Source organism: Bos mutus, chromosome X, assembly GCF_027580195.1.
Source record: "Bos mutus isolate GX-2022 chromosome X, NWIPB_WYAK_1.1, whole genome shotgun sequence".
In the NCBI taxonomy this organism is placed as follows: domain Eukaryota; kingdom Metazoa; phylum Chordata; class Mammalia; order Artiodactyla; family Bovidae; genus Bos; species Bos mutus.
In genome coordinates, this window is record NC_091646.1 from 22,911,337 (window position 1) to 23,055,515 (window position 144,179).

Genomic DNA, 144,179 nt, shown 5'->3' on the forward strand with positions numbered 1-144,179 from the left:
GAGCGCCATCCTTTCTGCCCTAAATCTAATACTCAGTTTGGGTTAGCTCGTCTCATGACTGAGGCTGACAAGCTTGTTACCTCCCATGAAGAATTTTTCCATCCTGTTAGAAAAGACATCCTACACCTTTGCAATGTAAAAAACACTAAATCCTGGGGGTGGCGGTGGGGGAGAGGACCACCCGCTCTCAAAGGGTCATGTTAAAGTCCTAACACAATTGAACCAATTGCGCTAATAAATCATCCCGTGTGTGTGTGTGTGTGTGTGTGTGTTTTACCATAATCATGCAGTGTATATTTTTTACATTGAATAAAATCTAGCTAAGAAAAAGGGTTAAAACAAGGAGGCTTATTTCTTTAAAAATCTTAGAATTTAGTATCCATTCAAATCAGTGTTGCCATTTAACAATGTTGTCATGGATTGAAACATTTTAAGAACTGCTCTTTTAGAATTTTTTTTTTTTTTTTTTTACCACCAGTTAATGAGCCACGTTGAGTACTGAAATCTTACTACTACTACTAAGTCACTTCAGTCGTATCCGACTCTGTGTGACCCCATAGACAGCAGCCCACCAGGCTCCCCTGTCCCTGGGATTCTCCAGGCAAGAACACTGGAGTGGGTTGCCATTTCCTGCTCCAATGCATGAAAGTGAAAAGTGAAAGGGAAGTCGCTCAGTCGTGTCCGACTCTTTGCGACCCCATAGACTGCAGCCTACCAGGCTCCTCCATCCATGGGATTTTCCAGGCAAGAGTACTGGAGTGGGGTGCCATTGCCTTAACTCCATGCTAATAATTTTGAAAAACCACCCTCTTAGGAACCATATAGAGAAATGGCAGAGAAGGCAAGTGAAACGATTGAAATGGGAGTTATTAATTAAAAGAATCACAACACAGTATAGCACTTTACAGTTTAAAAAAATGTTTTCACATATTTATCTCAATTGGTTCAATCGTTAACCCTGCTCAGCTAATCAGCGGTGAATTTAAATAGGATTATTTTGAAACAGTTCATGACAAGTTTATGTCATAAACATGAAAGATCATAATAATTCTTCATTCTGAGAATAGAATAAAAAAAGTGTAATTATATTAGACAGAATTAGGTTACTTAAATCCCTGACATGAGGACGATTTGGAGTCTCCATTCCTGATATAAGACAGGTTAACAATAGCTACCATTTGGGGGCCATTTATTATGTGCCAGGTACTGTCCTAAGCACTTGAAATATGTGATCATATTTAATGCTTACAGTAACTCTGTGAGGTAGGCACTATCACAATGCCCATTTTTCAAAGGAGGAAACTGAAGCTCAGAGGGATTACTCAAATTACAACTACTAAGTGGCAAAGCCAAGATTCCTCTGCCGTTCTATTTAAGTGAAAAGACAGACCAGGGGCCTCTGGATATTTCTCTGGACACTATTTATGAACAAGTAAGCACTCAATAAATAGTTACTAAATTATTTTATAAATAAATACAGGTTTAAGTAACTTGCCCTTCACAGCTATCTTGTAAATTAGGTAAATATTTTCTATTTTACAGTTGATAAAATTCCAGAGAGATTAATGGCACATAACTAGGTAGCAATAGAATCTGGGCTGGTACCAAAATTCCTGAAAGCCACTGTGGAATTTCCCAGGGTAAGCTGGAGAATTTATGAAAGATGGCAGCTAAAACTGAGTCTTTAGTCAGTCAGGGTGACTGCAGAGGCAGTGGTTAAATACAGAATAGAGGGTCAAAACGAAACCATCTGAATAAGATAAAAATATGGAGTACATCAGAGAACAAAGAGCTCTTACTTTCAATCTACTGCTTATTTTACTTTTCAAAGAGTTTGTTAATATCCTTGGCAGACAATAAGGTTTAATGGATATACCGTGAATGAATAGAAAAATCAAATCTCATCATGTCTAAACATTACTGATATCTAGGTTTTTAAAATGGTCACAAAAGAGTTGGACATGACTTAGTGACCAAGCAACAACAAAGTACATAATACTAAGAAAATAGGTATAATAAAACAACAAGGAAAGAGCAACTAAGAGTTTTGAGAAAAGGGGTTAAGAATATGAAATGATTAAATACATGAGATAGCAATAAGTTTCCAGCTACTACCAAAAAGGAGGGATTCTCTTTAACTTAGTTCAGCTATATGACAGGAACCTAAAACCTGTAAAAATAGAAACAGGACATACTCAAGTTGGAAAGTCAAAAGGAACAAGTACTACAAAAACAAATATTTCTATATACTAGAGTGGCAAACACAATATTTAAAGAAATTATTTTTACTTCCCATTTTTACCCACACATTATTATACCAACCTGGCTTTGTTCCCTGCTTAACATTTGCTGTTCTGTTGTCATGCGCCATGATCTTGGTTTGTTGTTTTGCTTAGATGTATACCTTGACCCTTGCGGTGCTCTTCTTTATCTCCCAGTCTGCAGCCATCTGCCCCTTGCCTCTTTCCTGTGAAAGGTGTCCCACAAACATGTCATAATCAGTTCTTTATTTTGTCCGTTGTCACGGCAACTTTAAAGCAACATGTTAGCCTTTAGTTATCCCAAGAGCAATACTAATACAAGTTGATACCAAGCCCACAAACCACAAGCCCACAAACCACAAACACCCCAAACCTTTCAAAAGATTTACATAAAGAGTAAAAGGAACTAGGTAGGCAAGAAGATATGAATAATGAATAAACCCTGAAAATGATGGTCAAGATAGCATCTGTCTTCTCACATATCCTTGAATGTCTCCTAATTGTTCAGCCCCAGAAAGTTAAGGATTCTTTTAAATTGTTTGGCTCTTCAGAGTTTGGGACTGTGCACTTGGTCAACAAATGACTATTTGGTAGCTATTGTGAACAATAGAATGTACTATAATTTTTTTTGAGCAGATTTATGGGGAGTGGGGGTATGGCTGAAACACTGAGATAAAAAGAGAAACATAAATTGATTTAAAAAAAAACAGAACTTGATTTTCTAATCCAGCTTGCAGGAAAATATAGGCAATTTAAAGGAAACTATCTTGTGCTTACTTTAGCAGCACAAATATTGCAAATTGGAATAACAAAGAGAAGAGTAGCATGGCCTCTGTGCAAGGATGACATACAAAACTTTGTGAAGTGTCTGATATTTTTTCATCTCACACTGTTCAGAATCAGTTCAGTTCAGTTCAGTTCAGTCACTCAGTCACGTCCGACTCTTTGCGACCCCATGAATCGCAGCACGCCAGGCCTCTCTGTTCATCAAGTTCACCCAAACTCATGTCCATCGAGTCGGTGATGCCATCCAGCCATCTCATCCTCTGTCGTCCCCTTCTCCTCCTGCCCTCAATCCCTCCCAGCATCAGGGTCTTTTCCAATGAGTCAACTCTTCACATGAGGTGGCCAAAGTATTGGAGTTTCAGCTTCAACATCAGTCCTTCCAATGAACACCCAGGACTGATCTCCCTCAGAATGGACTGGTTGGATCTCCTTGCAGTCCAGGGGACTCTCAAGGGTCTTCTCCAACACCACAGTTCAAAAGCATCAATTCTTCGGCGCTCAGCTTTTTCACAGTCCAACTCTCAAATCTATACATGACCACTGGAAAAACCATAGCCTTGACTTTATAGATTTTTGTTGGCAAAGCAGTCTCTGCTTTTTAATATGCTATCTAGGTTGGTTATAACTTTCCTTCCAAGGAGTAAGTGTCTTAATTTCATGGCTGCAGTCACCATCTGCAGTGATTTTGGAGCCCCCAAAAATAAAGTCTGACACTGCTTCCACTGTTTCCCCATCTATTTCTCAGGAAGTGATGGGACCAGATGCTATGATCTTAGTTTTCTGAATGTTGAGCTCTAAGCCAACTTTTTCACTCTCCTCTTTCACTTTCATCAAGAGGCTTTTGAGTTCCTCTTCACTTTCTGCCATAAGGGCGGTGTCATCTGCACAGCTGAGGTTATTGATCTTTCTCCCAGCAATCTTGATTCCATCTTGTGCTTCTTCCAGCCCAGCATTTCTCACGATATACTCTGCATAGAAGTTAAACAAGTAGGGTGACAATATACAGCCTTGACGTACTCCTTTTCCTATTTGGAACCAATCTGTTGTTCCATGTCCAGTTCTAACTGTTGCTTCCTGACCTGCATACAGGTTTCTCAAGAGGCAGGTCAGGTGGTCTGGTATTCCCATCTCTTTCAGAATTTTCCAGTTTATTGTGATCCACACAGTCAAATGTCCATCATCAAAAAACAATCTACAAACAATAAATGCTTAAGAGGGTGTGGAGAAAAGGTAACCCTCCTACTCTGTTGGTGGGAATGTAAATTGATGCAGCCACTATGGAGAACAGTGTGGAGCCTCCTTAAAAACTAAAAATAGAACTACCCTATGTTCCAACAATCCCACTACTGGGCATATACCCTGAGAAAACCATAATTCAAAAAGATACATGCATCCCAATGTTCACTGCAGCACTATTTACAATAGCCAGGACATTGAAGCAACCTAAATGTCCATTAACAGATGAATGGATAAAGATGTGGTACATATGTACAATGGAATATTACTCAGCCATAAAAAGGAATGAAATTAGGTCATTTGTAGTGATGTGGATGGATCTAGAGTCTGTCATACAGGTGAAGTCAGAAAGAGAAAAACAAATATCATATATTAATGCATATATATGGAATCTAGGGGGCATTCCAGGTGGTGCTAATGGTAAAGAAGCTACCTGCCAATGCAGGAGACATAAGAGACCCGGTTCTATCCCTGGGACAGGAAGATCCCCTGGAGGAGGGCATGACAACCTGCTTTAGTATTCTTGCCTGGAAAATCCCATGGATGGAGGAGCCTGGCAGGCTACAGTCCATAGGGTCGCAAAGAGTCGGACATGACTGAAGTGATTTAACACACACACGGAATCTAGAAAAATAATACAGATTAACCTATTTGCAGGGCAGTAATAGAGATCCAGATGTACCGGACATGTGGATGTGGTGGAGTGGGGAAGGGGAGGGTGGGATGAACTGGAAGAGTAGCATTGACATATGTACACTGTTGTTGTTCAGTCGCCCAGTCCTGTCTGACTCTTTGCGACCCCATGGACTGCAGCATACCAGGTCTCCGAGTCCCTCACTATCTCCTAAAGTTTGACCAAGTTCATGTCCATTGCATCGGTGATACATCCAGCCATCGCATCCTCTGATGCCCTCTTCTCCTTCTGCCCTCAATCTTTCCCAGCGTCTGGGAAATGAGTTAGCTGTTTGCATCAGATAACCAAAATGCTGGAGCTTCAGCTTCAGTATCAGTCCTGACGAGTATTCAGGGTTGATTTCCCTTAAGATTGACTGGTTTGATCTCCTTGCTGTCCAAGGGACTTTCAGGAGTCTTCTCCAGCACCAAAGTTTGAAAGCATCTATTCTTTGGCATTCTGTCTTCTTTACTGTCCAGCTCTCACAACTGTACATGACCACTGGGAAGACCACTGTTGTTCAGTTGCTCAGTGGTGTCCAACTATTTGCGACCCCATGCACTACAGAATGCCAGGCTTCTCTGTACTTCACCATCTCCTGGAGTTTGCTCAAACTCATGTCCATTGCATCAGTGATGCCATCCAACCATCTCATCCTTTGTCGTCCCCTCCTCCTCCTGCCTTCAATCTTTCCCAGCATCAGGGTGTTTTCCAATGAGTCAGGTCTTTGCATCAGGTGGCCAAAGTTTTGGAGCTTCAGCTTGAGCATCAGTCTTTCCAATGAATATTCGCCTTGACCTTTGTCAGCTGAGTAATGTCTCTGCTTTTAAACACACTGTCTAGGTTTGTGATAGCTTTCCTGCCATGAAGCAATTGTCTTCTGATTTCATGGCTGCAGTCACCATCCGCAGTGATTTTGGAGCCCAAGAAGAGGAAATCTGTCATTACTTCCACCTTTCCCCCTTCTATTTGCCATGAAGTAATGGGGGTGGGTGCCATGATCTTAGTTTTTTTAATACTTAGTTTTAAGCCAGTTCTTTCACTCTCCTTCTTCACCCTCATCAAGAGGCTCTTTAGTTCCTCTCTGCTTTCTGCCATTAGAGTGGTGTCATCTGCATACCTGCCTGCAAGTTAGGAAACCAGGGTTCTATTCCTGGATCGAGAAGATCCCCTGGAGAGGGAATGACAACCCAAACCAATATTCTTGCCTGGAGAATCCCATGGACAGAGGAGCCTGGCAGGCTACAGTCTATCGGGTTGCAAAGAATCGGCCATGACTGAGTTACTAACGCATGCACGCACACACGTGCACACACACACACACATACACACACACACATATCTGAGGTTGTTGATGTTTGTCCCACCTATCTTGATTCCAGCTTGTAACTCATCCACCCCAGCATTTCTCATGATGTGCTCAGCATATAGGTTAAACCAACAGGGTGACAGCAGACAGTCCTGTCGTCCTCCTTTTTCAATCGTGAACCAATCAGTTGTTCCATACAGGGTTCTAACTGTTGCTTCAGTTAGAAGCAACATACCCACATACAGGTTTCTCAGGAAATAGCTAAGATAGCCTGGTATTCCCATCTCTTTAAGAGATTTCCACAGTTTGTTATGATCCACACAGTCAAAGGCTTTAGCGTAGTCAATGAAACAAAGGTATATGTTTTTCTGGAATTACCTGGCTTTCTCTATGATCCAGCAAATGTTGGCAATCTGATCTCTGGTTCCTCTGCCTTTCCTAAACCCAACTTGGACATCTGGAAGTTCTTGGTTCACATAATGCTGAAGCTCAGCATGCAAGATTTAAGCATGACCTTTCTAGCACTGGAGATGAGTGCAGTTGTTCAATGGTTAGCACATTCTTTAGTACTACCCTTCTTGAGAACTGGGATGAGGATTGACCTTTTCCAGTCCTGTGGCTACTGCTGGGTCTTCCAGATTTGCTGACATATTGAATGCAACACCTTGATGGCATCATCCTTTAGGGTTTTGAATAGCTCTACAGGAATTCCATAGCATCCACTAGCTTTATTTCCTAAGGCCCACTTGACTCCAGAATGTCTGGCTCTGGGTAACTGACTACACCATTGTAGTAATCCAGTACATTAAAACCTTTTTTGGACAGCTCTTCTGTGTATTCTTTCCATCTCTTCTTGATCTCCTCGGCATCTATTAGGTCTCTACCATTTCTGTCCTTTATTGTGCCCATCTTTGGGTGAGATGTTCCCTTGATATTTCCAGTTTTCCTGAAGAGATCTCTAGTCTTTCCCCTTCTGTTGTTTTATTCTACTTTTATGCACTGTTCATGGAAGAAAGCCTTCTCCATGCTGTTCTTTGAAACTCTGCCTTTAGTTGGATGTACCGTTCCCTTTCTCCCTTGCATTTCACTTCTCTTCTTTCTTCACATATTTGTAAAGCCTCCTAAGATGACTACTTTGCCCTCTTGCTTTTCTTTCTCTTTGGGATGGTTTTGTTCACTGTCTCCTGTACAATATTATGGACCTCCGTTCATTGTTCTTCCGGCACACTGTTAACTAGATTTAATCCCTTGAATCTATTCATTACCTCCACTGCATATTCATAGGGGATATGATTTAAGTCATACCTGGCTGGCCTCATGGTTTTCCCTGCTTTAGTTTAAGCCTGAATTTTGCTATGAGAAGCTGATTATCTGAGCCACAGTCAGTTTTTGCTGACTGTATACAGCTTCTCCATCTTTGGCTACAAAGAATGTAATCAATTTGATTTTGGTATTGACCATTTGGTGATGTCTATGTGTAAAGTCGTCTCTTGTGTTGTTGAAAAAGAATATTTGCTATGACCAGTGCATTCTCTTGGCAGAATTCGGTTAGCCTTTGCCTTAATTCATTTTGTTCTTCAAGGCCAAACTTGCCTGTTACTACAGGTATCTCCTGACTTCCTACTTTTGCATTACAATCCCCAATGATGAATAGAACATCTTTTTTTTGTTTGTTTGTTTTTGGTTTTGATGTTAGTTATAGGCAGTCTTCTAGGTCTTCATAGAACTGATTAATTTCAGCTTCTGGTGGTAGGGGCATAGACTTGAATTACTGTGATGTTGAATGGCTTGCCTTGGAAACAAATCGAAATCATTCTGTCATTTTTGAGGTTGCACCCAAGTACTGCATTTTGGACTCTTTTGATTATGAGGGCTACTCCATTTCTTCTATGGGATTCTTCCCCACAGTACTAGATATAATGGTCATCTGAATTAAATTTGCCCATTCCCATCCATTTTAGCTCACTAATTCCTACTAAAAAGTCGATGTTTATTCTTACCATCTCCTGCTTGACTACATCCAATTTACCTTAATTCATGGACCTAACATTCCAGGTTCCTATGCAATACTGTTCTTTGCAGCATTGGATTTTACTTTTATCACCAGACACATCCACAACTGAGTGTCGTTTCCTCTTTGGCTCAGCCACTTCGTTCTTTCTGGAGCTATTAGTAGCTCTCCTCCACTCTTCCCCAGTAGCATATTGGACACTGCTATGTGTAAAATAGCTAGTGGGAAGCTGCTGGATAGCACAGGGAACTCATGTTGGTGCTCTATGATGACCTAGAGGGAGACTCAAGAGGGAGGGAATCTTTTTCTTATTACTTATTTTAATTAATTTACTTATTTTTGGTTGTGCTGGGACTTTGTTGCTTCACGAGGGCTTTCTGTAGTTGTGGTGAGCAGGAGTTGCTCTCTAGTTGTGGTGCAGGGAACTCTCATTGCAGTGGCTTCTCTCGTGGTGGAGCATGGGCTCAGTAGTTGTGGCGCATGGATTTACTTGCCCTGTGGCATGTGGGATCTTCCTGGACCAAATAAACCCGTGTCCCTTGCATTGGCAGGCAGATTCCTATGCACTGTGCCACCAGGGAAGTCCTAAGAGGGAGGAAATATATGTATAACTATAGCTGATTCACTTTATTGTACAGCAGAAACACATTGTAAAGCAATTGTACTAATAATAAAATTTTAGAAATAAAGGAAACTATCTAAAAGTGGTTTTAAAACTCCCATTTTATAAACAGAACATATAAACATTGAGGAATAAAACGACAATTGGGCTTGGCAAGTTTAATATGGTACAACTAAGTTGAAGAAGTTGGTAAAATTATTTCTGCAAAAGATAATTTTCCTTTTTTTTAATTTCCTTTTTAAATTTCCTGTACTTTCTAGGTATGTTTGATTAACACAGCACAGTGGCCCTCTCTCTCCCAGGGTCCTTCAAGTGGTGAGGATTAAATGAGTTAATATTTCTAAAGCTCTTAGAATATTGCCTAATATGCAGTAACTGCTATGTAGGTGTTTAATAAAATAAGTTTAATTCCAGGTCTCACATAAGCTGAATCATGACTGTTAAGTCTCTATAAAGCCTAGAAAGAAAAAAAGAAATTCTGGTTCTGTTACGGTTCTTCAGGACTTTCCCTGATAGCACTGAAACTAATGGTGCTTGCATAATGGAGGCGAGCGCTTCTCATTAACTATAGGAACTCTCATTGGGTTCTCTTTATTTTTATCCCATTGCTTTTGTCCATTCACTTCCTTTGGTCTAGTGCACCCAAATGGATGATCTAACAGACTGCCCCAGACAAATACCAACAAAATTGAGGGATTTAAGAAATGAGCGGGGATCACAGAAGTCAGGGTATACAAATTGGGAACGAAAAAACGTGGAAATCACATGTTTCTTTTTCCTCTTAATACTGGCCCAAACTCCTCCAGAAAGATGATGCTCCAGTGTCTCCGAAGGATTGGTTCTTTTCAAAATCCGGCGCCAGGTTCCCGGAACCAATGCAGAGGAGAAAAGCGCCCTGCTCCCTGGAAACGCTCCTCCCCTTTGAAGGAAGTTTGCGGGGCGGGGCTCCCACGCATGCTCCGTGCCCGCAGGCCCATTGGCGCCGCTTGTGGGCGCGTGCGCAGGACCCAATGGGTGCCCGGACGCGGAAGACCTGGCTTTGCTGAGGTTCCCGCTTCGGCAGCGTGGGAGGAGTGAAAGGCTGCAGGTTGTAGATATTGGTCTTGGCCCCGAGGGGTTCCCCCGGGCCATTAGAACCCAAGAAAGGAAAAACAGGCACAGCGGCGGCGGCTGGCCAAACCCCCGACCTGTCTTCCAGGCAGGGAGGGGGTGGCGAGGAGGGGGAGCAGCTCGGATAGCAGGGCTGAGGAGCGTCCGGAACCGGGGCACGGACCATGAAGGGCTGGACCGGCTCCCCAAGCATGGGGAGCTGGAGCCGCCGAGGCCGCCCGGCCGGGCCCTGCCCGACTGTCAGCTCCTCGGTGCTAGTGCTGCCCGGGCAGCTCGGGTATCTGTAGCACGGCCCCGCTTGAGGTCGTTGGCCGAAAGAGCAGCATGAGTTCCGCTGCTGCCTAGTTTCCACACTCCTCCCTTGTCTTCTCCCTCCGTCCTGTCTCCTCTTTCCCAAACCCCGTCCTTCTCTCCTTCGCTCCTGTGCTCCTCTTTTCCCTCCACCCTGCCCTCCTCCTTTCCCTCTATCTTCTTCCTCTCCCCTTTCTGTCCCCCTCCTTTACCTTCTTTGTCTTCCTGCTTTTCCTCTATCCTTTCCCCCTCCCTCTTGCTCTTTTCCCTCTTCCTTCCATCCCTCTTTCCTCCTCTCTCCTTTATTCTGTCACCCACCACCACCACCTCTCCATCCTCCTCCCCTCCACTCTCAGCCTCCCTTCATCATCCTCCCTTCATCATCCTCATCCTCTTTCCCTCCTCCTTCTTTCCAGCTTTTCTCCGCCCCCGCCCCTGCCCCCGCCCCCAAGCCTCCGCCCCTTAGCCCCCGCCCCCAGCTGCCAGTCCCCAGCAGCTCAGTCCTGCAGTGAGAGTCTTGGGAGTCCATAGCTAAGCACCAGGAGCAGAGCACTGTCCGCGTGCTGCATGCAAGTCTCCGACATGGCTCAGGAGAAAATGGAGCTGGACTTTGAGCCTGACACATCTGATGGGGGCACCCTCAGGAGATCTAACAGCGCTCCCTTGATCCATGGGCTCAGGTGAGGACGGTTGGGGAGGATGGAGTGCAGGGTTCAGGAGCTCCTCGACCCGCTGCAAGCAGTCTTCCTTTCCTCCAGTGAGAGTTGGAGCTCATATGAGTTCACCATGCTGAGGGGGTGGGGACTTGTCTGCTTGACAGTGACTTGGGTCCCAAGGTGGAGTGAAAGTTTGACCCTAAACTCTGGGCAGTGTGGGGAAAATGGGGCTCTCTCTACCTGGGGCTCTGTTGGCCCCTCTCAAAGGAACTACAACAGGCTTCTGGCTCTTCTAACAGGTTGCTTGCCCTGCCTAATTTACACCACTGAATATCAGACTGAAGCCCCTGGAACTAGGATTGCAACTTGACACCTGTCTCTAAGAGCTGCTATTTCTAAGCTTAGTTTAGGAACCCTGGCGTTAACAGAGGTTTACTTCGATAAATCACAGTTTATCTAATAACTTGTAATTAAATGCCACATTCGTGTCCTATTAAGTGATTCAGATTTGTCATAATGTTTTTAGATCCTAAAAATGCCTGAAACAAATTCCAGTCAATAAAAAAATGAAGGGTGGCATGTAGCTTAGGTAAGTGAAAGTGTAGGTTTTCAAAAACAATAGAAAGAATTGACTCTTGAATTTTAGTGGTAGGGTCTTGTGTTTTCCTGCCAGTAAGTCACCAGAGGGTCTATTTTAAGGCAGACTCTTGTGATAGTGAAGGTTAGGTTGGCAGACCTCTTGAGCCTATTACATTTCACTTTTGTAATTAGACAATTCATTTTAAAGCCAATTTGTGAGACCCTGTAGAAATGGAATAACTCCAAAAAAGGGGGATGGGAGTAGAATTAGCCAAAACACTAATCAAGCACACTGAGGGCAAACAGAAAGGTAATCCTTGTCTATCAAACTGATTATGATATCCTTATTTTGGGGAAAAAGCAGACTTACCTTTTGTCTTTTATTATATTTCAACATTGAGGGAATGGTGAAGTGACTCTTTGCTTTCTTAATTGTGTCCTTGGCTCTACATTTATTTTTGATACTATAGAAATAAATTGGTATTTTTTTCAATCTTTTTTTAATATAAAATTTATTTTAATTGGAGGTTAATTACTTTACATTTGTATAGCTTTTGCCATACATCAACATGCATCCGCCACGGGTGTACACATGTTCCCCATCCGGAACCCCCCTCCCTCCTCCCTCCCCATACCATCCCTCTGGGCCATCCCAGTGCACCAGCCCCAAGCATCCAGTATCAAGCATCGAACCTGGACTGGCGATTCATTTCATATATGATATTATACATGTTTCAATGCCATTCTCCCAAATCATCCCCACCCCCTTTCCCACAGAGTCCAAAAGACTGTTCTATACATCTGTGTCTCTTTTGCTGTCTCGCATACAAGGTTTTCGTTACCATAAACCAGCAGTTGTTGGAGACTGGGGTGATCCTGTTGACCTGCATTTAGACTGTTGCTGCTTTTTTGCTTCATGACTTAAGTAATTATTTGAAAGTAGCATGATGTGACAGGAGAAAGAGAGGTGACCAGGCCTAGTCCCAATTTTCTCCCTAACTGGCTATGATTAGGAATGAGTCACTTAGCCTTTCTGAGTCTCTGTTTTCTAATTTAAAATTTCAGAGAGCTGGATTAGGTGGTCTCCACCATTCCTGGAAGCCCAATCCAGTTCGGCCTTGAAAATCCTTCTTCACCTCTTGTCCTGGGCATGGTACTCTGCTCAGGACTGCAAGGGTGACCAAAACACCTCTCCCAAGGGTGTAAAACTTGCCTTTAATAAAAGGTGAAGTTGATGTCTCAAGAAGCATCTGGTTTCCCATTGTACTCTTTGGGTGCAAAGAAGGGAATGATAGCATTAGGTTTGTGGAATGAAGAGAGGCTTGTGGAGGGTCTGGGATCTGAGATGGCTATTGAAGGATAGGAAGGGTTTTGACAGAGAGTGGTGGGAGGGAGGGCATTTGAGGCAGAAGGGGCAACGTGAGCAAATCTCCAGGTCTGTTGATACAGTTGAACAGCAGGGTTCCAGAGTAGCACAAGTGTTTAGGGCAACAGGGGGAGATGTGCTGATAGGGTTCCTACTGGGCATGAGGGCTCCCCAGCCCTATTCACGTGACAGCACACGTAGGCAGTAACGTTTACAGGTAGGTCCTCTGGGGTAAACAGATGAGGTTACTGGTGTCTGGTGGTAACTGGTTTGGGGGCGTGAATTCTGACCAGAAGGAACTAGAGACAACCAGTCTGGAGCTCCGCCCCATACCTCTTCTAGCTGTCCCCCAGCCCAGAGGAGACCAGTATCTCAGCCAGCCTCTTCCACAGCACACCACTGGGCACGTTCTGCAGAGGACAGTGAGGAGTTGAGGGGCCATCGAAGACTTCAGTGTTAACCAGAGAACTGGCATTCATACAGCCAAAGGATATCTTATATGAGAAGACATAAATCATTTTATTTTTTACTTTCCAGTGACCTTTCACAGGTTTTTCAACCTTACACGTTTAGAGCTCGGAGGAATAGTACAACTGTCATGAGCCGTCACAACTTGGTAAGTATAGGAGTAAGTATCCTTAGTGGTTGGGATTGGAGGAGACACTTTCAAATGTTGTTCTTTTTTGAGATGATGTGCTAGGCACCACCGGAGAAGGTGATGGCACCCCACTCCAGTACTCTTGCCTCGAAAATCCCATGGACGGAGGAGCCTGGAAGACTGCAGTCCATGGGTTCGCTGAGGGTCGGACACGACTGAGCGACTTCACTTTCACTTTTCACTTTCATGCATTGGAGAAGGAAATGGCAACCCACTCCAGTGTTCTTGCCTGGCAAATCCCAGGGACAGGGGAGCCTGGTGGGCTGCCGTCTATGGGGTCGCACAGAGTCGGACACAACTGAAGCAACTTAGCAGCAGCAGCAGCTAGGCACCACTGCTTATAAAAGAAACAAATGATTTTACCTGTCTTGTTTACTGCTTATGCTGTGGCCATTTTCAATTTTTGGTGCAAAAAGGAAATCTGGTTAAAAATTTTTCTTGACTGTGGGACTTGGTATTTTTAAACACTATTCATTGGTTTTGTCACTACTTGCATCATGGTTGTGAGGAAAGAAACTGTTAGTCACTCAGTCGTGTCTGACTCTTTGTGACCCCATGGACTGTAGCCCACCAGGCTCCTCTGTCCATGGAATTTTCCAGGCAAGAATACTGGAGTGGGTTGCCATTTCTTTCTCTAGGCAATCTTCCCAACCCAGGGATCAAACCCTGGTCCCCCGCATTGCAGGTGGATTCTTTACCATCTGAGCCACCAGGGAAGCTCAGAGGTAAGTCAGGATTAACTTCTAATTATATCTGAGAACAGGTCTTTATTTGTCCTAGGATGCAAAAATCATGTATATGGTAGCAGAGTATTTATTTTTGTTGGACAGAGCTATCTATTTAAAGTAAAGTCTACTTGAAAATGCTTGTATTTGCATTCCCAGTAGAGGTGCTGATGGTGACTGGTCTATATAGCCAGAGCCATCACGGATCACCTTTTTAGTTGGTCATGGTGGGATAAATTATGAAGAGGTTTTTATATAGTAGCCTTTCACGTGTGGAGTCCACTTATCCAGTAACTGCAGTGCCCCGGAAGGTATGAGGTGTAAGCAAATAGGCCTCTAAATGGCTGAACCAGATTTCCATAGTCTGTGCACAAAGGTTCATCATTTTATTTATAGGAGAGGCTCTCTGACCTCTGAATCATCTAAAATATATGCACAGTTATAATAAGCTTCGAACTCAGTAGTGTGTGAGAAACAGCAAATCAGAAGAAGTACATTTGGGTTAAAGGTATATTAGCTGCTGCTAGCAAGGGAGGAGAGGGGAAGACTGAAAAGCAGATAGAGGTTTTTACAAAATTAGTCTGTGGCTTAGTATTCGAGCTGAGAGCCTGTTAATAGACCCTGAGGGTGTCACTGGCATCGAGCTGTAAAATAATTGATGTTCCTACAATATCTGGGTCATTAACCTTTTCTTAAATTGTAGTAATACTTACACTTATATGGTATTTTACATGTTACAGAGTACTTTCACACATTTAATTTTCATAGCAACCCCTATGAAGTAGGCAGGGCAAAAGATGTTTTTCCCAATTAAAAGATGTGGCAGCTAAGACTCAGCCGATCAAAGTGACTTGCTCTGAATCACAGTTTAGTAAGTGGCAGAGCTGGGGTTAGACTAGACATCTTCCAGTGCTATTCTGTTTGGTAAAATCTGTTTAAGAAAGGGAGGCGGGGATAGAACACTTTTAAGATTTCCAGCCAAAGTGGCTACAGATACTTCAAGGGGGAAACGATAGCTCTCTCGAGGTTTGGTTTCCTGCACCTTCTTCCCTGAGGATACTAGAAAATAGAACTACTCGTTTTTGCTGTATATGTGAAAAATCTTTCTACATGTTCTACAGCTGTGTTCTTGATATCAATAGCATAGCAAAGAAGGGAAAATGATTTTGCCCCTCTGCACTTCACTTGGCTGTTTTCTAAGATGTGAAGATTCTTAGCATCTAAGATTCTTAGATGATTTGGGGCTCATCTCATTAATAGCCTTCCTTCTGGCTGCACTAAAATGCATGAGTTTGCTGAAGGGATGTGTGGGTGCACTCTTCTTTATTGATCCCTGTGCTCTCTTCACTCTTTCCCCTTCTCCTCTCTGGTTTTCTGGTTTAGGACACCTTCCCCAGCACCCTTTGGCTACTTGTTTCATAATATTGATTACACCATATGTATTATGTCACCACAAGCTCTACAGATCTTAATATACTTACCTATGTCCCATCTTGGCTCAGACGGTAAAGCATCTGTCTACAGTGTGGGAGACCGGGGTTTGAGCCCTGGGTTGGGAAGATCCCATGGAGAAGGAAATGGCAATCCACTCCAGTACTATTGCCTGGAAAATCCCATGGACAGAGGAGCCTGGTAGGCTACAGTCTATGGGGTCACAAAGAGTCGGACACGACTGAGTGACTTCACTTTCACTTTTCATGTCCTATCTTAACCTGCACAAAATGAGGTGTTGCAGACTGAAATGGAAAGAGGTGTGGTTGGGGGGCTGATGAAAGAGACATGCAGAAGCAGGATCTGATTTGCTGATTAGATAGAAAGGCAGAGGGAAGGTGTACTGAGATTGACTGATATTTTATTTCTTGGTGACCAGGAGAAAAGTGTTGCCTTTATTCCAGATAGGAATTGAGAGGAATTAGACATTTGAAGGGTAAGCAGTACATTCTTTCCTGGAGTGTTGGATTCAAGGAACCCGTGGCCCCATGTTGCTCTCCAAAGCAATATTCAAAATCTTCTCAAAAATGGCAGTCCTCCTGTCTCACCTCCTTGCACTTTCAGCAGATGACCTGAGCCTTTTCACTTTGTGGAGATGGCAGACACTTCTCTTAGATAACCAGTGACTTTCTTCTCCTGGAAGTCCTTCCCTTCACACGGGGAACTTTCCACTAATGGTTGGGAAGTTGTTGGACTCCCCTTGACCTTTGCTCAATCTGTTGTCTCTGCTCTATCTTGTGTCCTCTGTCCCTTCCTTGCTGGCTCTTGCCATCCTGCCTTCTCCCAATTCACACATCCCATACCTGGAAAACAAGCCTCTTCCTTCATAGGTCTGTCTTTGCCTTTTTCCCGTCCGCTCTCCGAGTTTTTTCAAAGCTTAATCCACACTCAGTTCAGTTCAGTCACTCAGTCATGTCCGACTCTTTGGGGGCCCATGAATTGCAGCACACCAGGCCTCCCTGTCCATCACCAACTCCCGGAGTTCACTTAAACTCATGTCCATCGAGTCGGTGATGCCATCCAGCCATCTCATCCTCTGTCGTCCCCTTCTCCTCCTGCCCTCAATCCCTCCCAGCATCAGGGTCTTTTCCAATGAGTCAACTCTTCACATGAGGTGGCCAAAGTATTGGAGTTTCAGCTTTAGCATCAGTCCTTCCAATGAATACCCAGGACTGATCTCCTTTAGAATGGACTGGTTGGATCTCCTTGCAGTCCAAGGGACTCTCAAGAGTCATCTCGAACACCACAGTTCAAAAGCATCAATTCTTCTGTGCTCAGCCTTCTTCACAGTCCAACTCTCACATCCACACATGACCACTGGAAAAACCATAGCCTTGACTAGACGGACCTTTGTTGGCAAAGTAATGTCTCTGCTTTTTAATATGCTATCTAGGTTGGTCTTAACTTTCCTTCCAAGGAGTAAGACACTCAACTGCCTCTAATTCCTTGCCAACAATTCATCCAGTTTATAATCTCACGACATCGATCACAACTCCATTCAAAAACCATTCTGTAAAACTCCCCAGCACCCACTTGACCACCAGTGTCAGGGACCTCTTTTCTGGTCCCACTTGAGCTCTTTGCTCTATTTCACACCATTAACTCAGCCCATCCATTGCTCTCATTGCTGGTACCAGACACAGCTCTGCTGTTCTCTGTCCCTCTTCTGGGTTGACTTTCTAGTCCTGTCTCAAATTGACGAGTTGTGTAGGATGTAGACCTACCATCTAAACTGGTGACTTTCTCTGCAGTCAGCTTCTGGCAGTCCTTTGGCTTTCCTGATTATTTTGCTGCCTTTGGGGTTTCTTTTGTTCCCCGACGGACCTGTTCATGCTCTCTGCCCTGCTGTCCTCATAGAGTCTTGCCTGCCTTATTTACTGGCCCAGTAGCTTAGCATTTTTTTCAAATGGCCTTATCAAGAGTTCACCAACAAACATGTATTACTTTCATAATGGAAAAGAAATACTTTTGAAAAGAATTTTACTGGTAAAATTTTTCTCTTTTCAAAGACTTGGAGAGGAAGAAATAAAAGAAAGGGGTGGGAAATGAAGGGATCTCTTTTGAGGTAAAATCTTATTTCAGTGGATAACTAAAAAATTTTACCTGAATTAGCTTCTGCCTAAAACACTTAGTTTTTTTTTTTTTCTAATTTTATTTTATTTTTAAACTTTACAATATTGTATTAGTTTTGCCAAATATCAAAATGAATCCGCCACAGGTATACCTGTGTTCCCCATCCTGAACCCTCCTCCCTCCTCCCTCCCTATACCCTCCCTCTGGGTCGTCCCAGTGCACCAGCCCCAAGCATCCAGCATCGTGCATCGAACCTGGACTGGCGACTTGTTTCATACATGATATTATACATGTTTCAATGCCATTCTCCCAAATCTCCCCACCCTCTCCCTCTCTCTCAGAGTCCATAAGACTGATCTATACATCAGTGTCTCTTTTGCTGTCTCGTACACAGGGTTATTGTTATCATCTTTCTAAATTCCACATATATGCGTTAGTATACTGTATTGGTGTTTTTCTTTCTGGCTTACTTCACTCTGTATAATAGGTTCCAGTTTCATCCATCTCATTAGAACTGAGTTTTTTAGTTTATCACTCCTTTATACTACTTGCCACAGGAGTATTGTTTAAAGTTTGGATAGGATAGGGCCTCTTATAGCAGGATAATTGTCGTATTTGGCTTTATAGTATTACAGATTCATTCACCTTTCACTATCCCCCTGCTGTAAGATGTTAGTATGAATTTTACCTTACATTTCATGATCAGATCATGATGCTTTTTGAAGGAACATATTTTGGTACCCAAATCATTTCATCTTTGTGTTATTAGAAAATGATCTAAAAGAAAGCAACAGTTATCTTTAAAATGCACCTTGCCTCTACATTGATTTTTTTTCTAAACTAGTAAGCTTTGTGGTGATAGCATTAATGATCAAATTTTAGAATGGACTTAGATCATGCAAGTAAAATCTCCTTATTGCAGTTTTTTAAAGTGTTTCAGTAAATATTAACTATAAATAAAATATTGTTGTTCAGTTGTTGTGTCCAACTCTTTGCAACCCCATGGACAGCAGGCTCCTCTGTCCTCCACTATCTCTCAGAGTTTGTTCAAATTAGACAAAATATTTTATTAGGCTTATTTGCTCGTCTTCCTCCATTGGTGCATTGATAATAAAAATGAATAGAATCAGGGTTTTTGCTTTCCCCTCATACAGAGTTCCTTATTTTAGTTAAGTGGGGTAATGGCTATTTCTAAGACCTGGAGTCTTTTTTTACATAAATGTACACAGCTCTGCATTCATTTGGGAAAAATGTTAAAGTCAGTGCCTGTCTAGCGACAGATGGTGCTTTGAGGTTGGACACCTGGTGTACTTTCTAAAGACTGAATGTACTGCCTCTCTAGTGCATTAATGTTCAGTGATTTAAAGAGCTCGATTTCTCAGAAGAATATGAGAAATTATCTAGGAAGAGGTTGTACACTGGCACTGACAGCAGACCACAGCTTTGTGGTTCAAAAAATAGTAAATGTTGACTTTTTCTTTCCAGTTGCTGTCAACCTCACCTAATCGGATTCCTAGCAGCAGACTGCATCAAATCAAAAGGGTAAATTTTACTTACTGGCTCAGATCTGTAATTTTCTGCGTTTTGCATTTTGATTTTATCTTCATCTTGCAGAATTAGGTATTAAAAATGAGTCAGGCTGCCACTCTGGTTAGTTATAGACAGGTTAAAATTCTTCTGAGTGGGCAGATAAAATACAGATGTGCCACAATCTTAGAATGTCAGTCCTGCTGTACTCTGATGATGTCAAACGAAGTAGAAAGGTCCTTTTCGTTTCCTTGGAAATAGAGAACTGTGTGGATAAATATTCTGTTTTCAGCACATGTTTGTCTTTGTAGGAGGAAGGCATGGACATAATGAACAGAGAAACTGCGCACGAAAGGTTAGTGCTTCACAAGAACAGGGTGTGGCCTAAGGTATGTCTTGTTTACAAGCTCTGATGGCTGTTCATTTTTGTCTGTTTTAGAGAAGTGCAAACTGCAATGCAGATAAGCCAATCATGGGATGAGAGCTTGAGCCTGGTAAAGTTTTCACATATCTGCTTGTTTTTTTAATTTTCTAGAGCCCACTGTATTATTTATTGGCTTCATTCACTTTTGGCCCTCCTGTTTCCAAATTTGAATTCAGCATTTGATCTCTGCTTTCTCACCAGAATATGAAATTACAACTTTTAGGAGTGTATATCTGTAAAAGCGTAGGTGTGTTTGTGTAGTAAAGAACAGTGATGTGTTGACTTGTGAATTATGAGGAAATAACACTTTCTTTTTACAGAGTGATAGTGATTTTGACAAGCAGGAGAAATTATATTCTCCTAAAAGGATCGACTTCACTCCTGTTTCTCCTGCACCATCACCCACCAGAGGATTTGGAAAGGTAGGTTCACTGATAAGATATTAACTCTCTTTCACACACTGAGCTGATTAATTTCTGTAATGCACAATACACAAACACAAATCACCTAATTTTTGATGAATTCAATGACTGGAAGGAAAATTAATTGAAGTCTATGGTAGTAATTTGAGGAAAAATCTATCACTCTATCTATCCATCCATCTGTTCTCTAATAAACATATATGAGAGACAGGTCAGTAGTTCTAAAATGTTTTTGTCATTTTGAGAAGAATCTTTTGAAAACTGGAATACTAGAACTATTTTAATATATGTTTTTTCCTAGCAATGTTTTTCACCATCCTTGCAGATGTTTGTGAGCAGCAGCGGGCTACCACCAAGTCCCGTTCCTAGCCCAAGACGCTTTTCCACGTAAGTAAACCTGCTTTTTCAATGTGGATGAAAGGCTGTTCATTAAATTTGTCTCTCTGGCGAACTTTTCCTTCAGCATTTTATTATGGAAATTTCAAACAGCAAAGCTGAAAGAATTTCACAGTGAACATCTATATAACTACCACCTATATATTCAACTGTTAACATGTTACCATATTTAATTTTTGAGACATAGTGCCCGTTTCTGTTCGGTTTACATTTCACGCATATGGAAATGTATTCTTTATAAAAGTAAGGAAAAAAATGTTAGCCCAATCAAAATCCCAAATAACTCATTTATAAGATTTATCTTTAAAAAAAAAAAAACTGTTGTGGATATTTTGTCTTCGGAAATGAGTTTTTAAAAATGGCTTAAAATGCCATGTTATTCCAGATTGTCATATGCCAGGTCAGATCATGTATTGGCATTTCAATTACTTCGCCTACAACACAGATATTGTCCATTTCTCCCTATATGGCTATAAATTGTATTGATTTGCCAAAAGTACTTACTGTTATCCTGTTTATTCTTTAAAGCAGGAGAAGCCAGAGTCCAATCAAGTGCATTAGGCCCAGTGTTCTTGCTCCTCTTAAAAGAAAAGGTATGCATCGCCCTTCTGCTGTTAAACATAGTCCAGCTTGAATTACAAATTAACGGTTTCTGTCTGAAATTAGTTCAAAGCTTAACTCCTTTTTTCTAAAGAAATAGTGCAATATTCTTTTCCAGTGTATGCTTTATTGACTCTAAATTCTGGGAATTAGTTGTTTGATACCGTCTGTATTTTTTTTACACTTCATAACTGAGTCTTATTCATGTATTCATATAATCAATATATGTTTGAGAAATTTCGCCTCTCAGCAATCTGAATATAAAAGAGATATGTTGATATGTTGCAGAAGTGTGTGTTACTGTCATAGCAAATAAGTCCATACACATGCTGTATGCTCAAATATAAGCCACCACCAAATGATGGCTTGCCAAACAGAACAGCCTCCCATTCAAGTCTCTGTAGGGTTTTTGATATAATAGAGTGCTCTGTGTGTGTGTGTGGTTTATAAGAAATACACTTTGTTTTTTTCTTCTTTTAATTTATGCTTTAATTGAAGTCTAGTTGATTTACAGTGTGTTAATTTCTGCTGTACAGCAAAGTGATTCAGTTATACACATCTATATATTCTTTTTTATATTCTTTTCCATTATGGTTTATTCCAGGATATTGAATGTAGTTCTCTGTGCTATACAGTAGGACCTTGTTGTTTATCCATTCTATATGTAATGGTCTGCATCTACCAACCCCAAGCTCCCAAGGGGTGCTCTTTTAATTACATTATTTTAAACCACAAAGCACTAAATGAAAATGATCTCACTCAGTGCTAGTTTTAGATGCTTATAGAGGGCACCCAATGGAGTCTATTTAAAGAAAGGCAAAGAAATTTAACACGGGTTTAGTCATTATTCCTGGGGATATAACCACATGATTGCAAGTGTTGGATGTCATTTTAAATGAGAGTTTTAATGATAATTCCGAAAAAGCAATTTAGTAAGTTTTTGTGTGTGTGTGCAGATCACCTCCAGGGCTAGTAAACAAATCAACTCTTCTAATGTTAGGTAAACTGATACTTGCGGCTTTGGTGAAAACTTTCCATCAGTATCATACACAGATTCGAAAGTGCTATATTTCAGACAACTTAAAATTAAAGATGGTGTGCTCTGGGGAACAGATGCGGATACAGTGACAGGATTTGTATTTAGTGAATAGATTTTAATTTATGAATAGTCTTTTTCCTTAATGCTGCAAGGAATTATTTACAATCCTAAGGACCTTCTCAGGAGCTATGATATGAAAGTAAAGCTTAGAAATTAAAGCTAATATTGTTATTAGTATTAATTTTAAATATATTATAGGAAGTTGGTGGAGCTTAATATGGTTGTTCCATTTCAAAGCTATTCCAAAATATACCAGCAGATGGAGGGATTCTTTGCTCAAAAGGGCTGAAGTCTTTTGCTAATGAAGTGTTAAAAGCCTGGCAGCAGCTTTAAAAAGCTGCATATTAAAGCATGGAAAAAAGCAAATGAAAATATAACCTTTCTTGAATTTCAGTAATTTTCAGGATAGCTCCAGAGGAAAGATAATATGAATTAATTAATAATATGGGGGGGGAAATGAATGTTGTGTTTGTTCTTCCTTGATCTTTTTCCATCATAAGACTCTTGTAGAGGTTTAAGTTCATGGTTGCTAATTTCCTAATGGAGTATAGATAAGCCCATGAATTAAATTGTCTTTAATGTTTGATTTTAAAGCTCAGATAAAGAGCTTTGAAACCAAGGTGTGTATGTGTTTTAAATCATAGCTTATTTGGAAAGGAGCTTTTTCTGTCTAATTTAGAGTTGTTAGTCTTTGGTCTCCCGCGGCAAAATATTAAGTGTTATTTCTTCCAGTGTAAAGTGTTTCTATCCGCAGTTCTGAGAAAATCTACAGGATTGAAGTAGCCAGTACAGCATTAATTTTGTGAACTAATTAATAATTGCTTTTAATTACAGATGTGCTTTTAAACTTGCATATTTTCTAATCTTCATTTTCACTAAGTAGCCTAAAGCAATCTTTGATTTATATGTTCTTTATCAGCCTGCATACTTTAGAGTCCATTTGACTTCATCTCAGGAAATGTTTTGATATTAAAATATATAAAATCAAGAGTCTTTACTAATCATCTAGCATAAATTGCTATTCACTAGGAGCTTCAGCTATTAGGGGATACTTCTTTTCTGTTGTGGTTAGTCTTGATTCATTTTGCCTAATGAAGTCAGTGTTTTAGTCTTCTATTAAAGAAATTGACTGTGTGGACAGCATGCTATGTACAATAAATGAGAAGGTATTTTTAGGGCTGCTGACTTTTTAGTTGAGGTTATGTGGCAGTGTATTTCTTCTACATTAAAGCACATAGAAAAATAGCTTTCAAGTAACAGCCTGAAGTATTCTGATCTTTGGTCACACAAAGATCACCCCATTTTAGCAGCAAGCCTGTATCTGTAAAATCACATTATGGTAGCATCACCTCTTTCTGTTTTAGGTGAAATGGAGACCGAAAGCCAGCCCAAGAGGCTCTTCCAAGGCACCACCAATATGCTGTCTCCAGAGGCTGCACAATTGTCTGATCTCAGTTCATGGTAAAAAATGAAATAAAACCCCAAAGATATGAAGGGATGATGTATTTGAAAAGAACCGCAGCAAAAGTATATTGGAGTGATGTAAAATATATTCAACTTTTTATCCATGCTCCCTAGAGGTGAAATCTCCGTGGAGGTGTAGGCATTGTAAGAATCTAGATTGTTTGAAAGTCAGTACTACCTTTGGAAGTGTGTGTACCTTTTTGACATCTTCACTTTCCTGCCTAGCTCCTGTTAGGTCAGCCTCTCAATAGTTGCTGTTGGTATGGGAGTGTGTCGGTAGCTGGATGGCATGAGAAGGAGTTTCTGGGCTGTCCTGGGTAGTGTCCTGCTCTGCCTGCATTTTGTATTGGATTGGCCAAAAAGTTCATTTGGGTTTTCCCACAAATTGAAACAAAGTTTTTGGCCAAGCCAATATTCTATCCTTTTACCTTAGCAGAGAACACCAGCATTTCTTAAGCAGGTCATTTTCTAAATAGCACTATCTGTTGATATAAAATCTTTTTTGAATATTTTGGGGTATTCTGTCACAATCCTAAGGTTTCACTTAAATAGTAACATTTCCAGATTCCTGTGGTCTGTTCACATAATTTCTTTTTTAGTTTGACTCATCTGAGTTTAGAAGTTTAGCTTAAGGCTCTTTAGTGTTTTTGTGCAAAGTTAACTTCTTTTCCTATACCCAAAGTTGAGTACTTGGATTCCAACATGTATTGAGAGGAAGGGGAAGGGATTATAGCAGTGGCCAGGTGATATTTGGAAATCTTTCAGTATCCATCAACTTGTGTATATGTTTGTGTGTGTGCACACACGCATGTGTATGTGTGTTAGTTGCTCAGTCATGTCTGATTCTTTGTGACCCCATGGACTACTGTAGCCTGCCAGGTTCCTCTGTCCATGGAATTCTCCAGGCAAGAATACTGGAGTGGGTTGCTGTGCACTCCTCCAGGGGATCTTGTGAACCCAGGGATCGAACCCAGGTCTCCTGCATTGCAGGCAGATTCTTTACTGTCTGAGCCACCAGAGAAGCTCCCTTCCATCAACTTGCTGAGTACCTATGTTGTAGATGCAATTGTGTAGAGCCTTTCAGAACTTTTTGATTTGAGTTTTACGGCTAAGGATTTTTTAAAAAGAGCCCCAGAGGGCATTCACTTTAAAAAGAATGATGTCCTCTAAATGGAAGATGTATGTAAGCCACTTATAAGTTATACAGACTGACAATTATTGCTTTCCAATCACTTATTCATTGTTTTGTCTAAGATAACCCCTGCTTCTTGTTCACCAAGAAGTCACAGATTGTTCTGGCTGATTCGACTAATTGATCAGTACTGTTCTAACCTTGGAACACATGCCTTTTAGATTGTTCTAGCTATTTTCAGCCCCACACTCTCTCTTCTCTCATCCCTGTCTGTCCTTGGTAGCTTAGTGTGCTAATTTTGGTATAGAGTGCCTTTCCAGGTATGTAGATGATTGCAAAGAGAAAACTTCAAAAGCTTGTTGAGAGGACTAGCAGGTGAAATTCTATACTGAGTGGAAACTGCATATCACTTTTATGGTAAAGTAGGTTTTAATATAGGCACATGACATTATAAATAGATTTGCTTACCCAGTTACTAACCAAGTAACCAAGTTCATGTTAAAAGATAAGAAAGCATTCACCAAATTAAAAACATACAGGGTGAGGCGATTTTTTTTTTTTCAATATTGTTATAGGGTGACTGTGCTCAATGCCATGAAACAGGTTCACACAAGTAAGGAAGGCAAAGAGAATGTATGTTATTTACCAAGGGTCCTCTCCTTTTGTTCAGATGTTTATTCCTCTGAGCAGCACAATCTAAGGTGTCTATGATGGTGACTGTTATGAGGCTTCTGTGTTTGTTTGGCTGTACCACATGGCTTGTATGATCTTAGTTCCCTGACCCGGGATTGAACCCAGGCTGCAGCAGTGAAGGCCCAGAATTCTAACCACTAGGCTACCATGGAACTCCTGTGAGGCTTGTTTCTATTGCTACACCTCTGTCCTCCGTGGACGTGTGACTGGCTGTGGGAGTCTTGGGAACATCAGCACTCTTGCTCTGTAAACACAAAAAGTATTGCCTCTGGATGCCTCTTTTCCATTATTAACTGACTTTGTTAGAATGTCAAAGAATAATGTATAGGCAGAAGGGAGAAGATAAAAAAGAGATAACATAGCGGATCATTCACAACTAAAGAACGAGGAGTGGAACAGCCAAGAATTGACTATTCCTAGAATATCCAACTCCTATAGAATTAAGATTTTTAAAGAACAATGCACAATGCTGTATTTTATTAATGCCTACCTTTATAACACAAACAAATAAGTGATAATGATAGTAAAAAAATTTAACTGCAAAGTAAATGGGCATATTTGGGACTAATAAGAATATTAAAAAACAGACCCAATACAATTTTGCTACAGGGAATAGTAGTAGAAAATTTCTGGTTAATAGACTGTCATAAATTTGGAGTAATCAAATTATCTAAACCAGTAAAAAAAAAAAAAAGTGTCACCTCACATTGGAGAGGTTTGCTTTATTCATGGCTACTCATAGAGTGCTGATAAGCCAACATACAGCTCACATAATTTTTTAAAAGAAATTTAATACTCAAAATTCGCAACACTCAGTGTCAAAGATATTTAGGTGATTAAACTTTTCAAATGGTGTTTTTAGTAAGTTTGTAGCATCTGGACTTCTGAGGATATTAAAGCTGACAATTGCACTAAGACTTCTGTAACACCTTGTATACTGAGATTGCTGACATTTATGTCTATAGTTAAGACAATTTAAAAATGAGTTATTCATGATATGTAAAAATCAGATTCTGCTTTTGCAGAAAATTTTTTATTCCTGTCTCTTAAAAGCAGTTTCATTGATCAGACATATTCTTAGAAATGAGGACAGAGACAGAAACTAACTGTGTTCTTGTTTCTGCTGCCAAGGATAACAATCTACTCGATAACTAAAGGAAACCACTTTTATACATTTTAGGGAAGAAATGGTATCAGATTGTTAACAGGTATTATTTCAACATTTCAGTCATTACAGTTTGTTCCCTGCCCCATTCCACAAAGAAAAGATAGGTTTTAAAATTCGAAAGTTTATATACTAGTAATGATCTTTAAAATTTTGCATTTTTGAAGTATAAATTAAATGAGAAGTTTGAGTATGGACCCATATGGAGTTGGTTTCCAGTGCTCCAACTGCTGTGCAAAGGAATGGTATACATCCTTTTTATAAATGTACTTTTTACTAAAGATTCTGCAGTCTTTGCCGACCAAATCTGGGGAACTTTGCCCACCACAAGGCAAGGATTATATCATTCTGCATTTAGTCCTTATGAACATCAAAGAGTTTGACCGTACCTCAGAAGTACACCTTTGCATGGTGCTTTGATGCTTTTTGCATGCTGGGGACTCTTGTTCTGCTCCTCATTCTTTTGAGAATAAAATTGTCTGTGGCATGCTGTGTAAAATAAAGGCATTTTCAGAGCTGCTAACCATGTAGTTAAGATTATATGATACTCTGTTTCTCCTACCAAAAAGGAAAAAGTCTCCCATGAAATTTCTTGCCCAGTGCTTTAGTGTTAACATGACTGCTGACTTACCTCTATGATTTTTTTAAAAAATATTTTCCATTAGATTTATCTTAGTAATTTTTGACAGTATTTTTAATGTTCTATGTGTCATGGCAAGAAAATTTTATCGTGAAAATATGACACGTGCAAAGAATAAGTTTTAATTGTGATTTGATGATAGAAATGTTTACATTATACTTGAAGATTGTTTATGTGAGTAGCTTAGACTTCTGTGCTGATACTTTTTGTTTGGTGTGTTTAAAGAGTATTTTTAATTAAAAATGTTTTCTTCCCGTTTTATTGAGTATTATTCATATACAGCACTGTATACGTTTAAGGTGTACAGTATAATGATGTGGCTTAAATACATCATGAAATCATGACCACAGTAGGTTTAGTGAACATCCATCATCTCCTATAGATACAAAATTAAAGAAATAGAAAAAGAAATTTTTCCTTTTGATGAGAGCTCTTAGGATTTGACTCACAACAACTTTTCTTTGTAACATACAGCAGTGTTAATCATCTTTATCATGTTGTACATTACATCCCTATATGCTGATACTTTTAAACTCCTGTCCCCAAAGTGACAGTGGAAATGATCATATTTAAATGATCTTAAAAATATAGAGGTTATATAGCAAGATAATGCTGGGTCTTCATAAGGTAAGCTAGTAGAGACCAGAGAACATACTCTATGGACCAGGTTAACCCCCACCAAGGGGTCCGGGGATGCCCTGTAGTCTTACCTTATGCTAAAATCTCTACTGGGGTTGCTGGGCTATGGCTGATTTCTAACACATTTACCTACCTGCCATTGGTCTCATAGAACCCAGATTATTGACTGGTCAAGGTTCAGAGTGGTTCAGCCAGATGGATAGTAGCATGAGTCACACTGGACAACCCAGTTTTGTTATTACTTTATCATTGAATGCTTTAATGAGTCCCTTAGCTTTTTCCCTTTCTCCCTTAGCTTTTTTAGACAGAGAGCACTACTTTAAGAGTCATAAATATTTTTGGTGGTATGGTTCAAATAGTGCCTCAGTTTGTATAGTCAGTGGCTGGAATGAATTAGTTTACTTTTGTTTCATGTATTCTTATGTCCAATTTGAATTATTTAGGTCCTTTGCTTTCCTGCTGTTGTTTGGCTTTGGGCCATTAGTCTAAGGCTCATTAGCACCTCCACCAGAGCTTAAACTGGGGAATAAAAAGAGAAACTTAAATTGGACCATACATTTTGCTTCTGAAGCCCTAGTAGAAGGTTTAACAGCAGACACTGAAAATCACTTGTGTACAGTGATCTCTCTACGGATTGCAAAATCACATAAGCCTTGCTTGTGAATATATTAATAATGTGCAATCTGTGACCTGTAGTCACTGCTTCTAGGACCGTGTATAGTAGTGCCAGGTTAATTAGAAGAGAAACTGGATTTTAGTTTAGTGAAAATATCTGGTTAAAGGTTTACCGGGCTCTGAATCTAAGTTGCACTATAGACAAAATGCAAGTATGCTATTCTTTGTCAATGAAACAAAATTATATATGTTTATACTTAATACCAGAGAAGAAATTCCTAAAAAAACACATGAAGTGAAATGTTCAGACTCATTTTTTTTTTTTTTGTAAACGTCCCCGTTACCTTATTTCTTTAAGGTAATCAACAGTGTCAGAAGACCAGATTTCACAGCATGAGTCATGTTCTGTGTTTTTGAATGAATACAGATTCACCAAGCAAGCAGGTTTTATTGCAAATGGAATCTTTTAACCCAGGGCACACCATCAGTCTGGTTAGAATAAGAAAGTATTTATATTCAGATTATCTGCTTGGTGGCCAAATGTTAATCCAAGCCTGTTTCTTCCTGCCAACTAGCAGAGAGCGTGTCCTTCAGCTTCCCAGCCAATATGTGCTTTAGGAAAGTAAATTCATTTTAATATTAGTCTAGGCAAAATGCTGCAGGAGGAAAAATCACATATGTTCCAAAGGCAAATATAAAGGTCTTTTGATTTTCCAATGTCTTAGATTATCTGTGCAACTGTTTTCAGTACTTTGAATAATTTCATATTTTAGACCCGTTTTGCCATTTGGGTGAAAAAAATACTAGAGCCAGCTAAATTTTCCAAACTTCTTACTTAAAAGTGGTATTATTAATGATGCATTTGACAGCAGTAAGCATAGAGTAGGAGGACTGTGGAATATACTGTTTCCATTTTTATTTTTACTTTTCCAAAGGCTATTTGTATTCTGTTTCCACCTGAAAACAATCCACAAGCAATAGAAAAAAAGGACATTTTGAAGGAAACTAGAAGAGTAGAGAAACTGGGTTAGGGAAAGTTACATTTTATTAAGGGTGGTACAGAGCCCAGAAACTTCCAAATGAACCATAGGTTATTTAACAATGGAAATATATTAATTTGGAAATTTATAGAAACGTTGCTATTAAAGTCATAATGCTTAGTCTCAGAGCAATTAGATCAGGATGGGCTTTTGCAAAGGAGCTAGTGATCAAACTTAAACTAGAACCCATACTTGCTGATTCACAATTCCTTCTCCAATCCTTTGCTTTGTTTCCTTTTCAAAAATAAAAAAGTATGGGAATTCCCTCGTGGTCAAGCAGTTAGGACTGTGCTCTCACTGCCAAGGGCCTGGGTTCAATTCCTGGTCAGGGAACTAAGATCCCACAAGCCTCATGGCAGGGGCAAAAGTTAAAAAAAATAAAAAGTATGTCTGTGTCGATCCTAAAACTGCCTGACTCCCTCGCCAGCTTTCTCTCATCATGTTCTTGCTCTTTGTGCTGTAGCAACAGTATCCTGCTTTTGGCTCCTAGGCATACCCATGCTTCTTCCCCAACTTTACCCAGTTAATGCCTACTCATCTTTCAGATGACTGCTCAAATATCACTTTGAGGGAGCCTCATTTCTCCGTATTCCTCCAAATTAGATCTGGTCACCCATGTTATATACTCTAAGAACCCCTTGCATCTTTTCCTGCTTTGATCACAAATTTGAATTATATATTTATTAGTATGGTTATTTAAGTGTGCGTCTCCTGTACTATACTGTAAATTAGATGCAGGCAGGGATCATGTGTGTCTTATATCCCTTTGTATTTCTGATATCTAGCATACATTCTGCACTTGGCAGGTACTCAGTAAATATCAGAAGAAGTGAAATGAGTGGATGAGTGAATTCAGGCCAAATCTAGAGCATAGAGATTACATGTTGGATTGACAGGAGTCACAGCTAGGAGGGCAGCCTGGGTCAGATTTTGAGGCCTGTGAATTGTGACTGCTAAAGTCTGAAGCTGGATTCGTGATGCAGGTGAGCTTGATTGTTGGGAGACGTGGTCGCCTGGACCGGATGGGTCAGGTATCCCCAGACTGGGTTCTAGAGGCTCTTGATGCCCAGATCAGGAGTCTTAGTGGAAAGAGAGGAGCAGAAGCCAGTTATCAGGATTAAAGGGGCAAATAGTCTGTGAGGGTATTGAGACCATGGATCCAGAGCATTCCATGTAAATGCTTGACTGGATGGTAACTGAAGGAATTAAAGAAAGGAGCCTTTTAGGAATAGGAGGGAGACGTTTGCGTTTTGAAAGCGAGAAGAAAGGAAATAGTCTAAGAAATTCATAAAATCAGAAGAACATAAAAGGCAAATGATGGAGGAGAGTAGGAAAAAAAAATGTGTCTTTTAATGTAGGACCTCTTGGGAGTGGGGAAGTAACAAAATCCAGAGCAGTTGAAAGATGGTTTGGGAATGGAGGGACAGTGAAGCAGTATACTTGCTAGAATACTTCCAACAGTCCAGAGTACCTCCAAGAGTAACCATTCCTCTTACCTGAAGGCTGACAGGAAGGTAAGAATATTAAGATAAAGATAAAAATAATTAAAAAAAGAAATATAAGGGTAGAAATCTCTTGAACTGAAGGTAGGGGAACTCCCTCACAAAAACCATGACACATCCAGAAGAACATTTACTGGTACATTGGACCTTCCAGTGCCTCCACGAGAGCACCCAAATAATAAAGAGCCTGGAGTGTCTGACTTGGGCTGTGACATTGTCCTCTCTCAGATGTCTGAACACAGGACATTCTGTAGTTTGTTGTTGCTTTTATGCTGTTTATGATTTGCCAGTGCTGTACTGATCCACGAGTTCCTGAAACCATGTCGTTGCATGTTATGTTTGCCCTTACCCTGACAGATGCATCTGCTTATAATTCTTTTTGCTTTGTCCTCAGTTCAGATATTTTGGATGGCAGTAATAGCGGCAGTGGCTTGTCCTCAGAATCGCTGGCTAAAGGCAGCACAACTGCAGATGCTCCAGTAGCATGCTCCAATTCATGTTCTCCGTTCATCTTGATGGAAGATCTCTCACCCAAGTGACTTACCCATTTCTGATTCAGTGTTCTAACTGCTGTTTCCTGCATAATACATTCAGGGAGGAACGCAGAGAACTTTGATCCATAATGAGGATTAAAGTGTTACTGATCTAAACCATTTTGATGCCAGTATGTTTTGGCACCACTTTTCTCTAAAGTTTGATTTTATAAGTGTAGTAACCTTACTTATGTTTCTTTACGCTGATCTCATTTTGAGCTAGTAATGAAATCTCAAATACTCATTTTTGATTGCTTAGAGTATATACATATATATATAAAATTTCTCAGTGCTTCAAAGAGCACCTATTTTAGAGTCTATAGTTTAAGGAAAGCACTAATATGTATTTTCAATAATGGTTCTTTTCCCCAGCAGTGACATGACAGCTGGAGTTGATCAGAAATTCTCTTGCTTGAGAGATTTTTGTTGTTGTTGTTCATAAGTCTCAAATTTCTTTACCTCACAATATTAGGTTAATTGCTTTTGATGATATTACATTTTTATTTTCCTGCATCAGCTTCAAGTACATTATTTTGTTTCCCTTTCATGTTTGACCCGCTTCCTTGCCATTTCTCACAGAGGGGACAAAACATGTCGTTGCTCTCATTACGATCCATATCGCTTCTTTTCTATTGGAGTATAGGATGTGAGGATTGATTATAGTGCTAAGAATGTAAACAGACTTACAGGATGCTGGATTTAGTCACCACAGCTTCTTATGACTTATCTGCCCCAGTTGATATTGTTCTCCTCAAACCTGTTGCCCTAAGGAATATATAAAATATTGTTAATGTTTCTAGGTGGTGTTTTCAAGGAGAAGAAATTCCTGCCTTGACCAGATGTGTGGAGCACCTACAAATGAATGAATAATGTTATTTACACACAAACCACTATGTAGAAAAGCATACATGGAGCTTGACAGCTTGTCTCTGGTGGTGTAAGGAGGCCTGAAGGGCCTTGGGGTTCACTGTTGTGCTGTTATAAGCTATTTATCATAAGGTAGGGTAGAAAGGGGGCTTTATGTGTCTGATTGCTACATATTGTTTCTATTGCTGCTTCTTTCTGACTACTTTTTTGTCATTAGTGTCGTTTGTTTTTGTTGTGTGGTGAGTGGTCCTACTGACTGTATTTTGATTGTTGTGTTGCCACCAGAATCAGAATCCAGTTTAATAAAAGGTCAAGGAAGCTTTTAGGAGCTACCAAAGTCAGTGTCATTGTGCATTCTGCTTTTAAGAAGCTGTTGGAGCTGTCAACAGTGTACATGATAGTAAATGTGCAGTACCATAAGTTATTTAACATTTAAAAGAGGAAAATCGCGATAGAGCTGTTTTAAAAACCTGAGTGTAATCTATTGCTGTGTTATTTATTATTTAAAACTGTGCAAAATGTCTGTAGATTTCTTACAGTGTTCAGACATCGTGGTTGGGTTGTCTGTATTTGACATGCAAATTTGCCTGCTAGGACCATAATATTCCATTTTTAAATGAATGTAAGAAGTGAAAACTACTGCATTTGAGTCTTTTGAAAGCAAAGATCCTTGAATTTTAAAGCAAGATGATGTACTTTGAGGGTGCTCACAGGCTAGTAATACTGTAGGGCTCGAAGGGAAGCTGTTCTCTCTGAATTATAAGAAAGCATCACTTAGCTTGCAGAAGTAATTCTGTTACAGCATCAGCTGTGTTGTTTATTTTAAATTGTGATAACCACCATCATGGCCATTAATGGCTTTATCTCTCATATTGGCTTTCACCTGTGCAAAATCCATAATCCTTCAAACTTAACATGAATGTATATATTATGAAGATTCTTCTCTAGGATGCTATTTTAAAGAAAAATTACTTCAATAGTATGCAGTAGGTTTATTCTGTTTATGAAAGAACCATGTTAAGAGTTTCTGCCTATATAATACTGAGAGATGGTTTTCTCCTATAGGATATTTATCCACCTTCTCTCTACTGTCTTCTTTGCCTTAAGGGACACTTTTAGCCATCATTTTTTGGGCTCTAATTTAGGACTCTTGAAACATAACCTTTAGAATGTAATGACATTTAAATTTGTTTCTGAAATTCTGTGGTGGGGTAGAATTGGGATAGGGAAATGAAATTAATTGTTCCACTAGTTTGAGAACTAGGAGGCAAGATGATTCACTTTACTATTTAAGCCAAGGTTCATTTTTATCATTTAAAGTGACTAGAAAGTTAAGTTTCTGCAGGGGTTGTTTTGGAATAAATAAAAGATAGACATGCTAGCCTTCAGATGAGCTTTGGTGACAGTACTTTATTTTTATATATGGTCTAATATTTGGAAAGTGATCATTGTTATAAAGTAAAATTCTCTCTTCCTATTCTAATACTATATCATGTTTCAAGCTTCTATTTGAAAACAAGTATAAAAGATGACATGATAAGAAAATTTAATAGATGCTCTTTTTGCTTGATTGACTTATATAATCACTGTGTTTCATGATAACTGCTTTTGGAATAGTAATAAGTTTTGTGAAATGCTGACCTTGTGTATATCTTAGAATGCAAAATTAATAAATTGTGTACACATGCATAAAATTCTGTAAAATTTTTAGCCTATTTCTTTTATTCTTACTGTTCTCTGCCTCCATATCCCAGTATTGTGCTCTCTGTGTGTGATTGCAGAGAAATTTTTAATAAAAGGATATCAAGAATACAAAAGAACTAATAGCTGTTTTGAAATTTGGGCTGTTTCCCAAAACAAAGAGAAACCTCTCCACATAATCTGTCAAATTTTCAAGAGCATTTTGTGGAATTTGACAATTTAGAAGGTTCTTGCCAAGGCCACACATATTTCTTACTTGTTTTGGATTTATTTTATCTTATGTTTTTTTACATATTCATAAGACTCTGCATTGTTTTTGGAACAAGATGGGGGGTGGGAAGACAGGCAAAAAAATAAAAGTCTTTCATGCATGACTGGTTTTAAACACTCAATTTTCTTTTCAGTATTTAAAAAATATTAATATATAAAGTATTTTATTTCACACTTAGAGAAAACCTGCAAGAGTATCCCAAAGAACTCCCATATATTTTTCATCCAGATTCCTTGGTTGTTGATATTTAACCACATTAGTTTTTATTCCCCACACTTTATTTTATGTATGTATGTGTGTCACACATTTTTTTCTGAACCATTTGAGGATGTTATAGACATGATACCCCATTGCTCTTAAGTGCTTCAGTGTAAATTTCCTAAAGATGAGGACATTCTATGTAATCACATTACACTTTCAAAATCATGACATTAACCTTAGTGGGATACAAAACTATCCCACTTAGTGTATAGACCCTGTTCATATTTTATCTTTGGGCCCAATAAGGCTCTTTTAGCGAGGAAAAAAGTTTTCTTCTGGCCTAGGACTCAACCAAGGGTTCTGTGTTACACTTAGTCATTATGTGTCTTTAGTCTCCCTCCATCTGTAAGTCGTCCAGGCTTTCCTTGTCTTTTGTGATCTTCATAGTTTTGAGAAGTACTGGCCAGTTATTTTGAAACATGTCCTTCAATTTAGATTTGATATTCCCTCATTATTAAATTCAGGTTTATGCATTTTGGGCAGAAATAACCACAGAAATGGTGGCGTGTTCTCAGTAGATCATTGCAGGAGGCCCATGGTGCCGCTTTGTCCTGTTACTGGTGACTGTCAATCCTTTGGTGAAGGAGATAGCTGCTGTATTTCTCCACTGTACAGTTAGCATTTTCCTTTTGAAATTTGTAAAATATTTTGTGTGGAGGTACTTTGAGACTATACATATCCGATTTTCTCATCAGACTTTCCCCCACTAGTTTCAGTATCCATTGATCTTTCTTGTGTGCTAGTGTTACAATCACTACCCAATGGTGACTCTAATTCCGTTATTCCTTCTACACTTAGTTGGCATTTCTAGTGTAAGGGAGAACTTTACCTTCTCCACCATTTATTTGATCTTTGTGGACTTACATTTTAGTCCGTGGGTTTTTATTCATAACCATGATTATTTTGATATTCACATATCAGATTTGGACAGTGAGAGTCCCTCCAAGCTGGCTACTATGTCCTTTTGGCAAATCCCTATCATTTGAGGGGCAGTGTTTCACTTTCCAGGATAAGATGTCCCAGATTTATACTTTCCCTGTCCCTGCCTTGAGATTAGCCATTTCTCTAAAGAGCCTTGATTCCTTTTAATAGAGGATGGTATTTGGTACAATTACCAAAGTATAGGCACTAGGTATAATCACTACTTCTTGGATGTTATGGTTTAAAGACCCTCTCTGGAGTTCCCCGTGGCTTAATGGTTAGGATTCCATGCTTTCACTGCCATGGCCTGGGTTCAATCCTTAATGGGGGAGCTGAAATCTGCAAGCTGTGCAACATGGCCAAAAAAATAATATAAGTAAATAAAGGTCCTCTTAATACAGAGGGAATCCCAGTGGTGCTAGTGGTAAAGAATATTTCTGCCAATGCGGGAGATGCAGGAGACACAGGTTCAGTCCCTGGGTCAGGAAGATCCCCTGGAGGAGGAAATAGCAACCCACTCCAGTATTTTTCCCTCAAGAATCCCATGGACAGAGGAGCCCAGCGGGCTAAAGTTCATGGGGTCTGAGAGCACTGAGCACTCACACATGGCAATACAGAGAAAATAATGCATGTGTATTTATATATACACACATATGGGTATTTGATCATCTACTAAAGGTCACAAGTTCAAACTGGCATCTCGGATTCCAGTTTAGCACTACTGGGTTCATTCCAGTGTCCGTCCTATCCATATTTGTAACTGTTCTGAAATAGTGACAAGCCTGTTTCCTCTTATCCTCAATTTAATTGCTCATTTCTTTGTACGTAACCAATTTCTGACCCTGCCACCCTAATGCCCCCTCAGCCCTGCCAGCCCTGGCTGCCTCTATGGGAGAAAGGGAAGAGAATTCTAAATACTCAAGTTTTAAATATCCCCTTCTCACACCCACGCCAAGCATTGTTCCCTAGCTTCCCTTCCTCTGCGTTTACCTGTTCACGGCTCATGGACTTTTTTTATATTCATCAATTTAATAAGTATTTATTGAACCCTGTGGTGGGAACTGTAAATGCAGATGAAGTCAATATTTAAGATGACCAGGCTAGTGGAATTAAACAGAAGTACACTAATGTACACAGTCTGGATGGGAGGGGAGTTTGGGGGAGAATGGACAGATATTTGTATATGTGTGGCTGAATCTGAATCCCTTTGCTTTTCACCTGAAACTATCACAACATTGTTAATTGGCTGTACCCCAGTACAAAATAAAAAGTTTAAAGAAAAAAAAGAAGAAAACCTAACAGCAACAAAAAAAGTACAGTGACCACTAAAAACACTGATTCAAGTGTGTTGGGGAGTACAAAGGGAGTACAAAGTGTGTTGGGAGCCTAACCTGGTCTGGGCTTTTCGGTTGCTTCCCAGGAGAGGTAACACTGAAGCTGAATCGAAGAACAAACTTAAGGTGGAGGGAAAAGTGAGAGGGAAATAGGCAAGAGGAGACCAAGGCACACTCACAGTCATGTGGGTCATTTGCTAACATGAGAAATGCGGGTGGAGAGAAAAACACGGGCACCTCTTGTCTTTTAGGATTTGGGAGTCTTTAGCTTATGTAGGGGGAAGCTACGAAAGCGAAAGTGTTAGTCACACAGTCGTGTCTGACTCTTTGCGAACCCATGGACTGTAGCCCGCAAAGCTCCTCTGTCCATGGAATTCTCCAGGCAAGAGTACTGGACTGGGTAGCCATTCATTTCTCCAGGGGATCTTCCTGACCCAAGGATCAAATCTGGGTCTCCAGCATTGCAGGCAGATTCTTTACCATCTGAGCCATCAGGAAAGCCCTAGTGTAGACATAAGAAGAGATTTATGGAGAAGAGGGTTGGTTAAGGACAAAATCCTGACAAGCATCAACATTTAAGGGGCAGGTTGAAGGTAAGCTGGGGTGGCAAGAGGGGTAGGAGGAAACACTGGAGAAACTAGCTAATGCTTTCAGCAAAGCTAAGGAGGGAGTCGTCTCCAGGGTCACTGAAGATGAGGATGGAAAACTTCCCATTGGATCTGATAATTAGGAGGTCCCCTAGAGACTTTCATGAGTGTACTTTTCATGAGGTGAACGGGACAAAACTCGGATTGCAGTGACTTGAGTATATGGGGGTTTAGAAAACAGAGATGAACAGTATAGTCTGTGCCCAAATTTTCTAACTTCTTCTTTCTTTCCCCATCCGTGCTCAATTGCAATACAAAATTGTTCCCATTTGCTCCCTTGTATACTCAGTGCTGTATCTAAAACATAATAGTCACTCAATAAAATTTTGTTGCATGATAACCACCACCCCGCCCCCACCTCTAACCCACAGAGGGAGCTGTAAGAAAATCACTTCAACCTGTAGAGGGAGATGAAAGAAAGTCATAGGAGTGGGGGTAAGGGGAAGGGTTAACCTATAGAAAGAGCCAGAAGAAACTCCTAAGGCAATTAACCACACACTCTCACCTCTAGGAGGAACATCAAGTTTCTTGTCTTCCAGGCATTCCCGAGGAAAACTTGTATGAGGAATCTTCATCAAGGAGTACTCAGCTTAGGTAATAATTATTCATATATACCTAATATAGACCTTCTGTTTGTGGCATGTGATACCAACTTTCCATTTATGAAAGCAATGTGAAGATTTTAGTTAACATAAACTTAACAAATAACATTTTTAAAGACATGTATTTTAAAGATAAATATAACAAAGAAAAAGTGAGTTCACTTAAACATCAAAGTAAAATCATAAATCAGAACTTAGATCCAGGAATGGATTGGATCACAGTGATGTGTGGAATTGTTGGTATGAAGAGGTTAAACTCTATTGAATCTGTGGGAGATGCTCTTTGGGGTGCCTCTTTGGAGCCTCTTCTGGGATTCTGATTCTCCTCACTCTTCTATGAAGTGTGGTAAGAGAAGTCGGGCACTTCTGTAGCTTCTGAGAAGATACCTCCCTCTCACCTTGGTCTCTTCTTGCCTATTTCCATCTCATTTCTCTCTGCACCCTAAGGGGAACTTAGTTGGGGTTCTGGGAGAAGAAACCTAAAGAGTGCTTGAGGCCTGATTTCCTAGGTCCTGGTTTGCTTGGAACTGAGGGGTTTTCTGGGGACTTTGAGTGCTAAGGCAAGGAAAGTCCTGGGCAAACTGGGACCAATTGGTCACCCTAAATGGTTTCTTGCCTGGCCTAGATGTGGTTTTCCTTCAGTTTGTTTCCTTAATGATCTCTTCTGACTGAAGTAGGAGTGAGTGCTCCAAAGCTAAAATCAGAAAGTTGCCCTCAGAGAAAGAAGCTTCTAGACTGGGTCACTGAGGTCTACTTGCTTTGGGCAAAAAGAAGTTTTGGTGTAATCCTTTTGGTGACTACACTGAAGTTTGAGGTGAAAGACGGAGCTAGTAAAGTGTTCATTTGTCTGAATCTATTCTTCAGGCATTTCTCTCCCTCTGGAACCTATGGGGTTGGATTGAGAGGAGGGGGGAACTGTGGCTGTTGTAAGTAGTGGGTCAAGAATTCTACGATTTATAATCCTAATGTTGTATATTTCCTCCTCTAAGACAAAATTAACATTTCATAGTAGTGTCTTACATTATTTTCTTTTTTTAAGAAGTGTTTTTCTTCATTCATTTAAAAATTATAAATTATGAGAGGAAAAGCCCATTATAAACAGTTTAAACCTTATAGAAGTATGCGAAGTAAATAAATGCCTCCCCCCAGCCTTTTCACTTATAGTTTGATTTGTATGCCTAATTACCTCTTTCTATATATATGTGAACATGCTTATAACATACATGTGCATATTTTATAACTTTTTATTGGAGTATAACATACATAGAAAAAAGTGTTCAGCTTGATGAATTATTACAACTGGATGGTCTGTGGAATGTTCTGGCATGTTCTGTGTGACCTGGGTGATGGTTACATGGTTTTATTTGTGATTATTCATAGAGGGCAAGTGTCTAGAAGTGGGCATTCAGGGCACTTCAAGTGTTCTGGAATGTTCTGTGTGATCTAGGTGATGGCTATATGGGTTTATTCAGTTTGTAGTAACTTATAAGGGGGTGAACGGCTAGATACAGACATTAGAGAGTGCTTCAGAATGTCTTGAATTTTTTATGTTGACCAGGATGATGATTTATGGGTTCATTTTTAGCAATTGTGTAGTATTCCCATGTAAGAACATTCCATAATTTATTTAATTAACCTTTAATTGATGGTCATTTAAGTTGTTTATAATTTATTAGTATACACAAAAAATATTATTTTTGTTTCTATAAGTATTTCTGCAGGAGAGAGTCTTAGAAGTGATAAATTATTGAGTCAAAGGGTATGTGCATTTTGTTTATTATGTTCCTTTTGAAAAGATAATACATTTATATGTTTAAAAATTCTACAGGTACAAAAGGGTGGACAATGAAGTCTCTCTCCTGTCTTCATCCCCCAGCCACCAGAGCTCCTCTTCCCCATAGCAACTGTGTTTTTATTTTCTTGTGTATCCATCCTTATAGGGAAAGTTTGCATATATGCAAACAAATTAATCAACATATTCCTTTTTCCAAAAATTTACATATATAATAGCGTATTTGTATGAGCTATTACTGTGTAATCTCCCCCTCCTTCCCCCTGAAACCTTAGTGACTTAAAATAGTTCATTTATTCTCATGAGTCTGTGGGTAAGCTGGGTGGTTCTGCTGTTCAGGACCAGGCTCAGCAGGTCAAAAAGAAATTATTGAGACAACTTGGGAAGTTTGAATATGGACTGTGAATTAAATAATATTATTTAATCAATTTTTTTCAATCAAGGGTTCAAAAATTAGGGTCAGAGTTCATGCAAATTCATTTAGTTGTCATGTTTCTTTAGTTTTCTTTAGAATAGAACAGCTCCCCTACTTTTTTCCATCTTTTATGAAATATTCATTTCAGAGAGTCTGGGCCAGTTGTCTTGCATAAGGTCCTGTAATTTGGATTTGTCAGATGGTCTCCTCATGATTAGATTCAGTTAAACATTAGATTAGTTAAACCTTTTTGGCAGGAATACCACATAGGTGATTCTCACTGCATCACATCAGGAGGCACATGATGTCAGTTGTCCCACTGGTGATGCCAAATTTGATCACTCAGTCAAGGTAGTGTTCTCCAGATGTGTCCACTGTGAAAGTACATTTCCCCCTTTGTAATTAATGCTAAATCAGTATTTAAAAAGTAGATGTGACCATGTACACGTCCTGTTCCCCAACAGCTTTCACCCAATAGTTTCAGCATTCATTAGTGATACCTACATGGGTCAGTTTTTAAGATGGTGGCTGCAAAATATTTTACTAGTTCTGACAGTCCTTCCATATTTATTAGCATTCTTCTGTAAAGCAACCTTCCCCCTTTTTTGCATATCAATGTATTATAACCCATTACCTTTATTTTATTATACAGACAGATCATTGGAACGAAGCAAAAAGTCCAAAAATAGACCCAAGTATATATGAAATTTTAACATATAGTAAAGCCTTACATTATACACTGGAATAAACTCTAAATGGATCTAAATGTAAGAGACGAAACCATGTAAGTACTGTAAGAAAACATGGATGAATTCCTTTATGAATTTCGCCTGGATGTGGAGAAAGTCTTTCTAAGTATGACTCTAAATCCAGATACAATGAAAAAGATGGATAATTTCAACTACAAAAAATAGAAACCTGTTGCATAGGGAAAAAAAACATGGTCAAAAGAAACACAACCAAACTGGGAGAAATACTTATCTAAAGGGCTAATATCCCAAAAATATATATAAAGAAGTCCTAAATTCCATAGGGATGGAAAGGCTAAAAAACACAAGAGGAAAATGGGCAAAAATATGAAGACACAGTTCATAGAAGAAAATAAACAAACGACCCTTAAATATATGAAAAGATACTCAACTTCATATAAAGTGAAAGTGAAAGTCACTCAGTCGGGAATCTTTGTGACCCCATGGCCTATACAGTCCATGGAATTCTCCAGGCCAGGATACTGGAGTGGGTAGCCTTTCCCTTCTCCAGGGGATCTTCCCAACCCAGGGATCAAACCCAGGTCTCCCACATTGCAGGTGGATTCTTTACCAGCTGAGAGATGCAAGTATGCTTTTTAAAGAAATATGTAGTCTACTTGACTATCTGGGTCATTTGGGGAGGAGGGTGAATTAATGAATGAACTACTGGGTCCTTATATTTACCAGTTGGGCCTGCCACTTAATAGTCAAATGAATGAATGAATAAATGAATGAATAAAGTGGAGGCAACCTCTATGTTTTCTTTAGTTCCCTCTCCCCTCTTTTGTTTCCATATCAAAATTCCCTTCCAAATTTTTCTCCTTAATTTCCCTCTTGTGTCTATTTGTTAACTAAAGTAAAACTTTAAGTATGGCCAATAGCATAAAATAAAAAATTTTAAATGTTGCAAGTTTTAAAGGAAACTTAAATGTTAACATCTAAAGTGCTAAAAAAAGTCTGGCTTTCTTATCTTGCTATAAGTATTCTCTCATGTACCACAATAAGGAAATTGAAAAATAATTTACCAATGAAATCATTCCAACATTTTTATGATCTTATTACTAAGACTACTTCTGACAATTTTGTTGCAAAACTACAGTATTTTAACTTTACTCTTGTGAATTGATTTGGGACTGTGACCGTCATAACTTTGATTCCTCAAGAAAATGTATTCCAGGCACCAAAAAATGAATACATCAATAAATGTTTGAAATATAACACACTTGAAAGTTGAAGGTCTGCATGTTTTTGAGTGCCTATTGATTGAATTTGTTAACAAGCCCTTAAGCAGTTGTCTTTTTTTTTCTACCACTAGAAATTCTGGGTATATTTTTCTATTACAGTTAATTTTCAACTTGTAAAATAAGACTTTCTTTAAATGTTGATTTTTTATCTCAGAACTTTAATGAGTCACTTGATTTTACAAGCCCAGAAAAACAGCCCCCCCCCGCCAGATAGTCTTAGAAATCAATCTTGTTTTCTCTAATACAATAATTATAAATTGATACAATAAATATTACTTTGAAATTTCGCTCAGTTGAAAGACACTATAGAAAAATCTGCAGATCTGCTTTCTCCTTATCTCCGTGCATCTTTAGGAGTTTTGATAGCCTATGTAAACAAAGATGCTGATTAGCAGCAGTTTAGAACAGAAAAACATTTTGCAGGGCTTTTTTCTTTAAGGCTTTGATGAATGTGAATACAAATTGAACTGGGACAACTAGGGGTTTGAGGTTAAAAATGAGGTTTCAGCCTTTCAATAGCTTATTGTAAAAGGACTATACACTCACTGGAGAATACCTGAAAAGTAATGGGAAACAGAAGACAAAATTTCAAGTGAAAATGAAAATCACCATAATTACACCAGGTGGAAATAACTGTATGTTTGTGGGTTTTTCTAGATAATTGAGTTAATACTCTATATAATATATTTTAGTCTATGAAAGCACTTAAAAATTGAGAGTATTCTTTAAAGAAATGATCTTCCAGGGTATTTAGGCTTTATGGGTTCTCACACTGCTGTGGTGAATGGTTTAAGAATCTGCATCTTGAAATCAATTCATAGAAGTCCTGTTTTGATTACCTGCAGATGTCAGTGTGGATCTGAGTGTGGTTCAACAGTTTGTTCCAGGATGTGGGGAGACAGTTGAAGTCCAGTTGTGAACCAGTTGCTTATTAAACAAACACTAATTTAGTTTGGATGAGAGATGTGAGTTGCAAGGGCCTTAACTCACCAAAATTTCTTTTGACACAATTTTAATAAGCGTGGATATATTCTCTAGTTACAGAGGTTCACAGAAACTTACACCCTCTTGTTCCTGCTTCTGATTGCTTGACCAGTCTTTCTGAAATTTGTCATAGTGCTAGAGAAGTAGAGTTGGTGTTCTTGGGCTTATTCAATTTGACTTCAACCCAGATGGCAAGTCTAGGGGATATATTACAAGTTGTGTTGGTTTACTTTCTACTGTTATCACATACTTATACACAAAGTTTAAAACCCATAATTTCTACTCTCAAAGAGCATTGTCTCTGCCATTCCTTCCGATTGTTCCTTTCTTTTTTTACATTATCCCACTCTCATCCAACTTCATAACACACAAAGTCAAGAGTGTTTATTAGGCTGGGAAATTGTCAGAGACTAGCAGGGGTTCATCATGGTAAAACCCTGTTCTTTCTTGAGTCACAACAAATTACCATCTGTTTCATAAGCTAGCAAGCTTCCTCTCAGCTATAATTTGCTATATATATTGGTACATAAATTGTTGGTAGCTTCTGTTTACCTAGCAACAGAATCTGTTTGGCAGACGGCAGTGGGAAAGGAGGCTTTTCTTTTTTTTTTAAGACAGTTTCTTCATCTTCAAATTTTCTTCAAGTGCAAGAAAGGCAGATGTACTGGCCCAAACGATCTGCCTTTTATATCATTTTAACCCAACTTGCCTAGTAAATGCTGACTTTGGAGATTATTTTTGCTACTTTGATTACCTCAAATATAACTGAATGCCCTCCTAAAAATTCTTTTTTTCTGTTATATGCAAATTTTGTACAATCACTTTGAAAAACTGCCTTGACCTTGTAGCTGTCAAAGACCACTGAGTTTTGGGACTACCCAGTGTAAATTTCTCCTGCTTTCGAGTGTTTTAACTTCACTTGTGGGCTTTGCACACTAAATTTACAGTCAAGAGCATTGGTCAGGAGACAGAGAAAGAGAAATACTGTATGGCATCACTTATGTGTGGGATCTAAAAAAAAAAGTCAAACTGATAGAAACAGAGAGTAGAATGGTGTCTGTGAGAGGTTGGGGGAAATAGGGAGGTGTTGGTCAAAGGGTACATACTTCTAGTTAAAAGATGAGTAAGTTCTGAGGATCTAATGTACAGCCTGGTGACTATAGTTAATAATACTGTGTTGTGTACTTAAAATTTGCCAAAGAGGAGATTGTAAGCATTCTCGCCAGAAAAAAAAAAGGAATTAGGGTATGGATATGTTTATTGTTCATTAACTTGATTGTGTAATCATCTCACTGTGCCTACATGTACCAAATCATCATGCTGTACACTTTAAATACATTGCAATTTTACTTGTCACTTGTACCTCAGTAAAGCTGGGGAAGGGCAGGAAGAGCATTGGTCAGGACCTGGTGGTCTTTAAATTAAGTGTAACTAAATCAAGCACTATGATGTCTGATTACTTTAATTTTCCTTTGATTGAATAAGTTGTACATTCCTATCTATTCACTTTCTTAGCTTTCTAATCAGCAGAGCAATGTGTCTGCTGAAAGGGAAAAAAGACAGAGGGAGAAAAAACATTCTGACATTCTCTTCATGTTAGTTATAGATATCAGATGCTGTTAAAGGCCAGAGTGTATTTTATGCATTCATTTTGAGCAGGGAAGGAAGTGTTGTCCTGTCAACTTCCTTCACAAAACACCAGGCTATAATTTGCTGTGGGCTTCCTGCAGGCTCATGCCGTGTTGCAAATGACTGGTTTTCCATTTTGATCTGCAACTGTTGTGGAGTTTGCTATGAAAAGGCAAGGTGGAGGTTACTAACCTACTCTTCACTCCAAAAGAAAAGAAAGAGGAAGGAATCAAAAGGAAAAAGAACTTCTATATCATCCTGAGGTTTTGACACTGGTTAAAAGAAAAGAACATGGCAGAATTGTTATATAGACAGAGTTCTTTTGACTAGAGTGTTTCCATGTCTTCCTTTTGCAGTCTTTTGATTTTGCACTTGCCCAGTGTTGCAAGGGACATGGGAATTAACTGGGATGAGGAGATAGTTTTTCTGCCTCCATTGTTAATACAAACACTTATTCTTGCCTCTCTCCCAGTAATGCCAGTCAGGTAGATGAGGAATTATCCATCTTAAGCCATGAGATTGAGACCCATTTTTGTAGAGAAGATGTGCTTAGTCACTCATCTCTTTGTGTCCAGCGCTTTGCTTCTCCATGGACTGTAGCCCGCCAGGCTCCTCTGTCCATAGGGATTCTCCAGGCAAGAATACTGGAGTGGGTTACCATGCCCTCCTCCAGGGGATCTTTGCAACCCAGTGATCAAACCCAGGTCTCCCACATGGCAGGCGGGTTCTTTACTGTCTGAGCTACTAGGGAAGCCCATAGAGAAGACAGTGAAAGGCAAATAAGGGAAGATGAATTCACCAGAGAGGAGCTGGCAGAAGAAAAGCAGAGGACTGGGCTTTCAGGACATGAGGGAGACATAAGAAGAATCTGGGAGTGAATGATCAAGGAGGGAAGCTCATTGTCTCACCTAAGCAACACTTCTTAGGCAGTGGGATGTACTAGGGACAAGAGGTGGGAAAAACAGTCCTCTTTAGAGAGGAGAAATTTTAGATGGTAATGACTGGGGGGAAAATGGTGGAGAATGCCCCAAATGTCTTTGGTGGCTTCTTAGCTATAAAGAAGGTACAGAAGCCAGATTGCCGAGGACCAAGAAAGTAATGCAGGCATGTAAGGAAGTTTTTATTCTAAAAGTTTGCCAGCATTTAGATACTGGTAGCAACAAGGAGAGCAGGGTCACTTGTAGAGTAGTTGTTGCTGTTGTTGATGATGAGATTGAAAAGCCCATGGGACAAGTGAGAAATCAGAGGATCCTATTGAGTACTGCTATCCAATAGAACTTCCCATGGCAGATTCATGTCAGTGTATGGCAAAACCAATACAATACTGTTAAGTAATTAGCCTCCAATTAAAATAAATAAATTTATATTTTAAAAAACTAAAATAAAAATTTTAATGTACAGAATAAAAAAATAAAAATTAAACAACAACAAAAAAAGAACTTTATGCAGTGATGGAAGTGTTCTGCATCTGCATTGTCCCATCAGGTAATCTCACATGGCTATCGAGCACTTGAAATGTGGCTAGTGTGATTATGGAACTGAATTTTTCGTTTCATTTGATTTTAATTCATTTACATTCAAATAGCCACACGTGGCTAGTGGCTACCGTACAAGACCATGCAAGTTTGGAAGGAGAGGATAAATGTGGGAGTAGAAAGGTAGGAAAGGGTGAATTCTACAGCAGAGAGGGAGAGAATAACTTAGAGAGTACTAAGAAAAAGAATCACATCTCCAGTAGCTAAGGGAGTTATACCCATAGCTTCAATTTTTTCAGCAACCTTTCTCAAGCTCATCTACTAAGAATGGGGGTGTTGGGATAAAGAGGACTTGGGGACCTGAAGAGAAAGACTGGAATATTCACAGTATAAGGTATATAAGGAACAACTGGGCAGTGATGAGAGCCAAGCTGTAGTTGACAGTATGAATTAGTGGTGGGCCAAGTCTAAGGGGCTCAATATGGTGAAATTTGTACTGGGCCAAGTATGTGCAATTCCATATAAGGTTCTTTTTGGAATAAGAAATGAGCTAAAAGGATCTGGAAAAGATTATCATGCAGTTTAAGCTTTGGAAGTTATGTTTAAGTGTATCTCAGCAGCTCTATTACTCTACCATAAACGTTTCCTGGTAAATTTCATTGTTTTTTTTTTTTTTTTTCTTGTGAGTTTAAGCCTTGATAGTATAAAATATATTTGAAAGAATTTCACTATACATGTTGGGCTTCTTCTGCCTAGGTGGTGTTTGGTTATCAGGTGACTGGCCAGATTCCATTGCTTGTTCTCCTCGTGAAAGAGTTTGTGGGTAGTTCACGCATCGCTAGTGTAGGGGTGAAGGTGGCAGGAGGCTTCCTCATAGCTATAAAAATTATAGCACTGTGCAAATCAATGGCTAGTTGGTTAACACCTTTTCCAGATGTCCTAGGGGCAGAGGAAATGCTTATTGCAATAAAGATCTTATTTGTGGGAAAGGATAAAAATTAAAGGAATGAGCAGATAGGAATAGAAACTGATCAGCTAGAGTTTTTCTGTATGTCAACAGCATCAAAAGAATTATGAACCAAAGAGTTTTTTTTTTAAGTCAAAGTACAGACAGATGTAGACAGCAATTTAAAAACTTGGTTTTAAAATGGAAATCACCAAGCATAAAATTTTAACTTCAGAAAAAAAGTGTGCACTTTGGCTAACTAGTCAACCCTGTGGATGTTTCCAAGTAAGTCTTTAATTCTTGTTTTTGTTGCAGCCTAACACTCTTGGGAAAGGCTAGTTTATGTCAAAAGCCCATGACTAATAACACTCATCAGAACTCCTCCTCTAACACTAAAAAAATGAGCACAATGTGTCTCATTTAATACATTCCAATGGCCAGAAATGGACAACATGACCTCTCCATTCTATAGAGTTCCAGCCAAGGCTTTAAAGAGAAATAAAAAAAAAAATATATTGAATCCTCAGCTTGCCAATATCACACCTAGGCCATTGACTTGCCAGTTGTTTTATCCATCGAGACAGAGAATCTGTTATATCAAACATTCCCTCATATAAACCCTGGTACCAGAGTATGTCAACCTGCCTAAGCAACCTCAGTAGCTCCAACCAAATGAAATTTCCAAAGATGAGAACCCTTCCCTGGTGGCTCAGACAGTAAAGAATCTGTCTACAATGCAGGAGGCCCAGGTTTGATACCTGGGTTTGGAAGATGCCCTGGAGAAGGAAATGGCTACCCACTCCAGTATTCTTGCTTGGGAAATCCCATGGACAGAGGAGCCTGGTGGGCTACAGTCCATGGGGCCACAAAGAGTTGGACAAGACTGAGTGACTAAAACACACACACACACACACACATACACGCGCGTGCACACACACACACACACACACACACATACAAGCAACCTGAATAGCTCCAACCAAATGAAGTTTCCAAAGATGGGAACAAAATCATGGAAAGTAGAACCTGGTGTGCCTCTAAGATATAAGGAATAACTCAGAAATTCTAGAATTTTAATCTGTTAATTCAGGCATTTGTTGGTTATCTTCCAAGAACCCCTAACATTGGGGTAAGGTGGGAAGAGGATGGAGATTCAAAGACAGTGTGAGATCTGGCCCGCAAAGATCTTGGACTCCAGTTGAGATAACAAACTTGAAGCTGCTAAAGCAATTTGATAACAATTAGGTAATGGCAACCCACTCCAGTACTCTTGCCTGGAAAATCCCATGGACAGAGGAGCATGGTAGGCTCCTATAGTCCATGGGGTCACAAAGAGTTGGACACAACTGAGCGACTTCACTCACTCACTCAGGTACTTAGTAAAGGCCAAAAGGGTGACTAGAACCTGTCTTCTTAAATATAAAAGAGCTATGTGATAGCATGGAAAGAACCCTGGACTAGTGTGTCTAAAGCCGGTTTTGTCATGAATTGAATGAATCATCTTGGCCTGAAACGAAGTCCTTAGTTGTTGTTGTTCAGTCACTCAGTCATGTCTAACTTTTTGTGACCCCGTGGACTGCAGCACGCCAGGCTTCCCTGTCCTTCACCATCTCCTGGAGCTTGCTCAAACCCATGTCCATTGAGTGAGTGATACCATCCAACCATCTCATCTTCTGTTGTCCCCTTCTCCTGCCTTCAATCTTTCTCAGCATCAAGGTCTTTTCCAATGAATCGACTCTTCACATCAGGTGACCAAAGTACTGGAGCTTCAGCATTAGTCCTTCTAATAAATATTCAGAACTGATTTCCTTTAGGATTGACTGGTTTGATCTCCTTGCAGTCCAAGGGACTCTCAAGAGTCTTCTCCAACACCACAAGTCCTTAGCTGGTCTTCCTATAAAATGAAGATGGTGCTACTTGGTAAGCTGACTTCTGCAGAGGGCTTCTTAGAACATCAAATGAGAGAGATCATGGTGGTGAGAGTCTTGCCTGGGTGAGGGGCCATGCTGGGTAATTTCTAAAGTCCTTTCCCACTCATAAGATTCTAGGATTTTGTGGTAGCAGATGTAAAAGTGCTTTAAAAAATGTTAACTCTAAAATGTGACATTTGTGTCATTCTCATCATTATAAATGCTCCTTGTGGACTCCTGGTGGCTGATTCTCTCCCTCTCTCTGCTGATGGGCCCACCCCAAGGTGCACTTCCTGACTTCCAGGCCAGGGTTCTCTTTCTGACCCTTTAATGTCTCTTAAAAATTAGTAAGCTGACTGACCAGCAGAGAATTTCCCAAGGAAGTCCCTACTATTTTCCCACTCCCACAGACATTTATTTTCTCTTCCCTGACAGAGTATAAACTTCACTACAGGCCACTGAACAAAATAATATCTTCTTTTAAAATCATTAAGCTGAGTGACCAGGCAACTTGAAATATAGGAAGGCGTTTCCCGGGAAGGTCAGGTCACCACCATCCCCACGGCCTTAAGCATTTATCTTCCCTTCCCCATCAGAATGCAAGCAGTATTATGTGGCAGCCTGGGTGGGAGGGGAGTTTGGGGGAGAATGGATACATGTATATGTATGGCTGAGTCCCTTTGCTGTTCACCTAAAACTATCGTACCATTGTTAATCAGCTATACTCCAATACAAACTAAAAAATTTGATTAAAAATAATCAAGTCTGCCTTTGACCACAAAAAGAAAAAAAAAAAGAATGCAAGCTGTCATATTACCCATTGGACAGACACTCTTTGGGCCTCCCAGATAGGCCATATTTAGCCACAGGAAGCAAGAAAATAAACAGGGAGATCTTGGTGCAGGTTAGCCATGGGTTAATGAGAGGTTTCGTTTAACTCTAGGTGGTCAGCAGCATTCCACCCCACCTCTCCCAGAGTATGTTATTGTCCTAAGTGAAAAAGCCCAAGGGTAAGGCTTAGAAATGAGTTTAAGCTGTTATACATCAACTAAGGACAAAGTCCCCCATGCCTCTGTGCTTACAGCCTTGCTCTATACCATTTCCTTTTGACCTAGTATATATTACCTTGGATTGTTTATAATTTTTCCAAATTATAAATTTGGATTGTTTATAAATTTTCCATATAGCACATATTCCTTACTAGAACCCTTGTAATCCCTTGAACATTGAGCAAAATGTTCTGTACACAATACTCACTAGATTTGAAAAACAAATTCCAAGTACTGTAGAAAATATGATCTTTCAAAGTATTTACAGTCCAAAAGAAATCATACTGATACTAATCCAAGAAACTTGGAAGTCTCTTCGCTTCCACACTTTCACCTCAAATAATGCAGATTGGTTTAACAGCCCACCATGTCTCACTAATGTGCATGTCTGGTTACCTCTGGCAGTCAGTGCTGGGATCTGGGAGTGGAGTTTGGGCATTAGTTAGCTTTGCCAATGACTGTGATATATCATCTATAATATATGATACGTGATATAGCCAGCACAGCCAAACAAGTCACTCTGAGAGTGAGTTATTGGCTTTCTGGACAGAAAAGGTATTGGGTCGAGTCCAAAAACAGCACTGAATTTTCCTACTCTGTGAGCAGCAAGAAAAATGAGGGCCAAGGTGACCACAATCCTATCTAGCCCCTACATCTGCATTTACTGAGATGTTTTTAAAGTCCTTTATGTTAACTCCAGAGAGGCAGTAAAAAACGGACCCAAACTGGAGAGATGTAAAGGGTGCCTTCCTGTCTCTTGGGACAATCAGGCAGCCTGCCGGCCTGGCCTGCTGAACAAGGCAACCTGCCCGGGGAGACCAGACAGAGGTTAGGCAAAGAACCAAAACCATTCTGCAAGAGGGATGCTGCTAAGTCACTTCAGTCATGTCGGACTCTGTGCGACCCCATAGACGGCAGTCCACCAGGCTCCGCCGTCCCTGGGACTCTTCAGGCAAGAACAGTGGAGTGGGTTGCCACTTCCTTCTCCAATGCATGAAAGTGAAAAGTGAAAGTGAAGTTGCTCAGTTGTGTCCGACTCCCAGCAACCCCATGGACTGCAGCTTACCAGGCTCCTCCGCCCATGGGAGTGAGTTGCCATGCAAGAGGGATAGGAGTTTTAAACAAATAACAGGGCAAGGAGAAAGCCGATGATGGGAACTGGACTCTGAGGCACAGGCCTATGGTTGTATACCATCCAGAACTGGATATCACCCTGAACTTGGCAAGTTCAGCCTGACCCGTCAATGGATGGCGCCCTCAATCTCAGCTTGGATGAACATTAGTTTCTCCAGTTGATTCATGTTATATTCAATACAAACTGTAGAGGGGTAAGGAGGAGAACAGATTTTCAGGCCTCCTTACCTCCCTCTGAAGCTGCAGCTAGTGTGTTTTTTTTCACCCAACACCTTCAAACAAAAGAGAGCCACATCAGCTTCCTTCTGGGAAAGGAAGGAACCAGACTCTCTGGGATTTGGGTCATGCTTGCTACTGAGGCATTAATCAGGGTCCTGACATTGCTGGAAAGGGCTGGTTTCCTCTTCACATATAGAATCATAAAGGGGGCACAACATTCAAACAAAAGGCCAAGGAAACCTCTCCCAAAGATCCTATCAACTGCAGTTATGGACCAAGGAGTCTGGCCAGAAGGGAAAGCCCATTTTAGAAAAGGACCCTGTTTTTCCAGGCAGTGACATTCCTGTTACTCCGGATATGACTATAGTTCCAACGAGGTCACTGGGGTAGAACTTAACTTCAGCTGGTGTTTCAGGAGAGGCCAATTACTCAGTGTACGGTTATTTTTCATTATCTCCAGCTTAAGGAGCGTGGATATCCTACACTTAAGGTGGTGGCCATTACAATTTGATATCCTACCATCACGTTGTTTAGCACAAGTATAGTTTTGAGAACTGCTTCCAGTTTCAGTGGGTGGAGCCTAATCAGTCTTAACAATCTTGGTAATGCTGGATATTTCAGATATACCTCGCTGCAAGGATTTGTGTAGAAATGGGTGAGCGACCCAGTTCACATTAATGAGAGATGAGGGAACGTTTGCTGTGAGGAAGGGTTCCTCATTGCTAAGAAAGCAGTCTCTCTCCCTCTAATATGTTGTCCTGTGTGGATGTGAGGTCTGAAACTGCCACAAACATCTCACTCAAGCTTGAGGATCAAGTCATTTTGGAGAGAATATCAGGACACAGAGAAGAGCAGGAAAAAGAAACTGGGGTTTCAGTTATATCAGCCCTGAAGCTACCTGCCTCAGGACTTCCAGTTTTGTAAACCAAAACCTTTATTGTTGGGGGTGTAGATGATGACAGAGAGAAGCTGGCTGGTCACTGAGACTGGAAACTCCCAGATCATGTAGTGGGGACTTTGGAGGACTGGAGTCCACTTAACTAGACTCAGAGGAGATTATAATTCAGAGGCCAGTTTATTCATTAACGATGGAATGCATGCCTTTCCAATGCCTGGAAGCCTTAAGTCCTCTAACTTCCTTTCCCAGTATTGAGGTAACTGGGAGACCAAGTTGGTAGTAACTGTAGCCACAACAACAAATAATAATAATAACAAACAGCCTAATTTGCCTGAAGTTACATAGCTAATAGAGCACAGCATTTAGACTCTGTTCTATGTGAGTCCAAAGCCCAAACCCTTTTAATAAAGTTTTTATTGGAGTATAGTTGATTTATAATGCTGTATTAGTTTCAAGTGGACAGCAAAGTGAATCAGCTATACATGGGCATATATCCACCCTTTTTAAGATTCTTTCCCCATATACAAAACCCAAACTCTTAACTATTAATTTATCTAGCCTTGAGTGGCAATCAGGAGCTTTTTATGACTCAGTTCAGTCACTCAGTCATGTCCGACTCTTTGTGATCCCATGGACTGCAGCATGCCAGGCTTTCCTGTCCTTCACCATCTCCTGGAGCTTGCTCAAATTCATGTCCGTTGAGTTGGTGATGCCATCCAGCCATCTCATCTTTGTCATCCTCTTCTTCTCCTGCCTTCAGTCTTTCTCAGCATCAGGGTCTTTTCCAACGAGTCAGTTCTTCGCATCAGGTGGCCAAAGTATTGGAGCTTCAGCTTCAGCATCAGTCCTTCCAATGAATATTTAGGACTGATTTCCTTTAGGATGGACTGGTTGGACTTCTTTGCAGTCCAAGGGACTCTCAAGAGTCTTCTCCAACACCACAGTTAATAATATGCTGTCAAGGTTGGTCAGAGCTTTTCTTCCAAGGAGCAAGCATCTTTTAATTTCATGGCTGCAGTCACAATCTGAAGTGATTTTGAAGCCCAAGAAAATAAAATCTGTCACTGTTTCCATTGTTTCCCCATCTACTTGCCATGAAGTGATGGGACCAGATGACATGATTTTGTTTTCTGAATGTTGAGTTTTAAGCCAACTTTTTCACTCTCCTCTTTCACTTTCATCAAGAGGCTTTTTAGTTCTTCTTCACTTTCTGCCATAAGGATGGTGTTATTTGCATATCTGAGGTTATTGATATTTTCTCCCAGCAATCTTGATTCCAGCTTGTGCTTCATCCATCCCAGCATTTCTCATGATGTACTCTGCATATAAGTTAAATAAGCAGGGTGACAATATACAGCCTTGATGTACTCCTGTCCCGATTTGGAACCAGTCTGTTGTTCCATGTTTGTTTCTAACTGTTGCTTCTTGACCTGCATACAGATTTCTCAGGAGGCAGGTCAGGTGGTCTGGAATTCCCATCTCTTGAAGAATTTTCCGGAGTTTGTTGTGATCCACACAGTCAAAGGCTTTGGCGTAGTCAGTAAAGCAGAAGTAGATGTTTTTCTGGAACTCTCTTGCTTTTTCAATGATCCAACGGCTGTTGGCAATTTGATCTCTGGTTCCTCTGCCTTTTCTAAATTTTATGACTAACAAAAACAATAGAAACTTTTACTGAGCTCCTGTCTTATGGCAGGCCCTGTGCTAAGCACACCATATGTATTACCAAATATTCCTCATAGTAATCCAGTGAGGGTAAATATTATTAGTATTCCCATTTCATGAAACTGAGGCTTGGAGAGATGGGTAATAAGTAGTGGGGTCACCTGGCATGTCTCTAAAGGAACCACTATTTTTTAGGGAATCATAACCAAGGGAGGGAAAGAAGGGGAGCACTTGGGTTGTCTCCTCTGTTCTGATCCAAAATATATCTCTCTGATGGCACAAAGAACTTAGGTCCACTTCCATAAACAGTACTGCAGACTAACAGACAACTTCTTATTATCCAAGTCTCCTTATTCAGTACAGGCACCCCACTCCAGTACTCTTGCCTAGAAAATCCCATGGACGGAGCAGCCTGGTGGGCTGCAGTCCGTGGGGTCACTAGGAGTCGGACATGACTGAGCGACTTCACTTTCACTTTTCAGTTTCATGCATTGGAGAAGGAAATGGCAACCCACTCCAGTGTTCTTGCCTGGAGAATCCCAGGGACGGGGGAGCCTGGTGGGCTGCCGTCTATGGGGTCGCACAGAGTCAGACACGACTGAAGTGACTTAGCATAGCATAGACCTCATTTTATTGTGCTTTGCAGATTTTTCATTTTTTACAAATTAAAGGTCCAAACAGATGTATTGGCATCATTTTCCACTAGCATTTGCTTGCTTTGTATCTCTGTATGACATTTTGGCAATCCTCACAATATTTCAAACTTTTTCATTATTAGTGTATTTGTTATGGGATCAGTGATCTTTGATGTTACCACTGCAAGAAAAAATTACCAATCTATTAAATTTCAGATGATGGTTAGCATTTGTTAGCAACAAAATATTTTTAATTAAGGGATGCACATTGCTTTTTTTAGATATAAGTGTGCTATTGTACACTTAATAGAATACAGTATAGTGTAAACACAGCTTTTATATGCACTGGGAAACCAAGAAAAAGTTTGCATGACTTGCCTTATTGCATGCAGTATTTGATTTGTTGTGGTGGTCTCAAACCAAGCCAGCAATATCTCTGAGGTGTACCTAGATTCACACACCAAAAACTCCTGTGACAAAAGTTAACAGACTGATGCCTTATAGTTGAGATTTTAGAAGCTGTTCTCACAGTCCCTTGTTGATTTTGGGATACTACCCTCATCTTAATAGCACCAATGGTTAGAGTTTTTCTTGTTAATGTCAGTTTCAGAATGTGATGTGGGCTGGCCTTCTTTCTAGAGCCCAGAAGTCTACCTTATTGATATCCTGTAGCCCTCTCCTTATTATCTTCAGCTTTTTTGTGGAATTGAATTGCCCATTCTTGCCTCAACCATACATCTTTGCACTAAACTCTGTTTCTTTTGGCTCTTTACTATGTCTTTATTTTCTAATTTAATTGTATTAATTGGTCTATGTTTAGAAATCCTCTCTTTCCTGCAAAATGGCCAACTTCTTGTAGGCACTGACTGTGTTTTCTACTTCCTCCACATTCCCCACAGCACCAAAGAGAATGTTGAGCACGTAGTAAGCATTCAGTGAATGCTGATGGAATTGAATTATGAACTATTGTCTCATGTTCAGTCTTTCCTCAAGGGCTTTTGGTTAGAACATTTGGCCGGAATGCCACACAGACAAAACTGAATTAGGAAAAAAAACATGCAATATATGTTACAGTCAAGGCTCAGAATTTCACATTACCTAATGTTTTGACTTCTTTTGAAATCAGTTAGTTATTATCTGGTCTCACAAACATCGCCTTTCTTTTCACACCTCCTCAGTTCAGTTCAGTTCAGTTCAGTCTCTCAGTCATGTCCGACTCTTTGCGACCCCATGAATCGCAGCATGCCAGGCCTCCCTGTCCATCACCAACTCCCGGAGTGCACTCAGACTCACGTCCATTGAGTCCGTGATGCCATCCAGCCATCTCATCCTCTGTCGTCCCCTTCTCCTCCTGCCCCCAATCCCTCCCAGCATCAGAGTCTTTTCCAATGAGTCAGCTCTTCGCATGAGGTGGCCAAAGTACTGGAGTTTCTTCTCTTTGACCCCTAATTTCACATTTTTCCCTCTCAAACAAATCCTTGAGTGAGGTTTTTCTTCTTGCTGAAAAAGTCACTGTTGTGATCATCCCAGAGTGGCCTAATTCAGAACTTGTATCATTTTACTTCTGCCTTCACTTTTCTTTTTTCTTTTCCTTTCTTTTTTTCTTTTTTACATTAACAGCTACATGTAGACAACAGCTCAAAGGTGACAACAGAAATGGAGGGCCCAGCCCCTGCTGTGCTTGAGAGAGCATCCACACAAAATAAAGCACACAGTCTGAGAATTCCATTGCAGGAGGAAACATAGAGGAGTCCACTTTTAACCTAATTTGGCCCCTTAAGGAAGTCAGCACCCAAATCATTCCCAAGACTTCGCTTATTCCTACTGAAGAGTTCAAACCCCCTCTCAGAGTTGCAAGACCACTGTAGTCTCCTGTACTTTGTCCTCCATGCTCCAGACAATGTGGCCACAGTCTTGTATTCTTGGTGCCTGGGCAGAGCTATCGGGGGACAGTCTTTCCATCATGGCCTGTCTGCCACCTTCAGTGATGGGGTCTCCTTGAATTGACAAGTTCAGTAACTGGATTTAGGCAGCAGTGACCCCTCTTTAAATAAATATGCATGAGAACTGACGCATATGAAGGTGGAAAAAGGCCCTTCCCCGGCACCCCATCCATTGCCCTGCGCCTTTCTGCACCTGTGGCTGTTTGCAATCCCCACCCTGCCAGCTTTGTTCCTCAGTAATCCCTGCTGAGGGAATTTGGGCCTGCTCTCCACAGTCACTTCCATCTGCACTTGGCTTTCGTCTTGAGTCCACAGTTCTGGCAAGTCCTGACTTCTTCAAAGCCAGTGTGAGGAGAGTGCACGTTCAAAATCATCTGCCTGGGGTTGGAGCGAGTGGAAAATGGAAAACATGCTCATTTTGGAGTCATCTCATTCTTGTGGAAAAAATCTGAAACCTCTACTGGCTTATTGTTTGTAGGCTGCCAAACGTGTCCTTTTTTTTTTTTTTCCCAAGGCAGAAGAAACCATCTTTGAATCTCATTATTAGTAACACACAAATTATATGTAAAGCTTCTCCTACCCACTGCAAAATTGCCACATAAGGTGGGGTTAGGGTTTGGCTTCTTCTTGTTGATCACAAACAGTTCCCAACCGATCCACTTTGAGCAAAACCAAGGTGTTGATCACTGTTTTGTTACCTCCAACTTCTAGACAGTTTCTGTCCTGGAAATTTGTTAGCTCTCACCCACCCTGCTGCCTACTTCAACAAAAAAATATATATATCAAAAACCTCATAAAACCAGCCTCTATTTCCTCAAGATGGTGAGTAATTGGAAACTAGAATATAAAATCATAGATTTTTTAAAAAATCTAATATAAAGCTATTTTATTGTCTAGTACCATTCAGGATAAAGAATCTAGTGTTTTATTTTTTTATTTTTGGCTGTGCTGGGTCTTTGCTACCACACAAGTTTTTCTCTAGCTGTGGTGAGCAGGCTTCTCCTTGCAGTGGCTTTTCTCAGTGTGGAGCATGGGCTCTAGAGCACAGGCTCAGCAGTTGTGCAACATGGGCTTGGCTGTTCCATAGCATGTGGGATCTTCCCAGATCAGGGATTGAACCCATGTCTCCTGCACCGGCAGGTGGATTCTTTTTACTGCAGAGCCACCAGGAAAGCCGAGAATCGTAGATTTTTAAAATAAGTTTTTATCAAAGTCTAACACACATGTGATCATCAGCCTAGAGCCAGACATCCTGGAATGTGAAGTCAAGTGGACCTTAGGAAGCATCACTACGAACAAAGCTAGTGGATGTGATGGAATTCCAGCTGAGCAATTTCAAATCCTAAAAGATGATACTGTGAAAGTGCTGCACTCAATATGCCAGCAAATTTGGAAAACTCAGCAGTGGCCACAGGACTCAAAAAGGTCAGTTTTCATTCCAATCCCAAAGAAAGGCAATGCCAAAGAATGCTCAGACTACCACACAATTGCACTCATCTCACATGCTACCAAAATAATGCTCAAAATTCTGCAAGCCAGGCTTCAACAGTATGTGAACTGTGAACTTCCAGATGTTCAAGCTGGATTTAGAAAAGGCAGAGGAACAAGAGATCAAATTGCCAACATCTGCTGGATCATGGAAAAAGCAAGAGAGTTCCAGAAAAACATCTACTTCTGTTTTATTGACTATGCCAAAGCCTTTGTGTGGATCACAACAAACTCTGGAAAATTCTTCAAGGGATGGGAATACCAGACCACCTGACCTGCCTCCTGAGAAACCTGTATGCAGGTCAGGAAGCAACAGTTAGAACTGAACATGGAACAACAGACTGGTTCCAAATAGGAAAAGGAGTATGTCAAGGCTGTATATTATCACCCTGCTTATTTAACCTATATGCAGAGTACATTATGAGAAATGCTGGGATGGATGAAGCACAAGCTGGAATCAAGATTGCCAGGAGAAATATCAATAACCTCAGATATGCAGATGACACCACCCTTATGGCAGAAAGTGAAGAGGAACTAAAGAGCCTCTTGATGAAAGTGAAAGAGGAGAGTGAAAAAGTTGGCTTAAAACTCAACATTCATAAAACTAAGATCATGGCATCTGGTCCCATCACTTCATGGCAAATAGATGGTGAAACAGTGGAAACAGTGACAGACTATTTTTTCAGGCTCAAAAATCACTGCAGATTGTGACTTCAGCCATGAAATGAAAAGATGCTTGCTCCTTGGAAGAAAAGTTATGACCAACCTTGACAGCATGTTAAAAAGCAGAGACATTACTTTACCAACAAAGGTCCATCTAGTCAAAGCTATGGTTTTTCCAGTAGTCATATATGGATGTGAGAGTTGAACTATAAAGAAAGCTGAGCGCCAAAGAATTGATGCTTTTGAACTGTGGTGTTGGAGAAGACTCTTGAGAGTCCCTTGAACTGCGAGGAGAACCAACCAGTCCATCCTAAAGGAAATCAGTCCTGAATATTCATTGGAAGGACTGATGCTGAAGCTGAAGCTCCAATACTTTGGTCACCTGATGTGAAGAACTGACTCATTGGAAAAGACCTTGATGCCAGGAAAGATTGAAGGCAGGAGGAGAAGGGGATGACAGAGGATGAGATGGCTAGATGACATCACTGATTCAACAGACATGAGTTTGAGTAAACTCTGGGAGTTGGTGATGGACAGGGAGGCCTGGTGTGCTTCAGTCCATGGGATCACAAAGAGTCGGACATGACTGAGTGGCTGAACTGAACTGAATATACATGTAAAAATACACAAATTATTAGGATACAAATTGATGAATTTTTATAAAATGATCATACCCATGTAAGCAGTACCTAGATCAAGAAACAGAGCACATTTCCTACATTAGTTTCCTAGGGTTGCTGTAACAAATTACCACAAAGTCAGTGGCTTACAACAATAGAAACATACTCTTTCTCAGTTCTGGAGGCCAGCAGTCTGAAATCAAGGTGCCAGGAGGGACATGCTCCCTCCAGGAACTCTAGGGCAGAATCCTTCTTGGCCTCTTCCAACTCTGGTGGCTCCAGGTGTTCTTGGCTTGTGGCTACATCACTCAAAATCTTTACCCCTTCTTGACAAAGCCCTTCTCCATCTTCATTCTCTTCTGTCTTTTCCTCTTCCATCTCTTATATAAGGACACTGGATTTAGGACCCATCCAAATAATCCAGATGATCTCATTTTGAAATCCTGGATTGAATTACATCTACAAAGACCCTTTTTCCAAGTAGGGTTATGTTCACAGGTTTTGGAACATATATAAATCTTTTGTGGGGCCACCATTCAACATATCACACCCCTCATTTCCTGACCTCTCACAGCATAGATTAGCTTTGCCTGCATTTGAACATTATATAAATGAAGTCATATAAGATGCACTTCTTTGTGTCTGGCTTCTTTTGCTCAATATCACACTTGTGAGATTTATGTACATGTTAACTTTTAGCCATAGACCAGCCTTTCTGGTTGCTGGATAGCATTCCATTGAATGGGCATGCGTTTCTGTCAAGAACCCTTAGGAATAGAATTACTGAGTCCTATGTTACTTGTATGCTCAGCTTTGGTAGATAATGTCAAAGAATGACAAGAGTATGAGAGATATAAAGAGTTTTTTAGATCAAGACCAGCTGCCTCACTTAAAATGAAACTCAAGTAACCCCAAATCCACTTAATTAAAAGTGTACTCTTTCTCCTGCCATGACCTTTGGAATTGGGCAAATTTTACTATGCATTTTCATTCTGGCTCAGTACCCCATTAAGGTACTGGGCCAAAATCACACTACCTTGCTTTTATCAGATCACACAAATGAAAGGGAGCTTGGTGGTACTGTCCATGAGGGAGAAGAGAAGCAAACCATGTGACCAAGTGTGTTAGCTGGAGTTAATTTGCTTCTTCCTTGTATTTAGGCCTCCCATTTGCTCCAGGACTCAGCCAGCTCAGTAAGAAGTGTCTCAGGCAGGCTCGTTCATCCTGACTTGTGTAGGTAGAGGAGCGCTGTGTGCTAAGAAAGAACATTACTCATGAAACTTTCAGTGCAAGAAGTTTATGTTTCAGAAAAGAGTCCCATATTTGGACCCTGAGCTGTGGAAAGCCAAAGGCAGCTCAAAGTCAAACAAACAATCTAACAAGATAGCTACTACTCCCACCCCCCACTCCCACCCTGCTGTGTTATTTTTTAAAAGCATTTAGTGTAATTAAGACATTGCCTCATAAAGTTGTTTCACCAGGAACTTCAGTTTCCCCAGGAAGAGATGAAAACAAACTGAATGCTTCATGTCACTGTTCCCACGAGTCTTAAAAAATCATGTTTGTCTTTAACAGCCTGACGTGAAACATCTCTTGTCGATAAAGTTGTTCTACCTCAGGAGAACAAGGCAACAAAATTTACAGTGGCAATTTTTATGCACATTTTAAACATGAATTTTTCTTATAAATTACCAGGCATGTTTGACTCCAACTGCATTTTCCCACATAATTATTTCTTTTAAATCTCCTAATTATTCCATTCTGTTGAATACCATCTGTCCTGCTGAGGGACAATTGTGTCTAAACAAATCAACAGGTTTTACATCACTGTCTAAATATGAAGGAGAAATGGCCCCCAAACTATACTCTGGCACTTTGGTGGAAATGAAGAGTTCTAAATCCCACACTGGGAATGCCTCATCTCTTGCTCTCCTGGAAGCTAACTTTCAGGACTTGTGGAGCCCCAAACAAAGCCAAATGAATTTTGGAAAGGTCAGTGGGAAAGGGATTGGGGTGGGACTTTCCCAGAGAATGTCTGAGCCTTTGCTCTGCGAGCTGTCCAGTCACCCGGACAGTTTGTCCTTCTCAGAAAGGGTGGAGGAGAGGACAGAAGCCATCCTGTCCTGGTACCTGGGACCAGGGGCCTGGACATGGGGCATTTGCGCAATTTGCTTGGAGGCAGCCATCTCACCCTGGGAACCCCAGGAACAGTGTAGTTATGTCAGGAGCCTTGGAGAACGAGCCCAGCATCTGTGGGAAGAAAACTGCCAAGGACTGTCTGTCTTGTGTCTTGTTATCTACAGAACTGTGTTTCAAATAATCAAATACTCTGCACTGGGAAAGTGCTTCTCCCTGCAGCCTGTTCCAGGCATCCCAGAGCCCCAGTGCTTCTGCTCCAGGCCTGCCGATGTTGCTCTTAGCACTCTACCTTCCAACAATAAATGACCTTTCTCCTTTTAGATTCTTTTCTCATCCTCTCTGTCTTGCTCTCGCTACTCACCACTACCCCCAACTTCGTTTGGCCTTTATGTGTTGATTTCCATCCTCAAAGTTGTGGCCAAGAAGCCCGGATGGCTCTCAGGATTAGAAAGGAGGACACATTCACTGGTGTGTGGCTAGCCAGTGGCTCTGAGTGATCAGTCAGTCCCAGGAGATTGTTTTCCTATCTCTGTGATCATACCAGCCTCCTTCTCCCCTACTGGCCTAGATTATCATATTCTTTTCTTCTAAATGCTCACTTCTAAACCAGTTCATCTAAAGACAGTCAGCATCTGCCTTCAGCTAGTGATCTTGATTTGGCATGAAGCCCAATCCAAAGAGATAAAAATGAAGGAGTAGGGTAGACAGTTCTTGAGCACCTCCGCTTCATTTCCCATAGACCTGATTGCTTCCTTCAGAGAGGCCTTCGTGCAATTAGAGATTCTGTCTCCTCTCCCCGGGGCCCCATGCACTATAGAGGGGAAGGCTAGAGGAGCTCACCATTATAAGTGCTGGGACTCAGCAGTGCCCTCAGTCAGGTGGTGTCAACACACACTCACTTCCCGGACTCTCCCCTGGCCCCAGCCCAGAACCCCAGCAAGCTAATCACCAGGAAAATGTCTGTGCATGAACATCAGAAGTGAATGGGCAGGTGGCTTGCTTTGGAATTAGCCTGCAGCACCTATTTTTCTAGCTGCCATTCAGCACTGGACGTGGTAACCACACCAGTTAACACCCCAAATTGGCTTGGGATTATGAATGGAGGGAAGGGAGATCCCCATGCAAGCAAGCAGCTGTCCCTTTGGTTAATTATTGGGATCCACAAGCCCATCCCTACTGCCAGGGCTCCAGTGTCGAGATGATGAAATAGGTGATTAAAGGACTTGGAGGCCAGTCCACACTGCAGCTTTGTCTGGAGTGTTCCAACGACAAGTGTTATTAGTCCACTAATCATAACATTGCCTGCAGTGGAATTTCCTTGGGAAGGAATGGGGCAGCGCCTCCATGCCAGAGGGCTGCGCTGCATGAAAATACTAACACATCACAATTGGCTGTTCTTTGGGAAGGCGATTCCAACAGCCAATTCAGGAAATAGGTCACCAGGCTTCTAGATGCACTGTTATTTTGATTTACTTCCTTAGACTCTTGCAGTTTTTATACAATTCTCTCTGGGTAGAATCAAACTCCTCCAAGTTATTTGGCTTCTGGAGTGCCACACAGGGAAAGAAGTGAGCTGCTTCTGAAAAGAGACAGGGGTTTTCTGTGGTCAGGCCTGCAGGGTCTGCTTACTTCTAAGAATTAGGCGCGATATCCTTCAGATTGACACTCCTCACCTTGACCCCTTTCACTGGGGTCTCCCAGAGGTCTGAGGCCATGGCTTTGAGGAGCCTGCAGCTGTGCCTGCCAGACAACAACTGTTTAGAGAGAGAGGATGAAGAGATACAAACAGGTTGGAGAGTGCCAGAACCCTCTCAGTAACGAGCATAGCAAAGCTTCCATTTCCAAGGACCTTGGGAGGACGAGCTGTACTTAGTACCAGCTGTTGGAGTCTGGGACCACCCTGTTGGTGGGGTTAGGGGCCCAGCCAACTCTTTCTTTTACTCTCTATCTCTGTTCATTTGGGCCTTAATAAACAAGAGTCAGGGGAACTCTGGGTCTCTGTCACCAAGCAGCTGCCTCCTCTTTCCTGGATCAGTCTAGAGTTGCCCTGATTTTTCCTAAACCCAAGCAGTTGTCTATTGCCTTGCAGCGTCAGCAGAGGGTATTTGCGGGTCCACTGGTATTTACAGATTTCACATCAGGCAAAAGCTTATATTTCTTTTTTTTTTAAGGTAGACAGATGGTCTGACACTGGGGCCTGTGAACTTACCCCTGCTCCCTTTCTGTTTTTAACCCTTCATCTGTTGGATATTTCTAGATTCACAACATCTTTCTTGGTGCTCAGAGACATACTGTATTTTATTGGTACATAAATTCTGGGCTCTAGCTCACCTGCCCAGAGATGCCGTCACAGTGCAGTCTTTTAGTAGATGAAGAGATGTGCCAATAATTCACTGGAGTATTGAAATGCCATGGGAGGGTTTGAAGAGGTCTCTCAGAGACTGAGACTTTGCTCAGAACTTCTTCACCCCCTTTCTTCTTTTCTGTAGCCCTGTTAGTCATGGCCTATCTTAGCAAATAGGACAGGGTAATCTTTATCAGAAACTCCCTTTTGTTGTTCAGTCACTCTGTCGTGCCGACTCTTTTCGACCCCCATGGACTGCAGCATGCCAGGCTTCCCCATCCTTCACCATCTCCCAGGCTTGCTTAAACTCATGTCCATTGAGTCAGTGATGCCATCCAACCATCTCATCCTCTGTCATCCCCTTCTCCTCCTGCCTTCAATCTTTCCCAGCATCAGGGTCTTTTCCAATGTTGTTTAGTCTCTAAGTTGTGTCCAGTTCTTTTTCAACCCCATGGACTATAGCCCGCCAGTCTCCTCTGTCCATGGGATTCCCAGGTAAGAATACTAGAGTGGGTTGCCATTTTGTTTGCCAGGGGATCTTCTCAACCCGGGGATCTTCTCAACCCAGGGATCGAACCTGCATCTCCTGCATTGGCAGGCAAATTCTTTACCACTGAGCCACCAGGGAAGCCCAGAAACTCCCCTAGCATCCACCTATTTCTTTGGGCTCTGGACTTGAGAAGAGTTTCACCTGAGAGAGTTTAAAATTCTCAGTAATCTTCTGAACATTATCTCTGTACTTCAGTTTTGTTTGCTGGTTGTATAAATCATTAGAGCTTAAGTTGCCTACTTAAGTAGCTGGAATCGAATGCACAGTCATCCCAGAACCACCACGTGGCTTCTGCATGTGCTGTAGGGACACGGAGAAGAATCATAAGCACAGGTGCAGCGCAGTGACACAGCCTCAGTGATGCACCTTGGAGCTCAGAGCAGAACACTCTTGGAGGCTGGCCCGCTCTGATTCCCAGTTGGGCTCCTTCCTAGTTGTTGAAGTTCCTGAGCCCCTGCTTCCTACACTCCAGGTGAAAAGGAGAGTTCTTAGCATGAAATGATTGGGAAGGTGAAATGAGAAAATGTAGGTGATGTGTTTTGTTAGGTCAGTCCTGGAAATTAGCAAAATGGCCACTACATGTGACTCTTCTCATTATGAAAATCACTTCCTTCGCTGTGGAGTCCTGGTTCCTGTTTAATAGCAACTGCAGGAGTCACAGGAGCTACCACCCCCCCCCATCTGAGTCTGGCTATTTTCGAGGCTCCCTTTGGAATGGGCCGGCCCCTGCAGTCCAGGGGGTGGGAGGCGGAGAGGGAGCAGGCATTATTCTCTGGGTTGCAGCTGTGGCAGCCAATACAGTATCCCCCACATGCCAGATGAATCAAGCCGAGGGCCAGATCTGGGCTGTGGGCCAGAGGCTCCCCACCCTGATTTATAGTGTGGACAGAGATGTGGGTGTTTTGTGAATATATTTTGATGATGATAAAAAAAAGAGGGGGGAGAGAGGAAAAAAAATACCCTTCCTAAAAAATGTGCTGAGGGAGGGAGGTTCAGGCCTATCTGTGAGATTAGAGCAGCCTGACTGTGAGCAGCAGCAACTCGTTAGCAGGAGGCCCATGGAAGAGCAGCCTGTGATAGGCAATGTCCCTGGGAACACAGTGAATTGTGAATGAGGTCCCTGTATGCCAACCACTGGGGCAGAGCCGGCCTGCAGCCCCTCTGCAGGTGTGCAGTAGGGGACTAAGCCTGCATTTTAACTCCTGCAGGGCCCCACGAGCAGAGGGGCAGAGCACTGGACCTGCTGGGCTCTGGGGAGGCTTGCGTGGTGCTAATACTTCTCCAGAAACCAGCCAGGCGTTGCTTTTGGGGTCAGGCCCAGGTCATGGCCAATGGGCTGGGGACAATAGGCTAAGTGTGGGAAGGCTGCTCTGGATGGAGTTCCAAAAGAAACAATATCCAGGATTTATTCTCAACCTTCAACCCAGCACATTTGAGAGGGCTCCCAATTCTGGGGCAGAGTGGGAACTGGAGTCGGGGCTGGAGGTGGGGGCTCCCGCGGGAATGTTTTCCCTCCCAGGCAAGGCAGAGCCAGGCACAGCCCTCCTTGTTTTACTCATGAAATGTCAGGCACAGCTGTCCTGGCTTACTGTATTTCATCCGAGAAAGACCCTCAACCCGGTTTCCTGGGACCCATACAGATCTTTGAAGACAGCAGATTTATTCCCCAAAGGTGAGGCCACTAGGCAGACATCGATAGGGCTGGAGTGCGCAGCACGAAAACTCACGTCGGTCTGCAAACATTTTTTCCCCCTGAAGGAAGGGCAGTGAACACTCTTATGCCAATAACCTGTAGTATCTGACAAGTACAATCTGGTGTTTTGTTTTGTTTTGTTTTGTTCATTTCCTTACCTCTCAATGCTCCCGGCCTGGGGCCCTCTCTGCAAGCCAGGCTCATTCCTGGCCTCCAGCACCCCTGCCACCCTACCACGCTCATTTTTGCTTTTAAGTTTTTGCTTCATCTGAAGTCCTCTTGCCCTTTGATGATTCAAAGCTTCCTTATCCTTCCACATCGCCAGTTCTCTGAGAAAACAGCCCCAGGCACCCCTATTCCCCCATTATTGCCTAGCCCAGGGCTTTGGGGCACATGCTGCCTGCGTGTACAAGCTCATGAACTCCCTGTTTGTCCACCAATCCAGAGGACAAAGATGTCTGAAGGAGAAAAGTGAGCCTCTCTCTGTTTGGCTGCCCCTTCAGACTCAGCCACCAGGGCTTACCTGGTGGCTCAGACAGTAAAGAGCCTGCCTGCAGTGTGGGAGACCCAGGTTCAATCCCTGGGTCGGGAAGATCCCCTGGAGAAGAAAATGGCAACCCACTCCAGTATTCTTGCCTGGAAAGAAAGACGAGCCTGGCAGGCTACAGTCCATGGGATCGCAAAGAGTCGGACACGACTGAGTGACTTCACTTTCTTTCACATTCTTTCCTTCAGACCCAGTTCAAGTGGGTTTTTGGAGCTTTTCCTGTGATTTTCTTTTTCTTTCTTTTTTTTTTTTTTTTTTTTTGCGTACATTCATCTCTTTTACATGTTCACTCTACTGAAACACAAATCCACCACACCCATGAGGCCAACCCCAGATTACAAAATTTCAGCGCCTGTGGAGATTTCTTCCATCAGGCGAAGCCTCTCCTGCCCTGAGCCCTGGGAGTTTTCGCTTTCTATTGAGGATGAGAAATAACACTCCATGAGAGGGGCTCTGGTCTGTGTCACTTGGGGCTGGCTCCTTTGCAGAATGGTGAGAAGCCCCCTGAAAATGAAATGGAATGGCTTCTCAGGCGCTTGTATTTGAATTTCCCATTTCCTGCCTTGGAGCTCAACAAAGGACTTGTGTATGGAGTGTGTGTGAGTGTGTACCATGGCAAGAGAATGCACACAGGATCCTTGTTGTCCATTCACTTTTCTTGGGAGGAAACAGAAGTGGGTGTCTATTCCCAGCGGTATTAGGGAACAGCGGTGGGGGCCCTCACCATCTCCCCTTCCAGATTGCTAGAGATGTCTTTCACTCACAGTGTGGTTGGCTGAAACCAACAAGTTACATCTCTCACTTCTGACTACATCCCACTCTGTACTGGATGCCCTTTGAAAAAGCATGTTAAGTGAATGTTAAGGGAAACTGTACATATTCTTAGCAGATAAGGGAGGCTGGGGCCATTCCTGCCTCAGAGTGCTGGCATTGCCTGCTAGCAGATGGCAGGGTTTCTCCACCCCTACAGTAGTGCTTTTTGACGATCTGGCAACAGCATAACTTGAGTCACTGCTTGGATGGCCCTACCTCAGCATTTGAAAGCATCTGCTGGGGGCTGGGCTTCATAAAACTTGGGTTTTCTTTAAGACCCTGGTAAAAATGGAGTAAGCATTATGGCTACATGTTCGTCATGACCCTGGGAACAAACTGTTGGCTAGGAGTATAGTGGGGCCCACTTACAGACCAAATGTGCTAATTATAAATGGTTCTTATCTTGTCATTAAAACAGATCTGGCAGGCCTGGGACTTGGCAGCCCTCGGTGAGCTATTAGTTCCATGCTACTGTACCGGCTGGGCAGTCATAAAACTGTATCTCTTTGAAAAATGGTCCATAATGTAGACCAGCCTCCTCTGCACCCATTAGCCCAAATTGGTCTGACTTGATGGCCCAGTCTCGGGCTGCTCGGGTGCTGGGTTTAATTTCTGTCTGGAGCTGTAGGCAGAGTGGAGGGAGGGACTCAAGGGCCTTATGCAATGAGACTGGGTCAGAGGCTCTGACCCTTGGTCTCCACCTCTTTTGGCACCACTTCCTTGGCTTCCTGCTGTCAGGCAGCCCTCTAGTTCATGTCCTTGTCTGCTGCCCTACTCGGTCAAGCCCTGTTAAGGAATTAACTGCAAGTTAGGAGTTAGCTGGTAAGAGCCCGGGGCATAACAGGCATACTTGCATATTAACAGGAGTCTCAAGGAGGCTAAAAGTCTCCATGGATGGAGCCAACAGTGCTGGTATAAAAACTAATAGGGTAGATATTTCTGGACTGAGTCTCCTTAGAAGACACTGCGAGCATTTCAAGCATCAGGATGGAATGGCTGGGAAAATGGGGTGAAGGAGTTACTTCCCAGTGGCCCAGAAATCCCACCAAATAGACCACACTGTCTCTGTCAGATGGTGCCGGAGTCTCTGCTCCACCCTGGCAGTTTGGTTGACAGCGTTTGTGAAGTACCAGATGGCGCATGTGTGTGAGTTTAGAGCCAGGCTCCTAGGGGTGGCTTCTAGTTTAGACAAAAAGGCTGAAGGCTTTGCCCAGTGCTTCTCAGACTCAAATTGGTTTTCATTTGATTTAAATGTTTCCAAATAGAGAAAGGATTCAATCTTCTATTGACACCTGAAACATGAATTTGGAAATCAAACCCAACCATGGCTCATTTCTTCACTTTTCAAAGCACATATTTAAATATTTGCTTTCATTGGGTGAGATTATTAACAGGTGCATCTTGCGTCTAAGAGTAATTTCAATTATCCTACAAAGGAAAATATACCTGCTCAGGATGTTGAGGAAATGACTATTAACCCTAATTCCATACAACAAAAAAAAAAATGCTATTAAAAAAAAAAGCACACATTGAACACTTAATACATTCCAGGCACAGTGCTTAATATGTAACAGGTAAGTAGGATTATATTGCCATTTTATAGACCAGGAAACTGAGGCTCATGCATATTAATCGAGTTCACACAGTTCTCAAGTGGTGGCACTGGAATTAAAACACGGTGTAGCATAGAGCACAAGCTCTGCAGTCAGGGGGGATAATTCTTTGTCTTATAGACAGATGTGTATAATTAAATGATGTTTCTTCTTGTGAGTGTTCAGTGGACACCACCTCAGCCCTCCAAGGACAACAGCTCCAGCTCAGCGGGGAGGTTCAGTATAAAGATATAAGCGTGGGAGCCTTCAGCATACAGAAGGCAACTGAACTCCAGTGAAGGGGAGAGCACCAGCCAGAATGATTTGCTCAAGGTCATGCAGTCATCAAGGGCAGAACCCTGCCCTGGCAAGAGCATCTCCCCCATCACCTCTCAACTACAACCTCCGAACCAGGAGGCTACTCCACCCTCCCCACATCATGTTCCTCAGCCCCTTTCCTCTTGCTTTAACAGGCAGGAGTTGTTTCCCAGATGGCAATAATGGTACTGACAATCAGAGGAATTTGTGCTGAGTAATATTTCAGAGATAACAAGAAGGGAATTCCAGGATAAACAGATGACTCCAGGGTTTTCAGAACCATTTCCCCTGAAGACCCATCCTCCAAGACTGCCACAAGAAAGACTGTCCTTCTCGGGAACTCAGTGCTGTCTGTGAAGATGTCTCCAGAACAATGACTGCCATTGGACAAAGGCTGGTCCTTTCCAAAACGATGGCATTTGTCTCTTGACACTCTTCACCTTGTTGCTTTCTCTTCCATGGAGAAAAAGCATGCTTTCCTTTATGATCTTGTGTTTTCTCCCTTCTCCAAGTATGATTGTATCTGACCTTGGCTTGTCTGCATGTGTGCAATAAAGTCATCTCTCTGGAGAGAGTATCATAATACTTTTTCCTAGATCTTTGTTTCAGGGGAAAGTTAAGCCAAAGGAATAAATCTCTAAATGTAAAATTTCAGATATCAGCCAGCAAGTGGGAGATAAAAGGATATGGCAAAAAGCCACCTTTCTTGTACTTACCTCTGAGATCATACTAGTGGCTCTGAAAGTCAGCTCCTTATATGGGAACTAATGTCTATAGCTTGAAAAATTTCAGATACTCCTGATGTGGTTGAACAAAAAGAACATGGCATGAGCCCTGCAGCCAGACTGTAAGGTTGCATTCCAGCTCTACCACTTCCCAGCTGTGGGACCTTGGGTAAGCTACTTACACACTTGGTGCATCACCTTCCTTATTCCATAAAACAGGATAATTATAGAACCTAATGTACAGATTCTAATATGGGTGAAACTAGACAACTTGAATCGGAGAAGGCAACGGCACCCCACTCCAGTACTCTTGCCTAGAAAATCCCATGGATAGAGGAGCCTGGAAGGCTGCAGTCCATGGGGTCACTAAGAGTCAGACACGACTGAGTGACTTCACTTTCACTTCTCACTTTCATGCATTGGAGAAGGAAATGGCAACCCACTCCAGTGTTCTTGCCTGGAGAATCCCAGGGACGGGGGAGCCTGGTGGGCTGCCGTCTATGGGGTCGCACAGAGTTGGACACGACTAAAGCGACTTAGCAGCAGCAGCAGCAGCAGCAGACAACTTGAATACGTATAAACACTTAGCATGGTGCCTGGCAGTTAATGAGAAGCAGTTAATGAATATCTAGTCTTGCCATTTCCTCACTAAACCTGGCTTTTCCTTGGGTCCTTCAGCCATGTAGGTCACTTTAGTGGAACTCGATCCAACTGGAATTTTTGAGTATCTGCTGTGTGCCTAGCCCCATTCTGGGAACACTATGAGGACTACAGTAGAAATCTACAAAGGAGGAGCTAATCTCAGGGATCTTTTTTGGTGGAATATTTTGAGCTTCTTCCAAAGAGCCCCATCTGACAGCTAGGTAAAGAGGCCCAAGGCTCTTCCTTACATAGCATAGAAAGGGGTTTATATCCATGGGCTCTGCAATCAGGCAGACATTCACTTCTTGCCTCTGCCTCTTGACTGTGGTGTGACCTTGGCAAAGCACACTATCTCCCAGTGCCTCAGCTTCATCTGTAAAACGTGTGCCATCATTACATCCTTCCCCATGCTGTTCCTATCAACAGAGATTTGTAATTATTGCTTTATACAGTTGTCTTTTCAAGGAAATGGAAAAAATATTACAAAGATACATTAATTACAAATGTTACAAAGATACAAAATTACAGATACACTAATATCTTTAATATTTATAGATAAATATTATATTTACTAGTGTTCTTTATTTCTTTGTGTGGATTTGAATTACTGTATGGTGTCCTTCCATTTTAGCCTGACGGATTCCCTTTGCCATATCTTTTTTAACACTCTTTTAAAAAATTGAAGTATAATTGACATATAACATTGTATTATTTTTGTATATAATTGACATATAACATCAGGTGTGCAACATAATGATTCAGTGTTTGTATATATTATGAAATGATCACCACAATAGTTAACATCCATCAAAATACATAGTTACAATTTTGTTTCTTGTGATGAGAACTTTTAATATCTACTATGTTAGTAACTTTTAAATATATACTGCAGTATTATTAACTATAATCACCATGTTGTATATTATCTCCCCATGACATATATTTTATAACTAGAAGTCTATACCTCTTGACCTACTTCATCTATTTTGTCCAACTCCCAGCCCCCACCTCTAGCAACCACCAATTTGTTCTTTGTATCTATGAGCTTGTTTTTATTTTTGAACATTCCACATGTAAGTGAGATCATATGGTGTTTGTCTTTCTCTATCCAAGGGCATGATGCCCTCAAGGTCAGTCCATGTTGTCACAAATGGCAAGATTGCATTCTTTCATTTTTTATGGCAGAATACTATTCTCCTTCATTTTGAACAATAATTTTGCTGGATATAGAATTCCTAGTTGATGGCTTTGCCTTTTAGTACTTGGATTATGTCATCCCACTGCCCTTTTGCCTCCTTGGTTTCTGATGAGAAATTAACTGTTAAACTTATTGATGACTCTTTGTATGTGATGAGTCACTTCTCTCTTGCTGCTTTCAAGATCTTTTCTTGCCTTTGGCTTCCAACAATTTGCTTATGATGTGTCTAGGTGTTGACCTTTTTGAATTTATCCTGCTTGGAGTTAGTTGAGCTTTTAGGATGTGTAGATTACTGTTTTTCATCAAATTTGGGAACTTTTCAGCTATTATTTCTTCAGACATTCTTTCTGTTTCTTTCTCTGTCTCCTGTTCTTCTGAGAGTCCCATTACATGCCTGTTAGTATACCTAAAGGTGTCTCACAGGTCTCTGAGGCTGTGGTCATTTTTATTGCTCATTTTTCTGTTTCTCATATTGAATATCAACATTTTCATGTTTTCTGATTTTCTCTTCTGCCTGTTCAAATCTGCTGTTGATCCTCACTAGTGTCAAGGCTATGGTTTTTCCAGTGGTCATGTATGGATGTGAGAGTTGGACTATAAAGAAAGCTGAGCACCAAAGAATTGATGCTTTTGAACTGTGGTGTTGGAGAAGACTCTTGAGAGTCCCTTGGACTGCAAGGAGATCCAACCAGTCCATTCTGAAGGAGATCAGTCCTCGGTGTTCTTTGAAAGGAATGATGCCAAAGCTGAAACTCCAATACTTTGGCCACCTCATGCGAAGAGTTGACTCATTGGAAAAGACTCTGATGCTGGGAGGGATTGGGGGCAGGAGGAGAAGGGGACGACAGAGGACGAGATGGCTGGATGGCATCACTGACTCGATGGCCGTGAGTCTGAGTGAACTCAGGAAGTTGGTGATGGACAGGGAGGCCTGGCGTGCTGCAATTCATGGGGTTGCAAAGAGTCAGACACAACTGAGCAACTGAACTGAACTGAACTGATTGAATTTTTAAATATCAGTTGTTGTTCTTTTCAACTCCAGAATTTCTATTTGGTTCTTTTAAAAATAATGTCTATTTCTTTATTGATACCTCTATTATTGAGATGTCATTCTCATACCTTCCTTTAGTTATTTAGATATGATTTTCTTTAGCTCTTTGAACATACCTAAAATAGCTGATTTACATCTTTGTATAAAAAATGCAATATCTGGGCTTCCTCAGAGGCAGTTTTTATTGGTTGTTTTGTTTTTTCATGTGTATGGGCTATTTCTTTGTAGGTCTCATAATTTTTTGTTGAAAACTGGACATTTTGAATATTATAATGTGTTCCATCTGGAGATCAGATTCTTCTTGGACCCTAGGGTTTGCTGTTCCTGCTGCTTGTTGTAGTTGTTGTTTGTTAAGTGACTTTCTCTATCTGAACATCCACCAGAGCTGGTTGGTCCCATTTCATAGTTACCGTTTACAAGGTATAACTCCCCCTACTGTTGGCTTTGGCTGTCCCACAACTCTTTTGATGAAATTTGAGGCCTGTCTTTGGGTGAAGCTAGTTATAAATATCGGAGAAGGCAATGGCACCCCACTCCAGTACTCTTGCGTGGGAAATCCCATGGACAGAGGAGCCTGGTGAGCTGCAGTTTATGGGGTTGCTACGAGTTGGACACGACTGAGCAACTTCACTTTCACTTTTCACTTTCATGCATTGGAGAAGGAAATGGCAACCCACTCCAGTGTTCTTTCCTGGAGAATCCCAGGGACAGGGGAGCCTAGTGGGCTGCCGTCTGTGGGGTCGCACAGAGTTGGACACGACTGAAGTGACTTAGCAGTTATAAATATTAAACTTGTCTCATGCTTCTTAGTTCTCTGTGGAGTAACCTCTATTCAAGGAGCTCATAAATCACAAGGCCAACCAGCATTCATTATCTGCCTTCATTTGAGAAAGAGAAAAATATAATGAGAGATTATATGAGAGAAGAGCCCATTCCACTCTTCTAAGAGCCTCAAAAGACTCCTCTGAAGAGACTAAGCCACACTCCAGAAAGAGAGTTGAAATCCATGTCACCCAAGATGGATGCCCCTAGTTCTTTCCTTCTGTCCCAGATATTCCCTACTTTTGAGGTGGGATGAGAGAAGTACACCTTGCAGACCAGAGTTGGCTGAATCCTGTAGTGTTGCTGGAAACAGAGGTGCCTACATGAAGTTCTCCCAACAGCAGAAGGGGCAGCTTTAAGGGTGACCTAGAGGCATCCAGAGACTAGGGCAGAAAGACTGGAAAGCCTGAGGAGCACAAGCAGAGTGTCTCCAGCGCTGGATGGGGAGAGGAGAGGGCACTCCAGTGCTGGATGGGGAGAGGAGAGGGCAGGAAAGAGGGGACACAAAGAATGATCGATAAATTCTGTTCCATTGGGGGAGGCTTAAAGCAAGAAGCAATTTGCTTTTTCTGATTCCATATTTTCACCAAGTAGTTTTTAAACAGTCATTGGGTTATTGAGATGTTCTTCAACTATCTACCTTATGTATTCATTCAACAAACATTTACCAGGTGTCAGGCACTGGACATAATGATATGAATAAAACAGATCTCTCGTGGTTCTAGGAGAAACCAATGTATAGAAAATCACAGCATAATGAGAGAAAGGCTATAACTGAAAGAAGGCCAGAGAACTGGGAGCTCCAAGGAGGCCCCTCGTTCCAGCTTGGAGTGCAGGTAGGACATAGGAACCTGAAGGGCCTCTACTAGGAGGTTGTGCTTGCACTGAATTTCTAATCTTGAAGCACAAGAAGTTTTTCAAGTGTTGGTGGGAGGAGTGTGTAGGGATGCATTCATCCTAGAGAGAAGGAATGACAAATGCAGACAGAAGCCAGAGAATGCTTGTGGTACATTTGGAATGAAAAAAAAAAAGCTTTGGAGGGTGGGCATGGAGTGTATGGAGCGTACCAGAAGGAGGTGAGATTAGAAAGTTAAATAAGATCAGACCATGACATGACCTGAATGTTCCAAGGAGGCATTTGTGCTTTATCTTGAAGATTATGGGGGAGTCAATAAAGGCTTTCAAAGGAGAATGATCTTGGTGGTGTAATAAGACAGTTCAGAGTGTAAAAGCTATATACTATTCATGTACAAAGTGTGGCCCCTCAACCAGCAGCTTCAGCATCACCTGGGAAATTTTTACACATGCTAATTCTTGGGCTCAATCCCAGACCTATTGAATCAGAGACTCTGGAGATGGGGCCCAGTCATCTGTGTTTTCACAAGCTCTCAGGTGATTCTGATGCATGCCCAGACTACTTATGTTGGAATCCCAGCTTTCCCACTCTAGAACCTTGGGCAAGTTTGAAATCTTTCAGTTTCCTCAGGTGTAACATGTGGGTTATAAATTTGTTGTTAGAATGAAGTATGTTAATATATAAAAAGCAGTTAAAGTAATACCCTGTGTACATAGTATGTGAACCACTATCATGAATGTGATTGTCACCCAAATTCCTTCTGGATGGCTGAACATTTTGATCTGACATGTGGGCCTTGGTTTAGTGTCATGACCCTTCCCTTCCCTTCCTTTCCCTGTCCTGCCCTTCCCTTTCCTCATATGTAGAAAAATATCTATCACAGCAAAGTGGTGCTTAAGGGGAATTTACTTGGAGACAAGTTGTTATTTTTCAGTCTCTCAGTCATATCTGACATTTTGCAGCCCCATGGACTGCAGCATGCCAGGCTTCCCTGTCCTTCACTATCTCCCAGAGCTTGCTCAACCTTGTCCACTGAGTCAGTGATACCATCCAACCATCTTGTCTTCTGTCGTCCCCTTCTCCTCATGCCCTCAGTCTTTCCCAGTGTCAGCACCCTAATGAGAATCCAGGTCTACTGACTGTATAGAAGAGATGGAACTCAGGGGTAGCCTTAGACACGCTCTCTTCCCCAGGTCTTGTCCTCATTATGTTTATTTGTAGACTGAGGGGATTGGAACATACGATTTTGGAAGACTCTGACATTCAGTAATCGTGGTTACCTTTAAATGAGTCAGATTGAGCAAACTTATTGAGTACCATTCTAGTAACTTTCACAGAATTTCACAAGCCTATGAGATACATATTATTATCCCCCCAATTAAAAATGAGAACATAGAAGCCAAGAGAAGATCAGCTGGCCCCAAATTACATGGTACCCACAGGGCACAGCTGAGATTTGAGCTAGGTCTGCCTGATTCTACAGCTGTCTCTTCTGCCCAGTGACACGGCTTCCTGTGCTGCACTGTGACTTCCTTCAGAGAGATAAATTGGCTTGGCCAAGGTCAAACAACTAAGTAAGCTGCAGAGGAAGGACTAAAACCCAGGTTTTCTGACTTCAGGGCCAGTGTTTGATCTACAAATCACTGTGGCCTCTAACAATGAAAGCTAACAGAATGCTAAGTGCTAGACAGATTAATGGCCTGTCTCTTCCCCACTAGCTCCAACAATCTAGAGTCAATAGACAACACACCAGCCATGTAACCAAGAGCCATGTGGCACCAAGTCAGCAGACCTCTGCAGGAGTCAATTTGAAATGCCTGGAGGGATTAAGCATCAAGTCTTAAGCACTGGACCACCAGGGAAGACCCTCAATTTCCAATTTCTGTATATGCTTTATGATGCAGAACATATATACTAAACTTAGCTTATAATTTAAAATTACTAATATACCCGTAATTTATAAATACTTTTTATTTTTGTATGTTATAGAATGTCCTTGGTTATTATATTAGTGTATAGTACATTAATATAATTTGTAAACTAAAAATATATTTACATAAGTATAAATACATTGATAAATATATAAATAAATATATTAAAATTATATGTATATGATATTTGGAGATACACTTGAAAACTTTTTCCTAAATACAAGTGCACGGAGATTATACACAGCACACCATTACCCACTAGATATGACAATATTCTGGGGCCTGTTTATGTTTTGGTAGAGCAGAAATCCCCTCTTCTTTGGCATTTACTATACATAAATCATGTGTTGGTCCATCTGTCCTGGTCTAAGTGTCTACTCGAAGTGCAGAGACTCTGTCAGGGACAGAGTCCCTGCCTTTGTATGGTTGACAAGCACATGGTCCAGTAATGGCAGGCCAGTAACATCAGTTTTGGTCTACCCAAGAATTTTATCTTGTGATTTTAAATGATGTTGGAGACAAGATATATAAACAGATCATACAACTAAACATCAAAAAAATAAACACCCCAATCAAAAATGGTCAAAAGAACACAATAAACATTTTTTCTAAATAGGAAATGCATGTGGCCAATAACACATAAAAAGATACCCAGCATCACTAATCACCAGGGAAATGTAAAATAAAAACACAGTGAGATATCACCTCATACCTATCAGAATGGCTATCATCAAAAGTATACCCATGCTTGATTCATGTCAGTGTATGGCAAAAACCACCACAACATTGTAAAGTAATTAGCTTCCAATTAAAATAAATAAATCAACTTTTAAAAAGAGAACACCGATAACAAATGTTAGCAAGGATGTGAAGAAAAGGGAACACTTATACACTATTGGTGGGAATGTAAATTGGTGCAGCTACTGTGGAAAACAGTATGGAGGTTTCTCAAGAAACTAAAAATAGAACTACCATATGACACAGAAATTCAACTCCTGAGTATATGTCTGAAAAAAACAAAAACACTACTTGGAGAAGATACATGCTTCCCACTGTTAATAGCAGTGTTATTTACAGTTGCCAAGATTGGAAGCAACCTAAGTGTCCAACAACAGATGACTGGATAAAGAACATGTGATATATATATATATATATATATATATATATATATATATATATATTACTCAGACATAAAAAGGAATGAAATAATGCCATTTGCAGCAACATGGATGATCTTGGAGGGCATTATGCTAAGTGAAATAAAACAGACAGAGAAAGACAAATACTGTATGATATCACTTATATATGGAATCTAAAATATAAAACAAAGACATGTATATAAAAAAACAGGAACTGACTCACATGTATAGAAAACAAGCTAGTGGTTATCAGTGGGGAGAGGGAAGGGGGAGAGGCTAATATAGAGGTAGTGTATTAATAAGCACAAATTGTTATGTATAAAATAAGCTACAATATATGGGAATATAGCCAATATTTCATAATAACTATAAATGGAGTATAACCTTTGAAAATACATACATACTTACATAATGTTGGGGAAAAGCATGTCATGATGTAGAGAGATGGTCATATATTGTAATTATAAAGTGAAGTAGCTTACAATAACAACAGGATGATCAATATTTTTAAAAAAAACCCCACAAATCACAGATATATTCATGGAAAAAGACAAGGAGAAAATAGCCCAATATACTCATCATGGTGTGCAAGAGTAGGCATTTTAATTTTTTTCTTTATAGTTATTGAATATCTTTGTTTTCTAAAATTTCTGTTAGAAGTTCATGTCGCTTTTGTAATCAGGAAAAACACTCTTTTTTAAAAGAAAATAAATTGAGCACATGCACTTGAGAAGGATGTATGCATCCTTTCAGTATACAATGCAGACACAGAAAGAAAAATGAGCCTCTCTTGTCACAGTTTCCTGCAAGAGGATGCTGAGGATCTTATCACATCAGCACGGTGAGGGCACTGGGAAGAAATTTCTCTTGGGTCTCAGAATCAGGAAGAGCTACACTGGTTTGCTTTTATCTTATGGTCACTGTGATGCATGTAATTCTACAGTCTTCAAATGGTTTTGCCGGACAATCCACTGAGATTTTAATTTTTTATTTTGAAGTAATTTTAGATTTACATGAAAGTTGAAAAAAACAGTACCCTGCATCCAATTTTCCTAAGTGTTAACATTCGTACTCTAGTACTAACTAAATGTCTTAGTCCACTCAGGCTGCTCTAATGAAGTACCATAGACTGGGTGGCTTGTAAACACCAGAAATTTATTTCTCACAGTTCTGGAGGCTGGAAGCCTGATAAATGGGTGCCAGCATGGTTGGGTTCTGGTGAGAGTCCTCTTTTGCATTGCAAACTGCCATCTTTTCTGTGTCAGCAGGGGGTGGAAGGGGTGAGGGAGTTCTCTAGGACCTCTTTTTTATAAGGGCACTAATCCCATTCATGAGGGCTCCACCCTCATGCCCTAATCATTTTCCAAAGGCCCCACCTACACATACCACCACATTGGGGATTAGGATTTCAACATATGAATTTGGGGAAACAGGGAACATTCAGTCCATTGCACTAAACATCAGAGTTTGTTCTGATTTCTCCAGTCTGTCTACTGATTTTTCTTTTTTTTCTGTTTCAGAATCCCACATAGCATTCAGTTGTCATGACTCCTTAGTCTCCTCCAAACTGTAACAGTTCTGTCTTTCATGACCTTGATGCTTTTGAAGATACTGGCCAGGTACTTTATAGAACACCTTTCAAGTTAGGGTTATCTGATTTTTTTTTCTCATGATTAGATTGAGGTTATATTTCCTGATCTTGAATAATAGTGTCCCCTTGCACATTTTTATCACACAATCTTAAAATCATAAGTGTAATTGCAAAGATATTATTTCCAATCTATTATAAATATCAGCATTTTAAATAATGTTTTTACTTCACTCTTTTAAATGTATTCTAAATACCAAATACCAAAGTGATTTTTAACCATAGTCATTTTATTTTAAAACATACAAACATTTAACATTTTATTCCTTGAATTTGTATTTCTAGTTCATTTCCCTCAGAGAATTTTATCTTAAGGTAATACATTATTTATATGTGAAAGTCCTATAATGCTTCCCCATTAGGCTTCTCTGCAACAAAGATATACTTATAAAGTGAAATTAACTTTTATTTCCTGTGCCCATAAAACACTAATTATTAAAAATTATTACAATTAATGTACATAAATAATCAAAACAAAATAAATATATTTAAATATTTTGAAAATAATTCATAGTTGCAAAAAGTATTTTTTCTTTATATGCAATTCAATGAAATGAATGGGGCTTTTTTCAGGTATCCATGGATAAATATTACTGTATTGCTAGAAATATTAAATATTTAGCATCAATTCTAATTTTCTTTATATACATAAGGACTGAGAAATCTTTTTAATTATTAATTTTAAAAATTTATTTATTTTTAATGAATAATAATTATCCTTACAGATAATTAGCCTTACAAAATTTTGCTGTTTTCTATCAAACTGGTCATATAAATCTAGATCATATAAATAAGAAGATGAGAATTGAAAAGTTTTATTATAACACTGTCATATAATTCTATGGATTCCTTCTGAGTTCCAAACCAAATATCAGACTGATCTCCCAATAAAAATAACTTTGCTCCATTTTTTTATTGTGATAGAATTCACATACCATAAAATGCACCCCTTTAAAGTATAAAATTCAGTGGTTTTAGTATATTTTAAAAGTGGCACAATCATTCAGTTCAGTTCAGTTGCTCAGTCATGTCTGACTCTTTGTGACCCCATGAATTGCAGTATGCCAGGCCTCCTGTCCATCACCAACTCCCGGAGTTCACTCAAACTCTTGTCCATCAAGTCAGTGATGCCATCCAGCCATCTCATCCTCTGTCATCCCCTTCTCCTCCTGCCCCCAATCCCTCCCAGCATCAGAGTCTTTTCCAATGAGTCAGCTCTTCTCATGAGGTGGCCAAAGTATTGGAGTTTCAGCTTTAGCATCATTCCTTCCAATGAACACCCAGGACTGATCTCCTTTAAAATGGACTGGTTGGATCGCCTTGCAGTCCAAGGGACTCTCAAGAGTCTTCTCCAACACCACAGTTCAAAAGCATCAATTCTTCGGTGCTCAGCTTTCTTCACAGTCCAACTCTCACATCCACACATGACCACTGGAAAAACCATAGCCTTGACTAGATGGACCTTTGTTGGCAAAGTAATGTCTCTGCTTTTCAATATGCTATCTAGGTTGGTCATAACTTTCCTTCCAAGGAGTAAGCATCTTTTAATTTCATGGCTGCAGTCACCATCTGCAGTGATTTTGGAGCCCAGAAAAATAAAGTCTGACACTGTTTCCACTGTTTCGCCATCTATTTCCCATGAAGTGATGGGACCAGATGCCATGATCTTAGTTTTCTGAATGTTGAGCTTTAAGCCAACTTTTTCACTCTCCTCTTTCACTTTCATCAAGAGGCTTTTGAGTTCCTCTTCACTTTCTGCCATAAGGGTGGTGTCATCTGCATAGCTGAGGTTATTGATCTTTTTCCCAGCAATCTTGATTCCAGCTTGTGCTTCTTCCAGCCCAGCGTTTCTCATGATGTACTCTGCATATAAATTAAATAAGGAGGGTGACAATATACAGCCTTGACGTACTCCTTTTCCTATTTGGAACCAGTCTATTGTTCCATGTCCAGTTCTAACTGTTGCTTCCTGACCTGCATACAGATTTCTCAAGAGGCAGGTCAGGTGGTCTGGTATTCCCATCTCTTGAAGAATTTTCCACAGTTTATTGTGATCCACACAGTCAAAGGCTTTGTCACAGTCAATAAAGCAGAAATAGATGTTTTTCTGGAACTCTCTTGCTTTTTCCATTATCCAGCAGGTGTTGGCAATTTGATCTCTGGTTCCTCTGCCTTTTCTAAAACCAGCTTGAACATCTGGAAGTTCACAGTTCACTTATTGCTGAAGCCTGGCTTGGAGAATTTTGAGCATTACTTTACTAGCGTGTGAGATGAGTGCAATTGTGTGGTAGTTTGAGCATTCTTTAGCATTGCCTTTCTTTGGGATTGGAATGAAAACTGACCTTTTCCAGTCCTGTGGCCACTGCTGAGTTTTCCAAATTTGCTGGCATATTGAGTGCAGCACTTTCACAGCATCATCTTTCAGAATTTGAAATAGCTCCATTGGAATTCCATCACCTCCACTAGCTTTGTTCATAGTGATGCTTTCTAAGGCCCACTTGAGTTCCACATTCCAGGATGTCTGGCTCTAGGTGAGTGATCACACCATCGTGATTATCTTGTTCATGAAGATCTTTTTTGTACAGTTCTTCTGTGTATTCTTGCCACCTCTTCTTAATATCTTCTGCTTCTTTAAGGTCCATACCATGTCTGTTCTTTATCGAGCCCATCTTTGCATGAAATGTTCCCTTAGTATCTCTAATTTTCTTGAAGAGATCTCTAGTCTTTCCCATTCTGTTGTTTTCCTCTATTTCTTTACATTGATCTCTGAGGAAGGCTTTCTTATCTCTCTTTGCTACTCTTTGGAACTCTGCATTCAGATGCTTATATCTTTTCTTTTCTCCTTTGCTTTTCGCTTCTCTTCTTTTCACAGCTATTTGTAAGGCCTCCTCAGACAGCCATTTTGCTTTTTTGCATTGCTTTTCCATGGGGATGGTCTTGATCCCTGTCTCCTGTACAATGTCATGAACCTACGTCCATAGTTCATCAGGCACTCTGTCTATCAGATCTAGTCCCTTAAATCTATTTCTCACTTCCACTGTATAATCATAAGGGATTTGATTTAGGTCATACCTGAATGGTCTAGTGGTTTTCCTTACTTTTTTCAATTTAAGTCTGAATTCGGCAATAAGGAATTCATGATCTGAGCCACAGTAAGTTTCTGGTCTTGTTTTTGCTGACTGTATAGAGCTTCTCCATCTTTGGCTGCAAAGAACGTAATCAATCTGATTTCGGTGTTGACCATCTGGTGATGTCCATGTGTAGAGTCTTCTCTTGTGTTGTTGGAAGAGAGTGTTGCTATGACCAGTGCGTTCTCTTGGCAAAACTCTATTAGCCTTTGCCCTGCTTCATTCCGTATTCCAAGGCGAAATTTGCCTGTTACCCCAGGTGTTTCTTAATTTCCTACTTTTGCATTCCAGTCCCCTATAATGAAAAGGACATCTTTTTTGGGTGTTAGTTCTAAAAGGTCTTGTAGGTCTTCATAGAACCGTTCAACTTCAGCTTCTTCAGTGTTACTGGTTGAGGCATAGGCTTGGATTACTGTGATATTGAATGGTTTCCCTTGGAAACGAACAGAGATCATTCTGTCATTTTTGAGATTGCATCCAAGTGCTGCATTTCAGACTCTTTTGTTGACCATGATGGCTACTCCATTTCTTCTAAGGTACACTCATTACCACTATCCAATTCCAGAATAGTTTCATCACACCAAAAAGAAATTCCTTGCACATTAGCAGTCACTTATAATTTTCCCTCCCGCCCACCCAACCCCAGCCCTTGGCAACCACTAATCTTTCTTTTCTATGGATTTTCCTATTCTAAGCATTTCATATAAATGTAATAGTATAATGTGTGGCCTTTGGTGTTTTTATTTTTTTTGCTTTTCTCAGTATTTTCAAGGTTCATTGTTTTTATGGCTTAATAATATTCCATTGTATGGATGTATCTCATTTTCTTTACCCATTCATCAGTTGATGAACATTTGATTTGTTGCCACCTTTTGGTCATTGTGAAAAGTGCTGTGATGAACATTTGGATGAAAGTTTTTGGGTGGACATATGTTTTCATTTTTCTTAGGCATATGTACCTAGAGTAGGATTTTGGGGTCTTATGATAACTCTATGTTTAACCTTTTAAGGATGTGCCAGACTCTTTTCCAAAGTGGCTGCAATATTTTCCATTCCTACCAGTAGCTTGTGAGCTTTCCAATTTCTCCACGTCCTTGCCAAAGCTTGTTGGCAAAATCTGTCTTTGATTATCTGCATCATAGTGGGTGCCAAGTGGTATCTCTTTGTGGTTTTGATTTGCATTTCTTTGATAACTAATGATAATGAGCAGTTTTCATGAACTTATTTGCCATTTGTATATTCTCTTTTAGGGGTTTCTCCAATGGCTTAGCAGGTAATGAATCCACCCGCAATGCAGGAGATACAGGCAGATGCAGGTTCGATCCCTGGGTGGGGATGATCCCCTGGAAGAGGAAATGGCAACTCACTCCAGTATCCTTGCCTGAAAACCCCATGGATAGAAGAACCTGGTGGGCTACAGTTCATGAGGCTGCAAGAGTTGGCACGACTAAGCGGGGGCATCACAGCAGCAATCCTGAGCTCCACTCATGCCCTTTTCCAGAAAGGCGCATTGGTGTCCCATGGGCCCTTTGAAAATATTAAATAAATATTCTTTTTAGAGAAATATGTCTATTCAGATCTTTGTCCACTTTTATTTGGGTTATATGTCTTTTTGTTACTGGGTTTCCCTGGTGGCTCAGTAGGTAAAGAATCTGCCTGCAATGCAGGAGACCTGGGTTTGATCCCTGAATTGGGAAGATCCCCTGGAGAAGGAAATGGCAACCCAGTCCAGTATTCTTGCCTGGGGAATCTTCATGGACAAAGGAGCCTAGCGGGCTGCAGTCCATGGTGTGGCAAAGAGTCAGACTCAACTGAGCAACTAAGCACACACACACACTTTTTGTTACTAAGTTGTAAGAGCTATATATATATATATATATATATATATATATATATATATATATATATATATATATATATGTATATGTATATGTATTCTAGATACAAGTCCCTTATCAAATATATGATTTGCAAATATTTTCTCCCATTCTGTATGTTGTCTTTTAACTTTTTGGTGGTATAATTTGCAGTACAAAAGTTTTAAATTTTTCTGTAGTCCACAAAAATTTTGTGTATCCTTTTTTTTTTCTTTTGTCACTTGTGATTTTGGTGACCTGTTTAGGGATCTGTTATCTACTCCAAGGTCACAAGGATTTACAACAGTGTTTTCTTCTAAGAGTTTTTATAGTTTTAGCTCTGGGTCTCTTGCCATTTCCATATGAATTTTAGGTTCAGTATGTCAACTTCTGCAAGAAAAGCCAGTTGGGATTTTTTTAGGGATTGTACTAAATTTGTAGATCATTTTGAGAAGTATTGCCATCGTAACAATATGTCTTCTGATCCATAAACAAGGAATGTTTTTCCATTTATTTAGGTTTTCTTTTATTTTCATTCAGTGACTTTTATACTTTTCAGTGTGCATCTTACACTTCTTTTGCTAAATTTATTCCTAATCATTCTTTATTGCAAATGGAATTTTTAATTTGATTTTCAATTTGTCTGTTAGTGTGTAGCAGTACAATTGATTTTTGTATATTGATCCTGTATCTTGCAACCTTGATGAACATGATTACTAGCTCTACTATGGCTTTTGAGTAGATTCTTTAGGATTTTCTGCATATAAGATTATATTATCTTTGAGTAGGAATATTTTTACTTCTTCCTTTCCAATTAGATGCCTTTTTTTTCTTTCTCTTGCCTAATTGGCTTGACTAGAATCTCTAGTACAATGTCAAATAGAAATGGTGAGAGTAGCTATCCTTATCTTATTCCTGATCTCTAGGGAGAAGGCTCTCAGTTTTATGCTGTTAAATCTGATGTTGTTGTTCTTGTTCAGTTACTCAGTCATGTCCAACTCTGCAGCCTCATGGACTGCAGCACACCAGGCTTCCCTGTCCTTCACCATCTCCTGCAGCTTGCTCAAACCCATGTCCATTGAGTCAGTGATGCCATCCAACCATGTCATCCTCTGTCATCTCCTTCTCCTCCTGCCTTCAATCTTTCCCATCATCAGGGTCTTTTCCAATGAGTCGGCTCTTCACATCAGGTGGCCAAAGTACTGGAGCTTCAGCTACAGCATCAGTCCTTCCAGTGAATATTCTGGTTTGATCTCCTTGCAGTCCAAGTGACTCTCAAGAAGTCTTCGTCAACACCACAGTTCAAAAGCATCAAGTCTTCTGGATTCAACCTTCTTTGTGGTCCAACTTTCACATCCATATATGACTACTGGAAAACCATAGCTTTGACTAGATGGACCTTTGTTGGCGAAGTAATGTCTCTTCTTTTTAATATGCTGTTTAGGTTTATCATAGCTTTTCTTCCAAGGAGCAAGCATCTTTTAATTTCATGGCTGCAGTCGCCATCTGCAGTGATTTTATCTGTGGGTAAATCTGTTGTTAGCTGTGGCTTTTTCATAGATGTCCTTTGTCAGATTGGGGAAATTACTTTCTATTTCTAGTTTGTTGAGTGTTTTTATCATGAAAGGATATTGGATTGTGTCAAATGCTTGTCCTACATCTACTGAGATGAGCATGTGGGTTTTGTCTTTTGTTCTACTAATATGGCATATTACATTGATTGATTTTCATATTTTAAACCAATCTTGAATTCCCGGGGAAAAAATGTCACTTGATCATTGTATGCAATCCTTTTTATGTGTTGTTGAATTCAGTTTACTGATATTTTGTTGATGATTTTTTTATTGTGGTTAAACACACATAACATAAAATTCACTATTTCAACTATTGCAAAGTGTCCAACTCAGTGACATTTAGTACATTCATAGTATTATGCAGTCATCATCACTATTTATTTCCAGAACATTTCTATCACCCCAAAAGGAAACCCCAGACACATTAAGCAGTCACTCCTCATTCTCCCCTCTCCTTTGCCCTTGGCAACCATTAATATAATCTCTGTCTCTCTGAATTTACCTGTTCTGAATTTTTTTGAGAGTTTTTATATCATATTCATAAGTGATATTCTCTGTAATTTTTGCCCAGGGGTGAAGCGAAAATAACTTGAGTGAAATCCTTTCTATTTAGAGAATGACTATTTCAAATTCCTTATCAGGAAAAGGGAGGCCTAGCCTTTCTGTAAAACACAATTATTCACAGGCCCCTTTGTACCCACTTCATTTGGCAAGAGAGGGAGGTGGGCAGAGGAAAGAAGGAGAGTAGTCTTTCAGCTTTGTCTCCCTTCTGTTTGATATAGATAGAGGACTTTGGAATGAAGGCTTCTTTGCATGGATTCAGGGAAAGTGTGAACATTTATCTTCCTTGCCTTCTAATCTGCCCTTTCTGTTACTGTGTTCAGCCCCCAGTGGCCTCAAGTAGCCAGATCCCAGGACAATATCTCTCCGGTCTCTGCTCCTCAGCTGGAGCCTTTACCCTGAGACTACTCTCAAAATTTGTTCCCTTTTGGATGTCCCTTGCCTACAATCCTTGCTAACTGGCAGATGGCATCCATTTGCTTGAGCCACATGCTCTTGTTTGGTAAAGTCTCCCTAAGGTTTGTCCAGATTCCCTGACCATGATGAATGTCAGGCCCTGAAATTGTAAAAAAAAAAAAAAAAAAAAGATGAAGTTGTAAAAAAAGGTCAAGAAGGAGGTATTTCTGGAGGGCAGTGTTTATGAAATTTTCAAGTAATGCACATAGGCACGTTTGTCATTTGGTGAAGTAGACTTAAGGAGTGGAAGTGAAAGGTTACTCCCACCTTCACAGCACCCTTCATAGCCCAGTCCACCCTGCAGCTTTGTTGAGAGCTAAAAGTCCTTGGATGGATTTGGTGGTGGGAAAGGTTTTTTTCTCCAGAAAGGCTTTCTAGCTCACACTTCTCCAGAGCCCAAGGACACTCCCAGACTCAAGATGATGTCATTGGAGTGTTTTTAGATAGAGAATTTGAGACTTACTCTGACCTCATGTGCTTTGTGTTTCCAGCCGAACTCAAACTTTCCAAGACTTAGGTTCATTTACCTTTAGCCAAAAATTCCCTTTTTTGGCTCCATGTCTAATTACACTTGAGATTCTAAGTCTTCTTGGCCCTCAGGTACCACTTGATCAAAAGTACCACCCATTTAGGTGAGGCCAATGTATCTGACATCTCCTTTGAAGTTCAAATAGGGTCGGAAATGAGTGCAGTATTGCTCACATGATGTCAGCTTCACATATTTGAAATACAGTGTGTGACATTTGACAAACTCAAGCACATGGTAAGGCAGCCATTCTGCTTATAGAGCCAAAGATTCCACTCAGGAATAGGGAAATGACTTCCCATTGACGGTTTGCTTCTCTGTTGATGGTGGACTCAGACTAGGGAGCTCTTTGATGAAGGGTCTGAATGCTATTTTCAACTCTTGGGAAAGTTGTGATCTATTTGAATGATTTCAGAATTTTAGTAGGCAGACCTTCCCTCATCACTTGCCCTCACTCTGGGGGAGAGTTCCACTGAAGGCATAAGTTTTTTTTTTTTTTTTTCCTGACTCCTGCCTGGTTGATAAAAGCTACTAGTTGTATGTGTGTAATTTGCTTCTCCCTGAAGACTACTCCAGATAGCTTGGGCTTGGCCAGGCAAACCGGAGAAGGCAATTTCCCTACAAGTAAGCTCTCACTTTCCCCATCTTCACCCACAGCAGGCCTTAGAGCACTCTCTTTCATCGAATCAAAATGAGACCACAGAACCCTCAGTTCAGCACCCCTGGCAGTCCGGACCAGTTGCCTGCAGTTGGTATACAAAATAATAATAGTAGCTAATGTCTTGTTATGATACTATTATTATTATTTTTATTTGACAGATAAGGAAACCAAAGCCAAGGGAGGGTAAGTTATCTTTCCCCAGGCAGAACCTGGGCTGGACTTCTGGTCTGTCTGACTCCAGAAACTACCTCTTAACAAGTACACTAGAGCAACTCATTCATTCACTCAATAAGTATTTAATCAGCACCACTTATGTGTTAGCACTGTTTTAGGCACTGGGGATATGCCAGTCAGAAGATCATCTGGTGGATCATGACACTATGTGGGCTTCTGGAAGAGAGAGGTCTTCTGGGGATTAATGACATACATTGGAGGATACATCCATTCGCTAGCAGGATGAGGGATCGCAAAAATGTGAGAGCTCCAAACAGGAGCACAGGCAGTGTATAAAAACCTCAAGCTGTGAGGCAAATGAAGGTAGAGTTTGACCTTAGCCCTGGTCCTAACAGTGTCCTGTGTGCTGAGTATAGGCTGTGGCCCATGCGCCAGTGCTTGAAGTGGAGAACATGTCCCATTTGTCTCTATCACTCTGTGGAGGCCAACCCACCCAGAGCCCCCTAACCATAGGCCAACCTTAGGTTTCCACGTCTGCTCACCTGTTTTGCTTTTAGTAGCTGAATGTGTGGAGAAGGCAATGGCAACCCACTCCAGTACTCTTGCCTGGAGAATCCCAGGGACGGGGGAGCCTGGTGGGCTTCCGTCTATGGGGTCGCACAGAGTTGGACACCACTGAAGCGACTTAGCAGCAGCAACAGCAGCAGCTGAATGTGTGTTGTTCATGGCTCCTTGCAAGAAACACTGTTAGTCGGTCACAGGTGGTGCTGAGGTCACCCCTACTATAGATACATTTCTCCCTTGTAAAGGGCAAAGGAGATATAGATCAAAGGACACCTGGGCCCATGTGCTTCATATGGAGACCCGGGTGAGCTGGAAAGGAAGGAGGAGGAGGGAACTGGGGCAGGCTAGAGCCATGCCATGATTTATTGGCTTGTTTTGCTCCTGCACTTCTGTTTACCCAGCTGGGCCTGCTGCTGCCCAGGGTCCCGGCATGTGCACAGCCACTCTGGCCAGTCTTTATGGGAGTGTCAGAGAGAGTGTGGTCTGCACCAGCTCCTGGTAAAACTGAGGCAGTGGAATTTGTCTTTGATGGTTGCAACATCCCTGCCCATTGGGCCTTTTCTCATCCTCCTGGGGCACCCGCTCCCAACACACGTATCCTAGTCCCAGCCACAAAATCCTTTGAGTCTTTTTCTCCTTAGTGGAGCCTGGCATCACTCAGGCATCTAAGACATACCTATGTTAACAGGTAAGCATCTGCCAACAGCCTCAAGCCTAATTCTTCTAGCATTTAAAAATGCTGGGCACCTCTTTAATTAATCCATTCAAGGGAGATAAGAACAGAGTGCCTCAGGAGAAGAAATGAAACAAATAGCTTAGAGAAGAGATGAAGGTTTAAGAACATGAATCAAGTCCCTGGTCTTCTAGGCCAGTCTTCTAAATTCTGGCATCTTGATAAATCTCGTTGACTGCTTTAAATAGAGAAGTCTTGGCAGCCCCAAAGTAGAATGATTTCAGAACTCTGTGTGTGCATGTGCACAAGACAGAGAGAGAGAGAGGGAGGGGTGAGACAGAGAGATGGTGGTGGTGGTCAGGATTTGAGATTTAAAAGGCCCCTCCACGTACATGTGGTCAATGATCTGTCAGTGCATAGAATCAGCTCTGTGTGTGCTGTGCTTAGTCACTAGTGATGTCTGACTCTTTGCAACCCTGCCAGGCTCCTCTGTCCACAGGGATTCTCCAGGCAAGAATGCTGGAGTGTGTTGCCATACCCTCCTTCAGGGGATCTTCCCAACCCAGGGATCCAACCCAGGTCTCCCACATTGTAGGCGTATTCTTTACCATCTGAGCCACCAGTGAAGCCCAAGAATACTAGAGTGGGGATAGCCTGTCCCTCCTCTAGGGGATCTTCCTGACCCAGGAATCGAACCAGGGTCTCTTGCATTGCAAGTTGTTTCTTTACCAGCTGAGCTACCAGTGAAGCCCCAGAATCAGCTCTACTTTTCTTAAATACCAACCAAAGCGATTTAGCAGCAGCAGCAGCAACCTGAAACCAAACAGAAGAAAGTAGCAACTGTGGCAGAGGGCCCTGGGTCTTGAGTGAGCACCAGAGTGGGGTGGTCCTGAGTGGGAGTTTTAAACCCTAGTGCTGGTGGCGCTAGTGGTAAAGAATCTGCTTGCAATGCAGGAAACCTGGGTTCAGTCCCTAGGTCAGGAAGATCTTTTGGAGAAGGAAATGGCAACCCATTCCAGTATTCTTGCCTGGAAAAAATCTCACGGACAGAGAAGCCTGGTGGGTTACAGTCCATGGGGTCACAAAGAGACAGACACGACTGAGCACACAGGTATGTACTGCTGCTTATTAACTCTTTGACCAGAGGCAAGTTGCTAGCTTAGCTTAGCTTCTCTTGGTCTTCATTGCTGTGGATATCAAACGTGATAAAGTCTGTCAGACACTTAGCACCCCATCTGCATGATCAGTACATGAGGGCTGTGATGATCAAGGTGAGGATTCTGAGGAACAGAAGCTGGGACACCTGAAAGCTTCAGCACTTTTGATGTTCCTTCCTAGTGTTCCCACAGTTGAAAGGAAAATGTGGAAGGTGGACACAATCCAAGCATCCACTGATGGATGAATGGATAAACAAAAAGTAGTATACACATACAACGGAATACTATTTGGCCTTAAATAAGAAGGAAATTCTGACACATGCTACATGGATGGACCTTAAAAACATTATGCTAAGTGAAATGAGTCAGTCACAAAAAGGTAAATATTGTATGATTCCACTTACATGAGGGACCTGTAGTAGTCTGATTCATGGAGACAAAGTAGGATGGTAGTTGCCAGGAGTTCAAGGTAGGGGGGAAAGGAAAGCTGTTTAATGGGTACAGAGTTTCAGCTCAGGAATATGAAGAGTTCTGGAGATAGACGCTGCACAACCATCTATCTCCAGAAAGATGTAAATATATATGCCACTGAACTGTACATTTAAAATGGTTAAAACGGTAAGCTCTATGTGTGCATGCATGCATGCTAAGTTGCTTCAGTCATGTCCGACTCTTGGCGACCCTGTGGACTGTAGCCCACCAGGCTCCTCTATCCATGAGATTCTCCAGGCAAGAATATTGGAGTAGGTTGCCATGCCCTCCTCTAGGGGATCTTCCTGACCCAGGGATTGAACCCACATCTCTTACATCTCCTGCATTGGTAGGCGGGTTCTTTACCACTAGCACCACCTGTATGAGAATGGATGGGATTAGGAATGTAAGTGTGAGGAATGAGAGAAGGGAAAAGCACAGTAAATAGATGAGTGCTCCAGGGAAAGCCTTGCTGGGACTCCACTATGTTCTACCCTACTGTGAGAGGGTAGCTAATTTCCATAAAGGGGCAGAGACAGAGAAAACAGAAGTAGAAGAGGATGATGGCCTGGGGTTGTCAATGCCAAAGAAAAGATGCAAAAGAATGGAGGTTTCTGAGCTCTGAAAACGTAGCAAGCTAGGAAAGAAGGCTCCATCCCAAGACTATGGTCACCTGTGGTGAGCACCGAAGCCCATGTGGACCACAGCTGCAGCCAGGCGGGGAGACCTTAGCTGTGGAAGAGGAGGTGCCTTAGGCTGGCCTGAGATTAAAAAAAAAACAAAAACGGCAGAAATTCATGAATGCAATCACCTCAACTCTCCATTGCTTCCAAAATAGAGTGTCTGGGACCAGCCTCTCCACTTCTTCCAATCGTGCTCCCTCTGGCTCCACGGGCCCCTCAGGGATGCCCTTTCCCTGCAGCTGGGCTGCCTGGTTTCCCTGAACAAGAGGATGTGGAGGCAAGTCTTCCAGTCCTCACATCCCCAGCAGCCCCGCCTCCTGGCTGGACCATCCTGGCCCCTGTGCACATGGCGCCTGTCCATGTGGACACACCTGAGTCCAGGACCAGCACAGGCTGCAGGGCTCCCAGCCCAGGCACGGAGGTAATTAGGCACGTCTTCTCTGCTCCTGAAGTAATGTTTATTTGTCTTCTAAATTCTGCCAACCAAAATGGCTTAGGCTGTGACTTACCATCACACCGTTATGTCATACTTCCTTACTGCTTTTATGACCAAGAAAGACTCCAGGCACAGTAGCCATATTATGTCCCAGCAAACTCCTGCCCAAATTAAGTCCCTGTTTCTGGTCCCTGTCACTGGTCAAAAATGACATCCAAGTATAATTGCTGTTTTAGGGGCACATTTTAGGGCAGAGGCAAAAAATAATGAATGTACCTTTTTCTGACTGAATTTGCATCTGTGTTTTTACCCTCTCCTGGCAAACATGGTTTATGTTTATTTAAACAGCCCTTAATAAAAATGTACAGCTGCAAAGCATCTTACTGCTCAATGCTTTCTGGTTAAGAAAATTGCCCATAATCATAGTTGACTTTCCTATTCGTAACAGAATATTACTTTTCACTGATGCATGGCTGCGGCCCAATGTGTGAACATTATAAACGCAGTGGGAGGCTTATCTGAAGTTTCAAGCACTTCATTCGTTCATTCCTTCAGTCAATCAACAAACTTGTGTGGGGTGTAGGACCTTTTAGAGCACAGGGGAAAGGCACCACATGAGAGGCATGAGAGAGTGTGTCAGGTCACCAATATGGTGAAGATAACCACTGTCAACCACAACTGATGTGTCAAGATTGGCTGCAAAGGGTTGCGTCAATAATTTGTTGCTGATGATAGTGAATGTACCAAAATTGCTGAATGATTTACTTTAGTTGTAAATTGGAGTGGATTCAAGATTATCTTTATGCTAACAGTGTCATTCTCACTTGCTTGTATTTCAGTATGTTTTAATGAGACTTAAGAGAAAAGAGTCTAATTACCAGCCAGCATGCTAAGAACCGTGTATTCCCTGAATATACCCATGGGAGTTTGTCATGCTTGTGAACGTCATCTGTCGTTGTATCACAGTTTAGAATTGTTGGAGGGGCACAGAAGGTGCGTGTTATGAGGAGGAGTAGAGAGAGAGGAACCTGGGGAGGTCTGATGGGTAGGTGCCGCTTTTCAGAGCTTGAATAAACACATTTTCGACCAGATTGCTCCAAATTTTGCAGAGCTAATTATGGTTGGTATCATACAGCTACTGTTTATTGACTAAGTTCCAGTCTTTCCCCTGTTACAGAGATGGGATCTTAAAGTAGTGACTTTCAGCACATACTTATGAGTTTAGCCTGTCTTGGAGAAGCCATAATTATATATCTCACAGTCGACTGCTCCTGGTACTGGCTGCATTGCATGTTGAGCTCCTTAGAAATGAGAATGTGACCCAAGAGGCAGTTTCCAAGCTAGGCTTCATGGAGTGATTGTATTGTGCACCTCATATATCTGTCTTGGAAAATAGATGGAAATTTTCAGTAAAGACTCAAACTAGAAAAGGAACTTACTAATAATGACCTTGATATGCTATCTCTGTGGCTTCCCTGGTGGCTCAGTCAGTAATGAGTCTGCCTGCAATGCAGGAGACCTGGGTTCGATCCCTGGGTCAGGAAGATGCCCTGGAGAAGGAAATGGCAACCCACTCCAATATCCTTGCCTGGAGAATTCCATGTACAGAGGAGGCTGGTGGGCTACAGTCCACGGGATCACAAAGAGTCGGACACAATTGAGTGACTAACTTTCACTTTCATGCTATCTCTACTGGGTGTGGGGGGGGTGTTGAGGGTACAGAGAAGGGATGCCCGTGTTGCCTTACTTTTCCAATATAAAATGGATTTCTGGAATTAACCAGAAGATAGATGGAATAATACCTCACAAGCAAATAGAACAAGCCATTGGCTTGGTGCTCTGATTTGAAGGGCACTGGAAATGTTTCCCCACCCCTGAAACTATTCTTCCACTGGCGCTTGATTTTCTAACATTAGAAATTGTGGTAGGATTACTTTATTTGTTTAAAAACTATGCTTTGTTCTTTAAACTGTTTTTCTTTTTTCAAACATATGCTTTGGGAAAGGAGGATACTTTTTTTAAAAAATAAGAAGCACATTCAGGAATGAACTGGAAGCCTGCTAGAACTGTTGTTCAGAAACCAATTGTGTGGAGATGCAACCTCAGTAATTAATCAGTGAGAAGCTAGCCGCCAAATATCTGATGAGAGGGAGGAGGCCCTCTCCTTTGAGGGGGGAAAATGACTCCCTTCTGATTGAAAAAGCACCATCCCAGACCTTCTTGCTGCTGACATGCAGATGTACATCTGGCTGTAATCTCTCACTCCCTGCTAGCTTTTGCCAAACTGTGTGGAACAGAAATCTTGTTTCTCCCCCATGTAAGGAGACAGAGAGAAATTGAATAGTTACATAGTTAAAATTCTGAGCACTGGCTAGGAGAAGGAACATGCCCAAAGCAATAAAAAGACTCTCACTTAAAAACTGTGACTGAAGAAAGATTCGAGCAGTTTAAACAACTGGTTGAGTTGATCTGGGTGAAGAGAGTAGGTGTCTCAAAGCCACAGACAAGTCTTGATACGCTGCAGACAAGCCAAGAAATCTTCAAATTGTGTTAAATCTACTCAAGGTTGTTGAACAAGATAGAACAAATGCTTGATAAAATTTGACAGGATTTATTTGCACCTAGGTGTCTGTGTTTCAATACATCTTGCTCTAAATTTTATTTTCTGTGGAGTTGTCTTAAATGTGGGTTTATTTATGAGTGAAAGCAGAAATGAGCCAGGAAATGTGCTCTGTTCCCTCTCTTGGAGCTGTCCCACTTAAGGGAAACCTATCATTCTGTCAGAGTGGTGGCAACTCACCCAAACTGCAGGACTAGCACATTTAGGAGGAAAATCACACCCTTTGAAGTTTTGTCTTCAAAATTTGTTAACTCACAATTCACAAGTGACAGCAAACACCCCCATGCCTATACCTTTGGATTAAATACTGCAGCCTTCTTTAAAAGTGAAAATGTCCCTGGGAAGGATAACATATAAAGTTAGTAGGTCCTTAATACGGTGGTTCCCCAAACTGAGTATTTATCAGAACCATCTGACACCACATCTTTCATTTCTATTGAGAACTTTAAAAATGCAGGAAAGTATAGAAAAGAATATAGCAAACATTTGTGTTTCTGTGCAGAGTGGAAATACACTATTTACTTTGTCTTCCATTAAAAAAAATAGAATACTTTAATAGAACAGACTTTTAAGTAGTTTATTTTTTAAAACAAACTACAGGAAAAGTTGGAGTTCCCTTAATCTCTCACTTCTCGTCCATCCATTTTCCTTAATTTGATACGTTTTCTTCCAGGCCATAAATAATACATTAAATTTGTATCCACTCTTTAAATTCAGCATTATATTCTTGAGAGCAGTTCATGTGGGTGCATAATGATCTAGTTGTTTTCACTGCTGAACTGTAACCTATAGTACAACCATGACATTTCATTTATTCATTCCCCAATTGATGAATTTTTAGGTTGTTTCCGTTTTTTTTTTTTCTATTAAAAACAACTTGCAGTGAACACTGGTGTCCATGTGTCTTTGCACACTGGGTAGTGAAAAATTCTCCAGAGTATGTACCATTTAGACAGTAGAATGGGATTGCCAGCTTAAAAAGTATGCACACTTTTAGTTTTCTGGGTCTTAGCAGATTGCTTTCCAAAATGTCTACCAAATAACAATCCCACCAGTGATCTCTGTGGTCCCATGACAGCATACCATTGGCAACTTTTGAGTTTTAATTTTTGCCAATCTGACAATTAAAACTGATATCCCCCCTTAAAAAATGTCCCTGAATATTAGTGAGGTTGAGTATCTTTTCATATATTTATAGGTGATTCTAGTTTCTTTGGTCTATTGCCTGTTAGTAATCTTTGCCTGTTTTTCTTTTGGGTTGATTGCCTTTTTAAAATTGATTTATTACATGTCCTTTAGATGCTGCTTCTTTTCCAATTTTTGCAAGGCAAATATCCCCTCCTACTATATGGCTTGTTTTAACTTTATTGTGTTGCCTTTTTGCTGTAGACGTTTTAATATTTAATACAGCCACATTTATCTATATTTTCTATTAAACTTTGTGAGGTTTTGGGTGTGATTAATGAATTCTTCCATACTCTGAGACTATAAAGGTATTCTATATTTGCATCAGAATGTTATGAAATTTTGCTTTTAATATTTAGATCTTTAATTCATTTTGGACTGATTTTCAGGCAGGATTTGAAGAAGTTATCTAATTTTTATCTTTTCTCACAAGGATCATTTTAAAGCCATTCATTGAAAAGTCTCTATCATATTCTCCATAATTTATAATCAACCTCTGTTGTATATCCTGTTGTCTTAGATTCATATGAGTTGTTTTTAAACTCTTTAGTATTCCACTGATTTGTTTATCCATCTGCCAATATCACACCACACTGTTTTAATTGCTATAACATTATAATCAATGTTGAGAATCTGCCCCCCTCCCCATTGATCTTCACAATTGTTTTGCCTATTCTTGATGCCTGACTCTTCTGTATAAATTTTAGAATCAGCTTGTCAGGAGCCATTAAAAATCCTGGTGTGATTTTTTTAGTATTTAGTTTGGGGCGTGTCAGGTCTTAGTTGTGGCACATGGGATCTCTCCTCATGGCACATGGACTTCTCTCTAATTGAGGCACCTGGGTTTAGTAGTTGTGGCACGTGTGCTTATTTGCCCCACAGCATGTGGGGTCTTATTTCCCCACCAGGGATTGAACCCCCATCCTCTGCATTGGAAGACAAAGTCTTAACCACTGGACCACCATGGAAGTACCCCTGGTGTGATTTAGACTGAACTTGAATTAAGTTTATAGATCAGTTTGAAAAGACTTGCCATCTTGATGTTGAGTCTTCTCATACATCATCATAGTATATCTCTCCTTTTTGAGGTTACCCTTTTCTAAGCTTTTAATTTTCATATAATTATGAAATCATAGGATGATGGAAAATGTAGTATAGAAACATCTCCTCTACTGTTCACCCATCTTCTCACAATGATTGCATCTTGGTTTTTCAAACAACTTTATTGAGGTACAACTGATATAAAAAACACTGGACATATTTAATGTGTATTATTTAACTGGTAATTTGATGAGCTTGAAGATATGTGTATACTCATGAAACCATCACTACAATCAGCTATATGACCCCTCTGAAAAATTTTTTTTGCCTCCGTTTTTGGCAGTTGTCATTCTTTTGTCATTAGAAACTTAACATGAAATCTACCCTCTTAACGTGTTTTTAAGTGAACAATGCTGATTGTTGACTATAAACAAAGTATTGTAGAGCAGATCTCCAGAACTTATTCCTCTTGCATAACTGAAACTTTGTCAGTGATTACATTTCACATAACTAGAATACAGTATCAAAATGAGGAATTTGACTTTGATTCCATGTTTATGTATACTTCTAATCCATTTTATCCTGTGTAGACTTGTATAATCACCACTGTAATCAAGATACAGAACTATTCCATCACCACAAAGATAGCCTGGATGCTATGCTTTTATAGTTACATCCATCCCATCTCTGACTCCTGAAAACCACTAATCTGTTTATCTCCACAATTTTGTCATTTAAATAATATTATATAAATGGAATCATATAGTATGTGACCTCTTGAGACTGTCTTTTTTTATTCAACATAAGTCCTTAGATATTCGTCCATGTTATTATGTGTATCAATGGTTTTCTCTTTTTTGGATTATGTCACTTTGTTGAACCATTCACCTATTGATGCATATTTTAGTTGTCTTTGTTTTGGGTGTTTTCTGATTGTTCTGTCTTTTGTTTCTCTATTTTCATTTTCTTGTTTTCCTGTGCATTACCTGAACATTTTTTAGAATTTCATTTCCATTTATCTACAGATTTTTTTTAATGTATCTCTTTGGATAGCTATATACATAACTTATCACAGTCTATTGATGTCACCATTTATCTACTAGAGGAAACTATAAAATTTTTGTTTCTCTTTATGACCCCCTCCCCCTCAGTTTATAGTATATAAATAATTGTCTTAAATATTTCTTCTACATACATTGAGAACTATCAGATGTTTTTATCTTGTGCTTCAATCATCAAACATAATTTAGAAAACTCAAGAGAAAAAAAAAAAGAAAGAAAACTCAAGAGAAAAAGGAAAGCCTACTGTATTTACCCATATTTTGTTCTTTGTTGCTCCTCCCTTCCTGATATTCTATGATTCCTTCTTTTATTATTTCTTTCTGTCTGAAAAACTTCCTTTACCATTCTTTTTGTTGGCTGCTCCACATTGCTTGTGGGATCTTAGTTCCCTGAGCAGGGATTGAGCCTGGGCCCTCCACAGTGAAAGCCCTAAGTCCTAACCACAGGACCACCAGGGAATTCCCCCTTTAACAATTCTTTAAGGGTTGGCTTAAAGGAGAGATAAGAAAGCCTTCCTCAGTGATCAATGCAAAGAAGTAGAGGAAAACAATAGAATGGGAAAGACTAGAGATCTCTTCAAGAAAATTAGAGATACCAAGGGAGCATTTCATGTAAAGATAGGCACAATAAACAACGGAAATGGTATGGACCTAACAGAGGCAGAAGATATTAAGAAGAGGTGACAAGAACGCACAGAAGAACTGTACAAAAAAGATCTTCATGACCCAGATAATCACGATGGTGTGATCACTCACACTCACCTACAGCCACACATCTTGGAATGCAAAGTCAAGTGAGCCTTAAGAAGCATCACTACAAACAAAGTTAGTGGAGGTGATAGAAGTCCAGTTGAGCTATTTCAAATCCTAAAAGATGATGCTGTGAAAGTGCTGCACTCAATATGCCAACAAATTTGGAAAACTCAGCAGTGGCCACAGGACTGGAAAAGCTGTTTTCACCCAAATCCCAAAGAAAGGCAATGCCAAAGAATGTTCAAACTACTGCACAGTTGCACTCATCTCACATGTTAGCAAAGTAATGCTCAAAATTCTCTAAGCCAGGCATCAACAGTGTGTGAACCGTGAACTTCCAGATGTTCAAGCTGGATTTAGAAAAGGCAGAGGAACAAGAGATCAAATTGCCAACATCCATTGGATCATAGAAAAAGCAAGAGAATTCCAGAAAAACATCTATTTCTGCTTTATTGACTATGCCAAAGCCTTTGACTGTGTGGATCACAACAAACTCTGGATAATTCTTCAAGAGATGGGAATACCAGACCACCTGACCTGCCTCCTGAGAAATCTGTATGCTGGTCAGGAAGCAACAGTTAGAACTGGACATGGAACAACAGACTGGTTCCAAATAGGAAAAGGAGTACGTCAAGGCTTTATATTGTCACCCTGCTTATTTAACTTATATGCAGAGTACATCATGAGAAATGCTGGGCTGGATGAAGCACAAGCTGGAATCAAGATTGCCGGGAGAAAGATCAATAACCTCAGATATGCAGATGACACCGCCCTTATGGCAGAAAGTGAAGAGGAACTAAAAAGCCTCTTGATGAAAGTGAAAGAGGAGAGTGAAAAGTTGGCTTAAAGCTCAACATTCAGAAAACTAAGATCATGGCATCTGGTCTCATCACTTCATGGCAAATAGAGGGGGAAGCAATGGAGACAGTGAGAGACTTTATTTTCTTGGGCTCCAAAATCACTGCAGATGGTGAATGCAGCCATGAAATTAAGAGATGCTTGCTCATTGGAAGAAAAGCTATGACCAACCTAGGCAACATGTTAAAAAGCAGAGACATTACTTTGCCGACAAAAGTCTGTCTAGTCAAGGCTATGGTTTTTCCAGTAGTCATGTATGGATGTGACTGTTGGGCCATAAAGAAAGCTGAGCACCAAAGAATTGATGCTTTTGAACTGTGGTGTTGGAGAAGACTCTTGAGATTCCCTTGGACTGCAAGGAGATCAACCAGCCAATCCTAAAGTAAACCAGCCCTGAATATTCACTGGAAGGACTGATGCTAAAGCTGAAGCTCCAATACTTTGGCCACCTGATGTGAAGAACTGACTCACTGGAAAAGACTCTGATGTTGGGAAAGATTGAAGGCAGGAGGAGAAGGGAACGACAAAGGATGAGATGGTTGAGTGGCATCACTGACTTGATGGACATGAGTTTGAGCAAGCTCCAGGAGTTTGTGAAGGACAGGGAGGCCTGGCATGCTGCAGTCCATGGGTCGCAAAGAGTCAGACACGACTGAACAAATGAACTGAACTGAACTGAAGGGTTGGCTTACTAGTGACAAATTCTCTTAACTTTCCCTCATCTGAGAATTCCTGCAGGTCACTTTTGTTAGATGTAGAATTCTGTGTTGGTAGTTCTTTTCTTTCAGCACTTGAAAAATATTGTGTCACTTCCTTGTGACCTCCGTAGGTTCTGGAGAAATCCACACACATTGGAATTGTTTTTCCCTTATAGTTAAGGTATCATTTATCTCTAGCTGCATTCAAGATTTTTTCTTTGTATTTAGTTATCATAAGTTTGACTATGTATGTCTGCCTGGATTTCTTTGGGTTTATCCTTTGGGAGATGAGTTTTTGTTCAATCTTGAGTGTGATTTGTAACTATGTAACTAGGTTTTAAGCATGGAAGCAACAAGATCTCACTTATATCCTTAAAAGATAACTTTGGCTACTGTGTAAAGAAAAGATGCTAGAGGGACAACAAGGGACTTTGAAAGATCAGTTAGGTGGGTAATGCAGTAGCCTGGGTGACAGGCTATAGTGGCTTGGATTAAGATGGTAACAAGTGAATATAGCAGTACATGTACAGAGAAAGGGGCAGATTTGAACTCTATTTTGAAGAGAGACTTGAAAAGACTTGAAAGATTCATTATATGGGGGCTGAGGTTAAGGAGAAGAGGAAAAATCAGGTTGATGTCTTATTTGGGGCTAGAGTAACTATGTGGATGATGATGCCACTTTCTAAAGTATGGAAGACCAAGATAGGAGTATATTTTGGGGTGAAATTAAGAGTTCTCTTTGGGTCACATTACATTTAAGATTCTGTGACAGATATACAAACAGATATTCCAAGAAGGCAGTTGGATACGAGTGTAAAGTTCAAGAGGTGATGTCAAGATTGTAGAGATAAATTTGAAAGTAACCTGCATATAGATACTGTTTAAAGTCATGGGAATGTATGAGATAATCTAGGGCATAGTGACGTTAGAAAAGACGACTAAGCCTTTAGCCTTGGGATATTTTAACATTTAGAGGTCAAACAGAGAAAGACAGCAAAATGACTGAGAAGAAACAGCAAGTATGTAAGAGTAAACCCAGGAATTTACCCTAATGAGATGATTGGACAAGCCCGTAGAGATATACACATATAAGAATGCTCATCATAGAATTTTTATAACACTATATATTGGAAATAAATGTCTTTAGAGAGATGACAAATAAGTCATGCTACATACATGCTACATAATATGCCGGGGAGACATTAAAGGGATGGCATAAATCAATATTTATTGATATATAAAGAGGTCCATTCTAAAGGAGATCAGCCCTGGGTGTTCTTTGGAAGGAATGATGCTAAAGCTGAAACTCCAGTACTTTGGCCACCTCATGCGAACAGTTGACTCATTGGAAAAGACTCTGATGCTGGGAGGGATTGGGGGCAGGAGGAGAAGGGGACGACAGAGGATGAGATGGCTGGATGGCATCACTGACTCGATGGACGTGAGTCTGAGTGAATCCTGGGTGTTGGTGATGGACAGGGAGGCCTGGCGTGCTGCGATTCATGGGGTCGCAAAGAGTCGGACATGACTAAGTGACTGAACTGAACTGAAGGAGGTCCACAACACATTATTACATGAAAGAGTAGGTTACAAAATTGCATATATAGTATGATGTAAAATTATATGTAAATTTATTGTAAAATTATATGTGTTTATGTGTGCAGGTGGTCAAGGGGGTAGGAGTTTTGTTTTTCTACTTTATTGATGTATCCCTTGAACCTAAAATAGTGATTAGCTCCTAGTGTTTGCATGCGTGTCCCTTCATATGTGTCTAACTCTTTACAACCCTATGGACATAACCCACCAAGCTCATCTATCCATGAAATTCTCTAGGCAAGAATACTGGAGTGGGTTGCCATACCCTCTGCCAAGGGATATTCCCAACCCAGGGATCAAACCCACGTCTCTTAGGTCTTCTGCATTGGCAGACAGATTCTTTACTACTACCACTACCAGCAGAGAAGGCAATGGCACGCCACTCCAGTACTCTTGCCTGGAAAATCCCATGGATAGAGGAGCCTGGTGGGCTGCAGTCCATGGGGTCATGAAGAGTCGGACACGACTGAGCGACTCACTTTCACTTTTCACTTTCCACTTTCATGCATTGGAGAAGGAAATGGCAACCCACTCCAGTGTTCTTTCCTGGAGAATCCCAGGGACAGAGGAGCCTAGTGGGCTGCCGTCTGTGGGGTCGCACAGAGTTGGACGCGACTGACCTGACTTAGCAGCAGCAGCACTACCGGGGAAGCCGCTTAGCTCCTAGTAGGTGCTAATAAATATTTTTTGAAGGAAATGAATGAACAAATGAATGAATATTGAAAAATGTTCACCAAAATGTTCAGAGTGGTTATTTCTGAGTCTTGTGATTAAGAATATTTATTTTCCTTTCTTTTATATATGTTTTGACTTTGTAAACAATGAGTGTGACTTCTTTTTATCAAGAAGAAAGTGTTTTTAATTTTTGAAACCACCATCACCATCATCAGTTACCTATGATCTCCAAATACCCCTGTTTGGCTGTATTCAGAGCAAAGCAGTTTTGCCATTGTAAATCCGTATTTGGGCAGGAAGATCAGAATGATAGCAAAGAGATACATTGGCTCTTGGAGAGCTTGAGGCAGAAAAAGTGAACTAGGAGATGAAGACCGACAGGAGATGCAAGGAAGAAAGACTCATGCCTTTGGGGAAAAAAAGGACTTGAGCTCAGTTTTCTAAAACGGGGCCACATAGCATAAGCTGAGAGCCCCTTGCAAAATCTGACCCGGGGGGGAAAAAGTCTGTGGAATCCAGAGAGTGCAGTGAATTTTGCAATCTAAATTCTTGACTCACGATTGTGGATGGATAGAGGAGTTAATAAAAGAGTCAAGTTGTGATTCCAAAGATTGTGCTCTTTGGTACAGAAATACCTCATTCCTTTGGCAGCAGCAGTAGAAACTGACAGAAGTCTCTGTTTGAAGAAGACCTTCAGTTCAGTTCGGTCACTCAGTCGTGTCCGACTCTTTGCCACCCCATTAACTGCAGCACGCCAGGCCTCCCTGTCCATCACCAACTCCCGGAGTTCACTCAGACTCATGTCCAGCAAGTTGGTGATGCCATCCAGCCATCTCATCCTCTGTCGTCCCCTTCTCCTCCTGCCTCCAATCCTCCCAGCATCAGAGTCTTTTCCAATGAGTCAACTCTTCACATGAGGTGGCCAAAGTACTGGAATTTCAGCTTTAGCATCAGTCCTTCCAATGAACACCCAGGACTGATCTCTTTAGAATGGACTGGATGGATCTCCTTGCAGTCCAGGGGACTCTCAAGAGTCTTCTCCAACGCCACAGTTCAAAAGCATCAATTCTTCAGTGCTCAGCTTTCTTCACAGTCCAACTCTCACATCCATACATGACCACTGGAAAAACCATAGCCTTGACTAGACAGAACTTTGTTGGCAAAGTAATGTCTCTGCTTTTGAATATGCTATCTAGGTTGGTCATAACTTTCCTTCCAAGGAGTAAGCGTCTTTTAATTTCATGGCTGCAGTCACCATCTGCAGTGATTTTGGAGCCCCCCAAAATAAAATCTGACACTGTTTCCCCATCTATTTCCCATGAAGTGATGGAACCAGATGCCATGATCTTCGTTTTCTGAATGTTGAGCTTTAAGCCAACTTTTTCACTCTCCTCTTTCACTTTCATCAAGAGGCTTTTTAGTTCCTCTTCACTTTCTGCCATAAGGGTGGTGTCATCTGCATATCTGAGGTTAGTGATATTTCTCCTGGCAATCTTGATTCCAGCTTGTGCTTCTTCCAGCCCAGCGTTTCTCATGATGTACTTTGCACATAAGTTAAACAAGGAGGGTGACAATATACAGCCTTGATGTACTCCTTTTGCTATTTGGAACCAGTCTGTTGTTCCATGTCCAGTTCTAACTGTTGCTTCCTGACCTGCATATAGGTTTCTCAAGAGACAGGTCAGATGGTCTGATATTCCCATCTCTTTCAGAATTTTCCAGAGTTTGTTGTGATCCACACAGTCAAAGGCGTTGGCATAGTCAATAAAGTAGAAATAGATGTTTTTCTGGAACTCTCTTGCTTTTTCCATGATCCAGTGGATGTTGGCAATTTGATCTCTGGCTCCTCTGCCTTTTCTAAAACCAGCTTGAACATCAGGAAGTTCACAGTTCATGTATTGGTGCAGCCTGGCTTGGAGAATTTTGAGCATTACTTTACTAGCGTGTGAGATGAGTGCAATTGTGCAGTAGTTTGAGCATTCTTTGGCATTGCCTTTCTTTGGGATTGGAATGAAAACTGACTTTTTCCAGTCCCGTGGCCACTGCTGAGTTTTCCAAATTTGCTGGCATGTTGAGTGCAGCATTTTCACAGCATCATCTTTCAGGATTTGAAGTAGCTCAACTGGAATTCCATCACCTCCACTAGCTTTGTTCATACTGATGCTCTCTATTTTTTTCCTGTAGCTATATAAAAAGCAAATCAGGTCATATTCTTTGAATAATTGATTGGACATTCTTTGGGATTTCATATATGTGTTTGCCAATCACTCTCTGGCCTCCCCTCCAATCCCCCACATTAGCCTTTTACTCCTCCTCACCAGAAGATACTCTCCTGGAAGGTTAATCTCCTGCTAGTGTTTCTACTGTACTATATTATGTTAAATGAGTGATCATTTCCTTCCTGGCCTTGAGTTACAGAATGCTGTTCTGTTGCCCAAGTCTTGGATAGTGTGGGCTCCAGGAAAAGGGTGGTGGCAGAAATGAGATTGCCAGATAAAATACAGAATGCCCAGTTAAAATCTCAATTTAAGGTACCCAAAGATTTGTTTGGTATAAGTATATCCCAAGTATTGCATGGGACATACTTATACCCAAAAAAGTCATTGTTGATCCGAAATTCAATTTTAACTAGACGTCTTTTTTTCCCTTCTAAATCTGGCAACCTTAGGTAGAGGGAAAAAAAACTCAGTGTGATACAAGCAGTTTCTCAGTGCTTTTCATCCAAAACTTACCAGATGTTTCTTCGATGGACTTTCAATTTGCAAAAGGAGAACATAACTAACTGATTAAGTCAAGATTAGACTGCAAATCAGTGCTAAGGGTGGAAATGTAAGTTTTCAAGTTCTCCAACACATGATCTAATTCAGTGGTCTCTTTATCAATAATTTATTGGCTAGGAGGAAGCAAGATTAGAATTATCACAAGGCACATATCCCCATGAAAAGTAAAATTAAAAAAGAATCTAAAGGCAACAACTTTTAAGGTCTTAATTTTCTCTAGACTATGAACATGACTATGTTTAGTCTCTAAGATAGTATTTCTCAGTGTGGGGTCCTTGGACAACTTGCATCAGAATCATTTGGAAAGCAGTCTGTAAACACAGACAGTGAAGATAATAGATCCTTTCAAGGACTGAGCCCATGGTCTTTTTCTCACCAACACCACAGTCACTTCCTCTATCTCCAGAGCCTTTAGTTCCACTAATAGCTTTTATTCAGAGGATCTCAATGACAGAGGGTTTGTGGGTTATTTTTAGGGCTTTTTTTTTTATTACACATTACAAAAGCAAAATTGTTTAAAGAAAACACTGTTAAAAGGCAAAATTGAAGAGGGATTTGACACCTCTTCCTAACACACCCAAATACAGGAATCCAAAATAACTGTTAAATGTAAGAGAACAGATGATTTATCTCACCTATATTAAATCACAAATTTAATCCGATCTTGGAAACTGAAAAAGTCTCTATCAGCTTCGTCTTGCCTTGGTGCCTAGTTAGTCCATAAAATTTATTCTCTACTTTTCCTTTTCCTCTCTACTCTTCCTCCATGAGGACTAATCATATCTTAATAATTTGGTACCAAGCCACAGTATAATTGCTCCAGGTCAATACTGTACCTTATCAGGCTGGGGGGCAGAAACTATTATAAAAAATTAAAAAGGATGAGGTCAAGAGGTACAACTTGAGTTTCAAAGCGTCTCTAGGATGTGTGTATAACCAGAATGCCTTTTTAAATTGAAGAATTATGATTACTGTCTGTTAGAGCAAAGCAAATGTGTTCAATCAATCTGTCTTTTCACATTTATAGCAAACAGCCTCACACTTGGTCAATTCCTTAATCACATGCTAATAAAAATAACATAAATACTTTAGTAACTCACCCCATGCTACTAAAATGCAAGTAACCCAAGATGGCTTGACTATGTTGTTCTCATCTTGTTTTATCACCAGGGACTCGATTCTTCTTAGTTAGCCTTATGTGCTGCCAGTTGATACTTGCCTAAATATTTTCTTCATACTCAGAACATTATAGTTACTTTTTAAGGCTTCAAATATTTCCAACTAATTCTAGAAATACGTGAGGTACGCCTGAAACGCCGACAGCTGTAGCTTAGATCCAAAATAGTCAGGCTTGATCTAGGAGACACATTGAGCAAACAGAACCAGGAGTTTGAAGGTGACAGCTGAACAGGCATCAGTAGGAAACTGCCAGGTGCTTAGTTGATCCAGCTAAGGATGGGAACAGACAGATTCCATTTCCAGAAATAGAACCGAGGATGCCAACAAGTCATGGGATATATGTGATAGCTCAAATCTCCCCTTCCATTTTCTGAGGAGTTTGGGGAGATCTCAAGAATCTTAAAGCTTAAACTGTGAAAATGTGTCTAATGATCTAATGTCTAATGTGTCTAATAATCTTCAACATCGACTTGTTTAGCTCTTGTTATTTTCAAGTCACATTGCTGGGCACTATGGGGGAATACCAAGAGGTTTATAATACAGGCTCTACTCACACAGAGTTTTCACACCAGTTGAGGAAATGACACAAGTATGGGGAAATCCTATCTTATGAGGGATTAGGATCCTGGTGAGCAAAAATAATAATAATTTATAAACAAAATACTCCCCAGAAATTCCTTTGAAATGCACTACATTGGAGACAGACATATTTTTCAGGAAGTCCAACATGGATTTGTTTTAATTTTTCCCTCCAACTTTATACAGGATAAGTCTTTCTCTAGTCAAGAACTAAGCTTATTAACTTGCATTCTGGGACCCTATTGAATTTGTAAAGCATATATATTTAAGCATGATAATCACACAATGAGAGGCAAATTAGAACCAACACCATTTGAGGGATTCACATCTTCCAGTTCACATTAACTCCAGACCAAAGCTTATTGAGTGGGGTGGTGAATAGAATTGCCCACTTGATTTAAATTATTCCCCCCTCTAGTTCTCTTTTTAAACATTGACAAATTTGTATAAGTGTTTGCTTATGATGTACCTCTCCATACCCATGTGAGAAGGCAAGCTTCATCATTTATTGACTGTACAACCTTGGCCAAGTGAACCACACCAAGCATCGATTCCCTCAGCTGTAAAATGAGGATAATGATTGCATCTTCCTGACAGGATTGTTCTGCTGATCAAATGCAATGATGCTTACAAAACTGCTTAGCCTGGCACTTAGTAATATAAAAGTCCCAATAACAGTGAACTATTCTAAAAAAAAAAATTATATATATATATGTAGACTGGTTAACCATTATTGAAGCTTTTATTTATATAAATATGTACAAAATTGCCGAGGTTTTTTGGCCAGGGGGAAAATTGCTTTTTATTTTTTATTTGTCTTTTTTTCAGCTTCATTGAGGTATAATTAAGTACACATCATGGGGACTTGATATACATATACAATGTGAAAGGATTCCCAGCATCTACTAATAGTTAATTAACATATCCATCACCTCAGATATGTATCTTTTTTTGGGGGGTAGAATATTTAATCTCTATTTTCTTAGCAAATATCAATTATACAATACAATGTTATCAACCAAATTCACCATATATAATATTAGATCCTCAGACTTTACCTTATAGCTGAAAGTTGGTACCCTTTTACCAACCTCTCTCTACTTTCCACACCTCTCAGCCTCAGGCAGCCACTTTTCTACTCTCTGTTTCTAAGAGTCTGACCTTTCTCTTTGGATTCCACATGAAAGTGATATCATGAAGTATTTGTCTTTCTCTACTTGTTTACTTCACTTGCCATAAAGTCCCTCAAGGTTCATCCATATTGTCACAATGGCAGGATTTCCTTCTTTCTCATGGCTGAATAATATTCCACCATTTATATATGCCACATTTTCTTCACCTATTCATCCATCAATGGACAATTAGGTTGTTTCCATATCTTGGCTATTGTGAATAATACTGCATTGAACATGGGTGTCCCTTGGGCTCCAAGGAGATCAAACCAGTCCATCCTAAAGGATATCAGTGCTGAATAATCATTGGAAGGACTAATGCTTAAGGTGAAACTCCAATACTTTGGCTACCTGATACAAAGAACTGACTCATTGGAAAAGACCCTGCTGCTGGGAAAGATTGAAGGCAGGAGAAGAAGGGGACGACAGAAGATGAGATGGTTGGATAGTATCACCGACTCGATGGACATGAGTTAGAGCAAGCTCTGGGAGTTGGTGAAGGACAGGGACGCCTGGCATGCTTCAGTCCATGGGATTGCAAAGAGTTGGACATGACTGAGTGATTGAACTGAACTGAACATGGTGTGCATATATCTCTTTGACATCCTGTTTTCATTTCCTTGGATATATACCCAGAAGTGGGATTGCTGAATCATATGGTAATTCCATTTATAAGTTTTTGAGGAACCACCATACCATTTTTATAGTACCTGTACCAATTTATATTCCCAGCAACAGTGAACAAGTGTTCCCTTTTGTCCACATTCTCACCAATACTTATCTCTTGTCTTTTTGATGATAGCTTTTCTAAGAAGTATGAGGTGGTACCTCATAATAGCTTTGATTTGCATTTCCCTGATGATTAGTGATGTTGAACACCTTTTCATGTATCTGTTGGTTTATCTGTCTTCTTTGGGAAGATGTCTATTCAGTTTTGCTGCTCATTGTTTAATACAGTTTTTTTTTTTTTGCTATAGAGTTGTAGGAGTTTAAATATTTGGGCTATTAACACTTTATAAGATATATAATTTGCAAATATTTCCCCTTTTCCTTAGGTTGCCTTTCATTTTGCTGATGGTTTCCTTTTCTGTGCAGAAGATTTTTAGTTTGATGTAGTCTGTGTTTTTGGTGTCATATCAAAAACATTATTGACAAGACCAATCTCAAGGATCTTTTTCTATTAAGTTTTAGGGTTTCAGATCTATAATTCAAGTCTTTATTATGAATTGTTTTTGTGTATGATGTAAGATGGGGTCCAGCTTCGTTGTTTTGTATGTGGCTGTCCAGTTTGAACAACACCATTTATTATCCCTTCCCCATTTTGTATTCTTGCCTCCTTTGTCATGAATTAATTGATCATATGGGCATGGGTTTGTTTTGGGGCTCTCTGTTTTCTTTCATGGATCTGTGTCTGTTTTTATGACAACACCATACTATTTTAATTACCATAACTTTGTAATATAGTTTAAAATTAGAACCTATGATGCTTCCAGCTTTATTCTTCTTTCTCAAGCTTGATTTGGCTATTTGGGTCTTTTGTGGTTACATACAAATTTTAGGATTTTTTTCTATTTCTGTGAAATATACCATGAGAATTTTAATAAGGATTGCATTGAATCTGTGGATTGCTTTGGGTAGTATGGACATTCCAGCAATATTAATTCTTCCAATTTATGAGAATGGGATATCTTTCCATTTATTTGTGTCTTCTTCAATTTCTTTTCATCTTTAATGTCTAATAGTTTTCAGTGTACAGATTTTTCACCTCTTTGATTAAATTTATTTCTAAGTATTTTATTCTTTTTATGCAATTGTAAATGAGATTGTTTTCTCAATTTCTCTTTCCTGTAGTTCATTATTAATGTATAGAATGCAATTGATTTTTGTGTATTGATTTTGTATCCTACAACTGAATTTATTTATTCTAGCAATTTCTTGATGGAGTCTTTGATGTATAGTATCATATCATCTGCAAACGGAGACAGTTTTACTTTCTCTTTCCTGATTTGAATGCCCTTTATTTCTTTTTCTTTCCTAATTGCTCTGGCTAGGACTTCCAGTATTATGTTGAATAAAAGTGTTGAGAGAGGGTGTCTCTATCTTGTTCCTGATCTTAAAGGAAAAGCTTTCAGCTTTTCACCATTGTGTATGATGTGATCTTATCATATATGACCTACATTTATTATACTATGATAATCCCCTCTATACCCAGTGATTTGAAAGTTTTTTAATCATGAAAGGATGTTGAATTTTGTCAAATACTTTTCCTGTATCTATTGAAATGATCATATGATTGTTATCTTTCATTATGTTACTATGGTATATCACATTGATTGACTTACAGATGTTGAACTAGCCTTGCATCCTTGGAGTAAACCTCACTCGATCATAATGTATGATCTTTTTAATGTGTTGCTGAATGCAGTTTGCTAATATTTTGTTGAGAATTTTTGCATCTGTGTTCATTAAGGATGTTGACCTATATTTTTCTTCTCTTGTGGCGTTTTTGTCTGATTTTGATATCAAAGTAATGCCAGCTTCATAAGATGAGTTTAGAAGCATTCTCTTCTTTTTAAGAGTTTGAGAAGAATTGGTATTAATTCTTCTTTAAATGTTTGGTGGAATTCACCCATGACACCGTCTGGTCCCTATCTTTATTGGGATCTGTTTGATTATTGATTCAATGTCCTTACTAGTAATTTGTTCAGATTTTCTATTTCTTCGTGATTTAGTCTTGGTAAATCTAACTATAGTTTTGTTGTTTTGTTTATCTTTTCAAAAAGCCAGCTCTTAGTTTCATAGATCTTTCATATAGTCCTTTTAGTTTCTATTTCATTTATTTCTGCTCTGATCTTTATTATTAGCTTCCTTCTAGTAACTTTGGGGATGGCAGAGGATGAAATGGTTGGATGGCATCACTGAATCTACAGACATGAGTTTGAGCAAGCTCTGGAAGGTGGTGAAGGACAGCAAAGCCTCGTGTGCTGCAGTCCATGGGGTCACAAATAGTTGGACACGACAGAGCAACTGAACAGCAACTAACTTTGCACTGAGTTTGTTCTTTTCTTAGTTCCTTGAGGTGTAAAGTTAATTGTTTATTTGAGCTTCTTCTCTTTTTGTAATGTAGGCATTTATTGCCATTGCCTTCCCTCTTAAAACCTCTTTTGTTGCATTGTATAACATCCCATCATTAACTATTACAGGACATGATTGTACGTGGTGTATCAAATGAGAGAGACATGCCTTATCTGTTGAAGAAGTTCAAGGGAGGGAGACATAACTGGATGTATGTTGGCAGGGAGGGGTCCAGGGTGAAGTGATTTTGAACTTGGTGAGGAACGGATAACATTGGAGAATTGGAGGGGTGAAAAGGAGTGGAGAAGCATAAAGAAAAGCAAGGCATTAATGAGTGGGGATGCTCAAGAGACCAGAAGTAAATGGGGATGGGTGAGGAAGCTTATGTAGCAGAACATTAAGAGTTGGTGTTGGAGGGGAAAGGCAGGACCTATGCCAGGCTATGATTCTGGAGAAATTATTTGAGATTTTTCACTCAAAGGTGATAAGATGATAAAACTTATCTAAATACACTTTCCAAATGCAGCTCACAGCCACTTCTTACTGGAAGACTTGCTGGACCATTTCCCCTCCTGGATCTCATTCTTCCTTTCCCAAATTGTGTTGATACTGATTGCTCCTCCCCAACAATAATTTTGACCTTAACCTTCTGCCACCTCATCTTGGGAACTCAATGTTTTCTCTCTGTGTGTGGTGTTGTGGAGGCGGTGGGGTGGGGGGGGGGTGCAGTGGAGAGAGATATTTTCTCTGAAGATACAGTCCCACATTCTACTTCCTGTCTGCCATACAGAGCTTAGCACAATGTGGGTTCTGAAGGAAAAATCTGTGAATTAACTCAGTGACTGATTATGAACATGCCTAATTAGAGCAGGAAAAACAAAGAATCCCATAGACAGGGTGATGCTGGCTTTGTGAAGAAAGTAGTAAAATAAAAGAAAGATGGACAGGCTTACCTGTCATAAGCTCATTCCTGAAGGTCTATAGTCAAGTCTTTTTTTCTAACATTTTCCTAAATATCTTTGCCTAAGTTAGTCAGGGACCTGCCAAGCCAAACAAAGGCTAGCTGCCTGACTCAGATAACTGATGTAATGGCTGCAGGGAATGGGGGGCTGGCCAGGAAGAGATGTCCCAAGTGTGGCCCTGTGGGGGAGACCAGCTTCCTCAGAGTCCAGAGGAGGAAGAGAAACAGCCTCTATCTTTAATCACAACTCTTCAAAAAACAAGCTCTGCTGAGAGCAGCAGACTCTGGGAGAAAAAATAGTCTTTGCAAAGGAAACTTTTGTCTAACCTGAGGTCAAGCCCAGGAGTCAAACTGTAAAAGGACTGGAAGGGAGACCCTAGGTATGAAATGAAAGAAGAGAGCCTGTTACACCCTTAGTTCCAAAGAACCACATCACCATGATTGTCACTGTCTGTCTTCCCAAATGCTCATCAAATGGAATTACCCAGCTGTGACAAATCTTCATTTGTCCGATGTGGAAGATCCATGCTTTTCTCATATAAATCTGCACATTATCCTGGTTTGCAAAAGCCTCCAAGCACACCAACAGAAGAAGTAATTTGAAATAGATTCTGGTTAGAACTTGTCCTCTTCCTCATATTTAAGATGATGTCATCTCTGACAATGATACCTGATACCCTGATACCTGTCACCCTCACCAGGCCCCCGCACTGCTTTCTGGATTCCCAGCTGAAACTGTTCCTAAGACCCCCAAATGACCCTTTCCTGCACCTCCACCAATCAGAATCCCATCCATCAGACCACCCATCTTGTGCAGATGTTGGGGAGAAAGCATTTTGATTTAAGTAATGTACACTAAGGTGTAAGTGAGATCATACACAAACCAGCCCAGGTGTGTTTGCATTTCCAGAAGGGCCATCCTAAGAAATAGAATTCTAAACAGTCAAATTTCCAGAGTTATTTCAGGGTGTTGTGTGATGAGACAAGACTTATTGGGCCAACTCAAATACACCACACGGGTAACCACTTCAGCCACATCTGATGCCATTCCCTTCACTTGGAATGTTTTGGCCTCTCCTGTCTCTCTCCCTCTAAGTCCTATTTTTCCTTTGGGGCTCAACTTGAGTCTTACCCATGAAGCCTGCCCAGAGAGCACCTGGCTTGAATTTCTCGGAAGTCATTGCTCCTCACTTGTTCCATCTGGGTTAGTTTGGTTTCTTCAAGCAGATCCTGAGCTCTGAGAGAAGGAATAATGTTTTAAATTTCTTGCCTATATTCCACAGCTACTGGCATGATGCTGGGCTCACAGGGAGTGTATAAGAAATGTTCATAGTAACTATCATTGTTTTCCCACATGTTATCTAATTTGAGTCACAGCAACTCTGTAAGGTAGGGTGTCGCTCCTCTTGATGTACAAAGAACTTGGTAAGGGAACACTGCTGAAATGGAAGAAGCTCATTTAAAATCTCTCCTCCCCACCTTTTTTATGGCATTCTCAATTATTCAGTCAATACATGACTTTTGACTTTGACCAGTATGACCAGCACTGTGCTGTCAGAAAAGTAAAGAAGAGACAGACTTGGAGCCCTGCCTTCAAGTTAGTCATGGAGCGGTGGCTCCAAATCTGGTTGATCATCATGAATGCTTCAGGAACTTAACACACAGACTCCTAGTGATCTCCAGACATTCTGATTCAGTAGGTCTGGGATAGGGCTCAGGTCTTTCCTCACAGTCACTTGAGAAATTCTGGCAATCAGCCATGTTTGAAAACCACTGCTCCAACTAGCCATATGCTGGATGGGCCTGTGGAGATAATTAAGTCAGGTGTTTCCTGAAGAGTAGGGGGCACACCACAGAGGCACACAAACTTTTTTTAAATTATTTTATATTTATCTCAGTGTATACTAGAAAAAATAGAGCTATTTCATAAAACTAAAAAGTTTCTTTTTATTAAAAATGCATTTAATTCTGGCATGTGCTGTGGCATGGATGAACCTTGAAGACATTATGCTAAGTGAAATAAGCCAGACACAAAAGAACAAATACTATATGATTTCATTTAAATAAGATACCTAGAGTAGTTAAATTCAGAGATATGGAAAATAGAAGGGTAGTTGCCAGGGGTTGGGGGAAAGGGGACTGGGGAATTAGTGTTTAATAGAAGTGGGCTTCTAGTTTTGCAAGATAGGAAGCATTCTGGAGGTGAATGATGGTTATGATTGCTCAACATTGTCAATGTACTTAAGGTCATTGAGCTGTGCACTTTAATGTTTAAAAAGGCAAATTTTACGTTATGCCTGTTTTGCCATAGTTTAAAAAATGTATTTCGGTTAAAAAACAAGATAGAAAAATTTTAAGTAAGTAAAAGTAGAGGGAGGTTGCAGATACAGCAAACATGAAGATGCTACACAAACGACTGGTATTCGAGAAGCATTGTCATTTCACTTTCTCTTCTTACTTCGGAGGACACCAAGGCTCAGAGAAGGAGACAAACTTGCCCTATGCTACATATTGAGCCAGAGGCAAGGCCCAGACTAGCACCCAGGTCCCCTGACTCTGTCAGTATTTTTTCATTCCTATCATGTAATTAGTTGCTAAAATATTGTGGCATAGGCAACAGACATGGAAGGTACACCATGTCTGCCAGAGAAGTCAGAGAGAGCTTGATAGAGGAAGTGGAACTTGACATAGGCCCTAAAAATGGAAGGATTTGTAAATCGGAGGAGATGGAGGGGACGTGCACACAAAGACCCAGAAGCAAGAATGTGGGTGGTTTGTGGTTTATACTGACACAGTGAAGCCGGAACCGTGGCTGGAGCAGTAGGTTTATGCTCTGAAATAATAGATGGTTCTTGAATGATAGGTTAATTTAGACTTGATTCAATAAGCAAAAGGCAACTCTTGTAGAATTTTGAGCACAGGTATGACATGCTGAAAGCAGGCTTACTGAAGGATCTGGCAGTAGCCAATGGGATGGATAGCATGGAATCAGACCACTGAGTGGGCTCTTCTAGGAATCCAGCCATGATGTGACAAAAACCAGAAGTGAGGTGGTGACATTGGGAATACAGAGGCAGAGTAAATCAAAGGCTAATTCAAAAGCAAGTCAAAGGCAGAACTATCAGAACTTAGACATCTATGAAAGGGCAGATGAAGGAAAGAAAGGAATCTAGAATGACTCCAAGTTTTCTAGGCCTGGATGATGGGGTCATGATATTGCCCTTAACTGAGATTTAAAAAGCTGAAAGAGGAGATGATTTGGAGCAAAGGTGAAACATTTGGTTTTGGACGTAGGGAGTCTGAGGTGAAGATGGAACGTCCAAGTAGAGATGGTCTCCAAGTAGCTTGAAATATGAGATTGGAGCTTGGGTTAGAGGTTAGAGGTTATTGAACTCATTTTAATTCTGGGATACTTTACATGAGGATGGCCTTCCAGTGATATATTCATTTTTATTTAGAATTAATTTAAAAGCATATTGTTTTCATAAAGAAATTGTGGTGTAAGACTTTGAACACAAGGGAACAAGCATTTAAATGCCTTCAAAGCCAGAAAACATCAAGGAAAGGGTGGGAATGGCCCATGTGAATAATTATAAATTTTCTCTTCTGGAAAGAAAAGAGAGAAAAACCATGCTGTAATTTCCAGTTGTCCTTTTTTGGAGCTCTAACGCATAGAAGGATTTAGTGTCCTTGTCACCCAATGCAACCTTTCAAAGAACTGCTGGATGAGTCTTTAGCAATGAACCTTTGGGAACACCTTGTATGGGATCCAGCTCCTCTGCAATTAATGCAGTATGGCAGCTGCCTGAATGATTCATATCAGGGCATCACATAACACCACGTAACGTGACAAAATGAGAATGGAGGGATTGACAATATTTGTGGTATTGTCTGTTAAATACTTGCTCAGTGTATGAAAGGCTATACCCCCTTAAGCATGACTGACAAAGCTCTTGGCCTTGCTAACCCCTCAAAATGTCAGCTCTGATTTCTATGAGTCAAACTAATGGAAAATGGCCGAGTTGGGGAAAACAGCAGGTTTGGCAGATGTTCCAGTGTGCTCTGAGAGCGAGCGAGAGGGAAGATGGTTTGCTCTGGACACACTTACAGAGAAGACTGTGGCAACCTTTTCTTTTAAACCTGTTTCCTGGGCTCAGGGCTGGTCATCAGGGAAGCTAGCCCTTTCGCCTCTCTTCCTATTTTCTGTTTCTCTCCATGGAGCTAGTCTTGCCTCCCAGTGCCCAGCACTATCAGACAGCGCCAGGCCCCCACTGTGCGGCCTCACTAAAGCTAATAACAACTACTGTGTATTGAGAGTTGACAGTATGCCAGACATTGTGCGAGGTGCTTTATATATGCATTATCTCATTTCGTCCTCAAACAAACTTATGAGGTAAGTAGTTATTCCCTTCATCGTACAGATTAAGGAAAGTGAAGTTTAAAGAGGTCAAGTAGATTCCACTAAGGCACAAACCCAAGTCCAGCACTCTTTCCACTCCATCACTTGTTGTCACAGAGAGATAGGAAAGAAAGAGAATAGAACTTAGCCAGCCAAAGCAGCCAGTTCAACTCCAGCAATCAGGAGACCCTCGTATCATATTTTTAAGCAATGAGCTTCCCAGAAACCTTTAAATCTAACCCCTAAGCAGACTCCACTGATGGTCTCAGGAAACTGGAAAGATGTTTTATACCCTTGACATCAGTAATAGGAGAATTTGGGCCTGACAAAAAGTTTACTGTCACTTTTTAGATGCTTTCAGATGAGAAAACTATAAGACATATTTTCTTTGGGCTTTTCAATGTATTTTGAATTTGAACTATCTAGCCCCTTCCATTGGAGAAGGCGATGGCACCCCACTCCAGTACTCTTGCCTGGAAAATCCCATGGATGGAGGAGCCTGGTAGGCTGTAGTCCATGGGGTCGTGAAGAGTCGGACACGGCTGAGTGACTTCACTTTCACTTTTCACTTTCATGCATTGGAGAAGGAAATGGCAACCCACTCCAGTACTCTTGCCTGGAGAATCCCAGGGATGGGGGAGCCCGGTGGGCTGCCGTCTGTGGGGTCGCACAGAGTCGGACACGACTGAAGTGACTTAGCAGCAGCAGCAGCCCCTTCCATTGGAGAAGGCAATGGCACCCCACTCCAGTACTCTTGCCTGGAAAATCCCATGGACCGAGGAGCCTGGTAGGCTGCAGTCCATGGGGTTGCTAAGAGTCGGACAGGACTGAGTGACTTCACTTTCACTTTTCACTTTCATGCATTGGAGAAGGAAATGGCACCCCACTCCAGTGTTCTTGCCTGGAGAATCCCAGGGATGGGGGAGCCCGGTGGGCTGCCGTCTGTGGGGTCGCACAGAGTCGGACACGACTGAAGGGACTTAGCAGCAGCAGCAGCCCCTTCCATTGGAGAAGGCAATGGCACCCCACTCCAGTACTCTTGCCTGGAAAATCCCATGGATGGAGGAGCCTGGTAGGCTGTAGTCCATGGGGTCACGAAGAGTTGGACACTTACCGAGCTACTTCATTTTCACTTTTCACTTTCATGCATTGGAGAAGGCAATGGCACCCCACTCCAGTGTTCTTGCCTGGAGAATCCCAGGGACGGGGGAGCCTGGTGGGCTGCCGTCTGTGGGGTCGGACAGAGTCGGACACAACTGAAGCGACTTAGCAGCAGCAGCAGCAGCAGCCCCTTCCATGACTGATCTGTAACAGAGCCTTAATGCTGCCATCCCTTTCCTAATCTCTTTCTCTTTTTTTCTTAATCTCGTTCTACTAATACATCAGTCTTAAAAGTGGCACATGATTTGAGGGGCACTGGGAAAGCTTTACAATTTGCACTTGAAGTAAAGTGAAGAAGTGAAATGAAGTTGCTCAGTCGTGTCTGACTCTTTGTGACCCCATGGACTGTAGCTTACCAGGCTCCTCCATCCATGGGATTTTCCAGGCAAGAGTACTGGAGTGGGTTGCCATTTCCTTCTTCAGAGGATCTTCCCGACCCAAGGATCAAACCCAGGTCTCCCACATTGTAGGCAGACGCTTTACCGTCTGAGCCATCAAGGAAGTCCCTGTTAAATTACAAGTCCTCTGAAAGGGTAGACTATCATTCTTTCTTGAATCATCACCAATTCCTTATTGAGATTAGTTCATCCCATTGTTTTCCAGGATGAGAGCTAAGAACCATGATTCTTGGTCATGTTGAAGGAAGAAAAGGGACAAGGGCTAAGCTGCAATTGGGGCTCTGGAAGGGGGCAATCAAGAGAAGCTTAAGCTCCTTCCCCAATTCATCAATGGTCAGCATCAGCCCTGAGCACATTGCTGTCTGTATAGCTGACCAATGCAGAGCTCAAACTAAGACCCACTGTGCTCTGCCTATGATTCACAGAAGGTAGAAAGAAGATATAACAAAGATATAATAATGCAAGTGCTGTCCTACCTTGAGGAAGCTGACTGCTGCTGACCCAGCCTGAATAGGGCTTGGTTTCAAAGTGTTTGTCCAGCAGTATTCAGGGCTCATACCAAGTGCTTCACCTTCTCTCACCTCACCCACCCTATGCCAAACAGGATAGCTGGCTGAGATGAAGGGAGAGGTCTATCCAGAGAAAGGCATTTTTCTTTGTTTATTTACTTTTCAATAAAACTAACCAGCCCACACAAAAATCAAACCAGCAATTCTGACCGCCTTGTTATGCCCTGGGTTTGGCACTTTCCCCTGTAAGAGATACTCTTGACCACCAACTTTCCCATCTTCGAACTGTAGAACGACACAGCGGGACAGGAACTCCTAACTCATCTAGTTCCACCCTTAGTTGCACATACTGTGGACAGGGAGGCTCAGAGGAGATGGATTTGCTCAAGGTCATGCAGTGAATTAGTTGTGGGCTGGAACCCAGAGGTCCTGATTCCCGGATGAGCCTTCTTCCACTTCACCACATTGTAACCTCATCAACAGCAGACCTCCGATTAAGGGCCTCTTGGCTTACATCCGTTATGGGTTCCAAAGTATTCTCCTAGCTCGCTTTTGGGACTCATTTGGTAATACAAGGCTGTTTGGATAGTGCCTAAGTGTCATCCAGGATTGTTCTTCCCAGATCAACTGCAATCCAAGCCAGGATGGAACACTGCCACGAAGTCAGTCCTCCCTGGCCTCTGCACTATAAGTAAAGGAAAATGAATGTCTCTGTCTTCTGTCTGGGGCTTTCAGATTGCTGAACAGATGTCTGTCTCAAAACAACTCCTTAGATACTGGGCAGGGGAGAAATGGGTTATACACTCTGATAAGGGAGCATAAGCTTTTAGAGTGCAAGAGAGCTGCTGTTGCCTGCTCCCATCTCCCCCATAGGACCAAATGGACAAAATGGTGAATTTTCCCTGTCAAAGATGTATAGAGTCTCCTGACTTGAAATATGCTTGTGAGCCCTGTCTTTTGGGGAAATTGGCCTTTAAGCCCAAGTTTGAGCTTCTCTCAGAAGACCTTACCTGTTTTTCCACCAGGCTCCAGACTCCAGTTTTTTTTCCATTCACATGAAATAACTAATATATCCCCAGTTTTGACCCCAAAAAAGAAAAGTTGCCATTTCATCCAGGTTGCTGAATTCCATATACTTGCATACTTCATTTCCCCATACCCACTGGCTGGTGGCCTGGTATGGGCACTATTTTGGGAGCTCACCTAAGCAAAAAGCTGGTGGCCAGGGAGTCAGGAATTTGAGAATGTCTCTGGTGCTGGGCTCAGCTCCTGTTTCACTCTAAGCCTCAGGCCAGTCAAAGTAATGATCTGGTGTTGCCACTTAATGCTGCAGATGCTTAGTTCCTGCTGGGTCTACTTTCAACAGTTCAAATATAGCAGAGGACACAAGTCGATGCATGTTCCTCAGGAAGGACACACAACACGTGGCCACCCACTCAGCAGGTCCAAAGCTACTTCTTTGTAGAGGCTGACAGCTGCTCTGCTGAGGCCCTCTGGAGGGTCCAGGCAGCCTTCCAAGATGGGAAAAGCCATTTATTCTCCACCATCCCCTTCTGCTGTCAATAGAGAAGCTTGGGTGAGGTGGTCCTACATAGCCCAAGCCAGAGATAACCCTGTGTATGTGCTGTGGAATTTGAGGGCTATGCCTAGGGCCAGCTTCAGGCAAAGCTGACACAGATGACCAGCTATGCATTCTGATGTAAGGGCTGTCTGATAGGCTTCTAATTATCTCTCCTCCACAGCCATTATGCTATCATAAATCTTAGATCAGACATGTCAGTTATGGCATCTGACATCTCCACAGTTCCTTCTCAGAGAAATTATGTTGCCCATGGTCCCTTGCTGAAGAAAACAGACCTAGATTACTCAGTGAAAATGGAGTGGTGACTTCTTAAGTCATGGATGGGCATCTGACTCAGAATAGTCAATGTATTAGCTGTTGGATGACCTTTGTATGACATGGCCTACCAAAAAAAAATTGTACTCAAGAGGACAATGGGAAGTAGCTAAGATGCACAACTTGTCTCCCTAGAATGTAAGTGGGGAACTTACAATATTTAAGTTTTTTGGTAGCAGAACCATAAATAAGACACTAGATCAAAGCAGAGACAAACAGCAGTTGGGGGGTTGTTTCTTTCTTTCTTTTTTTTTTAGTTTTAATTTTTTGCAGTTTTTTAAATAGCTTTTATTTTTTAATTTATATTTTGTTTTAATTGTAGGATAATTACTTTACAATTGTGATGGTTTTTGCAGTTTCTTTTAAATGACAGAGTATTTGATAAGATTTTGGCTATTGAGGAGATAATGAGATTCAATCCTTAAAACGCTCTTACTTCCTGAATGGTGCCAAATCCTCAGTTTCTATCAGAAGTTTAGAGGGACATTCATTTGTCTTCATGTAGTTGGGGGTCAGGGTGAGCTATGCAAAAAGTGATCCTTCTGTTGAGGGTGATGGGGGAAAATTCTTAGCACCAGGTCTGCTGCATTCCTTTGGAACTAAATTTAGACTATTGGTTATCCTACCAACCTCATACACACTGTGTAGAAACTTCATCCTCAGTCCTTTTCTCCCATTCCACCCCTTGGCCTAATTCTAATCCAAGGTTGATCATCACTTAACGTGGCCAGCTTTCCATCAAGGAGACCACCCTTTCTCTTTTCGTCTGGGCATTCCAACCCAGGTCAGTCTAGTCAGTCAGTGTACAAGAGGCTTCTGCCACCTCGCTTATAGAGAGCATGCCCACTTAGGTCTTTCCTTCAGATCTGGGCCAACATGATTTAGTTCAGTTCAGTTCAATTCAGTCACTCAGTTGTGTCTGACCCTTTGCGATCCCATGGACTGCAACACGCTAGGCTTCCCTGTCCATCACCAACTGCCAGAGTTTACTCAAATTCATGTCCATTAAATCGGTGATGCTATCCAACCATCTCATCCTCTGTCATCCCCTTCTCCTCCCTCCCTCAGTCTTTCCCAGCATCAGAGTCAGTTCTTCACATCAGGTGGCCAAAGTATTGGAGTTTCAGCTTCAGCATCAGTGCTTCCAATGAATATTCAGGACTGGTTTCCTTTAGGATGGACTGGTTGGATCTCCTTGCAGTCCAGGGGACTCTCAAGAGTCTTCTCCAACATGGGAGTTCAAAAGTATCAATTCTTTGGTGCTCAGCTTTCTTTATAGTCCAACTCTCACATCCATACATGACTACTGGAAAAGCCATAGCTTTGACTAGACAGACCTTTGTTGACAAAGTAATGTCTCTGCTTTTTAATATGCTGTCTAGCTTGGTCATAACTTTTCTTCCAAGGAGCAACATGATTGCAGATATTCAACTCAATATTCAGTCCTTACACATGGTACCCACACAGACTGATGTTGCCACCAACAGGAGTTGGGCACAAAGCCAGTGTTGACTTTGTGGCAGCTCCAGAAGAAGGCCTTTCATGGGAGATTAAGTATCCTTCCAAGCCTCTTGCCACAATAGCTAGTGTGGATGGTTTTTCAATATTTTTTAAGTCACATAGCCACTCAATGTTTGGGCTCAGTGTTATGGACAGGATGCTGGAAGAATCTTATCCCTGACTTTACCCAAAGCCAGCCCTATCATCTGTTTTCAATCTAGACTGAATTAGCCTGTGATGGGAAGCAGAGGAAGATAAAAATGATACAAAGCCACTGTTTTCAAACCTCTAGCAATCCATGGTGGAAAAGATTGGTGACACTCAGATCACTGTGTCATCATGTGGTAAAAGCTGATGAAGAGTCTCTTCTGGAAAAGGAACCTAGATTCTAGACTCCTGAGTAGGCTCATTTGAACCAGCTTGTGAAATTTACCTCTCCATTTTGCTGTTTACAATAGAGGGTAAGTAGGCCCACAATGACAGAGAAAGGATGCTCTAGGTGACATCTCTCAGATCCCTGCAGATGGTGGGAGAAATAGCCATGGAAGTTCTGGGATAGTTCCAGGGCCCACTGGGGACTAAGTCATACCCCATTTCACTATTGAACCTATACCCAAAAAATTAATTTTGTAGTTTTAATCATAGGAAAAAGGAAAATTTCATCTTTATGTACCCTTTGATTTTTTTTAGTATACTGGGACTTCATGGAAAATTTTGGAGATGGAAGAAGAAAACATCAAAATTGAACAAATCACACACAAAATACTGTACATATTTCTTGAGCTTATCTCTATGACGTGAACTGGATTAGAATGAAGATGACATCTTGGTTTCACAGTTGAAGAGTTCACATATTCTTTTACTTTATCTCCACTTACTATCTGAGTTTCGCCTTAAAGGAATTTATATGACTCTTCTCCTAGGCCATTTGATCTTCTTACATCTTAGTCAAGAACAGATAGGGAGGCACTGAAGTCACCTAGGGCAAGGTCAGGCTTCAATAACCTTGATCAGTAACCCTGGTCAAGACAGCAGGAGCTATTTGGCCTAAGGATTTGTCCTTTCCCCTTGAGCTTCTCAGAACCCATCTGAGCTTGTTTGCCCCATGACTGGCCCAGCAGCCTGGACTCCATGGCCCATCAAGCTACCCTGTAAGGATCTTCATTCAATGGCACTACTCTCTGAAGTGCCTGCTACCAGATAAACTAAATCAAGTTTAAGTAGAGAAACAAAAGAATATATGAGTCAGCAAGAGCTTTAAAAATCACCTTCCCAAGAAGTGAAAGTAAAAGTATTAGTTGCTCAGTCATGTCCAACTCTTTGCAACCCCAGGAACTGTAGCCCGCCAGGCTTCTCTGTCCATGGAATTCTCCAGGCCAGAATACTAAAGTGTGTAGGCATTCTCTTCTCCAGGGGATCTACCTGACCCAAAGATCGAATCTGGGTCTCCTGCCCTGTAGGCAGATTCTTTACCATCTGAGTCACCAGGAAAGCAAGAATGCCAGAAAATATAGAAGAAACCATAGAATTGGCAGATCACCCCTGCTTTATGCCCATCGTTATTACTGCCTGTAGTAATACACAAATAGCCAAATGTCTGTGCTATTGTCTGTTTGACTGTATCCACCTTCTTTTAAATTTGTGGTCCTTGGCAGAAAGACTCCTAAATGGATAATATCTCTAGGACCTGGCACAGACCAGGTGCTTAATAAGCAGTGGTTGAATTAATGAATGTGCATGCATGTGTGTATGTGTGTGTTGAAACTGTGTGTATATTACTGCTCCATGTCTGCACTTAGGCTCTATCTATCCCTGCTGCTGGGGCCTCCCTGGTGGCTCAGACAGTAAAGAATCTGCCTGCAATGTGAAAGACTGGAGTTTGATCCCTGGGTCAGGAATATCCACTGGAGAAGGGAATGGCCAACCGCTCCCCATAGGGTTGCAAAGAGTCACAACTGAGTGACTAACACTTTCACCTTTTCATCCCCACTGCTGGGAATAGCATCTCCACTTCTGTCGTTATCCTTTAGGCAGCCTCATTAGCTCAATGACATCTTCCCAAGAGGATCACCTCCACTTAACAAGCAAAGAGTTTACCACTCATTAGATTCTCATAGCACACAGTATTGTCACTGTAGTTTGATTATTTAACCCTGTTAATGGCTGCTGATGAATTTGGGTAGGTCCCTCCAAGGTAGAATAATTCTTAGTTTCCCAGGGATCTTGTGGAAACGAGAGCCTAATGAAAGAACAACAAATACAATATTAGGTCCTGAAAAGAAGGAGCGATCCTCTGTCCCTTCTCTGAGAGGAACCCCTTGAAATGCAGAATTTTCCTGGCCTGGTCACATAAGTCTGATCACAATCACCTGCCAGCCTACCCCACCTGCTTGTATGATTCTGGGCAAGTCTTAGGTACTTCAGATTCCATATGCTCACCTGTACAATGAAGGGGTTGACCTCTGGACACCAGAATCTTTTGCAGTTTTCTACTGGGCTTGATTTTTCCTGACTCCAGGAAGGGAGGAAAGAACCAAGGCTAAAGGTACAACATCTACCCAGATGACCCTCTGCACCTCCACGTCTGCCCTGTTTTAATTCAAGGTGCGGCACACAGACATTTGGCTATTGGTGTTAATTAAGGAAGCCAAGTGAAAAGTCTAGAACTACAGCCAATGTCCCACATACACAACAGATTTTCCAAGCTCTGAACTGGGTAATTTTCTTGAGAGGTCACATAAAAGAGAGATAGGGATGGGGAAGTGGTTTCCTTTTTCATAATACTTGCTCACACAACAACCCTTCCAAAGACAAAGAAATGGTGAACATTTGAGGCAGAACCTGTTTCTCCTCTCCTCTCCCCTTATCACTTCAGGGCACATTGGGACACGGTGTGAAAAGTCAGGAGATGGAATCGCTAAGGTGGTGCAATTAGCTGGAGGCAGACCTGGGTCTTCATCTCAGCTCTGTTATTTGCTGTCTGTGAGACCCTAATCAAGTTTACTTAACCTCTGATACCTAGTTTTGTCATATGTAAAGAGAATATAATGGTGCTACCTCGCAGGGTCATTGTGAGGGTTAAATGAAGTGATGTGCAGAGAACGCTTAGAACAGTGCCTGGCACTTAGCAAGGTTAGGAGAACACTTTCCAAATAATACTGGGACACAAGAGTATCCATTTCCTCTGGGATTCTGGGTAATAGAATGTTTGAAATCGAGGCTGTCCTAGAAAATGTAGTCTCTGTGCCTGGAAGGTAGCTTGCATTCTGTTCTTTAGCAGCTCGTCTTGAAAACTCTGCCCAGTAGCTTGACCAAGTGGGAATTTACCTTCTTTAGGGGGAAGAACAGAGACTCTTAGACTCTAGGGCCTGGTAGGAAGCTCAAAGAGCAGCTAATGCAACAAGCCTCCTCCCCACCTTCCCCCACAGCCACCCAGAGGACCCAGAAACTTGGGGAAAAAGGGAAGTGATTTGCTCAAGCTCACACAATAAACCAGTCATGGAGAGTTCGTTGCCATCACTGAATCTTTTATAAATAAAAGAAGTTTAGAACAAAAAAAATGTGTGCAGCACAAAACAGGTTAAAAAGGTACAAATCCAGGAGACTTAAGCTAATCCCTCCCTATGTAACTGGGTTTCTCAACTTCTGCACTATTGACAATTTGGGGCCAGGAAATCCTCCCTTGTGGTGGCTGTCATATGTGTTGTAAGAGATTTAACAGTGTCCTTGGCCTCCACCTACTAGATGTCAATAGTATCCCTTCCCCCAGGCTGTTCAGTTCAGTTGCTCAGTCATGTCTGACTCTTTGCGACCCCATGGACTGCAGCACACCATGCCTCCCTGTCCATCACCAACTCCCGAAGTTTACTCAATCTCATGTCCACTGAGTTAGTGATGCCACCCAACCATCTCATCCTCTGTTATCCCCTTCTCCTCCTGCCCTCAATCTTTCCAAGCATCAGGGTCTTTTCCGATGAGTCAGCTCTTCACATCAGGTGGCCAAAGTATTGGAGTTTCAGCTTCAACATCAGTCCTTCCAATGAACACCCAGGACTGATCTCCTTTAGGATGGACTGGTTGGATCTCCTTGCAGCCCAGGGGACTCTCAAGAGTCTTCTCCACACCACAGTTCAAAAGCATCAATTCTTTGGTGCTCAGATTTCTTTATAGTCCAACTCTCACATTCATACATGACCACTGGAAAAACCATAGCTTTGACTAGACAGACCTTTGTTGGCAAAGTAATGTCTCTGCTTTCTAATATGCTGTCTAGGTTGGTCATAACTTTCCTTCCAAGGAGTAAGTGTCTTTTAATTTCATGGCTGCAATCACCATCTGCAGTGATTTTGGAGCCCAAAAAAATAAAGTCAGCCACTGTTTCCACTGTTTCCCCATCTATTTCCCATGAAGTGATGGAATTGGATGCCATGATCTTTGTTTTCTGAATGTTGAACTTTAAGCCAACTTTTTCACTCTCCTCTTTCACTTTCATCAAGAGGCTCTTTAGTTCTTCACTTTCTGCCATAAGGGTGGTATCATCTGCATATCTGAGGTTATTGATATTTCTCCCGGCAATCTTGATTCCAGCTTGTGCTTCCTCCAGCCCAACGTTTCTCATGATGTACTCTGCATATAAGTTAAATAAGCAGGGTGACAATATACAGCCTTGATGTACTCCTTTTCCTATACGGAACCAGTCTCTTGTTCCATGTCCAGTTCTAACTGTTGCTTCCTGACCAGCATACAGATTTCTCAAGAGGCAGGTCAGGTGGTCTGGTGTTCCCATCTCTTTCAGAATTTTCCACAGTTTATTGTGATCCACACAAAGTCTTTGGCATAGTCAATAAAGCAGAAATAGATGTTTTTCTGGAACTCTTTTGCTTTTTTGATGATCCAATGGATGTTGGCAATTTGATCTCTTGTTCCTCTGCCTTTTCTAAATCCAGCTTGAACATCTGGAAGTTCATGGTTCATGCACTGTTGAAGCCTGGTTTGGAGAATTTTGAGTTTTACCTTGCTAGTGTGTGAGATGAGTGCAATTGTGCAGTAGTTTGAACATTCTTTAGCACTGCCTTTCTTTGGGATTGGAATGAAAACTGACCTTTTCCAGTCCTGTGGCCACTGCTAAGTTTTCCAAATTTGTTGACATATTGAGTGCAGCACTTTCACAGCATCATCTTTTAGGATTTGAAATAGCTCAACTGGAATTCCATCACCTCCACTAGCTTTGTTCATAGTGATGCTTCCTAAGGCCCACTTGACTTCAAATCCAGGATATCTGGCTCTAGGTGAGTGATCACACCATCATGATTATCTGGGTCATGAAGATCTTTTTTGTATAGTTCTTCTGTGTATTCTTGCCACCTCTTCTTAATATCCTCTGCTTCTGTTAGGTCCATACTCTTTCTGTCCTTTATTGAGCCCATCTTTCATGAAATGTTCCTTTGGTATCTCTAATTTTCTTGAAGAGATCTCTAGTCTTTCCCATTCTATTGTTTTCCTCTACTTCTTTGCATTGATCACTGAGGAAGGCTTTCTTATCTCTTCTTGCTATTCTTTGGAACTCTGCATTCAAATGGGTCTATCTTTCCTTTTCTCCTTTGCTTTTGGCTTCTCTTCTTTTCACAGCTATTTGTAAGGCTTCCTCAGACAGCCATTTTGCTTTTTTGCATTTCTTTTTCTTGGGGATGGTCTTGATCCCTGTCTCCTGTACAATGTCACGAACCTCTGTCCATAGTTCATCAGGCACTCTATCTATCAGATCTAGTCCCTTAAATCTATTTCTCACGTCCACTGTATAATTGTTAGGGATTCGATTTAGGTCATATCTGAATGGTCTAGTGGTTCTCCCTACTTTCTTCAATTTAAGTCTGAATTTGGCAATAAAGAATTCATGATCTGAGCCACAGTAAGCTCTCCTGGTCTTGTTTTTGCTGACTGTATAGAGCTTCTCCATCATTGGCTGCAAAGAATATAATCAATCTGATTTTGGTGTTGACCATCTGGTGATGTCCATGTGTAGAGTCTTCTCTTGTGTTGTTGGAAGAGGGTGTTTGCTATGACCAGTGCATTCTCTTGGCAAAACTCTATTAGCCTTTGCCCTGCTTCATTCTGTACTCCAAGGCCAAATTTGCCCGCTACTCCAGGTATTTCTTGACTTCTTACTTTTGCATTCCAGTCCCCTATAATGAAAAGGACATCTGGCTGTGGCAACCAAAAATTCCAATGTCCTCTGCTGGGGGACAGGGTAGAGGGACAAAATCACCTCAGATTGAGAAGCATTGTTGAATAGGAACAGCACTGTAAACATCACGGCCTCCTCACCCCTCTTCTCAACTCTCAACTGCACCATCACCAGTGGGATTAATGGCTCTCAGGTGGGGGGGGGGGGGTCTAGCTTCACCCTCTATCTGCCCACTGTCTCATATACCCACTGCCGTCTGTCTTCCACAGGTAACAGGCATCTCAGACAACGTGTCCAACAGCCAACTCCTGATTCTTGGCCCTGCCCTTCTCCCATCTTGCTCTTGCTTACATGTATTCATTTACCTTACAGGACATTGCACAGCTACTGCATTCGTTTCATATGGTGGCTGTAACAAATGATCACAGACTTGTGAGGCTTCAAACAGAAGCATGTTCTCTTACAGCTCTGGAGGCCAGAAGTCCCAAATCAAGGTCTAAGTAGAATCGTGCTCTCTCCAAAGGCTCTAGAAGAGAATCCTTCCTAGCCTCTTCCAGCTTCTGGTAGCCCCAGGGCTTCCTTGACTTGTGGCTACATGGCTCTAGCCTCTGCCTCCATCTTCACCTGGCCTTCTTTCCCCTCTCTGTCTCTCCTCTGTGTGTCTCTTATATGGACATTTGTCATTGGATTTAAGGCCCACCCACATAATCCATGTGATCTCATGTCAAGACTCTTAAATGACATCTACAAAGACCCTTTTTACAAATAAAGTCACACTCACAGGTTCTTGGGGTTAGGACATGGACATGTCTTTTTAGGGGCCATCATTCAACCCAGCACACCTACTATGCACCAGGGAGATTATAGGCACTGGAGATATAGTGGAGAACGAAGTCCTTGATTTCATGGAAATTATACTAGACTGCCTTGGACTGCAAGGAGATCCAACCAGTCCATCCTAAAGGAGATCAATCCTGGGTATTCATTGGAAGGACTGATGTTGAAGCTGAAACTCCAATACTTTGGCCACCTGATGCAAAGAGCTGACTCGTTTGAAAAGACCCTGATGCTGAGAAAGACTGAGGGCAGGAGAAGAAGGGGACGACAGAGGATGAGATGGTTGGATGGCATCACTGACTCAATGGACATGGGTTTGGGTAGACCCCGGGAGTTGGTGATGGACAGGGAGGCCTGGCGTGCTGCAGTTCATGGGGTCGCAAAGAGTCGGATGTGACTGAGCGACTGAACTAAACTGATACTAGACTGTAGGGAGATCGAAAATAAATAGATAACTATAGAACATATAATGTCAGCATATAGTATGTAATGCCAGGATATAATTAATTATAATAGTACTAGGAAGAAAAATATAGCAGGGTAAGAAGAAAAGAAGATGGGAAATGACTGGGGCTGCTAGTTTTGATAGCATGCTTGGGGAAGGCCTCTCGGGAGAGGTAACACTCAAGTGGAGAAGTGAAACATGGGAGCCAGGAATGGGGAGGGCTGCGGAAGGTGCTAGAGGCAGAGGGAGCATCAAATGCCAAGGCCTTTAGAAAGGCCCCTCGTTGGCACGTTTGAGAAAAAACAAGGAGTCAGGCCAGCTCTTGCACTGAGAGTGACCAGAGGAGTGGCAGGAAATGATTTGGGAGCATTAGCAGGAACCAGAGCATGTAGGGAATTGTGGGCCATGGAAAGGACTTTGGATTGTTATTTTTTTTTAATATGTATTTATTTATCTATTTGGCTGTTCCAGGTCTTAGTTGAGAATGCAGGATCTTTTAGTTGCGTGGCATGCAAGCTCTTTTGCTTTTATATTAAGTGAGATGGGAAACTATAGACCGAGGCTGGAGCTCGGGGGTGACATGGCCTGATGTGCATTTTGAGAAGATCGGTGTGGCTGTTCTGTGGAGAATGAAGGGCCAGCAGCAGGGCCAGCTAAGAAGGTACAGGTGGTGATTCCAGCCAGTGGGAAAGGGAGGGCTGGTGTCCCCATCCATCCAGCTGCTCAGTCCCCAAACCTGGGACTCATTTCGGATTACTCTCTTTGCCTATCGCCCACATCTACTCCACTGAAGTCTGTTGGTTTCATATTTAAAACACATACGCAGTCTGAGCATGTCTCACCACCTTCACCACAACCCTCCTTGTCCAAGCCACTGTCATCTCTTGCCTGGCCCATGATCACGGCCTCCCAAATGGCCCCCCTGCTACAACCCTTGCCTCACACGGCAGCCAAACAATCTCTGAAAAGCATAAATCAGAACCTATCACCCACCTGGCTTAAGACCCTTAATGGCTTTCCAGTACATTTAAAATCCAAACACTGTACCATGTATATGTACATCATGTGGCTCCGACCCATTTCACCGACCCCACTTCCTGCCATTCTCACCATGACTTTCCACAGTCCAGTCACTCTGGTCTTGTTTTTGTTCCTTGAATCTTTTTAGTTTGTTCCTGGCTCGGGACCTTTGCGCTAGCTCTTCCCCCTGATAGTGATCTAGATGTTCTTAGCTGTTACCACTTCCTCTAAGAAACCTCCCTGATGACCCTGATGAAAGCAGGACCCTGACAGTCACTCTGTGTTCTTTAGTTTCCTTCAGAGCACTTACTCTCTAAAATTATGCTATATCGGGTACTTGTTTGGTTTATTCTGTCCTTTTCTGGTTCCTTATTTAATGTTTGTCTCTTTCTATTAAAAGGTAAGCTTCTTGAGGCAGAGTTTATGCCTGCCTTGTTCACTGCTGTATTGCCAGCCCCAAGCACAGTGCCTGGCACACAATACTCCCTCAGTGAACATTTGTTGAGTGAATAGACATCTTTTATGGTGCACAGCTAGATGGGAGCTTAAGGACCATCTAGTGCCTGGGGTTCAGAATCATCCAGAGGGCTTTTTTTAATCCACATTGCCAAGGCCCATTCCAGACCCAGTAAGTCAAAATCTCCCAGGGCAGGGTCAAGAAGTCCACATTTTGAACAAGTTTACTTATGTGACAAACACTGTATCACCCTCACTTCTACTGTTCTCAGTACTTTATAAACATTGGCTCATTTAATCCTCATAATAATAATTTTAATAGTCCCATTTTACTAGTGAGTATGCTGAGGTACAGGGAAGTTTAGTAATTTGCCTGAAGTCACCCAGGTAGGAGGTAGTAGAGTCAGAATTCAAACCCAGGCAGTCCATACTTGTGTTTTTTTCTTCCAGTTTTATTGAGATCTAACTAGCATATAGCACTGCATAAGTTTAAGGTGTATAGCAGAATGATGTGATTTAATATATGTCATGAAATGATGACTCCAATAAGTTTATTCAACATCCATCACCTCAAGTAGATACAAAAATAAGGAAATAGAAAAAAATGTTTTTCCCTTATGATGAGAACTCTTAGGATTTACTCTCTCTTTTCTTAAGAGCTTTGACTTATTTATTTTTTTGGTCATGCTGTTTGGCATGTCAGATGTTAATTCCCCAACCAGGGGTCGAACCTGTGCGCCTGCAGTGGAAGCACAGTCTTAACTGCTGGACCACCAGAGAAGTCCCTGGATTAACTCTCTTAGTGACTTTCGTATAGAACACACAGCCATGTTAATTATATTGATCTTGTTGTACATTTCAAGCAGTTCATACTCTTAACCACTATTTTATGCTGCACAGTAGGTCCTGTGATGAATCTATTCTGTTTGGGACCCATGGATGAATTTTCTCTGAGGAGGACAGTGAAGCCCAGACAAGAGAAGGGACCTCTTGAAAGCCAGTCAGATGTAAAACACATTCTCTGTCTTCCCATCTAGTGAGTGCTCCATTCTCTTCAGTCATTCTGTCTTCTGTGAGGAGCAGGGCCTGGGATCACATTGCCCACATAAAAACCCAGTCACAAGGGGTTATCTAGAAATGTTTGTGCTATCAGTGCTGGCTATCAGGGAATGCAGAAACACTCCCTGGCATTGGGTTCTCTAACCATTTCTCTGGAAATACAAGTTTAGAGGCATAGGCCCTTTCCTCTCAGAAGGACAGTGGCATAGAAGCATGGGTCTGTGGGGTGAGTGCTAGTTGAGGATAGTATGCAGGAACAGCCCCCAGCAAGTCTGTGCAGGGAACAGCATGTGCACTAGAGCTTATCTGCTCCAGTCACACAAAGTGCACCAGGCCAAGGCAGCCTCCACTCCCCCGCCCACCGCAACCCCCACAGAAGGAACCATGAGATGGCTCAGCCAGATGACATGCATCAATTACTCTCCAAGGAGGCCCTGGGCCGAACAGGCTTTTCAATTTCCAGATGCTTTTTAATTAAAATAAAGGCCACTCTGTAACCTGGCTTTGAATGGACAAAGTTTCCTTAGTAGAATAAGTATACAAGTTCACCCTTTTGCCATTACTTTTCATTGAGCAACTGAAACGTTTGTAGCCAATAAATTACGACTTGAGTCACACAGCAGCAAGGGGCATGGAAGGGTTAAGTGACTTATGGAAGGTCACTCTGCTGAAGAAAGCCTCCTTTGTTCCCGAGTCCCCCTTTGCTCCTGCTCCGCTAGTGTGCATTCTACCTTTGGGGGAGATGGAAAGAGACTAGGCTGCCTCACTCAGAGCAACAGAGGGTTGAGCAATGATGTGGTGACCTTGTCCATCTGGGAATTGAGGCTCTCCAACTCCACCCTGAAAGGAATCTTGTGAGCTCAGATTTTCTGTACTGGATGTCCACACTGAGTTCCAACTGTGCCTCATCCTTTGGGGACAGAGGCAGCAGGAGGGGAAAAGCTACTTTTATTTCTAACCAGGTCACAGTAGAGGAAAGGTTTGGGGAGGCTTATGGAGAGGCTAGCAAACCACACCAACTTTTATGTGGGACTTGCCTTTTCTCAAATTCCATCATAGTAAAAGAGGAAAGAGCCAGATGGCAACTGTGGGCTCTGCTAAGATGTGATAGCTCACTTTTTCTTCTGGATTATAAACCAGTTCAGCATTAACAGAGCTCAGGGACAGTGGCTATCTTTGGTCCCAGAGCAAGGCCTGCTGATCCTAGATTGCAGAGTTGGATGTGATCTCAAGTAATGACCAATTCAACTCCCCTACCTCGAACGACTTGACGTTATTGTTCGCTATGTATTATGAATCAGGCAACTGAGATCTAAGAGGTTGCATGATTTATCCAAAGACTCTCTGCTAAGAATTGAAGACAGTAAACAGTAGGTGTTTCCTTGATCCTGTTTTTCCTTACCAAACACCCCCACCAACTCCTATGCCATGGATCTTTTTCTGGGAGCAGAGCTTTTCCCAAGTTCTCTTTTCCCCATCTGCTGAAAGATTGGGTCTAGTCTGTATTGTTAACTATAGAGAGAGGGAAAGGAAAGAATGAGAAGCCAATGAGGGAACCACTTTCAACTTTTCCTTGAATGACCCCATAACTTTCTTCCGTGACCTGGAAGTCCCACAGCATTTTGTGGGGTCTATCTTGGGCCATGTGTATATGAAACCAGTATAGCTGGTAGGAAAGTGAAGAAGCCAGTTAACCTCTGTTTGCGAGGGTGTTGATGTTTGTTTTTTACAACTCCAAATTACACATTTCAGCACACCAGACAAATTTAGGGTTCAGGGTACGTGCAATTGAGGTTGTGGGAAGAATGCTGTAGGAACCAAGTTTGTTTTGTCTTGGGTCCTTTCTCACTTTGGCCTTCCTTTGCTGAATGTTTGAGCTTCCCTTGTTTGGATCTGTTGAAGACACAGGAACTTCACTGCCTTCTACCCTCCTATTTCTTTCCTGATTGCCCTTTGGGATAGAGGCTCTCTTGATTTTGCAAAGACTGAAGGTATCTGCATGACTTCCCAAGAGACTTCAAGGCATGAGGCCGAGAACATGAGTTTTAGGATTTAGAGCTTAGAATATTTTTTCACATGTCACCCTGAAGCTAGAATCATGGGGAAGATTCATGATAACAGGTCCTTGTGAACAACCTTGGTGTCACCCCATATCATTAAACTTGTGAAATATCACCAAAAGGCTGTATCCTAAATGGCTCCAAAGTGGGCTGTTGGGCCGAGATTTTGGTGTCGAAGGCAAGCGTATTGCATTTCACCCCCGTGGGGATTGTTGTAATCATATCTAACAGATGTGTATCTTCAAAAAAAAGCAAAGGATGGTAGCCTTTAGGAATACCCATCTGTTGAACATTTTCCCTTTCATCTCCAGAATAGATAGAGACTGTGTGAACAGAGCTGCCCAGCCCTGCACTAGATTACAGGCACATCTTTTCTCATTAACAGAAGAGTAAAGACAAATGAGGAACATTTGGGGATCAGCCAACAGTACCTAAGTCACATTGTTCGAAGTTCTTTGGGCCCTCATTCTGGAATTAAGTTATGTAAGGGAACAAGGCAAGCCCCCTTCCTCCCTCTACAGATGGAGATCAAAAGGCAGTATCAGCCTAACCATCCACAAATCTCTCCAGTGTTTGACACTCACTATCAATAAGCACCATCTCCCTGCTAGCCAGGTAGTAATCTGGAACAGCCTCTTTCAGTCAGGCGGCTTGGGGACCAGGATGGGCTCTGCATCCTATACCACTCCTCATTCAGAATCATTCGGTGCAGTAAATCTCCCTGTTTATAGAATTTCATTTTTAGGACTATGATAAGGTTTTCACATGATAGGGTTTCTAGGCTGAAAGGAAATGGCCATGGAATAATGGGCCATTCCCTTTCTCACATCCTGTCAAATCCATTCAACTTTTTTTTTTTTTTTATCTTTCCCCTTCCTTCCTTCCTTCTTTCCTTCTTCTTTCTTTCCTTTTTCATTTCTTTTTTTTTTTTAAAAACAAACCTGCAGATGCTCACCCAGTGTAATTTCAGCAAGTTCACAAGCCTGGGATGTTTCTCTCCCTCTCACCTTTCCCCTGTCAGCACTGACTGGATTCTCATTTCAGCTTAAACATACACAGAGGGGGAAAATCCATCTTCTCATGACTTACACAGGGAGTTTGAGCCTCCCCACAGCCCCTAACAAGTCGCGAGTTTGCCTTTAATAGTATGGTCAAAGGAGCCTCTAAAATGACAAGATTTATAGGCATGCCTTGCAGCACATTCAATAAAGAGGAAAAACTCACCAGATCCAGTCTCTGAAATCCCGAGCCTGACCTCTCTCTTCACCCACCAGCCGGTCACCTATTAAAAGGCCTCGTTAGTGCAACAGAGTCTGCACAGTAAGTAATCACTCCATCATTGTTTACTTGTATGTTGTGAACTGGGGTTTCTTCCAATGAAGCTCCCCTTTGGGGTAGCACTCATGACTTCTAAAAGAGTTTCTTGCTCTGTTTCATCAGAATCATGAGTTTTTATTAAGGTTAACATTGAAAGATATTTTCTTCAGAGAGAGCATGGGGATGTGCCTCCAAGCAAACTGGTTAGATTAACAGCACCAACATTCTCAGTCACTGAGGAAGATAACCGAGGACTGCCTGATTTTAGTACAGCTACACTGCAAGATACTCCCTAGACACCATTTAACATCAGAGTAGAAGGGAGGACTTGGTGGCAGTATAAATTGGTGCAGCCACTATGGAAAATAGTATGAAGGCTCCTCAAAAAAATTATACCATGTGATCAAACAGTTCCACTTCTGGGTATTTATCTGAAAAAAAAAACTAATTAAAAAAGATATATGCCCCTGCATGTTCATTATGGCATTATTTACAATAGCCAAGACACGGAAACAATCTTAAGTGTTCATCCATGGATGAATGGATAAAGAAGATGTGGTTCATATACACCATGAAATATCACTCAGTCGTAAAAAGGGATATCATTTTTTCAGCATGGATGGACCTTGAAGGTATTATGCTAAGTGAAATTAATCAGAGAAAGACAAATATGGGTGCTCTCTCTCTTCTTTTAAAAAAGACTTTATTTATCTTTTTTATTTTTGGGTTTTTTTCATTTTTTGACTGTGGTGGGTCTTCATTGCTGCCTGATGGCTCTTTCTAGTTGTGGCGAGTGGAGGCTACTCTTCAGCGGGGTTCTCCGGCTTCGCATTGTGATTGTCGTGGAGCACGGTCTCTAGGCACACGGGCTTCAGTAGTTGCAGTGCATGAACTCAATAGCTGCAGCTCACGGGCTCTAGAGTGAGGGGGTCAGTAGTTGTGGCACACGGGCTTAGTTGCATCACAGCATGTGGGATCCTCCCAGACTAGGGACTGAACCTGTGACCCTTACACTGCATGGCAGATTCTTAACCATTGGACCACCAGGGAAGTCCATGATGATCTTTCCTATATGTGGAAACTAAAGGGAAAAAAAAGGCTCATATATAGAGAAGAGATTGATATTTGCCAGAGCCAGGGTGGGAGTCAGGGGGTAGGACTAAATGGGAAAAGGAGGTCAAAAGGTACAAACTTCCAGTCATAAAATAAGTAAGTCCTGGGGGCATAATATGTAGTAATGACGACTATAGTTAACAATACTGCACTGCATGTTTGAAAGTTGCTAAGAAAGTAAATCGTAAAAGTTCTCATCACAAGAAAAAAATCATAACTGTGTAGTGGTGGATGCTAACTGGACTTACTGTGGTGATCACTTCACAATATATACAAATATCAAATCATTGTGTTGCACACAGCCCTTCTCCAGGGGATCTTCCCAACCCAGGGATGGAACCTATGTCCCTTATGGCTCCTGCATTGGCAGCACTGCAACCCACTCCAGTATTCTTGCTTGGAGAATAGCATGGACAGAGGAGCCTGGTGGGCTGCAGTCCATGGGGTCGCGAAGAGTTGGACACGACTGAAGTGACTTAGCACGCATGCATATTGTACACCTGAAACTAATACAATGTTAAATGTCAAGTGAGAAGACTCTTGAGAGTCCCTTGGACTGCAAGGAGATCCAACCAGTCCATTCTGAGGGAGATCAGCCCTGGGATTTCTTTGGAAGGAATGATGCTGACGCTGAAACTCCAGTACTTTGGCCACCTCATGTGAAGAGTTGACTCATTGGAAAAGACTCTGATGCTGGGAGGGATTGGGGGCAGGAGGAGAAGGGGACGACAGAGGATGAGATGGCTGGATGGCATCACTGACTCGATGGACGTGAGTCTGAGTGAACTCCTGGAGTTGGTGATGGACAGGGAGGCCTGGCGTGCTGCGATTCATGGGGTCGCAAAGAGTCAGACACGACTGAGCGACTGATCTGATCTGATCTGAGACTCTTAGGAATACAACCTTAAGCCACCTTTTCTTTTTGCTTTACTGGCCACATTGCACATTGACTTACAGTGGACTGATTGTCACTAGAAACCCATAAGCCTGCTCCCCCTCCCTTTCAAAAAAGTCATATTATATCATTAAGCCAGTTTTCTCCTATCCTATATTTGTGAACTTGTTTTGGGAGGACCCAGTTATGGGACTCTTCATTGATTTCTGTTAAATTTTGTTTTCCTAAAATATCCTGTCATTCCTGTCTATTGAGCCAGTTTGGGATTCAGCAGGATAGGAAGTCCTTTGCAAAATTTACTCAGGGACCTGAACATGACACCGGTGTATCACAGGGAGAAACTGGTTCTTAGCCAGAAGTTGGAGGTTTGACAAAAACCAATACCAATGTGTTGTAGGAGTTTCACCCCATGGGGTTAAAAATGTTTGTAAACCCAGACACAAAGCAATCATATTCTGCTTTGACTCCATAAAATAGTGCACTAAACTCCAAAAGATAGCCTGGATCACAGTCTCCTCAGAGAAGTCCCCAACTGCTTATTGTGTGGTTGATACCGGATTGGGTCTGTGAACTCAAAATCCATCAATGCCTTTGTTTGGTGACAATGGGGAAGGGTGAGTTTCAGATGCCAAATCTTTAAGGCAATGGGACATTCTCAGAGAAAGTTCCTGTGAATGCTAGCTCTTAGTATGAGCTGCATGAGCGAGGGCATTACCTTGTGTCTCTTGCATGATGTTCTTTGGGTCAACAGAAAGACTAGCCAAGGACCCTGAGTTCTGTGGCAGCCAGTAGAGCAGGTTCTCTGGGTGGTGTGCTCGCTTGGATAGGTACATGCTTAGAGACTGGGATCCAGGAGCTTGCAAACCCCATTTAGTCAAACACCCCAAACCTCCACCACACTCACCCACCCCCAGCTCCACATTCTTGAGGTTTTCATTCCCCAGACCTGAGTGAAAGACTGGCAGCCTGACTGCTAATTATTCCTGGAAGTGGCATGCTACGAGGTCTACAAACATTTTCTGCAAACATTGGCCCACAAGAGGCGAGCTGTTGAGTTCTGGAAGCCAGGAGGCTGGAGGTGGGAGGGAGCCTGGGAGGCATTCCTCAAGCATGAGGCAGTAGGGTCCCTCTGCCTGCTGGATCTCTGCTATAAGGTCAGTGGGAAACAGATGCATTGAGGACAGTCCCCAAGGTGGGATGGGACCACCCAGGGGCGTGGGGCTTTTCAGACTTGTTTTTCAGGTGAATGGATGAGGCTGGCTGGGAGCTCTTATGTAGCTGGACTGTTGATGCCTTTCTGTTGTCAAAAAAAGTTTCATCTACCACCCAGCCAAGCTCTGCTTGCACACATGTTTTCCAGAGACAGAGACAAGAATGTGTTTCGGGGGGGAGGGGCGGGGGGAGACTGGAGTGACAGTTACATTAGCCGTATGCAGGGCCATCCTCATCACCTCGGCATTTCCTGGAGATGGTTACAGCCTCCTGTGAACCCCAGCCAAGGTTCTTTCGAGATCCAGGGCAAGTCCCCTGGCCAAGAGCAGGCTGGCCTGGCTCAGAGGGAGGAAAAGGAGACTTCAGGGAGAGCAGTCAGGCTTCTAAAGCTCTCTGCCATTGGCGCCCACCCCAGCAGCCTCTTCAGCCTGCACTAACACTGCTCTGGTCACACCAGGCTGTACCCTAGCACCCTGCTCGTGCCAAGCAGTTTCCAGCTCTATGCCACCCCTCACACTCTTCCCTCTGTCCACCATGTTCTCTCCCCACTGCTTTGCTGGCCTAACTCCCACTCAGCTTTCCAGACTCACTTCCGGGGTCACCTTCCTTGGAAAGCTTTCCCTGATTCCCTTTGTGCTTCCACAGAATGCTGTGCTTTCTCTAATCCCAGGACTTCTCACACTGGATAATGACACTAGCTCACTCTTGTCTTAGATTAAGCAAGTCACTGTTTTACAGCTTTCCTGTGTGTTAACCTTTAATCTTCACAACTCTATAGTGTTATTGGTGTCCTCACTTGATTGATGAGGAAATTGGGAAACCAAAAAGTTAAGGAAGGCGCCCAGTGTCACACAGGGAGGGAGTGGTGAGGCCACAATTTGAACGCAAGCTGTCTGGCTCTGGAATCTGCCTCCCTGGAAACTGGGGACATATGAGTTAAGTCATATGAGGACATATGAGTCAAATCATATATGAATTCTCAAGAGTAGACCCTTCAGGGATTTTTGGATGAACTTAATTGAACCACATCTCACCATTAAGCCTATAGAGAAGATCCAGAAAAGGTGGGAAGGGGCAGAAGAAGAGACAGGCCCTCATGGCATGTTTCTCACCTGCCTCGGTGCACAGATTTCCAAGCCTAGCAGATCCCTCCTCCCAGCCCAGAGCACAAAGGCCAGAACCAGGCCCTAGGCTCCAGCTTGGGAGGTAGTTTCTGGGAGGCCATTTCCCAACACCAGATCCATTTCCACTGGGCCTACCTGCCTCACTGCCACGAGCATAATCACGACTTCTCATTTGGTTTCGGTTAAAGACAACAATGTACTTGTTTACTGGGAGGGTGGGTAGAGTGGGAGAGGGCTTTGCTTGGAGGATTCACACTTAGCCTAGCCTAGCCTGCTCCAATCCCAGGGAGATTTGGAGCAGCCAGGAGGAAATCTTTTCAAGTTCTAGAACTTTCTGTCATCAGCCTCAAAGCCTTTGTGTAAAAGCTTCACCTATGTGGAATTCCTACAGACAAGTACAACCTGACCTTTATGACTGGATTTAGACCTACCACCAGTCCTTTCCAGGACTATCAGAGGCCCTTTTGAGAAAATAAACAGATATCTCTGTAAAAAAACATTTTTTTTTAAGTAGAACATGACACCCAGGATCCAGAGCACTGGGTTATGAATCTGGGCAGAGTGGCTATGGCTGTGGATGCTGGAGTAAGACAGCCTGGACTGGCATCTTGGCTCTACCGCCTGATAGCTGTATGGCCCTATGTGCCTCATCTATAAAATGGGCACAATAACGACACCCACCCACCTCACCACCTCACAGGGTTAATGCCAGCATTAAATCACTTAACTGAAAACAGCTCCTGGCAGGTAACAAGAATTCAAAGATGGTAAACCGTTTTTGTTGTTGTTTTTTTTTTTCATTCATTAAATGAAAGTTTATTGAGTGTTTTTTATACAACGTCCTGCTTGGTTTTGTGGATATGAAAAAACAGAACCAGGTCTTTCTCTTCAGAGACCTAACAATCTAATGGACAAAAAAGACTTAAAAACTAATAGTCATTATTTATAGATATCATACTAGTTAGTCTTACCCAGAGATACATAACAAAAACACATAGGCATTCTGTTCATACTTAGTCAAACAAGTGGAACCAAAATGTCATAAAGTTTTAGCTAAGCAAAAATTCATAGGTTTTCTAAAATATATTTTTAAAATTAATTTATTTTAATTGGAGGCTAATTACCTTACAATATTGTATTGGTTTTGCCATACATTGACATGAATTAGCCATGGGTATACATGTGTTCCCCATCCTGAACCCCCCTCCCACCTTCCTCCCCATCCCATCCCTCTAGGTCATCCCAATGCACTGGGCCTGAGCGCCCTGTCTCATGCATCGAAGCTGGACTGGTGATCTATTTCACATACAGTAATATACATATTTCAATGCTATTCTCTCAAATCATCCCACCCTCGCCTTCTCCCACAGAGTCCAAAAGTCGGTTCTTTACATCTGTGTCTCTTTTGCTGTCTCGCATATAGGGTCATCATTACCATCTTTCTAAATTCCATATATATGCATTAGTATACTGTATTGGTGTTTTTCTTTCTGACTTACTTCACTCTGTATAATAGGCTCCAGTTTCATCCACCTCATTAGAACTGATTCAAATGCATTCTTTTTAATAGCTGAGTAATACTCCATTGCGTATATGTACCACAGCTTTCTTATCCATTCATGTGCTGATGGACATCTAGGTTGCTTCTATGTCCTGGCTATTGTAAACAGTGCTGCAATGATCATTGGGGTACACGTGTCTCTTTCCATTCTGGTTTCCTCAGTGTGTATGCCCAGCTGTGGGATTGCTGGGTCGTATGGCAGTTCTATTTCCAGTTTTTTTAGGAAATTGCCACACTGTTCTCCATAGTGGCTGTACTAGCTTGCATTCCCACCAAAAGTGTAAAAGGGTTCCCTTTTCTCTACACCCTCTCCAGCATTTATTGTTTGTAGACTTTTTGATAGCAGTCATTCTGACCAGCATGAGATGGTACCTCATTGTGGTTTTGATTTGCATTTCTCTGATAATGAATGATGTTGAGCATCTTTTCATGTGTTTGTTAGCCAAAAGATGGTAAATTGTTATTATCAGTCTTTGGTTCTTATGCCAGTTAGCTCACGGCCTTGGAGAAATCATTAGTTTTTTTAGTTTCCTCAACTGTAAAAGAAGGATTTACCTAGGGCCCCTTCCAGGTCTCACGTTCTATAACAAAGTGTTTTTTATACCTTAGTTTATATCTTCTTTTTCTTGAGATGCAATTTACACTCAGTTAGGTGTCCAAACCTCATGGTACAGCTCCGTGAATTGTTACATACATATGTACCTGTGCATGCTTCTGATACACCACTCAGATTAAGTTCTGGAAGAATTCCAGCAAATCACAGGCTTCCTTCTGTTTCTCCCAGCCAACACTCTCCTCCAAAGGTAACCAGTATTCTGATCTTCATCACCATAGATTAGTTCTGTCATTTCTTATTGTTTCTGTTGTTCAGTTGCTCAGTCATGTCCAACTCTTTGTGACCCCATGGATTGCAGCATGCCAGGCTTCCCCGTCCTTCACCATCTCCCAGATCTTCCTCAAACTTATGTCCATCGAGTCAGTGATACCATCCAACCATCTCATCCTCGGTCATCCCCTTCTCCTCCTGCCTTCAATCTTTCCCAGCATCAGGGTCTTTTCTAATGAGTCAGCTCTCTGCATCAGATGGCCAAAGTATTGGAGCTTCAGCTTCAGCATCAGTCCTTCCAAAGAATATTCAGGGTTTATTTCCTTTAGGATTGACTGGTTTGATCTCCTTGCAATCCAAGAGACTCTCAAGAGCCTTCTCCAACACCACAGTTCAAAAGCATCAGTTCTTCAGTGCTGAGCCTTCTTTATGGTCCAACTCTCACATCCATACATGACTACTGGAAAAACCATAGCTTTGACTAGATGGACCTTTGTCGGCAAAGTGATGGAACCATAGAATCGTGCTTGGTGTCTGATTTCTTTTACTCCATATTTCTGAGATGCATCTGTATTATTATATGTACCAGTAGGGTTTTTTTTAGGTGCTGAGCAGTATTCCATTGTATGGATATATCACAATTTATCCTTCATCCAGTTGATGGATGTTTGAGTTGTTTCTAGTTTGAGGTTATTATGAATAGGGATAGTGTATCCATTCCTGTATGTGTCTTTTGGTGAACATACTTATGTGTTTCTACTGGGCGTATACACAGAAGAGCTTCCCCAATGGCTCAGCGGTGAAGTATCCACCGGCAATGCAGGAGATGCAGGAGATTCAGGTTCCATCCCTGGGTTGGGAAGATCCCCTAGAGAAGGAAATGGCACCCGACTCCAGTATTCTTGCCTGGAGAATCCCACGGACAGAGGAGCCTGGTGGGTTATGGTCCATGGGGTTGCACAGAGTGAGACATGACTGAGCATGAGCATGACGTACAGGAGGGGAATCGATGGGCCATAGGGCATACACCTATTTAGCTTTAGTAGGTATTGCCAAATCATTACAAAAGTGGTTTTACTAATATACAGATCCATCGTTAATGTACAAGAGTTCCATTAGCTATAAATCCTTGCCAACACTAAGTATTGTCAGTCATTTTATCTTACCCATTTTGATGTGTGTGTTCCTAACTATAGCTTTATCTATGTTGCTGATAGATGGTAACGCATGAATATCACTACAGTTTGG

The 144,179-nt window shown here is 41.3% G+C and overlaps 1 protein-coding gene and 3 non-coding genes across 12 annotated transcripts; all 4 read left to right on the forward strand.

The window, feature by feature from the left end:
- The first annotated feature begins 3,030 nt into the window (after positions 1-3,030).
- LOC138986528 (U6 spliceosomal RNA) lies at positions 3,031-3,140 on the forward strand. Its single transcript, XR_011463343.1, has one exon. It is a non-coding gene; the product is annotated as a U6 spliceosomal RNA (small nuclear RNA).
- A 6,756-nt stretch (positions 3,141-9,896) lies between these two features.
- Positions 9,897-84,380, forward strand: PABIR2 (PABIR family member 2). 9 transcript variants are annotated; one of them, XM_070365456.1, is made up of 11 exons: positions 9,898-10,979; positions 13,438-13,516; positions 19,333-19,389; positions 19,686-19,729; positions 19,814-19,868; positions 20,119-20,220; positions 20,522-20,607; positions 21,145-21,209; positions 23,680-23,776; positions 38,280-38,334; positions 84,184-84,380. In XM_070365456.1, the coding sequence occupies exons 1-10, from the start codon at positions 10,867-10,869 to the stop codon at positions 38,302-38,304; spliced, it is 723 nt and encodes a 240-aa protein (XP_070221557.1). In that variant the 5' UTR covers positions 9,898-10,866; the 3' UTR covers positions 38,305-38,334; positions 84,184-84,380. The 9 variants fall into 9 exon arrangements, with proteins under 9 accessions (XP_070221555.1, XP_005911244.2, XP_005911246.2 ...); XM_070365455.1 differs by lacking the exon at positions 84,184-84,380 and adding an exon at positions 40,171-42,444; XM_070365454.1 differs by lacking the exons at positions 38,280-38,334; positions 84,184-84,380 and adding an exon at positions 32,539-34,309 and having other exon boundaries at positions 9,897-10,979; positions 20,546-20,607.
- On the forward strand, positions 23,454-23,543 carry LOC138986575 (small nucleolar RNA U109). Its single transcript, XR_011463387.1, has one exon. It is a non-coding gene; the product is annotated as a small nucleolar RNA U109 (small nucleolar RNA).
- On the forward strand, positions 27,196-27,335 carry LOC138986576 (small nucleolar RNA U109). Its single transcript, XR_011463388.1, has one exon. It is a non-coding gene; the product is annotated as a small nucleolar RNA U109 (small nucleolar RNA).
- Positions 84,381-144,179: the final 59,799 nt, after the last annotated feature.

Excerpts from the sequence above, each read along its gene's own strand:
- PABIR2 (XM_070365450.1), top strand. The coding sequence starts at position 10,867 with ATGCAAGTCTCCGACATGGCTCAGGAGAAAATGGAGCTGGACTTTGAG. Across the intron at positions 10,980-13,437 it reads CCCTTGATCCATGGGCTCAG|TGACCTTTCACAGGTTTTTC; the intron begins GTGAGGACGGTT and ends TTTACTTTCCAG. Across the intron at positions 13,517-19,332 it reads TCATGAGCCGTCACAACTTG|TTGCTGTCAACCTCACCTAA; the intron begins GTAAGTATAGGA and ends TTTTCTTTCCAG.